This window comes from Gymnoscopelus microlampas (genome assembly GCF_963454915.1).
Source record: "Gymnoscopelus microlampas genome assembly, chromosome: 10".
NCBI classification, from domain to species: domain Eukaryota; kingdom Metazoa; phylum Chordata; class Actinopteri; order Myctophiformes; family Myctophidae; genus Gymnoscopelus; species Gymnoscopelus microlampas.
The window spans coordinates 8,746,968-8,891,146 of record NC_139947.1 but is presented as its reverse complement, the minus strand read 5'-3'; the positions used below and the strand labels follow the sequence as shown (position 1 = coordinate 8,891,146).

General features: G+C 41.9%; 8 protein-coding genes and 1 pseudogene across 10 annotated transcripts; all 9 read right to left on the bottom strand.

Moving 5' to 3' along the window:
- Positions 1-64,118: 64,118 nt before the first annotated feature.
- Positions 64,119-88,844, bottom strand: LOC311053796 (putative ATP-dependent RNA helicase DHX35). 2 transcript variants are annotated; one of them, XM_084069482.1, is made up of 10 exons: positions 88,797-88,844; positions 74,724-74,858; positions 74,494-74,575; positions 73,789-73,860; positions 72,770-72,824; positions 72,120-72,197; positions 66,309-66,380; positions 66,006-66,117; positions 65,096-65,786; positions 64,119-65,057 (listed from the first exon to the last, which is right to left on the bottom strand). In XM_084069482.1, the coding sequence occupies exons 2-5, from the start codon at positions 74,758-74,760 to the stop codon at positions 72,773-72,775; spliced, it is 243 nt and encodes an 80-aa protein (XP_083925608.1). In that variant the 5' UTR covers positions 74,761-74,858; positions 88,797-88,844; the 3' UTR covers positions 64,119-65,057; positions 65,096-65,786; positions 66,006-66,117; positions 66,309-66,380; positions 72,120-72,197; positions 72,770-72,772. The 2 variants fall into 2 exon arrangements, with proteins under 2 accessions (XP_083925608.1, XP_083925607.1); XM_084069481.1 differs by having other exon boundaries at positions 64,121-65,786.
- LOC311053240 (uncharacterized protein) lies at positions 68,924-79,328 on the bottom strand. The gene is made up of 5 exons (XM_084068698.1): positions 77,636-79,328; positions 74,785-74,858; positions 72,120-72,197; positions 71,184-71,263; positions 68,924-70,438 (listed from the first exon to the last, which is right to left on the bottom strand). The coding sequence occupies exons 1-5, from the start codon at positions 79,023-79,025 to the stop codon at positions 69,013-69,015; spliced, it is 3,048 nt and encodes a 1,015-aa protein (XP_083924824.1). The 5' UTR covers positions 79,026-79,328; the 3' UTR covers positions 68,924-69,012.
- A 2,557-nt stretch (positions 88,845-91,401) lies between the features above and the next one.
- LOC311053787 (nuclear factor 7, ovary-like) lies at positions 91,402-94,332 on the bottom strand (annotated as a pseudogene). The gene has a single exon. The product of its transcript is annotated as a nuclear factor 7, ovary-like (transcript).
- Positions 94,333-96,498: 2,166 nt separating this feature from the next.
- Positions 96,499-127,416, bottom strand: LOC311053238 (putative ATP-dependent RNA helicase DHX35; the record flags this gene model as incomplete). The annotated part of the gene is made up of 10 exons (XM_084068696.1): positions 127,395-127,416; positions 126,695-126,819; positions 125,797-125,851; positions 106,143-106,333; positions 104,922-104,999; positions 99,847-99,976; positions 99,658-99,739; positions 98,955-99,026; positions 98,401-98,512; positions 96,499-96,516 (listed from the first exon to the last, which is right to left on the bottom strand). The coding sequence occupies exons 2-10, from the start codon at positions 126,776-126,778 to the stop codon at positions 96,499-96,501; spliced, it is 822 nt and encodes a 273-aa protein (XP_083924822.1). The 5' UTR covers positions 126,779-126,819; positions 127,395-127,416.
- LOC311053788 (E3 ubiquitin-protein ligase TRIM39-like) lies at positions 102,332-103,790 on the bottom strand (the record flags this gene model as incomplete). Its single annotated transcript, XM_084069473.1, has 1 exon — positions 102,332-103,790. The coding sequence occupies one exon, from the start codon at positions 103,788-103,790 to the stop codon at positions 102,402-102,404; it is 1,389 nt and encodes a 462-aa protein (XP_083925599.1). The 3' UTR covers positions 102,332-102,401.
- On the bottom strand, positions 112,853-125,398 carry LOC311053793 (putative ATP-dependent RNA helicase DHX35). Its single transcript, XM_084069478.1, has 7 exons — positions 125,309-125,398; positions 124,246-124,323; positions 115,918-116,047; positions 115,292-115,373; positions 114,540-114,611; positions 114,278-114,389; positions 112,853-113,663 (listed from the first exon to the last, which is right to left on the bottom strand). Exons 1-7 carry the CDS (start codon positions 125,360-125,362, stop codon positions 113,625-113,627), a joined length of 567 nt encoding a protein of 188 aa, XP_083925604.1. The 5' UTR covers positions 125,363-125,398; the 3' UTR covers positions 112,853-113,624.
- Positions 118,455-119,635, bottom strand: LOC311053239 (nuclear factor 7, ovary-like; the record flags this gene model as incomplete). Its single annotated transcript, XM_084068697.1, has 1 exon — positions 118,455-119,635. The coding sequence occupies one exon, from the start codon at positions 119,633-119,635 to the stop codon at positions 118,544-118,546; it is 1,092 nt and encodes a 363-aa protein (XP_083924823.1). The 3' UTR covers positions 118,455-118,543.
- A 5,468-nt stretch (positions 127,417-132,884) lies between the features above and the next one.
- Positions 132,885-143,592, bottom strand: LOC311053237 (putative ATP-dependent RNA helicase DHX35; the record flags this gene model as incomplete). The annotated part of the gene is made up of 9 exons (XM_084068695.1): positions 143,522-143,592; positions 142,823-142,947; positions 141,948-142,002; positions 141,389-141,579; positions 140,331-140,408; positions 134,440-134,569; positions 134,226-134,307; positions 133,449-133,520; positions 132,885-133,014 (listed from the first exon to the last, which is right to left on the bottom strand). The coding sequence occupies exons 2-9, from the start codon at positions 142,904-142,906 to the stop codon at positions 132,885-132,887; spliced, it is 822 nt and encodes a 273-aa protein (XP_083924821.1). The 5' UTR covers positions 142,907-142,947; positions 143,522-143,592.
- LOC311053785 (E3 ubiquitin-protein ligase TRIM35-like) lies at positions 135,681-138,907 on the bottom strand. Its single transcript, XM_084069471.1, has one exon. It carries the CDS (start codon positions 138,615-138,617, stop codon positions 137,220-137,222), a length of 1,398 nt encoding a protein of 465 aa, XP_083925597.1. The 5' UTR covers positions 138,618-138,907; the 3' UTR covers positions 135,681-137,219.
- Positions 143,593-144,179: the final 587 nt, after the last annotated feature.

Here is a 144,179-nt window from a genome sequence, read left to right as displayed (position 1 = left end):
CAATTTATGATTCAAGTGCAGATTTCTCAATTAAGATTTTTTTTGTGTGCTGGTTTATCTGGCATTTAATTTACAGTAAAAACCCAAAAGGACAAGGCCGTAAAAAAGGGATAGAGGGTGTGTGTGCCTGTGTGTGTGTGTGTGTGTGTGTGTGCGTGTGTGTGTGTGTGTGTGAAGGGGAGGGGGGGGGGGGTTTGGCAGAGACAGTTCGGTATAAGTTGAGAGTAGAATTAAGGAGTGTGCCGCGTGTTTCATTAAATGCTCAATATATCTTGTGTTTTCTGGATCATTTAAGCCCCATTACAGAACAGTGGCAACGCTTTAATTTCTAAAGTGCCTTTCAAAGGCGTCACCTCAGGCGCTTACTTTCGCGCTCCCGCACACACACACACATACAGGCACACACATACACACACACAGTACACATGCAGTACACGTGGACACATGCATGCGTGCACACACACAAAGCACCTGGTTCATCATAACTGACCTACCCGTGTCTCTGACGTTCATATGCCCATAGGCAACACACATGCATGTGAGCAAAAAAACACACAGTATACTCGGCCTATATTTTGTGCACTATGCACTTGTATTTTTAAGCACGTGAACCCTATAGCGTAGCGTCCCTATTCTGGGGAATGTCTCTGGTGAACATTCAGCTGATCTACAAGCTCACAGCTCCGAGTGTGTAGGTCAGCTATTTTCGGGGGGAAAGAAATTTGGTGTATAGAGGGGGGAGTCAAAAGGAGGGGACCAAGTGTAGACCCCTGGGGGACACCGGTCAAAGAAGTATATCGTCTCTCTCCGTCGGGTGGAAACCTCGTATGTCCTGAAAAACTGTTACTTTTCAGGATTTCAACTTTAAACGCGTTTCCAGCTTGTAGATCTGCTACGTTTAAAGATATTTTTTTGGGGGCTTGTTCTGCCTTTATTGATAGGATAGTAGGCTGACAGGAAATGGGGAGAGAGATGGGGGGGAGGGGGGTGACACACAGCAAAGGTCTTTGGGATCGGGAGTCGAACCCGCGACACAACGTCAAGCCGGATTACCAGCGTATGTGGTATGTGCCTCGACCCGCTAGGGCAGCTGGCGCCCCCAGATCTGCCACTATTGATGCTTTTGTGTCACGCTATAGTATGATCAAGTAGGTGGCGTTAATTTTACTACAAAAAAAACACAAAAAGTTTAAATAATGGAGATAAGAGGTTTCTGCCCGACAGCAACGATATACGGTTTTAAGTGGGTTTTATTTCATTCTTCTCTGCCTCCCCCCTCTCTCTCCCCCCCTTCCCTCTCTCTCCCTCTCTCATACTGTAATAGATGGCAGCAGCCTTGCAGCTGCAGGGCCTCCATCTTGGCTGTTGGACACATTTGACTTGCCAGCTTTGGCCGCAGACTGAACCCTGAGACTAACGCCAAAGCCAAGGTCAGAGCCTGCGTGTGTGAGTGTGTGTGTGTGTGTGTGTGTGTGTGTGTGTGTGTGTGTGTGTGTGTGTGTGTGTGCGCGTGTACACATGCTTCCATTTGCCCACTTAATGCAAGCAGTTATTATGGACGTGAACCTCGACATTTTTTGCTGTGTACGTAATAAGACTATTAAACCTCAAGGTACAACATATTTGCTTAATTTCACAACAGTGTCAGAAGGTGTTCGGGTGTGTTTGAGTGGGTGTGAGATGAGCAGTGGTGTAAAGTAACTAAGTACATTTACTCAAGTACTGTACTTAAGTACAACTTTGAGGTATTTCTACTTTACTGGAGTATTTCCAATTGTCGATTCTTTTACTTCTACTCCCACTGCATCTCAGAGGCAAATATTATACTTTTACTCCACACCATCTACTTTGTAGATTTTGATTATTATTACAAAACATACATTAACCACTTCAGCCCTATATATATATTTCGGCCACTTGAAAATAGCAGATCTACAATCTCACAATGCGTCTGCTATTTTCCAAAGAATTGTATGCATTTTATACATTTTAAAACTTTTGGTACATTTTGATACCAATACTTTTGTACTTTTACTCAAGTACATTTTGAATTCCGTACTTTTACTTGTAATAACTACATTGCAGTATTGATACTTTTACTGAAGTAAAAAAAATGTAGTACTTTTTCCACCACTGGTAATCGCGTACGAGTGTACGCGTGAGTGCGTGTGCACGAGTGTGGGTGTGTGTGTGTGTGTGTGTGTGCGTGTGTGTGTGTGTGTGTGTGTGTGTGCACACGAGTGTGTGCGTGTGTGTGTGTGTGTGTGTGTGTGTGTGTGTGTGTGTGTGTGTGTGTGTGTGTGTGTGTGTGTGTGTGTGTGTGTGTGTGTGTGTGTGTGTGTGTGTGTGTGTGTGTGTGCGCGCGTGCGTGCGTGTGCTGAGCTAAGCTGCAGGCTGCGGTATAGGAGGAGGAGGAGGTGGGTGGTTGGTTCGGGAGGTGGAGGTGGAGGTGGAGGTATAAAGGAGGAGGAGGGAGGAGTGATGTTCGGAGCAATTGATACATTTCAAATAGAGTGGACTTCCTGTCCGGGCGGGTATCTGTGGGCGAGGCGCTAAACGCTTCAGGAAACCAGATACACTCACACATCCTCTAAAAAGAGAGATAGAGGGGACATGCAGGGTGAAGGAGGGGAGGAGGAAGAGAGGAGGAGGAGGAGGGGAGAGAGGCGGAAAAAGAGAAGACAGAGGCAAGACAGAAACTTCAAAGAAAATCTCTGTTCCTTTCTTTTTTTTTTGTTCACACTTCCTCTGAAGTCAGTGGTTCCTCAAAAGTTTTAATTTCAAGGACCGCCATAACTCTGGGAGTGTACAAATGGAACCAAACGGACCCGTAAGGTTCAGGGTTGTACTTTGTTACATCTTGTGTACAGTTACATAAGAGTAAAACTTATGTCGGTTTGGCATCCTTCAGACAATGCAGCAGCAGAGGTAATAACAACAACAGAATGATTATAGAAATCGTAAAACGATTTAAAGAACAGAAAGAGCAAAACGATAATAAAAAGAGCATCATCAAATAAGGGTCCGTTTGGTTCCATTTGTACACTCTCAGAGTTACAGACTTATAAGGGTTCCATTTGTACACTCTCAGAGTTACAGACTTATAAGGGTTCCATTTGTACACTCTCAGAGTTACAGACCTGTAAGGGGTTCCATTTGTACACTCTCAGAGTTACAGACCTGTAAGGGGTTCCATTTGGAACCCCCTCAACGACCCCACTTTGAGAACCACTGCTCTAAAGACGGTGGAAATAATAATAATAATAATAATAATAAACTTTATTTGTATAGCACCTTTCATGACATGAAATGCAGCGCAAAGTGCTTTACAGAGCAAGAATACAGTTACAGTTACAACCAATTTAACAATAAAGCAAACAAAAAATAAAATAAAATAAAAGCAAAAGCATAAAACATTAAAATAGGCAATACAGTGAGGACTTAAAAATCAACCAAAGAGTCAGCTAAAAGCAAGAGTGAAGAAATAGGTCTTGAGCTGTGCTTTAAAGCTATCGACAGAGGCTGCCTGTTTTAGGTGTAATGGGAGTTTATTCCACACTGTTGGTCCGTAAAAGCAGAATGCTGCTTCACCGTATTTTTTATATGTCATTTTAGGCACCTCGAGTAGGTCAGCACTTGAAGACCTGAGGGTCCGGTTTGGAACATGTCTCTCTAGGCAGTCATAGAGGTAGGAAGGTGCCAGACCATTTAGAGCTTTATAAACTATTAAAAGAATTTTAAAATCAATCCTAAAAACAACCGGGAGCCAGTGTAGTGAAGCTAGAACTGGAGTGATATGTTCTCTCATTCTAGTTTTAGTTAAAATTCTGGCTGCCGCATTTTGAACAAGTTGTAATCTGTCAGTTGTTTTCTTAGGCAGGCCAGAGTAGAGTGCATTGCAGTAATCAAGCCGAGAGAAAACAAAAGCGTGGATCAGCGTTTTTGCGTCGTCTAACGACAGATAGTCTCTAATTCGCGCAATATTTCTAAGATGAAAGAAAGCAATCTTGGTGACATGATTAATGTGTGCATTAAAATTCAATTCAGAGTCGATAATAACCCCCAGGTTCTTTACTGTGGTGTTACTTTCTACAGCCAGGTTACCAAGTCTACTTATTATTGATTCTCTCTGCTCACTGGAGCCAATTATGAGAATTTCTGTTTTATCCTCATTTAGCTTAAGAAAGTTCTCACTCATCCAGCATTTTATACTGGACAGACAGGTCAACAATGGGTCTAGAGCGCAGGGGTCGTCTGGAGCTACCGAAAGATACAGCTGGGTATCATCAGCATAGAAATGGAAGTTCACTCCGTGATCGGCGATGAGTTCTCCCAGTGGTAGTATATACAGGGAGAACAATAAGGGACCCAGAATTGAGCCCTGTGGAATACCAGAACAGATGTCATGTTTGTCTGAGTCAAAATTAGCTAGGCTGACAAAATAGCTTCTGCCTGTTAGGTAAGAGTAAAACCAAGACAAGGCTGTGCCTGACAAACCAATCCAGTACTCCATGCGTTGTAGTAGAATTTTGTGATCAATCGTGTCAAAAGCAGCGGTTAAGTCAAGAAGTAGGAGAACAGATATATTTTTGTTGTCAGCGGACACCCTAAGATCATTAATTACTTTTACAAGTGCTGTTTCTGTGCTATGACCTTTCCTGAAGCCAGATTGGAATTTGTTATGAACCTTATTGTTCTGTAGGAACACATCCAGTTGATGAAAGATAGTTTTTTCTAAGACCTTTCCCAGAAATGGCAGATTAGAGATTGGTCTATAATTACCCAGCACCAATGGATCAAGGTTGTGTTTCTTGAGTAACGGCCTGACTACAGCCGTTTTCAGTGAGTCTGGAAAGACGCCTGAAAGTAGAGAGCTGTTTACAATTCTTAGGATATCTCCAATCACGCTGTCTAAAACCTCTTTGAGAAACGGGGTGGGTATTGCATCCAGTGAACAAGATGATGATGTCATCTGTGATATAGTTTTACGGAGTTCCTCTTCATTAATTGTGCAGAAAGATATTAGACTTCCTCTGGAGTGATCTACGTTTTTGCACCATGCACCATTTGCAGCATTTGCAGTGCTAGCAGCAGCATTCATAATACCAGCTCGAATGCTAAAAATTTTGTTTGCAAAAAAGGACGCAAACTCATCACACTTAGCTTTAGAAGCAGGGAGCGACTCCTTGTAAGCCTGGGGGGGGTTTAAGAGATGTTCAATGGTAGAGAATAAGACTCTGGCATTTTGCTTGTTGTCATTGATAATGCCTGAAAAATATGCTTGCCTTGCCAAGCGCAGTGCTTTGTTATAGGCCACTGTTGACTTCTTAAAAATCTCTAGGTGGACAGTGAGTTTGTTTTTTCTCCAAATTCGCTCAGCTCTACGACATTCTTTCTTGAGTGAGCGCATGTGCTCGTTGATCCAGGGTGTTACTCTAGAATTAAGTTTCTTTTTAGTTTTCATAGGAGCCACTATGTCGAGAGCTGACTCTAATTTGAGATTAAAATGTTGAACCATATCATTCACTGAGGGAGCATCAAGTAGGGGGGGCACCTGCACACACGCCAGATGACGAGGAAACTCGTTTGCTGCAGATGAGCTAAAAAAACGTTTTTTTATAGTATATTCTGTATTGTTTTTCCTTAGATCAAAGACAGTTATATTAAAACACAATAAATAGTGGTCTGTTAGTTCGGGCTTATCAATAATACTGTCAACAGTGATATTCAAACCTTTAGTGATCACCAAGTCCAGGGTGTGGCCATGTTTATGTGTTGGCCCAACAACATGTTGAATAAAGTCAAAATTGTGCAGTAACTGTAGGAAACCCATAGCCACAACATCTGAAACAATGTCAACATACAAATTAGCATCTCCAGTAATCAGAGTTCTGTCATAATTAGTGGAACAGATAGATAAAAGTTCTGATATTTCTGTTAGAAATAAGGCTTTGCTGCACTTTGGAGGTCGATACATACTAATCATAAGCACAGACGATTGACTCTCCAATATGGTGGCCTGGTATTCAAATGATTTAAAACTGCCAAGGTTTGTCAGAGGTTTGAATTTTAAAGTGTCAGAAAAGATATTCGCCAGACCACCTCCTTTTTTTCCCTCACGTCCTGAGTGAATGAAACTGTACTTTGGTGGGCATGCTGCAGATAAGAGCACCGCTCCATCAGAACCAAGCCAGGTTTCTGTTAGAATAGAGAAGTGCGAGGGGGGAAAAAACACAAAGAATCCTTTTTTGTTTTTCTTCGCGATATTTCGGTCAACCACTTAGGCCCTATTTTTAAGGGCCGTCCACACCAAGCACTATAACCATAACACTCCTAACTCAAGTGGATGGCAGAGTCCACGCCACAACTATGATGACGACAGTCGTACAATATATCGTTATAGTTATAGTGCTTGGCGTGAACACATCTAAAAGAGCCGACGTTGTGGCGCATTGTGAGCTTGTAGGTTGGCTATTTTCACAATTATTGCTGACAAAATGTTTGAAAAATGTATATAGTGACATGCCCAAAATAAGGACACCAGGTTGAAAGGTTATTACGAGTCGATGAACTCGCCAAAGTTTGAGTGCTTTTGTTTTCACTAGCAGTGGTTGAAATATATATATATATATATCGTCTGTCGGGTGGAAAACCTCAAAACTGTTACTTTTCAGGATTCAAATTCAAAAGTAGCAAATGTAGCAGATCTACTAGCTCAAAACTCCGCAACTTGTGATGCTTTTGTGTGAAGCTGTAGTATTATAAAGTACAGTAAGCAGTGCAGGATTAAAGGAAGGGCTTTAGGTGCTGAAGCGCAGGGTACCAACCTTGGGGGGGGCACCAAACGGTAGGGAGAAAGTGAAAGAAAACTCAACTATCGCAGAAAAGCACCGAAATTTTGAAGCAGCGACTGCTGAAGGAGCGCTAGTCGGGTCATAGCACCGGGCACCACGAATGGTTAATCCGGCCATGACAGTAGGGTACTAATTTATGGGGGAAAAGTTAAAATATGGAGATAGGAGGTTTCTGCCCGACAGCAACGATATAAAATATAATACATATATATATATATATATATAAATAAACAACAGAGCTCATTTCTCTGAGAAACGCTTTTGTCGTTTGTCCCCGTCTGCTCCCTAATGAGACGTCATGCGGGCTAAATTAGCAGCTGAGAGGCAAAAGCTTCGTTTAAGAGACAATCAAATGATCCTTTACCAAACACACTCAATATGCATTAGATGTTGGCCTCGCGAACGCGGGGAGAGGGCCTCCTCAACGCGCCCAAATAGAGTGGTACGGGGGGGGGCCATTTGAATTGTTGCGCAGTGGTTGAGAAATGCCAAACCGAAAACATCCATCACAGAGCCAATAAAAAGGCCTCCAGCGCTCCGAGCGGGTTCGAGGAACTGAGATGTTTGCATTGGCCCACTGGGTTTCTCCCGGCGAAACGAGGGGATGTGTAAACGAACGGCGTAAATGTTAAAAAAATGTTCTTTTTATTAGACGAATTGCATCATTAACCCATTAAGACCGGGGACGCATCTGCGTCTCATTTTAAGATTTCTTTGGGCTATTCAAAAATAGCAGATCTACAAGCTCATAGCGCGGCACCGAGTGCCGCGCTATGAGCTTGTATATCTGCTATTTTTGAAAAATATTGAAAAAATATTTTCCGGATTTTTTTCAAAAAACTGGTGAGATTTAGATTTTTTTTAAGAATCGCCTCAGGTCTTAATGGGTTAAATCACATTATAAAAACAAAAAATGCACCATTAATTTCCACCCCCAAACAGCCGTAAGTACCATGTCTCTCTCTGTGTTGTGTCCCGGTGTCCCCGTCTCTGCCGAAAGCCCCATGGGGCGGCAATTCCAAAGCCATTCTATCCCATTATGCAAATAAACCAATTGGGTTGAGGAGAGAGATCTATGAAGGTTTTTTTTTTTTTTTTTTTTGGAAGGGGGTGGAGGGGCTTGAGCAGTAATACAAAAAGAACAAATGCTTTCCTAATTGCAGTGGTGGACAGTAACGAAGAACATTTACTTGAGAATTGCACTTAAAGCGGCACTATGTAACTTCTTTTTTAACCCATTAAGACCTGAGGTTTTTTGAAAGTTTTGAAATTTTGAAAAATTTTGAAAAAAATTGAAAAAAATCTAAAACATTTTTTTTTCAAGATTTTTTCAAAAATAGCAGATCTACAAGCTCGTAGCGCGGCACTCGGTGCCGCGCTATGAGCTTGTAGATCTGCTATTTTTGAATAGCCCAAAGAAATCTTAAAATGAGACGCAGATGCGTCCCCGGTCTTAATGGGTTAAATGAATGAAATGTAATGTTTTTCAGTCTGTATAGAGCATGTTAATACAATATAACTTAAGACAATTGGGGTGGTTGTGTTTCGTCTCCCTGCTCTTCTATTGAGACATTTAGATGGTGTCAAAGGTCATGTCTCAGCTAGACACAGGATCTGACACGAAGTTTGACCTGATGGTCAAGATTCAATTTATCCCCTGAGCGAGCAGGCAGGCTCTATTAGCTCAATGGTAACAATGTCAGCACTTCAGCACGGGTTCAAGGATTAGGATTTGGAAATACTACATACTGTAGTGCTGCTTTAGTAAATTATTTTAGAATATTTACTTGAGTTTTTTTTTCATATTTTTTTTTTTGGAGGCTTATGACTTTCACTACATTTCACAGACAGATATTGTACTTTTGACTCCACTACATTTCTAAGGGACCCCCAAGGACCCAAATGTACAAAAACACATTATGAATTAACCACTTAATCCCCATTTCAAAGACGGTGAAATGAGCCAATAGACAAGCTCACAAAGTGTCGCTATGTGACACATTGTGAGAAGTCAATACAACACTCAGTTTTACACACACATGTGCACTCAAATGAACACAATAGAAATAAGCTCTCAAGCGTGTTGTTTGTGTTCCATCGACAGACACGGTACAAATATATGGTCACGTATGCGTGGCATGCAAATATGCATTTTTGTGAATGAAAACACCGAAAACAATCAATCAAGCAATGCCTTGATATCAAAAAGAAAATGGTACTTTGAACTTTTAATCCTTAAGCGTTTTTTAACCCATTGATACCTGGAACGCATCTGTGTCACTTTAGGTGTCTTTGGCTATTCAAAAATAGCAGATCTACAAGCTCATAGCGCGGCACCGAGTGCCGCGCTATGAGCTTGTAGATCTGCTATTTTTGAAAAATCTTGAAAATATATTTTTTAGATTTTTTTTCCCAAAAACTGTTATGATTTAGATTTTTGTTAAAGAATCTCCTGAGGTCTTAAGTACTTTCTGTTGTATAATGGAAGGGGGGGCCTACAACAAGGCAAGCATCCTCAGTCTTCACCCCCCCCCCCCCCCCCCCCCCCACCCCGCCGACAAACAAAACAGGTAGTGTCCCCTTTCTCTTCCACTCCTTCTTGCCCTACCCCTCTCCATCAGGACATGAAAGGTAGAATGAATAATAGATAAGGGGAGGTGATGAGGATCGATCAGAGGCTATCAGTCTGCCAGATAGGAGTGGACAGGGCCAGAGCCGTTAGATCTTAACGCCCGCTATACCCGGGCCCGGGACGGCACGAACAGACGCACTGTCAAGAGATAGCGGAGGAGAAGGAGAGAGAGAGAGAGTGGGCGGAAGATAAGCGGAGAGGAGAGACATGGGGGGTGGGGGGCAGAGAGAGAAGGGGGCCGTAGCCCGAGAGACACGCAGTACAAACAGGGTTTGACTAAGAAAGATTACACCCCGGCGCCACGACAAAAAACACACACGCACACACAAACCGACCCGACAACGACGTGAAAAAAATTGCTCGTCATAAAGCAAGCGAGTGGCCGCGAGCGTTGCCAGGTCTGCTTGTTATAAGCGACTTTTGGCTTCTGTAAAGTTGCTTGTAAATACTTGTAGTTGCGGGTTGCGTTTTTTTTTGGGCTTGTTTTTCTAAAGTGTAGTTGCTTGTTTGGGCTTGCTTCCTAAGGGTTGTTTAAACCGGTGGTTTTCAAACATTTTCATGTCATGGACCCCCAAATGAATATGAATTTGTCCCTAACCCCCATCTGAAAATGTTTTGTGCCGGGTTTGTTGTTAGAATGATTCAAAAACCTTCCAAATATTCCCAATTTTATTGTGATATTTTTTGTGAAAATAGCAGCTCTACAAGCTCACGACACGTCGCATCGGGACGCGTTGTGAGCTTGTATATCGGCTATTTTCAAACAGCCGTTGTATACAGTATACAGGGTTGAAGTGCGCATGTGTTGTCGCTTCTTTTCCTGGACCTAGATGCTTATTATCCCTCTCAAAAAAAAATCTGGCAACACTGGTGCCCCATCATCCCGTTCCCTTACACACGCCGTCGTTGACCCCGGCCTCGCACGCCCCCCCTTAGCTACACGCGCTCTCTCTCTCTCTCCATCTGCGACAATGCCAGCGCCGACATGACGAATGTAAAGTAAAGGTTCACCTATTCATCACTGTAGCGCTAGGGGCGGGGCTAATTATACAACGCTGCAAATTATGACATGCTGTTGTTTTTTTTGTGTTGTTTGTCCTCCTCTCTCTCCTCCGCACGGATTACAATGTGCAAAGGGGAGAAAATATAGCCTCCTCGCAGCTTTTTTTTTCCCTCTCTTGTGATGACGGGACCCGCCAACTAAGGCACGTACGCACGGGCCGCATGCACACACACAATACTCACATTACCACAGACGCACGCAAACATCAAGTCCCACGAGCAAAGCAGAACGCAACGGAAAACACACAGTAAATCGTGTGATTCAGTCGTTCTCAAACTTTTTCATGTCAAGTACCCCCAAAATGATATGCATTTGGCTGCGGACCCCCATCTCAAAAATGTTTTGTGCCAGGCATTTTTCTAAAATAGCAGATCTACAAGCTCATAGCGCGGCACGAAGTGATTCGCTATGAGCTTGTAGATCTGCTATTTTTTAATAGCCAAAAGTATAAAATATGGTTAAAGTGGTTCAAATGATTGTGACACTATATTAACACATTTAGCTGGGGACCCCCTGGTACCCCCCACCCCCAAGGACCCCTGGCGGTCCCCGGACCCCACTTTGAGAACCAATAGTGTGATTTGTTGTATGTATTGCGTTATATGCTTGTATATGTATTGTGTGAGTTCTGTGTCCTTAATGGCTGCTTGGCGCAAAAGGAATTTCCGCAAGGACTAATAAAGAATCTATCTAGCCTGGTTTTACTGAAACATTGCAGATCTACAATCTCACAGAACTGTGAGTCGACGCATTGTGTTGAGCTGGTAGATCGGGCCCGTTTCCAGTCGCTGCTGCGTGGCAACCCGAGTATAAATCGGGCATTATACCAACGCATGCACACACAAAACGCGTGCTGCAACACAACAACATGCAGCTCCGTGTTCCCTGCCTGCCGCCAGTAGAGCTCGCTCCTGCAGGCATGATTAATCCATAACGACCGGGAACGCATCCGTGTCATTTTAAGATTTCTTTGGCTATTAAAAAAATAGCAGATCTGCAAGCTCATAGCCCTGCAACAAGTGCCACGCTACAAGCTTGTAGATCTGCTATTTTTTTTTAAATCGTGAAAATGTGTGCAAATCTTTGAATATATAGATATATTTTTGTAAAAAAAAAATTAACTCAAATCTTTTGCGTCTGGGGGGTCCCTGGAACATCATATTTTGAGATGGGGTCCGTGGCCAAATACAATACATATCATTTTGGGTGGTCCTTGAGATGAAAAAGGTCTGAGGACCACTGATATTATAGCAATATAATGATTTTAGGAGACTTTTGTAGAATCCCCCAGAAGCAAAGATTTGAGTTAAAATGTTCGCTTTAAAAAATATTTATTCAAAGATTAAAAAATGTTTTAATAAAAAAAAATGCAGATCTGCAAGCACAGGCTATATACAAGCTTGTATATCTGCTATTTTCGAATAGCCAAAAGAAAAAAAAAAAATGACACAGATGCGTTCCCGGCTTTAATGGATTAATCCAGTGCAGAGCAGGGAGGGGGGGAGATTTTGACCCTAAACAGAAAAGTCCCGTTGAAGATAGGGAGAGGCACTGATTTATTTAGGGATCGCTCCGTCCGCATTAATTATCCCCGCCGCCAGGTGCAGGCCCCAATTCCTCTTCCCCAGCTGTAGCCCCTACCTACCCTACCCAGTGATAACACACAAACACACACACGCACACACACACACATAAATAAACCCAAAGCACATGGTTTGCAGCCTGCCCCCATTGCATTGCCCAGGCTGTGTACCTTATAGCGTCTGGGTGGCACAGGAGGAGGAGAACACGGGACGTCACGGCCCGCGCTGACGGATTGCACGTCCCGATTTAGCACAAACACAAATAACTAAACCAATAACAAACAAGAGAGAGGCTCTCACACACAAAAAAAACACGCAGACATACAGGAGTTTGTCCTGCACAGTGTCCTCTATCTGTCTGTCTGTCTGTCTGTCTGTCTGTCTGTGTGGCTGCAGGCAGTGCCAGGTCCTCCCCTCTATCCTCACTCTCCTCCCCTCTGTCTCCTTCCTCCCTCCTTGTCCTCGATTTACCCCTGACTCCTCTTTGGGACGGAGGGCACTGGCTTTTGTGCACCTGTGTGTGCGCGTGCGCGTGTGTGTGTGCGTGTGTGTGTGTGTGCGCGTGTGCGTGTGTGTGTGTGTGTGCGTGTGTGTGTGTGCGTGCGTGACTGGAAAAAAAACTGCACTCTACTTAACGGAGCCAAGTTGTGTGTCTCTGTGTGTGTGTGTGTGTGTGTGTGTGTGTGTGTGTGTGTGTGTGTGTGTGTGTGTGTGTGTGTGTGTGTGTGTGTGTGATGTGTCACTGAGAACTCCCCTCATTATGGCCTGCATTAGCTCCCCGCCTCGCCTTGATTAGTCCCCCACAGAGCAGAAATCCACAACGCGTGTGTGTGTGTGAGTGTGAGAGAGAGAGAGAGAAACAAAGAGAGAGAGAGAGAGAGAGAGAGAACTCCTCTCCCCTCTTCTCTTCTTCTCTTCTCCCCAGGATGGAACATTGTCTCTTCATCCCGGTGACAGCTTCCTCATTTCTCCGTTACAAATGGCCGTCGCGGCCGGTCGGCATGCATCAGGGGCCCGGGGAGGCGGGCGGGGAGCGGGGGCCCCATCACCGGCGCTCTGTCGCTCTCATTTATTACCCAGTTTGTTTGCACTCTTATCCGCGGCCTTGCCCCCGCCAGCCCATCCATCAAAAACACACACACACACACACACACACACACACACACACACACACACACACACACACACACACACACACACACACACACACACACACACACACACACACACACACACACACACACACACACACACACACACACACACACACACACACACACACACACACACAGCCTGTTTGAACCTTAAGCCTCATTTATACTTCGCTGCCCTCAAGTGTCGCATGCCGGCGATGTAAAAGTTACGGACACGTTGCACTGAGCTTGTACATGGGTGTGAGACACCTGTGCACAACGAAGTATAAATATTTTTGTAATGAATAAAATGTAATTTTGTCCAATCGGTATGGCAGAGTATGTTAATACGATATAACTTAAACAATCGGGGTGCTCGGGTGGCGCAGTGGTAAAGTCCCTGCCCACCACCACGGAGGTTGTGAGTTTGAATCCACCGTGGTGCATCCGGCTTTGCCGAGCGTCTACACGAACACAATTGGCCCGTGTTCGGGGGAGGGAAGCCGGGCGGGGAGGAGGGTGATATTGGGCATTGCACGTATTCCTACGGGCTGGGGGGGGGGGGCGGCACCTGTCAGCGGGGAGTGTTGGGCGGGAGGAGTAGGACGAAGGCTCTGTCGTCCTGGTGGGGGCTCCTCAGTGGTAGGTGAGTCAGTAGGATACGACCGCAGTGACAATGTGTGTGGGGAGGAATCAATTGGCGAAACTAAACTAGGGAGAAAAAGGGGTAAAAAAATGATTGGCTACTCTAAATTTAGAAAAGATTTAATAGAATACAATAGGCTCTATGCACAGCAGCCATATTGGGAATGAATTGGGCCCCTTCCTTACTTCCTTCACAGGTGTTACCAATGATACTAATTAAGGCTCTGTTCCATTTAGTGTGGCATAGTGGTTGTCTTATTTTCAAGGGCCCCCATAACTCTGAGAGTGTACAAATGGAACCGAATGGACCCGTAAGGGTCCATTTGGTTCCATTTGTACACTCTCAGAGTTACACACCCACCATAAGGGGCCATTTGGGAACCAAAATGGAGTGTTTCTAGTGAGCCAACATGCACAATATTAGCACCCTGACCAGAATGGAACAGAGCCTTCATTAGCATCATTGGTAACACCTGTGAAGGAAGTAAGAGGAGGCCCAATTTCTTTCCAATATGGCTGCTGTGCATAGAGCCTATTGGGGTGGTTGTATTTTGTCTCCCTGCTCTTCTATTGAGACATTTAGATGGTGTCAAAGGTCACTTCTCACCTAGACACAGGATCTGGCAGCTTTAAGACCAAAAGAATTCACGATAACACAGGGTTATTTTTTACCCTCTCTTCGGGCATATACTCCTCCATGCATCCTCTTTTTGCCTCATAACCGTAGTTTATTTGTACACCAACGTGCACGCTCACCTAACCACACACACACACACACACACACACAAACACACAAGGCACACACATCCGCGCAGGGAGTTAGAAACGATGAATTCTCCTCGCCTTTTTATTCTCCTATATAGTCAAAAAAACACTCACGTCCGTCACTGTCGGAACAAGCTTTTCTCGTCCGGCACTACGGGTCTATATATACATACACCTCTCTTTCTGTATTCTCGTTTCTCCACTCCATAATAGACGCTTTGTCCAGTCCCCCCCCCCCCCCCCCCCCCGAGGACAAGTGTTTGTAAGAGAGCGGCATCGATCAAATCCCCATCCGTCAATATCTATCAATATGTATAATCTAATAGATTCATCAGTCAGTACTTTCGCAAATGCCCTGCCCACAGTCCATGAGGTCCCTCGGGGGGGGGTGTGAGGGGGAAGGGAGGGGGGGGGGGGGGGGGGTCTTGCCTCATACTGTGGACGAGAGAGAGGGGCATGTAAGACAAGACAAGCCGGTGAAAAATCACCCCCATCCAATATCAAGCTGCTGGCCCTGCTTCAAAATATTTCTATGTTCGACCAGACGAGGACACGTGTTCCAAGCCATCAAGCAGCAAGACACTTAAAGGAGCATGAAACCCTGTTAGGCCAGGGGGGCTTCAATGTTTCTCAGGCCAAGGACCCCTTAGCTGAGAGAGAGATGAACATTCAAATGCTATTGACTACTGTTTATAATACTTCCATGAATCCATTAAGACCGGGAACACATCCGTGTCTTATTAAGATTTCTTTGGCTGTTCAAAAATAGCAGATCTACAAGCTCATAGCGCTTGTAGATCTGCAAAAAAAAGAATCATCTTGGAAAATGTGTGCAAATCTTTGAATATATAAATGTGTTTTAAAGCGAACGTTTTTTTTACCTTGGAGCAACATATTCTGAGATGGGGGTCCGCGGCCAAATACATATCATTTTGGGGGTCCTTAAAATGGAAAAGTTGGAGCGCCACTGATATAGCAACATACTGTTAGGATTTAGAAAACACTTTTAGAGATGTATTTGGCCACGGACCCCCATCTCAAAATGTTTTGTTCCAGGACCCCCCCCCCCCCCCCCCCCCCGCGCGCGCTATGAGCTTGTAGATCTGCTTTTTTTGAATAGCTAAAGTAACACAGATGCGTTCCAGGTCTCAATGGGTTAAAGGGTTTGTGACCATGCCCTTATGCAGCATGCCATGTTTTTTTTACCCTTATGTAGTTTTTAACCTGAACCGGAAAACTACAGCAAATGAGCCTATAGGGTTTTAATCGCCGTTTAAAAGATGTTTCAGGAAGTGCACACATGGCTTGTCAAGTAAGTTTAGTCATTAATACATTTTCCTGCATGTCTTTTCAATTATTGAAAATGCTTTGTTATTGTTTCACCCCGTAGGCCCCTGGAAGGTGGGGACAGGAAATCAGTCAACTCTAACACAGGAAAATGAGTATGAAACTATTATTCAAGTATGTTTGTACAGCTTCTTTAATCGTTACAAAAAAAACACATTTCCAAACCAATTAATTGAAATCTTTTAACAATAACCACTTGCTTCCAAGCTGCATTCAGAACTTGTTCCAAATGAAAGAAAACCGGTATGAGCTGAGGGGTATACTTATGTTTGGAATTATTACAGCTAGAACAAACATTAAAAAGAAGATGTACATCGGTTATGGCAAGAGAAATATGGAATCGTTGTGTTAACGACCTAAAAGTGTAACTATAAATTCAAGAAAATGTTTAAAGATAATTTAGTAGGTAAATATACAACTTAATTATAAACCATAAAATATTATTTCTAGTATGTGAAAAGACACATTTTGTCTTTGTTTAGTCTTGAGTATGGAGGTTTTGTTATTGTTTGCTTTTAATATATTATAAGGGCAGGCATTATAAGCTACGGCTTCAGCCTACAACCTTTTCGGTCCAAGTGTTGTTTTTTTCTTTGGTAATGTTTGCTGTGACTAACTCTGTACGTGGCTTAAGACCGAAATAAAACTATTCATTCATTGAACCATGGAACATGAACATTCTGTTTAAAACGGCACAATCTACAAGCTCTATATAATATGCAGCGTTGTGACACGTTTTTTGTTTTGTTTTGGAAAGACATTTTGTGGATGGGGTGAAAAAAGGAGTGGACCTAGCATAGATCCCTGGGGAAACCTACGGTAAGTAAGTATAAACTAAAGGGTTTAAGTGGTTTTAAGAACGGTTTCATTTCAGGTTGTTTATGCGTTCATAACGGACGGCAGACAGACAGACAGCATGGATCGTTCACCTCTCCGTCTCAAGGTCACGTCGTTGACCAAAAAAAGCACCGACCTTCCTGTAAAAACACTACTTTCACAACAACCAACGTCTCCCTATAACATTATCTCTGTTGGGTGGAAACCTCATATGTCCAAAACTGTTACTTTTCAGGATTCAAATATTTTCAAAAAACAGCAAAAGTAGCAGATCTACAAGCTCCAAACGCGTCGCTTCGCGCCGCGTTTCGAGCTTGTAGATCTGCTACTTTCGCTACTTCTGTGTGGCGCTGTTAATTTACAAAAAAAGGTTATAATATGGAGATAGGAGGTTTCTCCCCTGACAGCGACCGATACGATGCTAGAATACATCAGGGCTGGAGGCCAGCATGGGGGCTAATCAATACTGTTAATTGTGTTTCCTGGAGTGGACTCATTCATATTGACACACGTTTATGACGTCTCTCAGACTTATGTCTGAGGCCCAGGGCCGTCTCAGACTGCTGTCTGACGCATGGATGGAGGAGGAAGGGAAGTGATGGGAACATGTTGAAGTAAACAAGTCTAGCAGAAATGTGTTTTTTTTTTACCAAAACCATTTAGGGCCGAGGCTTTGATGGCCTCACGCGGTGGTGGAAAAAGTAAAAAATGTTTTTACCTAAGTAAAAGTATCAATACTGCAATGTAGAAATACTCTGTTACGTAAAAGTCCGGAATTCAACATTTACTTGAGTAAAAGTACAAAAGTATTGGTATCAAAATGTACTTAAAGTAAAAAAGTAAAAGTACTCATTATGCAAAATGTCCCATTTCACGAGTTTTCAAATGTTTCAAATGTATAAGAATCTTGAAAATAGCAGATCTACAAGCTTTTGCGACGCATTGAAAGGGCTTTAACGCAGCTTCAACCCTGAGGCTTTTTACTGTGTACGATGTATCAATTATGCAAAGTATGACATTATTCCCAGACATTCAAACAGGGCCAAACAGGGAGGATTATGTCCACAAACACTAATGCGTTTCCATCCACACAGGACAAGGCCTGTACAGACACACACACACACACACACACACACACACACACACACACACACACACACACACACACACACACACACACACACACACACACACACACACACACACACACACACACACACACACACACACACACACACACACACGGCACAGAGGTGTTTGGGGGCCAGCAGCTGCCAGCAAATGAAGGATCTTCCTTCCAATTCACTTGTTATTGTGCTGTCCGGGTGACAAGTATACCTATAGAGTGAGTATTTATTTCCAGAATGTTTTGTTCCGTTTTCCGTGCAATGATGTATGTTTCTTTTATAAATCCATCGCTGGGAGCTTTTAAACCATAAACAATATTTCCTCCATGCCTCCAGATTCCTTGTGCAGCAGTCTTGGGGAACCTTGAGATTTCCAGGCCCCCTGATTTAAAGGCTCGTAATTCCTGAAAGGCAATCCTTCTTGTGGCTTCCTCTCTCAGACGCTCCGATGCCCCGGCCCCTCCGTCAGCCCACCCGACCCCGCGCACCGACCACCTCTTCTCTCTCTCTGCCTCTCTCGGCCCTCTTGTCCAACACCCCCCCCCCCCCCTCCCGCCCCCCCGGACCTCCAGGCCCATCCGGACGCCAGTTAACCCATTAAGACCGGGAACGCATCTGTGTCATTTTATTTTAATTTTATTTTAACCACTTTAACCGTTATCTCATATTTTTCACTATTCAAAAATAGCAGAACTATAAGCTCAAAGATTTGCACACATTTTCTCGATTTTTGAAAAATCAAGAAAATGTGTGCAAATCTTTGAATATATATATATTTTTAAGTGAACATTTGTAACTCAAATCTTTGCTTCTGGGGGATTCTACAAGTGTCTTCTAAATCCAGTTTTTTGAAAAAACTTATGTTGCTAATATCAGTGGTTCTCAAACTGTTTCATGTCAAATACCCCCAAAATTATACGTAATTGGCCGCGGACCCCGATCTCAAAATATGAGACCCCCAGAAGCAAAGATTTGAGTAAAAACATATTTAAAAAAAATAGCAGATCTACAAGCTCATAGCGCGGCACTCGGTGCCGCGCTATGAGCTTGTAGATCTGCTATTTTTGAATAGCCAAAGTATAAAATGATGGTTAAAGTGGTTACACAGATCTGCGTTCCCTTCCCGGTTTTAATGGGTTAAAACCCCTCAAGTGGAAACGGCACCATGCTCTCTCCTCTGTCACTGCCAGCGGTCTACCTACTATGGGCCGACAGTGGGCCATACATACCAGTGATTTTGTTTTTACCGTTTTTAATTTCAAGGACGGGCCCCCCAGTTTGATATGCATTAGGCCACAGACCCCAATTTGATACCATTTATGTATCGGCACTATGTAACTTTTTTTTGTTGAATAAAATGTAATTTTGTCCAATCTGTATGGTACAGTATGTTAATACAATATAACTTATACAATTGGGGTGGTTGTATTTTGTCTCCCTGCTCTTCTATTGAGACATCTGGATCGTGTCAAAGGTCACGTCTCACCTAGACACAGGATCTGACACCGAGTTTCACCTGAAATTCCACCAATTTATCCCCCGAGCAAGCAGGCAGGCTCTATTTAGCTCCAAAAAACATTTCGGCACTTGCACAGGAAACCTGGTTGAAATCCGGGGGGAGAAGAGGAAAGTTACATAACTCTAAAGGTCCTTACACACCGGCGAAAATAGCGAATATACGCAAAATTCGGACTCGTTCCGAATAATTGAAAGACGCTTTTTCGCTTCGCTTTTCCGCTTTTTCGCTCCATGTACGGAGCCATTGACTTTATAAGGTTTTAAAAAAAACGCATTATTCGCACGAAAAAATCGCCCCGGTGTGTAACAACCTTAACTCTTAACTCTGAGAGCGTACAAATGGAACCATTGTGGTTACAGACCCGTAAAAGGTCCCCGCCGCGGACCCTGTGTTGAGAACGAGTGGGCTATTATACAGTAGAGGGCCACACAACATCCCTAAAATCTACAATCTACAAGCTCAAAACTTGTATAGCAGACATGAAGTCCACATACCAACTCTGACAGTGTGACAGAAACTGGTTCCAAAATGAGATGGAAACCGATTCCGGTTCCTCAATGTCGTTGGATCCGGTCCCTTCCTCCTCCAGATCCGGATCCCAACCCCCCATAGCTGCTAGTGTGAACAGCCTGAATGGTATGTGGTTCTCTATGTACGTAGTAGGCCTAAGAGTGTCCAATAAGGAGTCTATAAAAGACAAGGGTTTTATGGCCCTGTGTGTAGGCAATGTGAGGGTTTTAAGCTATAGTTTCAAATGGCACAATAAATATGGCCCAGCCGGTCTCCACACAACAAAGTACGAGGGAGAGAAACGACGACGAACGGCAAGTTAAAAAACAAACAATCATTAGGGCTGGTATCTCTAATTGTGTTCCGTCCTCTCCTCATGTTTAATCCCTGGTTCCTCGCCTCGCCTTCATTAACAATGGATGAATTAATTAGAAACCTTCATAGGATTGTGCACAGTGAACCCAGGAGATAAAACACATCCTATCCCTCATTCCGCCCTCTCTCTCTCTCTCTCTCTCTCTCTCTCTCTCTCTCCTATACGCTCCGTTTTGTCTCCCTCCCTCTCTCTCCATCCCTCCCGTCTGCTCTTAATTGTATTGTTTGCTTGTTGTGTCGATAGCAGGATTAATTTCACTATAGATCAGGATTATTGACCCCCTCGTCAATGTTATTTCATTTCTGTAAGGTGCTAATTATAGGGAACAGGGGAAAGGCAAATTGCACTGTAACTTGCCTCACTTGCTTTCCAATAAAACAGAAAGAAAACAACATTAATTCTCTTTTAGTTGCCCTCCACCGGCGGAAGTAAATTCGGCCCCCGCTATCTCGGGCCGCCGTCCCCATCTATTCTCAAAACTGGCGTCTCGGAAAGGGGAAGAGCGACCGCGACCGACCGCCAACGTGCCGATATGTCATCTTTTTTACATTTGAACAACATTAACCCATTCAGTCCGGGAACGCATCCGTGTCATTTTTGGATTTCTTTGGGCTATTCAAAAATAGCACATATACAAACTCATGGCACGGCACAGAGTGCTGCGTTACGAGCTTGTAGATCTGCTCTTTCTTTTTTTATCGTGAAAACTTGTGCAAATCTTTGAAGCAAACATTTGTAAAATATTCTGTTCCAGGGACCTCAGAAATTAGAAATTTGGGTTACAATTTTTTTTTTTAATCGTGAGCTTGTAGATCTGCTATATTTCGCCAAAGAAATCTAAAATGACACAGAAGCATTCCCGGATTGAATGGGTTAACTATTCTGACCCCTTTCTCCTCAGCCATAATGTCACTCTTGCCACGGTCCTGCCCTTTCCTTGGCTTCCTCACTTCATTTGAGGGAGAGAGGGGGAACGGGGAACGGGGAGGGGGGGCAGTTCATAAACAATTAACCGGCTGGATAAGTGATACACTCAAGCGCTAACAGACCTGAAAACCGTTGTGGTATAAATTCTGGTAATTAACTGGAGGGAGGAAGGTGAGCCTCAGCCCCTCCCCTCTCTGAAACGTGCCACGGTTGTTGGACGGCGGGACAGCGGTGCGACTGGAGCAATGCTTTTAAGAGTTGCTGCTAGAACATCTAAGACACCGTTTTTTCATGCCAAGGACCCCTAAATTGATATGTACTTGGCCGCATCTTTGAAATTATTCAAATATGTATTATATTCAAATATTTTTGAACAGCCCACATAATTTATAAATGGATAAAGTGGTTAAAATGATTGTGATGCTAAGTTAACTACTTTTGCTGGGGACCACCTCGATGGCGCTGTTCGCTAGCCTATGAATGACGCTTTCACTGCCAGTTGACGACAGACCCGGATCTGACGTCATTTAAAAGAAAATACTTGTTTACTTCCTGTGGGAAAATGGCTTCATCTCCGTTCCTGTTGCTTTACTGCAAAAACAAGGCACATTCAACAGGCCACAACTATGCAACGGATTACCGCGACTTGTTAAAAAAAAATCTGAGACTCCTGAGACCCCCGTGAGTGTCATGAGGTGATCGTCGTGAGGACAGCGATCACGGAAAATATTCCATGATTTTTCAAAGGTTGGTAAAATCGCTCGCGGCGTACCACTATTACACGAGTTAAGTGCAGAGTTAAAGTACTACAGAGTTTAAAGTTAGCCGCTTAACCTCGCTGCGTAATGTTTGCTCTGAAAGTGACGTTCTCTCGGGAATCGGCATCAACAGGGACCGAAACCGAGAGGCCGCTCGTTCGCACCCGAGTCCCTCTGCGACTCCATCAGTTTACCCTGAATGTGTCTAAGCAGCAGAAGTACAGTATAGTGGAGGTTATCGCCCAAGGAAGTTACGTCGATGCTGTTCCCCGGGCATGAAAACCGTGTCGTGACACATTTCTGCCGTAAGTTCTTCACCAGTTCGTCTTTTCTCCTCGTTAGATGGAACGAGGTTAAGTTTACCCAAGATTGTCTCATAGTTTGCCCTGAGCCCTCGCTCTCACACACACTCTCACCAACCTTTCTTCTTCCTCTCCTTCCCTCCTCTCCTCTCCTCTCCCTCCCACCCTTCCTTCTTCCTCTAGTCCTCTAATGAACTGAAAGGTCAGAGCACTAATAAAACTATTAGCAGAAATGAATCTCTCAGATGTGTTAACCCATTAAGACCTGAGACCGATTCTACAAAATGTCTTCTAAATCCTAACAGTAAAAAAAAAAAAACTAAGTTGCTGTCAGTGGTTATCAAACTTTTTTCATGTCAAGAACCCCCAAAATGATATGTATTTGGCTGCGGACCCCCATCTCAAAATGTTTTGTTCCAGGGACCCCCAGAAGCAAAGATTTGAGTTACAAATGTTCACTTTACAACAATATATATATACAAAGATTTGCACACATTTTCTCGATTTTTCAAAAATAGTAGATCTACAAGCTCATAGCGCGGCACTCGGTGCCGCGCTATGACCTTGTATACCTGCTATTTTTGAATAGCCAAAGTGTAAAATAATGCTTTTTAGCTCAAATAAAAAAATTACACAGATGCGTTCCCGGTCTGAATGTGTTAATGCACTTTTAATTCCTGTTAGCAAATTTCATCCCCCAGCAGTTTGCTGGCCGCTAATGAGAAATAAAACGGCCCGCTCTAGGGAAGGGTGGGTGGGTGGGCGGGGTGTGGGGGGGGGGGGGGGGGGGTCGACGCTCCGGCTATTCTACTGTAGTCTCCTTATGCACACTACGCACTATACACACACACACACACACACACACATCTTCAACACTAACATTGCACCTCACACACACACACACACACACACACTCTCACACTCACTCACACACACCCTGAATGCGCTGGGTGTTATTCACGGACCGAGGCCTGTTCTCAGCCCTGTGATTCGGCAGGGTTAATTAAAGAGCACATCTCCATCTGTTCTCACTCAGCCTCGAACCCGATCCCTCCCTATCACACGCTCAAACACACACACACACACACACACACACACACACACACACACGCGCGCACGATCCACGTAACTGATCTCAGTATTCGTCTTCTGTGGCACTTTTGTCCCCTGTGTAGAGACAAAGAAAACGTGACGGCACGCAAGCCTCCCGGTTCGCACGGTGACACGGAGACGAACGCGTGCGTGGGGGTGTGCGTGTGTGCGTGTGTGTGTGTGTGTGTGTGTGAGAGAGACACGTTGGACATATGGGTCGTGACCCTGACCGCTCTCCCGGCAGCCCTCGGCGGCTGACCTTAACTAACGAGGTACAAGACAAGAGCTTGACCCCCGACGTGGAGGAGGAGGAGGAGCCAGCTCAGCTGTATACGCATCATCATCATCGTCTCTGTCATTGTGAATGTTATACCTAGAGCAGTGGTTTTCAAGCTTTTTCATGCCAAGGACCCCTAAAAATGTATATAGGCCTACATTTGGCCGCGGACCCCCATCTGAAAATGTTTCGTGCCAGGGACCGCCAGAAGCAAAAAAATGTTCGCTTTAGAAATATATATATATTCAAAGATATGCACACATTTTAAAGATTTTTCAAAAATAGCAGATCTACAAGCTCATAGCTCATATGAGCTTGTATATCTGCTATTTTTGAATAGCCAAAGCATGGTTAAAGGACGACTTCACCCATTTTCAACCTATCTTCATATAATAGGTCCTCACTAATGCTCATGATAAAATTATATAATTTTTTTCTACTCAGTATGTATCTCATAGGAGGGCTGTGGACAGTCCAGAAACCTGTCTACCAGTGACATCATCGTTAGGCGGGATGTTTTTTTTCCAAAAAGGTTACAATTTTTTGATTCAGATTTTTATTAAGGCGAGAACAATGGGATCTATTATTGCATTGCAACTTTCCAGGAATACAAAGCCTGCCGTTTCTATTAGCTTGGATTCCCCATCGATGATGTCACTGGTAGAGGTTTCTGAACTGTCTACAGCCCTCCTCTGAGACACAGACTGATTAGATCTTACCATTATATCATGAGCATTAGTGAGGACCTATTATATGAAGATAGGTTGAAAATGGGTGAAGTCGTCCTTTAAAATGATTATGACGCTATGTTAACTAATTTCGCTGGGGACCCCCTGGTTAAATTGTCAAATTGCGATATTATCAAACAAACATCAACAAACATATTATCAGGCAGTCTGCATTTTCCAAAAGAAAACGCATGTTCTTAATTCAGTCCGACCATAAGCAGAGATAAAACACATCCCCACTGGCATGAATGAGCAGGGGGGGATATCAAAGGCAGAAGACATGGATCCATGTACAAATAGGCTCTATGCACAGCAGCCATATTGGAAAGAAATTGGGCCCCTTCCTTGCTTCCTTCACAGGTGTTACCAATGACACTAATGAAGGCTCTGTTCCATTTAGTGTAGCACAGTGGTTCTCAAACCTTTTAATTTCAAGGACCCCCATAACGCTGAGAGTGTACAAATGGAACCAAATGGACCCGGGAGGGTCCATTTGGTTCCATTTGTACACTTTCAGAGTTACACCCTCTCAAGGAACCATGAGGGTCCCTGGACCACACTTTGAGACCCACTAGTATTTCTAGTGAGCCAACATGCACAATATCAGCACCCTGACTCTGTTTGACCAGAATGGAACAGAGCCTTCATTAGTATCATTGGTAACACCTGTGAAGGAAGTAAGAAGAGGCCCAATTTTTTCTCCAAAATGGCTGCTGTGCATAGTGCCAATTGCACATTTGTACACTCTGAGGAGATGCCCATTTGGTTTCATTTGTACACTCTCTGAGTTAAATTAACTGACTGAAAGGAAGGACAAGCAATACAGAGCAGCATCTTGGTTTTAGCCGATTATCTGTAGTGGAGGGGAAAGTGTACATAATAAGTAATTATAGCATAATTACTATTATTATACTATTAAATAATTACTATTCCTATTATATTATAGTAGTAATTATATTTATCCTTTATTGTGTTGTGCATCCCTAGAAACGTCATTTTCCAAAGTAATCATGTGTAGATTACATAACCGCAAAAAAGGTTAGGGATGCCGTTTCATTTTGAAGTTACATTTTGCCAACATGACTTGACTGTTGTATAATTATTATAAATCGTGTTCCTATCAGCTCATATGCAAGTTATTACACAGGTGAAAGTGCAGGAGGCATGGATAGCAAACCGCTAGTATCACTACAAGACAAATGTTGTTTATAATCAGACCATCCCAGGAGAAATAATCCTGTAATAAAATAATGTATAAATGCACTGTAAAATCCTCAGTGTTAATGTATCCTGTTGTTACTCTTGGGAGTGTACAAATGTAACCAAATGAACGGGTCCATTTGATTACTTTTGTGGTGGAAATTAACTAAGTACATTTACTCAAGTACTGTACTTAAGTATCATTTTGAGGTATTTTCACTTTACTGGAGTTTTTCCAATTTGCTGTACTTTTACTTCAACTCCACTACGTCTCAGAGGCAAATATTATACTTTTACTCTGCTACAATTATCTGAAAACTTTAGTTACTAGTTACTTTGTAGATTTTGATTATTATTACAAAAGATACATACCCATTTCAGCCCTTTATACATTTCGTCCATTTGAAAATAGCAGATCTACAAGCTCACAATGCGTCACGATGCGACGCATTGTGAGCTTGAAGATCTGCTATTTTCAAAAGATGTGTATATGTTTGAAAACTTGTGAAATGGGACATTCTACACAATGAGTACTTTCTACTTTGGTTCTTTAAGTACATTTTGATACCAATACTTTTGTACTTTTTACTCAAGTAAATTCTGAATTTCTGAGTATTTCTACAATGCAGTATTGATACTTTTGCTTAAGTGAAAAAAATGTGGTACTTTTCCACCACTGCATTTGTACAATCTCAGAGTTAAATTAACTCTCAGCAGGATTGTGCAGCGCAGAGATAATTTGTCCTTGTGCATATAATCTTAAAGTTTAGAGCATTTAGCCAAACATTATGTTAACCTACATGCAACGTTCATTATTCTACCAGAGGCAGAGAGTCATTACTCCTAAAGATAAGTTGCACTATACGTGTGCCAAATAAGGGCCCTAAATACTAGTTTATTTAGAACATTATCACACAGTCACAATTCTCAGTGCTAGTTTATCCATTTGTAACTCCAGGTCCCAACCAAATGGACCCATAAGGCGGGGTCCTTAAGGGGGGTTCCAGAGGGTCCACAGGAAAAAGCTTTTAATATGACTGATCAACATCAGTTTAAGAATGTTAAACATCACATTGTGATGCGTTGTGAGCTCGTAGATCTGCAAAAAATATATATATAATCTTGAAAAAAATATGTGAAAATTTGTACGGGAGTCCTTGACGCAATTTTTTTCAGATAGGAGTCCGTAACCAAATCAATTAATTGGGCGCTCCTTCTTTTCTTTTGCCTTTTTTCTCCCCAATTTAGTCGTTATGCCAATTAATTCCTCCCCACACACATTTCTGTGTTGTCACTGTTGTCATTGTATCCTGACTCACCTGCCAGTGAGGAGCCCCCACCGAGAGGACGTAGAGCCTTCGTCCTACTCCTCCCACCCAACACTCCCTGCTGACAGGTGCCGCCCCCCCCCCAGCCCCGTAGTATTATTACGTGCAGTGACAATTATCACCCTCCCCGCCCGACTTCCAGTGGTGGAAAAAGTACTCAGATATATTACTTAACTAAAAGTATCAATACCACAATGTAGAAATACTGGTACAAGTTACAAATGTTCAAAATGTTACTTGAGTAAAAGTACAAAAGTATTGGCATCAAAATATACTTAAAGTTCTAAAATGTTTGAAAACAGCAGATCTACAAGCTCATAACGCGTCGCATCGCGATGTGTTGTGAGCTTGTAGATCGGCTATTTTCAAATAGCCTAGGTATAAAATAGGGCTGAAATGGTTAATGTATGTTTTATAATGTAATAATTTATATCTGCAAAGTAACTAGTCACTCAAGTTTTCAAATAATTGCAGTGGAGTAAAAGTAAAATATTTGCCTCTGAGATGTAGTGGAGTAGAAGTAAAAGTATAGACAATTGGAAATACTCCAGTAAAGTAAAAAGTACCTCAAAATTGTACTTAAGCACAGTACTTGAGTAAATGTACACAGTTACTTAACACCACTGGCGTGTAAAGACGCTCGACAAAGCCGGAAGCACCGCGGTGTATTTGGGGGTTCCTCGACGTGAAAAAGTTTGAGGCTGCCATAAGGGTCCATTTGTTTCCATTTGTACCCGCTCAGAATTACATTAACGCTCACAATTCCACAGCATATACAACCGCTTTACTTCACTTCCAGTTAACCCATTGGTACCTGGAACGCATCTGTGTCACTTTAGATGTCTTTGGCTATTCAAAAATAGCAGATATACAAGCTCGTAGCGCGGCACCGAGTGCCGCGCTACGAGCTTGTAGATCTGCTATTTTTGAAAAATCTTGAAAAAATATTTTTCAGATTTTTTTCAAAAAAACGTTAGGATTTAGAAAACATTTTTAAGAATCGCCTCAGGTCTCAAAGGGTTAAGCGACAGGCTTTTTAAAAAACGTTAAAAACATTGACTGTCCATTACCCTCTGGTTACTGGAGAGAGGCTACGGCTCAAGCAAAAGGCAGCAGCAGCCGGGGGGGGGGGGGGGGGGGGAACGGCCGGGCCAGAGACATTCTATTAGCCCCAAACTGGGCCTTTTAATCAATAAAGAGATAAAAGATATTTTAATCAAAGACATATTTCCTTGTTTGTCTAATGCCTGCTGCCCGGCCGTCGCCGTGCACATAATCTTTAAACGCTGAAAAGGATGCATAATACTCTCTCCCTCTCTCTCTCCCAGAGAGCCACTCATCCATATAAACACAAAACCCCTAGCAGTCAGCAGAAACGCACACCAGCCTGGGCCCAGCTCAACGGACACTCCATAGACGCCAAATTACATTAGGACGGGTATATTAACCCATTAAGACCTGAGGCCGCTTCTAAACATTTTCTAAATCCTAACAGTTTTTTGGAAAAAAATATAAAAAAATAATTTTCAAGATTTTTCAAAAATAGCAGATCTACAAGCTCGTAGCGCGGCACTCGGTGCCGCGCTACGAGCTTGTAGATCTGCTATTTTTGAATAGCCAAAGACATCTAAAGTGACACAGATGCGTTCCAGGTATCAATGGGTTAAGGGGGAATTGCATCCTGTAAACTAGAATATTAGCCTCACACACACACACACACACACACACACACACGGCCGTTTGTGCGTGCGGGGAGTACACTTACGTACGCACACACACACACAAACCATTTTTCAACATCGCACCCCCTCCCTCCGGCTCTGTTGTTAAACCATTTGGTAACAGATCCATATAGTTATTGCACACAAACAACACACACATATACACACACACACACACACACACACACAGACCAGACGTTTGAATTACTATACTTGTGAGGACTTCCAACATTTCAGGGCGCTGATTGTTTTGAATGCCAAAAAAAAAAGAAATGACCCTGGTCCTTAAGCCGAAAAAGAACTGATCTACAAGTGCACAATGTGTCGCGCTGTGAAGCTTGGAGATCTGCTATTTTCAGTTAAACTAAGCCTAAACTTAACCTCTAAATGCCTAATAAAGCCAGCCTGAAACTTTTCCTAATTATAAGCCTTCATTTTCAACTCCCCAACTCATTTTCTAACCATAAAAACAACCACTTCTCTTGAGGACCAGGACAATTGTACTCACAATGTCTATTTTTCAGATTTTACTATACTTGCGGGGACGTTTGTCTCACACACACACACACACACACACACGCACGCACACACGCGCACACATCACATCATAAAAACAAATAATAATATCTAAACACACAAAGAAAGCACGGCGGTGCTATTAGTGTCTGGGTTGTTTGTCGGACACGCAGGCATCCGCTAGCCCGGGCTAAAGCGCTCCAATGAGATTAGGGGGGTAACCGGAGCCCCTCCAAGCCCACAGCACTGAGCTCACTGTGGGCTAACGAGTCGGGGAGGTGGTGGGTGGGCTGGATCGGGTTCCCGGAGCTGGTTGGGTCAAATACCTATTGACACTTAATAGAGTGAGATGAGTGTGTGCCATGACGCGTGCGCGAGCGCGCGTGTGTGTGTGTCTAGTTGAATCCATCTACACATGCCTGTAAACATATGAGCACTGATAGGTTTTGTGCACAGAGGTTAATAGAGTGTGTGTGTGAGTGTGTGTGTGAGAAAGAGTGGTCCAGACCAGTGCACTCCTCGTGGCACGCACGCACGCACACACACACACACACACACACACACACACACACACACACACACACACACACACACACACACACACACACACACACACACACACACACACACACACACACACACACACACACACACACACACACACACACACACACACACACACACACACAGCAGCTCCAGTAATGGTGATTCATGCGTTCCGTCAGGCCCCCTGACAGGGCCGGTTCGATACCCTCCTCGTTGTGTGCAGCGGCACAAACAGGAGGACTCAGGGCAGGAACATCATCATAACCGCTGGGGTTGGGGGGGGGGGGGGGGGGGTTGGGAGGGGTGTAGGGCTTCCTTACGTATCGATCTGCCTTCAGTTAGGAGATTTGATAGATTGACCTCGGACTCTCCACTTTAAGCAGTAAAGGAAGCGTGCGGGGGGTGGGGGGGCTAGAATGAGAAAGGAGTCGATGCAGGGGGGGGGGGGTAAATGACTGATAGTGGAGATAATTGATAAACTTCTGTTCTTGTACAGGTCTGCTGGAGAAAGATGTTTTGGAAAAACTGCCCTATATAGCGTCGCAGTCTGGCAGAAAACGTCTTATTCAGACTTCATATTTTCACTTTTTACGTTTTTTTTTTGTAAATTGATGCCCTACTTGATCATACTACAGTGTCAACAAATCTACAAGCTTGCAGATCTGCTATTTTTTATATATTTTTGAATGTCAGTCATGAAAAGTGACAGTTTTGAACATATGAGGTCAGCACCGATATACTTTGTCGTATGACGAATAGGTAAAAGAGCGTATCTAATCGACGAGCTCACAACGCATCGTATCGCGACATGAGCTTGTAGTCTACAAGCTCATGTCGCGATACGATGCGTACAGATTGAAAGGTCAAGTAAGTATTGGTGGTTTAAGTGGCTAGATGTCTGAAAATACACATTAACATGACACTGATGACAGTGCTGTCAAACAAGTCTATGAAGCTATCTATGAAATCTATGAAAAAGCTGAATCTGCAACACTATATTTTATACAATATGTAGAGGGGGTCCCTGCTTCATCTCCCGCTCAGATAGGGGGGGTCCTTGGGCTGAAAAAATGTTGAAGACCCCTGCCATAGAGCTAGTATAGCCCATGGAGAAACTCCAGTACACGGAGCCATTCCATTCCATTCCCAACCCTCAACCTTGCTCAACAAACAGTCCACCAACCAAGCCCTGCAACCCATCATGGCCCATCAGCCCATGCATGAGCCTGACCCCCGGCCCGCGTCCCCCTGGTGGGACCCCCAGTGGGGGCTTCAGGGGCCAGCGAGGGCCAACGGAGGAGGTGTGCTTAGAGCTCACACTAACGATAGGAGGAAACCCGTGTCCAGTCGGCTGGAGCCAAAAAGGGCTATAGGAGCCGCCGACCGAAAGCCCAGCAGAACCATTGTTCTGCCAACCGCGCTGACAGCCTGGTGATTTAGGACCGGGGCTGCCCAGGAGCGTTAAGGGGATGGGACAGGAGCAAGAGAGGGGGGGGGGGGGGGTCAGCAAGAGGCTCCACGGGGCACTCCTCAACAATCCCCCCCCACCCCCACCCCCTGAACCCTTCCATCCGTGAGATGGCAGAATGAATCATGGGCTGACCCAGTCAGTCCCGAGCCCCGAGCCCCCGAAAGCCCCGGCATGGCCTCTGCTCGATCCCCCCGCCCCGTCCCGTCCCGTTCCCGTCCGACCCCCTCCTCCTCTCCCTGGACAAACATGACAAATCTGGTGTTTATTTACTTAAAAAGACCTGGAGAAAAGAGCAAAGGAGAGGGGGGGGGGGGGCACCGGGCAGATAAAAACTGTGTAAAATCAATACGGAGTTAGCAAGATCCTGCCCCTAGTGCTCCTTTTTTTCCAGGATGAGGGGGGCTGGGAGGAGGGCTCTGATGGGAGGAGGAGGAGGAGGAAGACGGGGGTTCTAATAAGGACCCCAGGCGGTGCCTTGCTGCGGGAGGGACGCAGGTGGCTGCATGCATGCAGCAGGCTGGAGAGGAGCTATCTGGGAGTGTGGATCGACTGCTGGTGCAAAATGCACCAAAAACGTATAATTGAATCGAGGATAATCAATGATCGAGATGGTAATTGATTTGCGAAATATTACGTTACCCGTAGCAAATACTTACCAATTAACCACCATGAACCCTTCAGTTCACCATGAACCCTTCAATAAAAATAACTTTCTGCAAGGGCAATGCATTGTGTTGACGCACGGCACGGTTCTTGAGATGCTGTGACCACACTGCTAACTATCAGGAAAATGCCCAACATGTGGAAACATTTCGAGAAGTTGGACGGCAATTCATTTGTCATTTACATACTGTAGAGCAGTAGTTCTCAAAGTGGGATCCGGGAACCCCCAGTGGTACTTGAGGGGGTTCCAGGGGGTCCCCAGCAAAATGATGGATAGGAACCAAATGGACCCTTATGGCTCTGTAACTCTGAGAGTGTACAAATGGACCCTAACGGGTCCATTTGGTTCCATTTGTACACTCTCAGAGTTAAATTATCATTGATTTTACAATATAAATTGGGGTCCCAGAGATAGAAATGCCATTAAATGGGGGTCCGTAGCCTAATGCATATCAAACTGGGGGTCCTTGAAATTTAAATGGTTGAGAATCACTGCTAGAGAGTCGTAAAAATCTTCTCTTATGGGGGTCCCTGGCATATCTTTTCAAATGGGCGTCCGTGGGCTAATAAGTGTCAATTTGGGGGTCCTTGACAAGAAAAAAGTTTGAGAACCACCTCACAGCAGTAGTTCTCAAACTTTTTTTGTGACAAGGACCCCCAAAATGACATGCATTTGGCCATGGACCCCCCCCCCCCCCATCTGAAAATATTTTGTGCCAGCAGGGACCCTCCCCAGAATAGATGATTTGTGAATCAGAGACGCTTTAGTGTCACATCACAAGTTTACAGGTGTGAACAGGTGGGTGGAACTCTTTTTCAAACAAGCTCCATCGTTTGTATAGATTCCAAGAGAGGGAGAAGAATGGAGATGGAAAGAAGAGCAAGGAAAACAGGCTAGAACAGGGGTCTTCAACAGGGGGTCCGGGACCCCTAGGGGGTCCTCAGAGTTACTACAGGGGGGGCTGCCAAATTTCTGTGTGATAGGATATTGTCTTTACATTAACCACTTGAACCCTAGGATCCCTATTCTGAGGACAACTTAAGCCAGAAAAATGCCGATCTGCAGCGGCAAGGCATTGTGAGCTTGTAGATCGGCTATTTCCGGGAAGAGAGGTTTGGTGTAAAGGGGGAAAAAGAGCAGACCAAGTACAGAGTGAATGGTGAAGCTTTCCCCACGATATGGATGCTGGAGTTTAACCCATTCAAATCCGGGAACGCATCTGTGTCATTTTAGATTTTTAGCTATAACATGAAAAAGTTTGAGCACCACTGATATAGAAACATACGTTTTTAGGCATTTAGGCATTTGTAGATGCTTTCCCGGATTGAATGGGTTAAGTGGTTAAAGGGATAGTTCACCCCCAAAATGACTTTTTTTTCTATCTATTAGTCACCCCATAGAGACTTGGATTCATGGATATTGTTTTGTTTTTGTCGCATTCCCAATAATCTGATGACCGGCAGCGGTTCCGGTAGGACACACAAAGAGTCTCCTTTATGTCTCCTCCGGCACCGCTGCCTACCTTAGGAATGCAACAAAAACAAAAAAAATCTCCATGAATTCAAGTCTCCATGGGGTGTATACTTGATAGGGGAAAAAAGTCATTTTGGGGGTGAACTATCCCTTTAAGCCATGGTTGATACAGTACAATGCACTCTGAGGTGTGTGAGATGAAAATGGCCTCTAGGCTGGAGTCCAGACAGAAGGAGCATTTAATCCACGCCGCATCTACTTGCTTCACATGACAGGGAGAAAACAGATAAGACTTGTTCACAAGGGGGGGGGTGGAGGAGGGGGAAGACCGCCCGCCCGGCCACCAAGCTACAGTACCTCACAACTAAAAAGAAATAGCAGCAGCCACACTTGTCAAGGCCCTCTGTCACGTCCTACATCACCTCACACGCGCCCATTCCATTCCGTTCCGTCCCATCCCCATCCCCATCCCTGGCAATGTAACCCACACGTAACGCTGTAGTGGCCAAGGATGAAAGTGCTGGAAAATGGGAGTCATTGTAAACCATTTTCTGCCTTGGAGCCCCCACCTTCCCCCCCCTCCTTTCCCCTCCAACCACCCCCTCTCTTCATCTCTACCCCTCTTCCTCTCTCTCTCTCCAGTCCCTCTTGAAGACAAATGGGTCCGGGGCAATGACAGAGTGCCTGGTCCACAAATCACCAGCGGGGCCGGCCCCTGTTCGTCCACTAGCCTGCCTCCTCCCCTTCCACTAACCACCCCCCCCGCCCCTCCCCACTCCACTCCACTCCACAACCTCGGCCCCTCCATTAGTCATGTAGCGCGCGGGCAGCAGCAGCCCGGCAGCAAGCGTAATTAGACAAGGACAAATCGCCGGCCACGGCGGGAACGCGGACGCGGGGTCCGGCACCCGCTAAATAAGGGCCCCCTGTTTCCATACCGACCGACCGACCGGTGGGCGGCGAGGAGGAGGAAGAGAGAGGACCAAGGAGAAAAGAGGAGAGGATTGGGTTATTGGGGTGTGGGAGAGAGTGGAGAGGAAGAGGAGGAGAGAGAGAGAGAGAATTGGGGAGGGATGGGTGGCTGCTACTGTCCAATACAACCCCACTATACTATCCTCCCTGGCCTGGCCTGGGGGCCTGGCAACTCATTTATTATCCTTTCGGCTTTAACCCCTCCTCCTCCCCCACCATGCACCCCCACCACCCCCACTAGACCCGAACTCGCGCACCGCCTCAACCCCGCGACCATGGAGCATGGTTTGTACTCATGTCTGGCCAAGCTTCACTAGTCCTCCACACTCTTACTGTAGGACACAACATAAAGGGCGTACGATGGACTTTACGTGTGGATAAAGTTGAGCTGAAATTTAAAAAATGACTTTTTAAACCATATAATAGGCTCTATGCACAGCAGCCATATTGTGAAGAAATGCACAGGTGTTACCGATGATACTAATGAAGGCTCTGTTCCATTCTGGTCAAACACAGTCAGGGTGCTGATATTGTGCATGTTCACTCACTGGAAACACTCTGCTACACCAGTGGGTCTAAAATTGGGGTTCTGGGACCCTCATGGTTCCTTGAGGGGGTTCCAAATGGCCCCTTACGGGTGTGTAACTCTTGAGAGTGTACAAATGGAACCAAATGGACCCTTACCTCGTTCTCAGTCTTAAGAACTACATCAGAAAGTGTCTACAGGACGGAACTTGTACGTTCTGCCAGAAGCTGTCTTTTTCGATCAATCCATGACACCGCTTTCATGCCCTGGGAATGTAAACAGATCTGTATAGCAGGGGTCATCACTATGTTCCCCGGGTTCTATGTTGAACATAGAACCCGGGGAACATAGACACGCTCCCATCAATGTAACTTTCTTGGGCGGTACTTCCTGTACTTCTGCTTAGACACTTTCAGACGTTATAGCCTAGCGTACATGTACCCCCATTTGACGAAAATAGCAGATCTACAAGCTTGTAGATCGGCTATTTTCGGCGTAGATATTTAAAAGTAAAAACAGGAGGGGCCTAGTATAGAGCTCTGGGGGACTCCAATCAACTAGGTATATAGGTTTTGAAGTTTGTTTCATGTCCCGTTGTGTCCTTCTGACAGCAAGGGCTAATTGCAACGATATCCGAGCTACACTAAACATGGCAGTGAATCTAAGTGTCCCATCAGGTGCGCTGCTTCAAATAACTTTATTAACACTGTCAAGGTGTAGTCTAGGTGTCCTACCCCACACACAGGGTCTACAAATATCAATGAAGGAGTAGTAAAACCACCTCCAACCACTGCAGATGTTCTGTAGTAACATATCATACAGATTGAATACAATATTATTCATTAAAATAAATATTTTCGTGAGCTTGCAGATCTGCTATTTCCGCTACTCTTGAAAGCTTCTGAAAAGTTTAGCCTATAAATGACATATGCCCAAAACAGGGACGACACGTTGAAAGTCGTTAAAGACAGCGTGTAAGAATAACGCTACCGATGCAATAATCGGGTGTTACCAAAGTAAGATATACACCCCCCCCCACCCCCCCCCCCCGCTCTCTAATATAATCTCTGCGTGTTTTTTTTTTGTTTCTTTTCTCGGCGCTTCTTACTGCGGTAAGTTTAGCGGACGCTACAAGTTGAGCGTCGACTGGGGAGAGAGAACAGAAGTGTGACAAATAGCAGCAGATCATGCAGAAAATGTGCAATGCTAAACATCACTTACTGCACATGGGAGGAATGGGAGTGTTTGTGCAGTGTTAGCTGTCCAAGGACTTCTGCCAGCGTTGCCAGATTTTCCGAGAGGAATAAGCAACCGGGTCTATGAAAACTATCCCAAAAGAAGTGACTTTAATAGGCCACATGAGCACTTTAAACCTATAGACATTGGCTATTTGAAAATAGCTGATCTACATGCTTACAGTGCAACGCGTCACACCGCAAGCTTGTACATCTGCTATTTTTTTTTTTAAGTGAAATTTTTAATTTATTAATTTAATTGGATAATTTCAGATGTGGGGTCCGTGGAAAAATACATTTTCATTTGGGGGGTCCTTGACATGAAAATGTTTGAGAACCACCGATTTAAACAACATTAGGAAGGAAACCCCAAATAAGCATCTACACAAAAACCCTGCAACTATTTTCATTTATACGTTTATTTGGACGGGACAGAGCATATCAATGAACACCACACATACAATGTCGTGTAAATACACAGGATTTAGCGAGAATGCTAACTTCCATCCGTACTACCAATATTTAACAAGCAACTTTACAGAAAAACAAGCCCGAAGTCGCTTATAATAAGCTGACATGGCAACACTGACTTCTGCTGGAAAAGTAAAGAAGGAAAAAAAAGATATAAAAAAAACAGAGGTCCGCTCTCACAGCTGGGGACTCGAAATTGAATACATGGCTTCATTTTCACAGTAAAAAAAAAAAAACTCAAATTATGTTTAGGAGGGCAAAAAATCTTGCTGGGGTTTTGACTTTCTTTTGATGTGTCCTGATGATGACGATTATGAAATCCAATAAAACTAATTAGGAAATTAGGGCAGGAATCAATAAGGCCCTGCTCTGGTGGAGCATGGCATGTGTATGTGTGTGTGATTGCGTGTTTTTTTTTTCGTGTTTTGTGACTCTGCCTGCGTGTGCCTGTGTGTGTGCGTGTGCCTGCTATAGTGTGTTTATTAGTGTGAGAGTGTGTGTGTGTGTGTGTGTGTGTGTGTGTGTGTGTGTGTGTGTGTGTGTGTGTGTGTGTGTGTGTGTGTGTGTGTGTGTGTGTGTGTGTGTGTGTGTGTGTGTGTGTGTGTGTGTGTGTGTGTGTGTGTGTGTGTGTGTGTGTGTGTGTGTGTGGCGGTCAGTTTCCTGGTCGACCCCCTTCCACCCAGGGAGCGAGGGGGTTAGGTCTGACCGGGGCCAAAACAATTGTTACTGATATTCCTCTGTGGATTGGACTCCGCTCCAACCCTCCATACAGGCAGTAATTTATATTTTGTTGACTGCTGGTTTCTCTCCCCGGGCCGTGGCTGTAATCTGATTCGATGGTTTCTCCGTTTTGGTGCTAATTTCCCCCCTCTAAAGTTACGCCTAATGTACCCTGAAACCTCTTTATTGCCCTTTATTGCTCCAGCTTTTCGCTTTACTTACTTAATTTATTTATTTAGGAGTCTACGGTTTGAGCTGCCACCGCACAAACAAGTGACGTAGTGGTGTAGTGTTAAATGGAGTGTGGTGGAGGATTGTACATGTCTGTCTGGATCCCTTTTTGTCTTGAAAGATGAACCGGTTTGTTTTGAGCGTAGACGTGCCGATACCATTTTCTCCTTCCCGATAGCGATCCCCAGAACTTGCATATCGGTGGATACCAAGTACCGGGGAAAAAAATGTGGACAGCGGTTCTCAAAGTGGGATCCAGGGACCCTCGGGGTTCCTTGAGGGGGTTCCAAATGGAACCTTACAAGTCTGTAACTCTGAGAGTGTATTTGTACACTCTCTGAGTTATGGGTTTTTTATATAGTGGGTTTTAAATATAGTTTTTGAATAGCCAAAGAAATCTAAAAATGACACAGATGCGTTCCCTGGTATTATTAATGGGTTAAAATGTTAGGTTCAACCCCATATAATTCCCCAGAGAATTAATGTCATTTTTGCTATCTCTGACTAACATTACACTCCCCGCTTTCACTGCACGTGCTGTTGTATGCCTGTGTAGCATAAATCATTGTCTCTCAAAGTGGGGTCCTTGGGGGGGGTAGGGGGGTAACAGGGGGTCCCCAGCTAAAAAAGTTAAAATAGTGTCATTTTAAACACTTAAGCTATTCTTCAGCTATTCAAAAATAGCAGATGTACAAGCTCATAGCTATGACCTTGTACATCAGCTATTTTTGAAAAACGTTTAAAACCTTTTTTGCTTCTGGGGGTCCGTGGCACAGGCTTGCTTAGTAGATTTTTTTTATCGAACATTTCTAACTTAAATCTTTGCTTCTGGAGGTCCCGACTCCCTGGCACAAACTATTTTCGAGATGGGGGGGGGGTCCGCTGCCAAATAGGCTACATATCCATTTTGGGGGTCCTTGACATGCAAAAGTTTGAGAACCACTGGCTCATAAATGATCATTCATCATCACATGATGAATTAGGAAAATCAGACAAACATGCCAGACCGTCAGAAGGGCCCTCTTTAAAGCTTCCCGTTGCCGGTGTTGCCTTCCTCTGCTGACAAAATAATTTGTACCCCCCCCCCCCTCCAAGGGAAACAAAAAGGACGGGATGATGACATACAACATGATGGAAAAGGAATCTGCTCCTTACTTCCAAACTTCAGGCCATAGAAGCATTGAGCTTGACTCCTCCCTGGGCGCCCGCTGGCCTAGCGGTGTTCAGGCGCATGTCACGTACAGGCTCTAATGCCTGACAACGTGTCGCGGGTTCCACTCCCGTTCCCGGTGACCTTTGCAGCATGTCTCTCCCCATCTCTCTCCCTGTTTCCTGTCTATCTCCTGTACTATCAATAAAGGCAGAAAAGCCCCAAAAATATCTTTAAAGCTTGACTCCTCCCCAAAATAAGACTTTCACTTGACAAAACATACAATAAAAGGAAAGACATGGAATCTAACAAAGAGGATCAAAAACTTGCTCTGTAGGCCTTCCAGCTCTCAGCTGAGCACATGCCCATCCATCACTATACTTAAAGGAGTAGTTTAACCAAAAAAAAAACAACGTATTTTCTATTAATTACACACCCCATGAAGCATTGAATTCATGGAGAAGTATTTGTTTTTGTCGCATTCATCAAATGGTGTGTAATTGCTTGGTAGAAAGTAAGTCATTGTTTGGGTGAAATACTCCTTTAACTGGCTGCCTGAATTGGTCATCTCTACGGAAGCATCGGAGGTTCATGCAAATATGCAATTGTAAAAATAATATAGCGCAAAAGAAATCACTAAAGAAAATAGGCGATTTAGACACCTGCTAAGTATGGCTCAGCCTCTGATAATCCATTTGTAAATCTGAGAGTGTACAAATGTAACCAAATGGACCCATTAAGGGTCCATTTTGTTACATTTGTACACGCTTGGATTTAAACTCAACACCGAGGATTTTTTACTGGGTAGCATAACAGTAACTTGCCCATGCACCTCAACACAGGAAACTGCCCCAGTAATTCCTGTGAACTACAGAGCGGACTGCGGAGGTCAACGCGGTGACAGACTAAACCTCCCGAACCCAATGTGTTGGTGGTGCCTTCCCAGAAAGAAAAGCCAGTGTGCCCTGACTGACTGGTGATTATTACACACAACAAGGATGTTTTTCTGGGACGAGAGAGAGAGAGGGATGATGATCTATTGTCCCCTTATTCACGCCGTGGGACATCTCTCCTCCACTGACATCTGTTTATGTGGAACAAGGCAACGCGGAGAGACAATGGAAAAGGAATTTTCAAAATGACTTAGAACGAGCGTGCCCCCTTCGGACATGGGTCTGTGAGCACGTCTCGCTCCCCGAGAACTCTGCTTCTCTCTTGCAAACATCTGGCATCAGATGAAATGTGGGAGAGAGAGAGGATGGGGAGAGAAAAGCCCGAGTGCGAGCTGGAAACGGGAACATTATGTGCAGGGAGTGGTGTAAAGTAACTAGGTACATTTAATCAAGTACATGTACTCAAGTACAATTTTGAGGTATTTTTTACTTTACTGAAGTATTTCCAATTTTCAGTACTTTTACTTTATACTCCACTACATCTCAGAGACAGATATTGTACTTTTACTCCACTACAATTATTTGACAGCTTTAGGTACTAGTTACTTTGTAGATTTAGATTATTATTACAAAACATACCCACTTCAGCCCTGTATACATTTCGTCCATTTGAAAATAGCAGATCCACAAGCTCACAATGCGTCGCATCGCGACGCATTGTGAGCTTGTGGATCTGCTATTTTCGAAAGATTTTTTATACATTTTAGACACGATAACTTGTGAAACGTGACATTCTGCATAATGAGTACTTTCACTTTTGGTACTTTAAGTGCATTTTGATACCAATACGTTTGTACTTTTACTCAAGTACATTTTGAATTCCTGACTTTTGCTTGTAACAGAGTATTTCTACATTACAGTATTGATACTTTTACTTAAGTATCGCGCCACTGTGAGCGGGGGGGGGGGGGGCACTGCATGTACTCCTCTGGCTCCAGAAGTAATGGAAGTCAGAACCTAGAAAAAAATGTTCAAGGCCTCATCCCTCCTCTTATGTCTCCCTACTCTCATTAAATGCCCATTGACAGATGTTAAACGAGCTAAAGAACAGATTTTTTTTCCCTACTTTTTTTCCTCTCTGCAATGGGCCGTTTTAGTGACTAACCCATTCAAATGACCCCATTACAAGTTGCCTTTCAGTGAAAGATGGTGGAGATGAGAAAAAACGAGATGAGATGAGACTATAGATATGTCTCTCAGGTGAGATATGCAACAGTTTTTTGAATAATATTTCTAGCCTTGCCCTGGTGCTGAGGGAACTAGAACTAAAGCCAATAGAAATAGAAACAGAAGCTAACACAAATGAATAAATATAACTCTAGTCTCAACAGAGAGTGTACAAATGCAACCATTCACTATGAATTGAGTACAAAGGACCCCAATGGAAACAAGCCAATGGCTTTCTTGTTTTTTTTTTAAATTCCTATTAGCTGACCTTGTATTGAACTGTACTTTCATGTGCTTTTATCTGCAAACCTCTAATAAAGTATTCAATCAATCAACCAAACAAATGGACCCCTTTGCACACTCCGAGTTAAGGTATCAAGCAACGAATGCTATGAAATATATAAATAAATAAAAGCATCAGACTTCTAGAAACATTGTTATTAGCCGATTTATTAGGCCTACTAATCTGCTTTCACTACTGAAGGAGCACAAATTAGTTCAAATAACTTGGGAGTCAATTGCGTTGCAATCTTAGCAATGCATTCAAGCAGCACATCACTAATGCTGTAATGCATTGGTTCTCAAAGTGGGGTCCTTGAAAAATCTTGAAAGAGTTTGAAAAATCTTGAATAATTGAAAAAGAAATCTGCTTGTTTCACGGATTTGGCAACACCGGCGCTTGTTTCACACACATGATTTGGCAACCCGGGAGGCAGCGAACACAAAGACGCTAATAAACAGCTGACATTTGGGGAAAGCGAAAAACGGGCTTCGGTGTTCTGTGCACATGGTAATGGTCAATGGCTGTGTGCAAATGCAGATCAATTGCTCCAGCCACTGAGGAGAACCGGGCAGAAGAGATTTTGGGGACTTGCTCACAGAGCTTTGTAGAATTATAGGAGGATGGGGGAAAAAACACTATTAAATCCCACAAAAAAGAAATCCCACACAAAACTTTATAAAGTCTCATATCACCAGATCTACATAATATCGATATATTGCCCAGCCTTACCCAATGCCCGCCCTGTGCCCTCTCTTTGCCCACTCCGTACCGTCCGTCCGTCCGTCCGTCCGCCCCCCCCCCCCCCCCACCATGGCCTCTCCACTCCCTCCCCCGGTGTGTGAGGTGCGTGACTGGGGGGGGTTCCGCAGGTCTGGGGCAGGAAGGACAGGAAGGAAAGGAAGGAGGCTTAAATCCCAGTGAAGATGTTTTTGGCCTTGATCACCGTGCCCATCGATCCCGGGCTGATTCCCACTCAGATACGTCTTATTTTATTAGTGGCTTCGGCCTTCTGCCGCCCCATTCCACTGTGATCAATACCGGCACGGGGATGGCCCGTATTTTTCTCACTTTTAGTGCCTTAACCCATTAAGACCGGGAACGCGCCTGTGTGTCATTTCTTTTATTTCTTTGGGCTATTTTTTTTAGAAATTGTGAAAATTTGTGAAAATCTTTGAATATATATATTTTTTTCAAAGTGAACATTTTTTACTCAAATCTTTGCTTCTGGGGGATTCTACAAATGTCTTCTAAATCCTATCATTTTTATTTCTATTTTATTTACTTATGTTGCTATAATATCAGTGGTTCTCAAACTTTTTTCATGTCGAGGACCCCCAAAATGTTATGTATTTGTCCGCAGACCCCCATGTCAAAATATTTTGTTCCAGGGACCCCAGAAGCAAAGATTTGAGTTAAAAAAAGATTTGCACGATTTTCACGATTAAAAAACAAATAAATAGCAGATCTACAAGCTCATAGCGCGGCACTCGGTGCCGCGCTATGAGCTTGTATATCTGCTATTTTTAAGAAAATTGTATATCTACTATTAAGAAATCTAAAAAAAGACACGCAGATGCTTTCCCGGTCTCAATGGCTTAACGCTGTTTAACCGTTGTCACCTGATAAACGGCGGGCCCTCCCCAAACGCTGATTTCCTATTGATTTCTCCCTCATTCCCGCCATCCCTCCCTTCGTCACTCTCCCATTGTTTTTATCTCTGGTTATCTCCTCTTCTCCTTCTCTTACACCCTCCCTTCCTCCATCCGCCCCCCCGTCCATCCATCCATGCCCCCCACCTTGAGGAGAGAGAGGGGGGGTCCTCGTGTCGGCCATTTTAGGATAGTTTCAACTCCCCGGACACCCATTCGGTTACGAGGTGGGACTGTGGACACTCGGACGAGTCAGACCCAAGGGAATGATTTTCTGCTTCATCATCTCTTTAAAAAGGAGAGCTGAGGTGAAATATTACACACACACACACACACACACACACACACACACACACACACACACACACACACACACACACTTCACAACTTCATCTATAATGTGTAACATCATGGCACCCACTTTAGCTCAGTTTATGTTGCAACCAAAAATAAAATATATACAGTATATTGAGGTTCTATACTACTGTACTGGAGTTCTCATTTTTACTTCAGGAGGAAGTCACTAACTTCTTAAAAGTTAGTTTTGCACTCTTCCAATCATCCCTGAGCAGACATAATATATTCCAGGCATGTCTTTTCAAGGAGGAAAAAATAAGGTAAAAATGAGAGAAACTGAGTTGATATTACAAACTGAGATCAAACGATACGTCACCATCCAACACACAGACACATAACATACACTTACTGTACTAAGTAAGATAGATTCATTTAAAACGATAGTTCACCCCCAAAATGCCTTTCTTTCTATCGATTAGTCACCCCATGGAGACTTGAATTCATGGATATTTTTTAGTTTGTGTCGAATTCCTAAGCCAATAATTTGATGACCAGTGGACCGGTAGGCAGTGGTTCCGGTAGGAGACACAAAGGAGACTCTTTGTGTCTCCTACCGGAACCGCTGCTGGTCATCAAATTATTGGCTTAGGAATGAGACAAAAACTAAAAAATATCCATGAATTCAAGTCTCCATGGGGTGACTAATCGATACAAAAAAAGGCATTTTGGGGGTGAACTATGCCTTTAAGTCAAGAGTGGACAAATTAAACCAAAAGGAAATTCCATTCTACTACTCTGCCACCAAAATGTGGAATGCCCTCCTGACACAAGGGGCAAGGCTGAGATATTTACTATGAGGCCAACCCGGATGTTTAGTAAATGTCCAGCGAGAGGCGCTGTTTCACCCGTGCCGACCTGTGAGTTCAGAAAGAATTTATTTTAACGCAAGCCGATGGGTTTTTACCAACTTTCAGACTCGATTTTCTTACTGTAATAAAAATTGTCATAAATTCTATATGCTTCCAGTCGCTAGTTTAAAGTCTCCTTTCAATCATCAGGATATGCGTTTTGCTAAATTATGGTTCTATTTATTATAAAATTGACGATAAAGTAGGCTATTCTCTAGGAGGGGCGGGATAATTTGATTGACACGCTACACAACCAATAGCATTCATTCCCCGCCCCCCGCTCTTGATTGACAAGTTACCCAACCAATAATGGTCTGAACTCATTCTGACGCGTAGTGAAAGATGGCGGACATACAGTCTGCAGCAAAGGATTCATTTTCGGTCTGTAGAAAGCAGCGGAGGGGGTTTGTCCATCTCTTTTATACAGTCTATGTCCTGACACCATCCATTTAAAGATGTAAATCACTTGTTTCTTTCAAAATTGGCCTGAAAAAGCATCTATCAGGAGACCACAAGGGAAGGTAAATGTAAATTCCCATAGAAAGGAGGTGTCATTCACTGCCACCGTTTTTCCTTGTTCTCCTCCTCTCATGTACATATAGATATAGTGTTTTGTATTTGTTGATGACATGTATTATTGTGTAAATGTTTTACACTTTTTTTGTGTGTTTTCCATTTCCATTTAGCCTTGATGTCTGACTGTACCTCCTGCTGTTTACATGTCTGATAAATTGGTTGATTGAATAATAAAGTATTCAATCAATCAATTTGTACACTGTCGGAGTTACCGAACCCATAAGGGTCCATTTGGTTCCATTTGTACACTCCCCGAGTTAACAAGCAGACATATCCCATAATGATAAGACGATCAAGTGAGGAAAGACAACGGATTGACCAGCATATGACCGCTGGACTGATCCACCCGTCCGCCCATCTCACCGAAGTGGTGAGAGTATATATCTGGTGATAAGGAAGGGACACGCGTTTAATGGTATTGATGGCAGCAGGGGCAGGATGGGGGGGGGACAGACTTACGATTTACGGAAGAGCTCCGGATGAGAGATCAATAAAAGAGGTGACTTGGCTGGACCAGACAGACTATGCAGGAAAGGGAGCGGATTTAATTTTGCATAAATAATGTACAGGTCGAGAGAGAAAGAGAGAGAGAGAGAGAGAGAGAGAGAGAGAGAGAGAGATGGAGGTAGAGAAGTCCAAACTCCTTCCCTTTTTTTCCTACAATTTATGCTTTGTCCGATATTGAGACGAGACATATTTCAGCCTCATCTCTCAAGCCTGATTTATACTTAGTTGCCAGTCGCCGGTGTTGCGCGCCAAAAAAACAGCAGATCTACAAGCTCACATCGCGTCAAGACCGTGACTCATTTAGAGCTTGTAGATCAGCAGTTTTTTTTGTGCGCGACTGACAGACACGGTGCGCAAACCCAAGTATATCACCAGGCATCAGATGCCATCTAGAGGCATCAAATGCTATTCAACAAAAGCAGACCTACAAGCTCATAGCGCAGCACCGTGTGCCGCGCAATGAGCTTGTAGATCTGCTATTTTTGAAAAATCGTGAAAATGTGAGCAAATCTTTCAATCTTTTTTTTTGCATTTTTAACACAAATCTTTGCTTCTGGGGGTCCCTGGAACAGCATATTTTCAGGTGGGGGTACGCGGCCACATACATATCAATTTGGGGGGTCCTTGGCACGAAAAAAGTTTGAGAACCACTGATTTAGAGCTTGTAGATCAGCTGTTTTTCTGTGCGCGCGACAGACACGGTGCGCAAACCCAAGTATAGAGACCAGGCATCATCACATGCCCCCCCCCCACAAAGAGATCCCCCTCCTCCTCCCCACAATCCGGTAGTTATTACCCCATATTGCATTTCCCTTTTACCGTCCATTTCTCCATTCATTTGACCCGTGTAAACCGGATTAAACGTGTTGTTTATACAGTTAAGAGTTCCGTCGAAGTGCTGTCTGTAAACTGATCGTGTGTGTGTGTGTGTGTGTGTGTGTGTGTGTGTGTGTGTGTGTGTGTGTGTGTGTGTGTGTGTGTGTGTGTGTGTGTGTTGCCCGGCTGTGTGCTGATGGAGCTCCCAGTGCATGCTGGTCCCTCTCACACAAAAAAAACCCTGCCTTGATCGTCATCGGGACCACAGTGCGATGATGGATGGAGCTGTCTCCTCCCAGGGTGTCATAGCATCTGTTGCTTGGATACTTCAGCACACATAGACACGCACGCACACGCACACATGCACGCACACATATACGCGCTCATGTGCAATGCACACAGATACAGCATAGGCCTACACCTGCACAATTTACTGTATACTGTAAAATCATGAGCGTCAATTTCACCCATTAAGACCTGAGGCCGCTTCTAAACATTTTCAAGATCCTAAAAAAAAAAAAAAACGGAAAAAAATATTTTAAAAAAAACTTTTCACGATTTTTCAAAAATAGCAGATCTACAAGCTCATAGCCTATTTTTGAATAGCCAAAGAAATCTAAAGTGACAGAGATGCGTTCCAGGTCTTAATGGGTTAAACTAATTCAACCCTAGCTGTCCCTATATTCTCTACATGTCATAAATAGGCAGATTTGGTGTAGAGGGAAAAAAGGAGGGGATAAAGTATAGATAAACCCCTGTGCGTCAACAACGTACGTATATATATATATATATATATATATATATATATATATATATATATATATAGGGTTTAAGTGGTTAAAAATGTACTTCTATGTGAAGATGCAGTCAATGTATTTTCCCTACTTTCTTTGGCCTTTTCCATCGTTTAAAACCTTGAACATGATCCAGAAACCTCAAAGGGAGCGATAAACAACACTGAACGGACACTCATTATATTAAAAAAAAGGACAGAAAACACTTTTAACCTCCTCTAAAAGAAATAAACGCCAAAACAACTCCCACAGACGAACGACCCAGAGCTATCAAACCCAGGATAATAGTCTAGTAGTCCCCCACACACACACACGAGTGTGTGAATAAGCAAACCAACGCACATCGCCGTGTGTGTGTGTGTGTGTGCATCTGTTAGGAAATCCGCTAACATGACCTGGCATCTTTTATTAGGCCTCTCACCCTTTAACAATGGGTTAAGTGATAAACTGACATTTACAGCGCGGCCTGCCAAGTTACACAGGGTTGGGGAGAGAGAGAGAGAGAGAGAAAGAGAGAGAGAGAGAGAGAGAGCTAGCTCGCCGAGAAACTGACCGTGAAGTAATAACAAGGGAGTGGGCAAGAGCCACGGATTTTCTATTAACACGAGGGGGAGAGGAGTTAAAGGGGTTGAGGGCTACGAGAGAGAGAGAGAGAGGACTCATCTCTTGAGTGAAAAAAGAGAGGAGAAAAAAAAGAAGAAAGAAACCCCCCCTTTTCACCAGCCGCCCCCCACCAGCTTATAGCCCACCCTCCCATCAGGCAGTAATGGAAGTATACTGCCATTTTTACTTAAGTAAAAATAGCAATACCACAATGTAGAAATAGTAATACTCAAGTTTACGAGTTGAGTAAAAGACAAAAAGCATCAAAAAGTACTACAAACGTTTTCGAAAATAGTACATCTACAAGCTGACAACAACTCGGGATGCAGCGCGTAGTGAGCTTGTAGAATAGATCAGCTATTTAGTAAATGAAGGTACTTAATGTATTTATTAATAATCTAAATCTGCCAAGTAACTTAGTGACCAAAGATGTCAAATTATTGTAGTGGACTCAAAAGGTTACAATACTTGACTTGACTATAAAGCAGCAAAAAAAATGCAAAAGACTCGAAGTAAAATACCTCAATATTGTACATTAAAGGTAGGATAAATGATTTTCTTTGGTTAAAATAAGTGCTCTATATTCTGATACGGTAATCATTGCTATAGAGTGTTTGTTCAGTAACAGGAGTCTCCATGTCTCTCCAGCTCTTTATTAAACAGAACATGCATTTTCGAGTCAGGATACCAATTTTATCCAATCAGGTGAGAGAATTCAGACAGGATACAGATTAAACAAGTGAAATTGGAAGTGATGACACAATGAAATGAGCAGACAAAAATGGAACTGGAACACTATAAAAAAAAATGAAGCTGATAAATGGGTACCCTCTCCTGATTGGCTGAAATGTTGTCACCAACCTGAAAATGTATTTTTTGTTTAATAAAGAGCTGGAGAGACAGGGAGACTCTGTTACTGAACAAACACTCTATAGCAACTATTACTATCAGAATATAGTGCCTATTCAGCTCTTTAATAAACAGAAAATACATTTTCAGGTAAGTGACAAAATTCCAGCCAATCAAGAGAGAGTACCCATTTTATGAGCTTCATTTTTACAACATTCCAGTTCCAATGTTGTCTGCTCATTTCATCACTTCCAATTTCACTTGTTTAATCTGTATACTGTCTGAGTTCTCTATCCTGATTGGATAAAATTGGTATCCCGACCTGAAAATACATCTTCTATTTAATAAGAGAGCTGGAGAAACATGGAGACTCCTGCTACTGAACAAACACTCTATAGCAATGAGTACTATCAGAATATAGAGCTATGTAACACTTATTTTAACCAAAGAAAATCACTTACCCTACCTTTCAAGTAAATGTACTCAAGTTACTTTCCAACCCACCGCCCTCAGGCGACGGGCCCAGAGAGGCGCATCAGCACCAGCTAGTGGCCGCAGGGCTCCACTGCGCAACCGGAGAAAGACCGACCCCCCCCCACCCCCACCACCACCCACCACCCCCGAAACCAAAACGCCAAACACATTAATCATGGCCAGACGAGTGTAAAATTCAATCGGCTCCTTCCATCCATTTCATGTGAGGCAGACTGAACTGAAGGCCGGCCTTGTAGCACCGCAGCCTGAGAAAAGGAGGGATGAAGAAAAAAGGGGGGGAGGGATCCCCCCCCTCTCTCCTCTCCTCTCCTACCCTACACTTCATCAGGACCCCCGCTTCATAACAAATGGAGTGTCTCTCCGGCGGAGGAGTGCCATCAGAAACGTTGCGTTCTCTCTATCCATTTAACCCTCTGAGACCGGGAACGCATCCGTGTGTCGTTTTAAAAAGATGTCTTTGGGCTATTCAAAAATAGCAGATATACAAGCTCACAGCGCGGCACCGAGTGCCGCGCTGTGAGCTTGTAGATGGTGCCAACCACTCCAAGGACTGACTTTGTGTGTGTGTCTGTCCGTCCGGGTGTCCGTATGTTTGAGCATGGCCTCAACGGCTGCAGCTGATTACAACACAAGGATGCAACCAGTTACACTAATTCACTCATCAAAGGCACCCCTCTCTTCACACTGGGTGTGATTTTTTTTGAAAAATCGTGGAAAATGTGTGCAAATCTTTGAATATATACATTTTTAAAGCAAACATTTTTAAAAGCGGTGGTTACAGAGATGCGTTCCCGGGTTCGAATGGGTTAATTCCGGCTGCGGAGGGAAGGGGTCAGGAAGGGGAAGCCGCAGTGTTCTACTGACTGCTACGACGAGGAGCTCTCTCCTGGCTGGGCTCGCCGAGGCTTGCTCTTCCCCCCACCGTCACACAGTAAACTACCTTTTAGGAATTGTTTCTCAATAAGAAATGATCAGTCCATTTATCTGCGGCAAAGCCAGCCAGCCAGGCAGGCAGGCGGGCGGGCCTGTCTCTGTACTCCCCCCGCCCCGGACCTCCAATATTTTTCGTTTGACCTGATCAGGGCTATAAACTAGTCCGAGACACTTTCAATTTGTCACCCCCGGGGGAGGGAGGCCTCGCTCTCTCTCTCCCCGAGCGAGTCCCCCCATGCGACTGATTGCATCCTCCTCTCTCTCTCTCTCTCCCCCAGTTTCCCCCAAATGTAAAAAAAAAAAATTCTCCCGAGCTTGAAATCTCTTCGGGGTGTTTCTTTTTTTTTTCTCCCCTTTTCAGTTTTACAACTACTTAACATTTATCAGCCCAGGCTATACCAGAGGCTCCGCTTTTTCGGTGGAATATGGACTACACCACACAGTCAAATCCTCAGTGTTCATTTAACTACTGTTGAGTTGTTAACTCGTTCACTGCCGGAGTAAATAAATGAATAATCACCCACTCTCAGCGATTTATTGTTTTCCTTACCTTTTCAATTAGTTGCAGAATATTTATCTCCAGTATGATCGATCCCCGGTCGTAGCTAAACACGGAGGGTTTCACCGTGCTTCCGCGAAGACAAAAAAAAATGTCATGGCGACCCCCCGTTCGCTTGTTATAGGCCGTTGAATATAGCGTGTCTCCTCAAAAATGCAGAGTAAAACCAGGGAGGCGAGATACAGGCGTTTTTCCAAATGGAATAAGAAGGAAGTGAATGGAGGAGGATCTGCTATTTATCGGATTTCCAAGTGGTTTCAACGGATTCAACCAGTGGTCCTTGAGGGGGTTCCAGGGGGTCCCCAACAAAAGGCGTTAATATTTTCAGATAAAGCAGATATACAAGCTCACAGCGCATCACTTCGTGCCGCGCTGCAAGCTTGTAGATCTGCTATTGTTTTACATTTTCAACGATTTTTTTTAGCACAAATCTTCTCTTCTGCGGGTCTCTGGCACACAACATTTTCAGATGGGGGTCCACGGCCAAATGTATATCAATTTAGGGGTCCTTGGCATGACAAAGGTTGAAAAACACTGCTCTAATGGGAAAGCCCCACCTTGTGTACTTTTATAACACAACTAAACCAAAGGTTAACAATGTCTCAAACATGTTACCATTGATACTTTTTAAATCTTAGAATTAGGTATGGCATTTGTATTATTAATTTGTAGGCAGTTGTATGTAGTTATTCTCTATTTGCCATGTTGTCACTGTGGTGTTTTTGTATGGGGGACTACGGATGGAAATTAGCTTCTAGCTAAATACGGCATATTTACATACAATCATGTGCATTGACTGATATGTTCATTAATGTGCACTGTCCCGGAAATAAACAAATAAAGTAAAGTACAAGAAGACAAAACCATTTTATCCAAATTCATACTTCCTCGCAGTGGTGGAAGAAGTACTCAGGTATTTTACTTAAGTAAAAGTAGCAATACCACAATATAAAAATACTCTGTTTACAAGTAAAAGGCCTGTGTTCAAAATGTTACTTGAATAAAAGTACAAAAGTATTGGCATCAAAATATACTTAAGGTACCAAAAGTAAAAGTACTAAAATATTTGAAAATAGCAGATCTACAAGCTCACAACGCGTCGCAATGCGACGCGTTGTGAGCTTGTAGATCGGCTATTTTCAAATAGTTTATGTATAAAATAGGGCTGAAGTGCTTAATGTATGTTTTATAATAACTAGACCATACCCGGTCGACGCATCCGTGGGGGGATATGCGCCATAGACTGTAAAAAAGAATGGACAAAGCCACTCCCCTGCTTTCTACAGAACGAAAATGAAGCCGATAGTTCAGGAACATGCATTCCTCCATCGTTAATATATACAGTTGGCCACGCCGGAACTCAAACGCTATTGGTTGAGACCAGACACGTGACCAGCGAACCGGAAAACACCCCCAAAAATGCTATTGGTTGGGTAGCTTGTCAATCAAGAGCGGGGGCGGGGAATGAATGCTATTGGTTGTGTAGGTTGTCAATCAAATCATCCCGCCCCTCCTGGAGCATAGCCTACTTTATCGTCAATTTTAGAATAAATGGGACCATAATTTAGCAAAACGCATATCATGATGATTGAAAGGAGACTTTAAACTAGCGACTGGAAGCATATAGAATTTATGACAATTTTTATTACGGTAAGAAAATCTAGTCTAAAGTTTGTCAAAAACCCATTCACTTGCGCTAAAATAAATTCTTTCTGACACTTCAGGTCGGCGCAGGGTAAAACAGCGCCACTCTGGCCATTCATAAGCTTCCGTGTTGGCCTCATCGTAAATATCCAAGCCTTGCCCCTTGATATGCGCACATGATCTGGCAACCCGGGAGGCAGTTCGTCCCATAGCTCGCGGGGCCATCCCACAGCTGGGCAGCCCCGTAACCATGGCGACATTCTTTGACACTAAAACGCTAATAAGAAGCTGAGATTTGATGAAATTGAAAGACGGGCTTCACAGTTAAGTTCAGATGGTAATGGTCAATGGCTGTGTGCAAAATCAGAGAAATTGGTCCAGCCACTGAGGAGAACCGGGTAGCTTCACCTACTCCCACTACAGACAGAGGTTACTAGAATTATAGTAGGATTTACACTTTTTTTTTTACTTTGCAAAGTAACTAGTAACTAAAGTTAAAATGACTCTGAGATGTAATGGAGCAGAAGTAAAAGTACAGTACTTGAGTAAATGTACTTAGTTACTTTACACCACTGCTTCCTCGTACAACGGTGTCATGCGCCCAAAATAGCCGATTTACAAACGTGTACATTTGTCACCAACGGAGTATAAATTATAAATGTTGCCGGAGAAAATCGCAGCTGTCCTAATTCCCCCCCTTAGACTTAAATGGATTTAAATGGGTCAGTCTTTACACACTCAGGTTAAATTAACACTGGAGATTATACCGTGTTATGTGCGGATGACACCCAACACATGTTGTAAAACGTATTTTTAATTCATGCACAAGTATGAACTATCCCCCAATGCAATGCCAACTCTAAAACAAATGTCACACTTACAGTAATGTGTAAAACCACACGCATACAGAACAGCGTTGCCAGATTTTGCGAGAGAAACACGCAGTCGGGTCGACGAAAACAAGCACATACTGTAAGCACACATTTTCAAAGAATCTTGACAAGAAATATTACATAATTGGATTTTTTTTTTTTACATTTTAACTACACAAATCTTGTATGGGGGTCCCTGGCACCAAATATTTTTAAATGTGGGTCTGTGGACAAATACATTGGGGATTCCTTGACATGAAAATGTTTGAGAACCACTGTTTTAAACAACGTTAGGGCACGGTCACACCAAACTATGAATGCCCGCTGATAAACTGTTGTGTGCAGCTGACGTTTTTGCAGCCAGCGCGTTCTAAAAAAACGAGTAGCGCAGTGACACACCTGTCAATCACTTTCAGGACCCTCCCCGTAGCCACCTTCGACTCACCCGATTGGATAGAGGGGGAAAAGCAGCATCTGTCTCGAGCATTTATCGGCTTAAAATAGACAAGACGTATAAACTCAAGGTGCGTGTGACACACGTAAAGATGCGCAAGACCATCAAACAAAGCTATTCCCATTGAAAAGCATTGGCAGATTCCGCCCCATAGGTAGAATCAAAGTGCGGTGTGGCCGTGCCCTTTGGAAGAAGCCCAAATAAGCACTTTAGAAACAAGCCCCAAAAATCCACAACCAGCAAGCCCAAAGTCGCTTATAATAGTGGACATGGCAACAACACTGACAGTACAACCACACGCATACAGAACACGAGTACCCTTCCCCACTGCAGACCAGAGGTGGAAAAAGTATTCACATTTTTTACTTAAGTAAAAGTATCAATACTGCCATGCAGAAATAATCTGTTACAAGTGAAAGTCTGGAATAAAAAAATGTACTTGAGTAAATGTACAAAAGTATTGGTATCAAAATGTCCCATTTCACTAATTTTCAAATGTATAAAAGTGTTTTGAAAATAGCCGATCTACAAGCTCACAATGCGTCGTATCGCGACGCATTGTGAGCTTGTAGAACGGCTATTTTCAAATGAATATAGGGTTGAAGTGGTTATTGTATGTTTTGTAATAATAATCAAAGTCTACAAAGTAACTATAGTAACTCAAGTTACAATATTTGCCTCTGAGATGTAGTGGAGTAGAATTAAAGTACAGAAATTTGGAAATATTCCAGGAAAGTAGAAGTACCTCAAAACTGTACTTAATCACAGTAGGCCTACTTGAGTAAATGTATTTAGTTACTTTGCTCCACTGCTGCAGACAATATTTTTTAACCCTTACACTCATTATCAGAGTCTCTGTACTATGCTGCTAATAGGTTAATATGTGGTCAAATAGGAGAGAAATATACAAAGTGTCTGTTTGTGTTTAACTGTGCTTATATCAAAGTCCCCATCCGGCATGACGAGGGAAAAGTTAGTAAAGTTAGTGTAAAACAGTAACAAATAGCAGATATACAAGCTCACAACACGCCATCACGTTGTGAGCTTGTAGAGCGGCTATTTTGGGGATAAACGAGTGAAATTAGAAGTGATGAAACACAAAGACTAGACAAAATTGGAACACTATAAAATGTAATGTGATAAATGTGTGAACCCACATATAGGGTTTAACCATATTTTAAGGTTAGCAGTAATGCTGGGTACCTGCCACAAGGCCTCTGAGTCTATATCAGGGGTAGGCAACCGTAGGCACGGGTGCCAACATTGGCACAGGGGAGGGTGATCACTGGCAACCTGGCATAAGTGTGTGAGAGAGTTTTTTTTTTTTTCATTTAAAATAAAATATTCAAAAAGGGGATTTAGTCAGTTAAATTAAGTCCCCTCACATCTATGTACAATTTACATCCTGCACATAATTCTACATACATTCAAACTCCTAACTCTGACCGGGGAGGGAGTCTGGGAGATATGTGGGTTATTGCTCTGAGTCTAATGATCACTACATCCTGATAAAGAAGAAGAAAAAAAGGTTGTTGCTTACAGTAATATGGACAATCAAAATCAGTTGGAAATATTACATTTCGGTGTGGTGTCATAATTAAACTTAACGTTGACATGGCACACTGACTAATATCAAGAAAATGAAAACATGGCACTGATGTCAAAAAGGTTGCAGACCCCTGGTCTATATGCACACCGGATCATATAATCATTGCGTTGACCTCACTTCAAAATGTAACTCTATTCTGTGTGACAACACGACGACAGACCATTTTGGGCAAATGGACACCTCAGAATGTCTCACTTGGCCGCTCACCGAGGGTGTGGGGGGAGAAAAATTAACCAGATTGTTTTCTCTCAAAACACGTATAAACTTTGAACAGGGGGTAATTACAATTCACACATGACTCGCTTTCCCATCTAGGTCTTTAAAAACAGTTAAACATTCTTCAAAGCGGTACAGGGACACGTCAATGATTTTTTTTTTGTCTTTTCTGAAGGCGGCGGAAGAACAGCATATCATAGAGAGAGAGAGAGAGAGAGAGAGAGAGAGTAGGAGTAGGAACACTCAAGCATCGTACATGCAACCTGTTCAAAGTGCTGCCTCATCCAAATCACATGCACACTATTAATCACTGATATCTGTGGCTGTCAGGCCTTCTTCCCATCATGTCTTATGGTTGCACAACAATACTGGGCGACTGAGCGGAACTGGGGAAAAAAAGAAATGTACGTTTGTGTTTTCTTACTTGCATGTTGTGCAGTACAGGAAAGAGAAGCCCTCCTCTTCCACTTCCAGGAAACTTCGGTAGTATCCTCTTCCTCTGCATTTCCAGGGATGTGCTGCAAAGTAAACATTACACTTTCGCTTCAACGCATTGTGACCAAGCATGTTCATACTGTAGATGCAATCTTCAACAACACTTCATTAATCACAATTATTTGAGCGACAATTAATCGTCAAGTAAAATGTCATAATCGTGACAGCCCTCAGTGGCGCACAAAGTCCTCAAACTCATTACTTGAGTCAAAGTATCTAGATACTCCTGGTCAAATATTACTCAACTGCAAGTGAAGGTTGCCCAGTCAAATTTGCACTCGAGTTAAAATTACTTGCTTTTTAAGTATTAGTATTCAACAGTGGTGGAAAAAGTAAACATATTTTGCGCCGAATGTCCCGTTTCAAGTTTTCAAATGTATAAAAATCTTTTGAAAATAGCAGATCTACAAGCTCACAATGCATCGCGACGCATTGTGAGCTTGTAGATCTGCTATTATCAAATGGCCGAAATGTATATAGGGCTGAAGAAGTGGTTGGTTAATGTTTGTGTTTATGTTTTGTCATAATAATCAAAATCTACTACAGTAAGTAACTTGTATAAAGTTTTCAAATAATTATAGTGGAGTAAAAGTACAATATTTGCCTCCGAGATGTAGTGGAGTAGAAGTAAAAGTACTGATAATTGGAAATACTCCAGCAAAGTAAAAATACCAAAACATTTTACTTAAGTACAGTACTTGAGTAAATGTACTTAGTTACTTTACACCACTGGTATTCAAAAGTACAGAAATATCAGTGAAAATAGCAGATCTACCAGCTTATTAAAAAGTGCATAGCAATTGGCTGGTTCTAATGTTTCTTCTTCACACAAACACACTCCCACAGTCCCACACATTATCCATGACACCGCGTGTAATTAAATAACCTCATTATGTGAGCTTTGGCCTGCCATTTGTCTTAATTGTTACAATTTAATTACGATTATTACAATTAATTATGTCGTAAAGTAGCACATGTTGCCAATTAACCGACAATGGATGGGGAGTAAATGAGTTTCCTTGACAAATATTGCTTAAAGCGTACTCCATTATAAACACAAGGGTTAAGCAAGGCTGCAGTCCTTCTCCCTACCTTATTAGATAGAAAAACTGTTAGCATTTAGTTACATCATAAATATGACTCTGAGTGTGTACACATGGAACCAAATGGACCCTTTCACGTAACTCAGAGTGTACAAATGGAACCAAATGGACCTTTTCACGTAACTCAGAGTGTACAAATGGAACCAAATGGACCCTTTCACGTAACTCAGAGTGTACAAATGGAACCAAATGGACCCTTTCATGTAACTCAGAGAGAGTATAAATGGAACCAAATGGACCCTTTCATGTAACTCTGAGAGTGCCATTCAAAAATAGCAGATCTACAAGCTCGCAGCGCGTCACTTTGTGCCGCGCTGCGAGCTTGTATATCTGCTATTTTTGAAAATCCTTCAAAAATATCAAAAATAATCATTTAGAATTTGTAACCACAAATCTCGTCTTCTGGGTCCCTGGCACAACATATTGTCAGATGGGGGTCCGTGACACAAAATAGATTGAGAACCACTGCTCTACTGAGCGCCCCCCATCGCCTTATCGTATTTGTCTACCTCTCCGTCTCCTTGGGAACCCCCTGCCCCCCCCCCCCCCCCCCCACACACACACACACACACACACACCCACTGACTGATTGGAGAGCAAAACAAGGATGTCACTCAGACACTCTTTCAAACTAATCCACTCCAATGTTACAGAATTCATTTCCTACCAGTCCAGAGTCCAGAGTGCTCTCAGAGTGTCTCAGGAGATAAGAGGGGTCACTTGGGAATCGGACGTGTTCCTGGTTCAATTCCGGTTATAGTGTCAAAAGCAGTGGTGTAAAGTGACTAAGTGCATGTACTCAAGTACTGTATTTCCAATTGTCAGTACTTTTACTTCTACTCCACTACATCTCAGAGGAAAATGTTGTACTTTTACTCCACTACAATTATTTGAAAACGTATTAGTTACTTTGTAGATTCTGATTATCATTACAAAACATACAATAACATCTTCAGCCCTATATACATTTCGGCCATTTGAAAATAAAAAGATTTGAAAACTTGTGAAACGGGACATTCTGCATAATGAGTACTTTAAGTACATTTTATTGCCAATACTTTTGCACTTTGACTCAAGTCATGTTTTAATTCCAGGCTTTTACTTGTAACAGAGTATTTCGACATTGCAGTATTGATACTTTTACTTAAGTAAAAAATGTGAATACTACATTTTTTTTTTCAAATGGGGGTCCGCGGGGCGCGGGCTAATAAGTCCAATTTGGGGGTCCTTGACATGAAAAAGTTTGAGAACCACTGGTATAGGGACAAAATCTACAGTCCTCACCTGATGATGTGCATAATGTCTGGGTCCATCACCGCTGCACTTCCATTCACCATCTATCACCAATACAAAGAAAAGATCATCATTATATTGTTTCTTAATCCATTCAACCAGGGAATTTTTCTCTTTTTTTTCTTCTTTTTTTCAGTCATTTTAGATTTTTAGATATAACCATTATTTTATACTTTGGCTATTCAAAAATAGCAGATCTACAATCTCTCAGGTGCCGTGCTATGGGCTTGTAGATCTGCTATTTTATTAATCCATTAAGATTTTAGTCTTAATGGATTAAAGCTTCCAGGCTGTGAGCAACATGAAGCGTAGTAGAAGGAGCAAGACTCTTTTATTTTTATAACAAACTTACTTGAGGGTTAGTTTTGTTATGGTTTTGTACTTAGTTGAGACATTCAACGAAAGTTTCCTTGAGAGGCTCTATAGACCCCTTAACAGACGACGTCATACTGGCTGCGTGCAGCCAGTATGCGCGCAACGAAACCCATTATATCAGGTCTCGTTAGGACGCGTCTCACTAGCCAACACACACAAGAGGGGGTTGGGGTGTGCTGAAACCAGTGCACCCCGAAACAGGTTGGGAATTGATTGCGTGAAACAATCACCTGTGCGTCCAGGCTCAATGTTAGTAAACAAATAATTGGTCTATAGACCAATTATTTGTTTACTAACATTGAGACTGGACGCACAGGTGATTGTTTCACGCAATCAATTCTCAACATGTTGTTTTGGGGTGCGCTGGTTTCAGCACACCCCAACCCCCTCTTGTGTGTTGGCTAGTGAGGTGCGTCCTAGCGAGACCTGATAGAATGGGTTTCATTGCACGCATACTGGTTGCACGCATACTGGTTCTTATTAGTGTGACGTCGTCTTTTAAGGGGTCTATGTATGCACAGCAGCCATAGTATCACTTCCTTCACAGGTGTTACCAATGATACTAATGAAGGCTCTGTTCCATTTAGTGTAGCACAGTGGTTTCCACAACCCCCATAACTCTGAGTGTACAAATGGAACCAAATGGACCCGTCAGTGTACACTCTCAGAGTTACACACCCGTAAGGGAACATTTGGAAACCCCTCAAGGAACCATGAGGGTCCCTGGACCCCACTTTGAGACCCACTGGTGTAGCAGAGTGTTTCCAGTGAGCCAACATGCACAATATCAGCACCCTGACTCTGTTTGACCAGAATGAAACAGAGCCTTATTAGTATCATTGGCAACACCTGTGAATGTCTTCACAATATGCTGCTGTGCATAGAGCCTGCAGCAGAACACTGTCAAATAGGCTCTATTGGCTCTATGAGAAAAATTGGGCCTATTCTTACTCACAGGTGTTACCAATGATACTAATGAAGGCTCTGTTCCATTCTGGTCAGAGTCAGGGTGCTGATATTGTGCATGTTGGCTCACTAGAAATACTAGTGGGTCTCAAAGGGTGGTCCAGGGACCCTCATGGTTCCTTGAGAGGGTGTAACTCTGAGAGTGTACAAATGGAACCAAATGGACCCGGGAGGGTCCATTTGGTTTGGAGTTATGGGGGTCCTTGAAATTAAAAAGTTTGAGAACCACTGTGCTACACTAAATGGAACAGAGCCTTCATTAGTGTCATTGGTAACACCTGTGAAGGAAGCAAGGAAGGGGCCCAATTTCTGTCCAATATGGCTGCTGTGCATAGTGCCTATTGGACAAGGGTCCACCTTCATGGCAATCATACTGGCCTAAAACAGTAGGCCTAGGACACTTTCTTCTTCCTTCAAAGGTGTTAGCTAAGACAGTGGTTCTCAAAGTGGGGTCCTGGGACCCCCAGGCGTCCTTGAGGGGGTTCCAGGGGGTGACCGTCCCCAGCAAAATGCGTTACCATGGCTATTTAGAAATAGCAGATCTACAAGCTCACAGCCTGCCAGCTTGTAGCCTACATCTGCTATTTTTGAACATTTTTTGAAAAATCTTTGAATTAATGAAAATGTTTGAATAATTTAGTTTTTTTTTCCACAAATCTTCTCTAATGGGGGTTTTAAAACTACCAACATCACAGAAATGTTCTACTTTTGGTACTTTAAGTACATTTTCATACCAATACTTTTGTACTTTAACTCAAGTATTTTTTTATTCCAGACTTTTACTTGTGACGGAGTATTTTTACATTGCACTATTGATACTTTTACTTAATATAAGTAAAACATTTGAGTACTTTTTCCACCACTGTAAAATACCTAGTTTGCTCGTGAGTTGGCCTATAGCTGCAATTAAGCAACTTATAAATGTTTACTTCCGACTTGCAGCTAAAGTTGGCCTACTGTGTATTTTTGTGTGTTCATAGCTCACCTGGTCAGTGACATTAGAGATGCTAAATCCTTCGGGACGTAAAATGTTTCTTTTGGTTCTCCAGATAAAACGTTTGGGAACCAGCCGGACCACTGTGGGCTTGGAACGTAGGCTACGTGTGACGATGCTAACATTAGACAACACACACACATGTGTGCAGTTCCCAACCCCACCACGAGCGCACACACACCACACACACACACACACACACACACACACACACACACACACACACACACACACACACACACACACACACACACACACACACACACACACACACACACACACACACACACACACACACACACACACACACACACACACACACACACACTTTTGCGCGGCATATAGGCCCGCAAAAAAAAATCATAAATAATTGTCATAAAATCCTATCACGTCATTATAATACATTTATGTTCCAAGTAACTTCACTGAGCAAATAAGAGTTGCGATATCATATCACTGCCTTCATGATTAAGATTAATGGAAATATAACTCTTAAGAAAGCAAAAAAAAACTTAAACTGACCTCTTGGTGGCGCTGTAAACTACTTCAGGTCCAGCCTGGACCGTCCAGGTCCTCCTGTCCTGGTTGGTCTAAAGGTTGCATCATTCACACAGCTGGAGATGATTATTATTTAAAAGTGGCGCGAATCTGACTAAGGAGTTCTGATGGAAAAAGTACTCACATTTGTTACTTAAAGGGTTAGTTCAGATTTTTTGAGTATTTTCTGTAGGAAATACTTACCATTAATGTAGTGGTTGCAAAGGTATTAATTGATTGCCCGAGTCCCGTGGTCAGAGTTATGGTCCGTTTCTGATAAATATGAAGTAGTTCCGGTAGATTAGTAGATTTGGTGGGGGCCGCTCATTAAAAATAAATAAATTAAAAAAACTAACGTCATTTGTATTGTTGACCTATTTCTACCATATAGAGCAGGTTTCGTTCAATTTCGACCCCTCTATCACATGGTACTAATGTTTGTGTCCAGAATCACTGCGCCGCGGCAGCCTACTCACGCACAAAATATATGACACAAAAAATAGTACCATGTGACAGAGGGGTCGGAATTGAACGAAACCTGCTCTATATGGTAGAAATAGGTCAACAATACAAATGACGCTAGTTTTTTTAATTTATTTATTTTTAATGAGCGGCCCCCACCAAATCTACTAATCTACCGGAACTACATTCATATTTATCAGAAACGGACCATAACTCTGACCACGGGACTCGGGCAATCAATTAATACCTTTGCAACCACTACATTAATGGTAAGTATTTCCTACAGAAAATACTCAAAAAATCTGAACTAACCCTTTAAGTCAAAAGTATCAATAACACAATATAGAAATATTCTGGTAAAAGTAAAAGTCTGGTATTCAAAATGAACTTGTAGCCTAAAAGTACAAAAGTTTTGGCATCAAAATATACTTAAAGTACCAAAGGTAAAAGTACTCATTATGCAGAATGTCCAATTTTACAAGTTCAAAATGTATAAAAAATCTTTTGAAAATAGCAGATCTACAAGCTCACAAATGGGTCCATTTGGTTCAATTTGTACACTCTCAGAGTTACACACCCATAAGGGTCCATTTGGTTCCTGTCCATCATTTAGCTGGGGACCCCCTGGAACCCCCTCAAGTACCCCTGGGGGTCCCCAGACCCCACTTTGAGAACCAATGTAGTAGATGATGTCCATGTTTCAACCACACAATGGTTTAAAAGAACAATTTCTCTCAAACTCTAATGGATGATGTGTGGGAACTCTTAAAACGTTCCAAGTTCAATCAACATGACAAAATAGTCACTCTTGTCGCACGCACGCACGCACGCACGCACGCACGCACGCACACACACACACACACACACACACACACACACACACACACACACTCACACACACACACACACACACACACACACACACACACACACACACACACACACACAGTATACATACTGTTATGTATCATTGAAGTAGACAGCAGTGTATCCAGCAAAGATAGCTCAAATCTTTGCTTGAGTTAGCTACAAGCAGGTTCAACGGCAGGTGTCTAAATTACTACACCACCTTCCATTAACATTTCACATTACTCTTAATAACATTGGACATATAAACCTACTTTTGCCAAAGACACAACAACCTTACTCCTACCATAATCATCATTATATAAACGGATAGCTACTACTCTGAGCACAGATTATCATATGCCTAAGAACACGTGGTGTATATAAATATGCAAGGACATGAATGTTGGAACCAACAGCATAAACCAGGGGTCTTCAACGTTTTTCAGGCCAAGGACCCCTTAGCTGAGAGAGAGAGAGAGAGAGAGAGAGAGATGAGGCAGGGACCCCCACTACATATTGCATACAATTGTGTTGCAGATTAAACTTTTTCATACTCAGCTTCATACACTATCATCAGTGTTGTGTAAATTCATGTTGTTTATTTCAGACATTTAACCACTTAAACATTCAATACTTAGTAAACTTGACCTCTGTACTTAGTCTGCTCTTTTTTCCCTCTACACCAAACCTCTTTGCCAAAAATAGCTGATCTACAAGCTCACATGTGAGCTTGTAGATCGGCTATTTTTGGCAAAAGTTCTCAGAATAGGGTTCAAGTGGTTAATGTACAATATATCCTATCACACAAAGATTTGGCGGGCCCCCTGTAGTAACTCTGAGGACCCCCTGTTGAAGACCCCTGGAATAGACAGAAGTACAGACATTTCTAATGATAGGGTTATAAGCAGTGAAAATATGAAGTATATAATCCTCCAAATAGTCATCTCATACACAGGAGAAAATGTCCTTTTATGGTTGAACACTGCCACCTTCTGGTCAAAATAACACACTACAGGACTTAAGGAGTGAGTAGTATACTTCAGTGACAGACAATAATAAACATGGATGTATTCAATGTAATAAAGCCAGTGGTTCTCAAACGTTTTCATGTCAAGGACCCCCAACTTAACATGTATTTTGGCTGTGGCGCACCCCATTTTGAAAAGATTTTGTGCCAGGGACCCCCAGAAGAGAAGATTTAAAAACAAAATTCTATATTCCAATTTCTTTCATAAAAAGCCGATCTATACAAGCTAAAACTTTGAAATGTTGATGCTATATTAACTTATTCAGCCGGGGGAAACCCTGGAACACCTTCAAGGAACCCTCGGGGTTTGATTACCGCATTTCACTGATCTGAAGTTAGCCTACTGTTATGGAAAACCATGCAGACAGAAGTCAATAAAGTTCAGGACCAGTAACCTTTACCGAAGCAGGTCCTACATATGGATCAAAATGACACCCGTGGTTCATTTTGATCAAACGTTTCAGTCCTCCCAGGACCTTCGTCAGTGCTATAATCGAAGGTCCTGGGAGGACTGAAACGTTTGCTTTTTAATCCACTGAGCACCGAGCACATTATGGGCATCTCAAAATAAAGAAAATGTTTTTTCTTTAAGTCTTGTCTAAGGAGTTTTTCCTTAACCTCCATGCAGTGAGCGAGTCTTCTTCTGTCAGTTTACCCTTATGTTTTTCGAGACATCCGCACCTGCAGCTAATCTTCACCAAAAGGACAAAGAAGGGCGCAACAGTTCTCCTGTTCTTTAGTTCTACAAGCTATCATTTCATAATGGACAATGTACTTTTCGGGCAAGTGGGCATGACCTTTGGGGCAAGTAGAACATGACCTGTACTTGCCCAACGGGCAAGTGCCTCCGAGACCTTAGTGTAAACCCCTCGTAATACCAAATATCAAGCGATTATGGCAGTTATTAATTAATGAAATGTGATGTAAGAACCACTGTCATGATTGGCCAAACAGACATGGCTTAAACACATGAGCACTACTGTTTCATTGTTGCTTCACATCATCATAGGAACAAAATGGCACTTGATTTTTTGAGTTTTTTTGATTGCACTGCTTTGTATCTGCACCAAGAGGTAGAAAGGCCACTGTGTTTTTCGACTAGTCAGAAGTTAAGTGGCAAGAAAGAGTTATCGGACAAACTGTCCCAAGTCCTTTTTTCACAGATCAGCTGTACAATCTTCAAGGTCAAACAAAGAAAACCGCATTACACAGTTTCCACTGCAGCAAAAGTCCTGAAAATGTCTTAAATCTCGGGGGGCCAGAAATGAAAAGGATGAGATCTGATTTGAAGCTTCGTTTCTGTATCCAACAGGTTGATATCGCAAAACCAATTAATAAACATAAAGGCACCCAGGCGTTTGGGGTAAAGCAAACTTTAAAACCGAAAGATAAACCACGTTAAGTTCCTCAAAATATAACATCTTCACTTTCCACTTTGTATTTAGTTTATTTTCCGAGTTCTGCTGCTGCCAACTGGAATAACAACAAAAATACTAAAGCGTTAAAAAAATAAAAATGGAAGCTGAGAACCAGAGGAGGGCTGTGACAGGACAGTCATTCCCTGGATCTCAGCCTTGCTCTGATATATACACAGGTGGAGGGTCACTACTGTATGGCCAATGCTAGGAATGGACACCAGTGGGGAACATTCTGAACCGATCGCCATTTAAGCCCGATTTAAACAGGGCAGCGCATCGTGTCTCGCACCGAAAGATAGCCGATCTACATGAGTATTCTGTTCATTCAAGTGTAATGTGCAAACAATCGTTACTATCTGACCATTTATTCCAGGTCTTAGCCTGGTAAGCCATAGCCTGGCATGGCAAACCATCCCGGTCGCGTGAATTCACATTATCATTGTCTTCTGCAGAGGGGTGGGCGTTTTGCAGAAACCAAAAAGTGGAGGAGCCAATCAACGTCTGCGCTCAGGGCCCTGTGATTGACAGACACTGAATGGCTCTTCAACTTTTTGTTTTTTGCAAAACGCCCACCCAGAGCGGCTGGGGCCAGACCAGTCATTGTTGTTTTGTCCTCCTGCGCGAAACGGGGGGAAAAAAGCTGACCACAATCCAGCTCTTGCCGCCCCGCGGGCGTGTGCACGAAACGAGCACAAGCGCGAGAATTTCACAGGGCCGCGCCCGCTTGCCTCTCCGCCCCTCAACTTCTCCACACGTCCCAAATAATCACCCGTCTCGCATTGAGTCTTTGTGTCTACCGGAACCCACTGCTCGTCATCAAATTATTGGCTTAGGAATGCGACAAAAACAAAAAAGATATCCATGAATTCAAGTCTCCATGGGGTGAGTAATCGATAGGAAAAAAAAGTAATTTTGGGGGTGAACTATCCCTTTAACTCTTACTTTGAGGAAAATAGATGATATACAAGCTCACAACGTATTGTGAACTTGTAGATGGGCTCTTTTCGGTGCGAGACACCAGCGTGCAACTAAATCAGTCAATATACTATACTATCACTTCATCTTCCTCCGCACAGGGTCATCAACAACAATCAGATATTAAACTGATAAGAACAGATTCTACACTTGATCTTTAGCCAAAAGGCAGAGGAGAGTGGAGGCTCAACGATGTGCCACTCACCGGTGTCCATTCTAGCAAGATTGGGCCCTTGGATGGAGATGGAAAATAAAAACATTGTACAATCTTTTTTATATACAGTGTGATGGATAGGGCACAGTGTGTGTTAAATGAGGTGCTCTCCATTTCTTTCTGTCACAGCAGTGAGTGTTGGGCCGGCTCCACTTCTCAGAGGATCCGAGATCTCTTGCTGGCCAGCGACCCATGCTGAAAGAAAGAAGAGATACATTCAATCCGGGAAAGCATCAGTGTCATTTTAGAGTTTAGAGAGAAGAGAGAGATAGTGAGATAAGAGAGAAAAGACAGACAGACAGACAGACAGACAGACAGACAGACAGACAGCACATTGGTTCTCAAAGTGGGGTCATTTTTCAGACCGAGGTGCAAAACAAACAAAGGATGAGTGTGTTAGTTTCTCCGGCCTACCTTAGCCTGCTTGTAGAAGTGGGGAGCCAGTTCAACCAACCAGGATGATTCAACCGCAGTCACGTCACGCATGTAGTACTTTGAAGTCTGAACCACTTCATTGAAGATAACCCTGGACAAGGACAGAATGTGATAGATTTAATTTTATTAATAATCATGTCGTCACTGTCAGGCGCAAACCTTCTATCTCTGTACTGCAACTTTTTTATTTTCTTTAATAAAAAGAACAAAAGAATTGCTAGAATATACAGTGTGTGTATTGTATGAATTTATCAATGATATATATGGACAGACTTAACGTACCATTTTGGAGGCGTCTCCCCAAACAGCACAGAGTTGGGTTGGATGAGAAGCTCACGGTCGTCACGTAGAGTCCTGAGAGGGAGAGGCAGTGGGTTATTATCATTGTGATCGCTTTAATCAGACATCAAGCTCGCCATGCCTTAGTTCAAGGGTTCCCAAACTTTTCAGGCCGTGATCCCCCAAAATAATCATATTTGAACTGCCCGACCCCCAGTTTGGGAACTGGCACCGAGTTAGGAAACAACAGAAAAACATAACAGAGTGCCACGACAGATACCCCCGAGTGTGTGTTTGGTGATGACAGACACAACAGGTGTGCCGTCACATGTTCTATCTCTGACTCAGGCCATGTGTGACTGCTTAAATCACTGTGCAAAAAGGTGCTACGCACACCAGATCCTTATAGTGGTGCTGGCTCACGGCAGAAGAATCTAAAGGTGAATTGTCAAAAGACAAAAAGTGGCCGCACACACCGCTATAACCAAAGTGCCAATTTATTATAGGACGCAGAGTAAAAAGTTACCAACGTTTCGGCACAAGTGCCTTCATCAGGGTATATTATATATAATATACCCTGATAAAGGCACTTGTGGAGACAACAGAGAGAGACAAGGGTACAAGGTTAACCAATGGAATACAACCACTACAACGACTACTAACCACCGTTTCCTGCACTATCTGTACCGAGTGGACCTCTGACATAGATCTATTGCACATATAAACGGAGCAGCTACCTTTAAACACACTTAGGCTTTTTTGTATACTATTTAAATAGTTTTAGGAAAAATGCTGCCAATTATCCCAAAAGTAATTGCAAAAGATTGCTGCTATTTGTTTCAAAAAGCTAAAAAAGCCAAAAACTCTTCGCCAAAAACGGCAAAAGTTCCCCCCAGAATAGGCATGCTGGGGTTCAAGTGGTTAATGTGGTTAAAGATAAATGTATTGATATTCAGAGGCTTAGACAAAACTAACTTATTGTGTATTTTACCTAACACCTTGGTGGTTTCATAAAACATCTGTAACATTTTAAATATTGACCTCTGCTAACATATAAAATGTCACACTGTATGATGTCATAACATATAGATGTGTTATTTTATGCAGCTGTTCTGAAATCACACGAAATGTGTGGCAGTTCATTTTAACTTTTTTATTTTATCTTTACAGATATTTCATTAGAACTCATTCATATCTCAGAATTAGAGTGACAGGATATCAAAATGGTTCAATAAAACTATTTGACATTCATCCAAACTCGTTCAGCGATTCTATAATTTATGAGGACATGCTAATCTTCCTTTATGCACTCATTATTATGACACTGCAAAAATAAAACACTAATTGTTGAAAATGTTTGTAATTCACCATTCATGAAACTATCTTTTCAAACACTAAATAATAATTACTCACCAGTGTTACTCAAATATTTCATGCCAACACACCCTGCAGTAAGACTAGACTAGAATCACACATACAGTCATGAATAATGAAAATCCACTATTGTACTTCACTATAAAATCAACCATGACTTAAGATCAGTTTTCGATAGTCAGACTTTAATTATGAATGCGGTCACATTACACATCAGAAACACTGTGTCTCCCATCTCATTGACTATACAATAAACAGTTAACAGGGCATTTCAGTGAGCATGTAGACCATGCATAGTACAGTTAAAACATCTCTACAGGATGGCTCTCTGTCACTTTAGTTGAGTGTCTTGTTTTCCTGTTCATTTCCATCCTTCTCCTTATCTATCCCTTTAAGTGTATTCATACATTTCACTCGTGTTATTTATTTATTCTTTACACTATTTTCTATTGCTAGACAGGATATCAGTAAGTAATCAGACATTTTCATAAGTAGGATCAATGTTTTTAACCACATGTTTGTGTTATTGTTCTGGCCTGGGTATAATTACATGATAAGAATGAAAAAATAAAATACAGAATTGGTACAGTAGTCTGATACATTATACAGTAAAACTACAGATGCTACACAAATCAGAATATACATGAAATTATTATATGTTTCAGTGTTGAACCATGTGTGTAAAATGTATTTTAAATCTCCAAATAGGTGTGGCCACCAGTTAAAACACTTTCATGGGTCTGGTGCAAATGTGGCCATAAATGAATGACAGTTTGTCCAAACATCAACAAACTAGATATATATGTTTAATGCTGTTGAAACCCATAAATGTCCCCATAAATTGAACAGTAGGGGTGATGGCATTGCTGAAGAAGGCCATGACCTGGCATAGATTTGACCATAAATGATTTTTAGGATATGTCCTTTTGCACACCTACAAACGAACAGGTGCGTCGGAGTATGAATAACAACATAATCATCCCATCATATGAACATGTTGATGACATCACAGATCAGAGACTAGTGTTACTTTAGACACTTGATTGTCATCCATAGACCACAACACATCATATCGTCTCTGTCGGGTGGAAACCTCATACAGTATGTTCCAGAACTGTTACTTTTCAGGATTTAAATAAGCATAATTTTTTGATGCTTTTGTGTGACGCTGTAGAATGATCAAGTACAAGTAGGGCGTTCATTTACGAAAAAAAAATTAATATGGAGATAAGAGGTTTCTGCCCGACAGCGTCGAAATAGACACTATACTACTAGTAATGTTCCTTTACTTGTTCCCCTTTAAAGTACTTCTTACCACCCATCATCATCATGTCTAACTATCCAGAGTTACACTGACCCTCCCTGGTAATATCTTCAGAGGGACAGTATGATTAGTGTGAATGCATGCAAAGAGTGTGTCAGTAAAAGTGTGTGTGAAGGTGTGTATGTGTGTGTTAGTATCAGGATCAGAGAAGGACAGCTTTCCTCTCTTCCAGTCCAGCTGGACTCTGATCCTCTGGGGTTTCTGCTTCACTGAGAGAACAGTGGCTGACCCTGCTGAGTAGACTGCTGTGTATTTACCTTTATCTAACTGTATTCTCCAGAATTTACCCCCTCTGTCTCCCTTCCTCTGAAAGGACTCTTCTAACACACCTACTGCCCAGTCTGTACTGTCTCCAACCTCAACATCCCAGCTGTGAGTCCCTGAGTTAAAGCCCTCAGAATCCAGGACAAAGCCATAGTGGTCAAACCTCTCTGGGTTGTCAGGAAGCTGCTGTTTCTCTCCCCATCTCACACTGGTCAGATCATCAGACAGGATGTAGAATGGATAGGCAGTGTTGGGATCCAGAATGACAGGAGTGTAGGAGACAATGTCCTTCATCTTGTCCCAGACTCTGAAGGTCAGGTTGCTCAGGTGTTTGGTCACGTCTATCAGTGCTCCTGAGACCGGCTGTGGGTCCTGCAGTGTGAACTGGACTCTTTGTATTGTGGTCTTGTAGTTCTGCAGGAATGAGATGTGTTCAGCTCTCAGCTCCTCCTCTATGGCTCTGATTGTGTTTGAAAGAGTCGATATGTCTCTGTTTAGACCCTCAGTCTTCTCCTTCATCATCTGACTCTTCTTCGACTCTTCCTCCCACAGTGCAGTGATGCTGGCCTCCTCTTCCTCTTGTAGAAACTGATGCATCTTCTTAAACTGTTCCTTCATCTGCCTCTCTGTGTGCCGAGTCTGGACCTTAATGTGTTCTGCCGTTTGATCACAGTTTGTTTTAACATTATTAAAGACCTCCAGTTTCTCCTGTAAAGGCTTCAGTGATTTCTGGACTTCCTCCTTGTGATCAAGTGCAGCTTCATCGACGGGTCTGAATCTGTGGTCGGTGTGTTTTTTAGCATCTCGACACACAACACACACTGGCTGCTGACATTCCAGACAGAACAGTTTGAGTTTCTCAGCATGCAGACCGCAGAGAACCTCAGACCCTGTTGAAGCTCTCTGATGTCTCTCCTGTATGAAGTCGTCACACACGTTCTTCAGAGCCAGGTTTCTGGGTGGATCCAGTGAATGTCTCTTCTTACAAACTGGACATTCCTTTATTACCTTCTCTCTCCACCATTCCTGCAGACAGGCTTTACAGAAGCTGTGGCTACAGGACAGGAGAACAGGATCTTTAAAGATGTCACAACACACAGGACAGCAATAATTCACTTCAGGGCGAGACAACTTGGAAGCCATTTGGTCTCCGAGTGAAGCTACTAACACACTGTTCAAGCCAGGAAATCAGCCAGTCAGTGGTGGCAACACTCCCTCCTCTAGAATGTTCCCTGAAGTTTACTTTCACTGTGAATCCTGGTTCGTGTTAAAGTCCATTCAGCTGACAGAGTCAGCAGCAGGTTCAAATGGTCTGTGTCAGTATTCCCTCTTGTAGGTGTAGAAAGACAGTGTGTCTTCCCTCACTGGAAGTTGTGTTTGATCTGAAGGTAAGTCATATTGTCCGTCTCTTTGCGTGTGAAGAGGCAGAATAACAACCTCTCTGTTTCCTGGTTTCTCTCAGATGAGTCTGGTAGGAGTGGCGCTATGACACTAACACACACACACGCACACACACACACACACACACACACACACACACACACACACACACACACACACACACACACACGCACGCACGCACGCACGCACGCACGTTGTTTGTGCCTCACTCAGGTATGTTATCAAACAGGTATGTGGTGTGATTTCTTCAGAGGGTAATTATGGGAAAACGGGTACAGCCACGCAATGCAAATTCTGACGTGGAAGCCATTTCGTCTTCGCCTGAGTGAAGCTACAAACAGTCTGCTCAATACAGGAATTCAGTCAGTCGTAGTAACACTCCCTCCTCTAGAATGTTGCCTGAAGTTAACTTTCACTGTGAATCGTGGTTGTTGTTAAAGTCCATTCAGCTGACAGAGTCAGCAGCAGGTTCCAGTGGTCTGGGTCAGTATTCCCTCCTGTAGCTTTAGAAAGACTGTCCTCCACACTGGAAGTTGTATTTGATCTGAAGGTGATTCTTATTATCGGTCTCTCCATGTGTGTGAGGATGATAGTACTGCAGTGTGAGGAGTAAGGTTAACAACCTCTCTGTTTCCTGTTTTATGTCAGGTGAGACTGGCAAGGGGCAGAGCCTTGACAACACCATAAAATTGTTGCAAAGTTCAGTTATAATCACCTTTTCACCCACTGAGGGCAGCGGCAGCAATACAAGTCACCTGCTGCTGCATGTCCACTCAGCGGGAGCAGTTAGGGGTTCAGTGTCTTGTTCAAGGACATTTTTAAACGCAGTGTCAGGAAGAGAGCTTTTCAGAGGATATCAAGACATGACACAGGAATACAGGAGAGACACGGTCATGTGAAACGTCTTAAAGAGAGTTTGGAAGTCAACAGACAAAAAACAGGAGCTTTTAAGGGTTTGAGATTATGGCAGTGATGTAGTGTTGGTGGACATGGTGACATTAGTGGTAAACAAATGGCCCTCTAACAAAGATTTCCGTACCGGAAACCATAGAAGAGACTTTAAAGAGAAGTTAAATATAGGCATCCACGAGTTCATGCTGAAACACAAGAAGTGATCTCATACATGGAGATTCTGACCTCTGTCCCACTAGCTAATAATTGATTCAAGTTTCATCATGTGACTTCACATTACAGCACCAAACCTGGGGGGATTATATCTCCACCCTGGCCTTGGAACGCCTCAGGATCCCCCAGGAGGGAAGTGGCTAATGCTGCTCTGGAAAGGGAAGCTCTCTGCTGGAACTGTTACCCCCGCGACCCGATTCCGGATAAGCAGTTGAAGATGGATGGATGGATGTCTACGGGGAATGTCAAAGTCCAGCCTTAAACTTACTGTACCTGTGTGCAGTTATTGCACAACCAACCAAGTATTAAGGCATTAGTCCACATACCTTGATGAATGCTTCATACACGTTCAGCATGGTGAGATGATCTCCCTCAGCCACAGCAAACTTCCTGTGTTCTCTAGCCTGCAGAGTCAAACATCAGACAGATGTAATTTATGTTTTATGAAGTACTTCTGTGACGATGTACACAGCAGTGATTCTAAACCTTTTTCTTTCCATTTCAAGGACCGCCCAATTTGAATGATATGCATTAGGCCAAGGACCCCCACTTAATACAATGTGTTCTCTTTAGGACCAAAGGATTTTATCCCATTTCCAGCAATCCCATTAATAGCAACATATACTGTAGCACACACAGACACACACACACACACACACACACACACACACACACACACACACACACACACACACGCACACACGCACACACGCACACACGCACGCACGCACGCACGCATGGATTAAAGCAAAAATCCAATCAGATTCAACCAATCAAAAAACCCTGGGGCGTACAATGTAAGTCAATGAGAAGACCGTTTTGGATTGTAAATCTCTAATCAACAAAGCAACTATAATTGAAGATATTAGATATATAATTGAAGATATTATATTTGGAATTACACCATGGCCAGATAACTACAACAACCTAAACCTCAACCAACGTGTAAGGTTTGCTTTAAGGAGTTATTTCTTACCTCCTAGAGCGTAGAGCAGCTCCAGAGCCTGGACCATGGTCTGGGCAGGGTGAGGCTGTTCAATGACAACACAGGAGGTTATGTCAAGTCCAGCAATTTAATTACAAAGTTTAACATTTAAAAACATAATGCCACATGCCTCTACATCCACTTTATTTGAACCATATAACACAGGGGTGGGCAACGTTGACCACTATATTTCCACACTCTCACTTCCACATTGCATACACTGTTGGGCAGACACCTCTTGTCTCCATATTTTAACTTTTTTCGTAAATAAATGCCGTACTTCGCCATTCTATGTCACACAAAAGTAGCAAAAATAGCCAATCTACAAGCTCAAAACGCACATTTTTGAATTGGAATCCTGATAATTTTTTTTGCTATTTTTGAATTGGAATCCTGAAAAGTAACATTTGTATTTAATTTCAAATGCATTTAGTTATACTTATGTTAACTTTTTTAACTTAAATACAAATACATTGGACATAAAAACGACAGCAGAATTTTAATACTAGTCATTATGCTACTAATTAGACTGAAGTAATTAAAGCAGTCATGTTTGCATGTTTGGTCAATAATAATATCAGTATTCCGCCATTTGCCCATGTATGATATAACCCCTAGTGCCATCTGGAGTCTGGACTGAACTTTGAAATGGGAAAAGTTTGTTTTAGTAGGAGTTTTGTCCCTTCAGCCATTAACTGCACTAAACAAGCTGCCTCGCGGACCGGATGGTTTTTGTGTATACGGGGGACTGTCGTGTGCTATGTTGTTCTTGGTGAAATTCACATCCAAATTATTAATATCACGAACAACAACAGAAAAACACATATGAAAAGGAATAGTCTGCACACTACTAGAATAGTAGTGCTCCAATAGCATCTCATTCATGTTCGACTTTAAATGGACCCATAAAAGGTAAAAGTAAAAAATACTATTTTGTCATGAATTACTAGAATTTAAGTGAATTGTATGAATGACTTCATCAATGACCTACATGAGACAGAGTAACGTACCATTTTGGAGGCGTCTCCCCAAACAGCACAGAGTTGGGGTGGATGAGAAGCTCACGGTCGTCACGTAGAGTCCTGAGAGGGAGAGGAAGTGGGTAATATCATTGTGATCACTTTAATCATCAAGTTTAAGGGTTCTCAAACCTTTCAGGCCACGACCCCCCAAATGAATTCAAACTGGGAATCCTCCACCCTGACAAGCACTTGGAATTATAGTTGAGTTGAGGCATTACGATTAGTTTGACTGAGTAGTCGCTCACAACGCCTCGCACGAGGTGTTGTGAGCCTTGTAGATCGGCTATTTTCACAATGTTTGCCTTTCTTACGTAATATTTGGCCAATTTGGTATTAAAAAGGTCTTAAAAGTCATTAAATTGTAACTTTAGAAATGTGCAGATACCCTGTGTACACTTATACTGTATGCTGGTTTGTTTACTGGGGACCCCCCAAAATAATTTGGGTCCCGAGCCCCAGTTTGGGAACCACTAGTGGCACAACTAAAAAACAAAAACAGAATGCCACGACAGATACCCCTGAGTGTGTGTTTGGTGATTACTGACACAACAGGTGTGCCGTCACATGTTCTATCTCTGACTCAGGCCATGTGTGACTGCTTAAATCAGCCATCATCCCATCTGAGAAATAGTTTCATATTGTATGGACACAAGCAAATCATTTCTCTTCCTTTCTCCATGGTCGGTCTCTCACCTGTAGGATCTTGAATGGTGAATGCGGGCCGCGTTGGCAAAAAACCCGACAGCAATGCACTTCAGGATCACATCAGGGTCACCTGGAATGCAACACAATAGCAGGAAAAATAAATTCAACGCCTTCAACGCCACATGATGCTGTATGATGGGACAGGCACCACATGACACACTTGCAGACACACACACACACACACACACACACACACACACACACACACACACACATACCTTCACTGGTATTACGCGGCACTTTGAACTTGTTCATGAGCCGACGCAGCTGCTCTCGGACCGTCACGACTCGCAGGAGACCCGTCCCTTGTAATTGAGGAAGTGTTCCTGACACCACTGGGAACTCTTCAGGTGCTGAAGACAACAGAGAGAGACAAGGGTACAAGGTTAGCCAATGGAATACAACCATTACAACGACTACTAACCACCATTTCGTGCACTATCTGCACTATCACTACCTACTGCACATATAAACGGAGCAGCTACCTTTAAACACACTTAGGCTTTTTTGTATACTATTTAAATAGTTTTAGGAAAAATGCTGCCAATTATCCCAAAAGTGACTGCAAAAGATTGCTGCTATTTGTTTCAAAAAGCTAAAAAAAAGCCAAAAAGTCTTCGCCAAAAACGGCAAAAGTTCCCCCCAGAACAGGCTTGCTGGGGTTCAAGTGGTTAATGTGGTTAATGTGGTTGAAGATTAATGTATTGATATTCAGAGAATTCGAAAAAACTCACTTACACTGTATGGTGTATTTTACCTAACACCTTGGTGGTTTCATAAAACATCTGTAACATGTTAAATATTGACCTCTGCAAACATATAAAATGTCATACTGTATGATGTCATAACATATAGATATGTTATTTTATGCAGCTGATCTGAAATCACACAAAATGTGTGGCAGTTTATTTAAACCTTTTTTGTTTATCTTTACAGATCTTTCATTAGAACTCATTCATATCTCAGAATTAGAGTGACAGGATATCAAAATGGTTCAATAAAACTATTTGACATAGATCCAAACTCGTTCAGTGATTCTATAATTTATGAGGACATGCTAATCTTCCTTTATGCACTCATTATTATGACACTGCAAAAATAAAACACTAAATGTTGAAAATGTTTGTAATTCACCATTCATGAAACTATCTTTTCAAATACTAAATAATAATTACTCACCAGTGTTACTCAAATATTATTTCATGCCAACACACCCTGCAGTAAGACTAGACTAGAATCACACATACAGTCATGAATCATGAAAATCCACTATTGTACTTCACTATAAAAACAACCATGACTTAAGATCAGTTTTCGATAGTCAGACTTTAATTATGAATGCAGTCACATTAAACATCAGAAACACTGTGTCTCCCATCTCATTGAGTGACTATACAATAAACAGTTAACAGGGCATTTCAGTGAGCATGTATAGACCATAGTACAGTTAAAATATCTCTACAGGATGGCTCTCTGTCATTTTTTATTTTTTTTAAACTTTGTCTTTATTTTTCAAACAACAAAACATACGCTCAAAAAGACGTTACAAAAAAGGGGGAAAACAAAAAACAGAACAGAAGAAAAAAACGGAACGGTAAAAAACCAAAACAGAAAAAGAAAAGAAAAAAGGGAAGGGACAATACAAGGTGGGGGGGGGGGGGGGGGGGTTACACTATTCATTTGCTCTTATACACATGCCATTTCTCCCGGCTCTCTGTCATTTTAGTTGAGTGTCTTGTTTTCCTGTTCATTTCCATCCTTCTCCTTATCTATCCCTTTAAGTGTATTCATACATTTCACTCGTGTTATTTATTTATTCTTTACATTATTTTCTATTGCTGGACAGGATATCAGTATGTAATCACTCAGTCATTTTCATAAGTAGGATCAACGTTTTTAACCACATGTTTGTGTTATTTTTCTGGGTATAATTACATGATAAGAATGAAAAAATAAAATACAGAATTGGTACATTAGTCTGATACATTATACAGTAAAACTACAGATGCTACACAAATCAAAATATACATGAAATTACTATATGTTTCAGTGTTGAACCAGGTGTGTAAAATGTATTTTAAATACAAATAGGTGTAGACACCATTTGGAAACACATTTATGGGTCTGGTGCAAATGTGTCCATAAATGATTGACAGTTTGTCCAAACATCAACAAACTAGATGGATATGTTTAATGAAGCTGTTGAAACCCATAAATGTCCCCTTAAATTGAACAGTAGGGGTGATGGCATTGCTGAAGAAGGCCATGACCTGGCACAGATTTGACCATAAAAGATTTTTAGGATATGTCCTTTTGCACACCTACAAACGAACAGGTGCGTCGGAGTATGAATGCTGAATATGGAAGAGAGCGGGAGTCCCGCACACTGTCTTCACTTATAAAGAGGTTTTTATTTAGGATGCAACGTTTCGGCAGCTTGGACCTTCATCAGGCATAAAAGTAAATGATTGAAATGTCTGATTGTCATAAAATCTGTTAATTATCTTTAATACAGTTGTCAGAAACTGTCAAAGGACAAATTGCCGCTTTGCAGTTATATCTATCATTTTGATAATTTAACTCTGAACATAAAATATTATAATAATAATCATCAGTAACAAACACTCATTACCATTATTAAATATAAACATTACATCATTTTTAGCATTACTATTATTATTGATAATAGACAGGTGATAATAGGATTTATAATTATTGGTTATGTTATTAACTAAAATATTACTATAATAATAAGATATTATTCATAACAACATAATCATCCCATCATATGAATATGTTGATGACATCACAGATCAGAGACTAGTGTTACTTTAGACACTTGATTGTCATCCATAGACCACAACACATCATATCGTCTCTGTCGGGTGGAAACCTCATACAGTATGTTACAAAACTGTTACTTTTCAGGATTTAAATAAGCATCATTTTTGATGCTTTTGTGTGACGCTGTAGAATGATCAAGTACAAGTAGGGCGTTCATTTACGAAAAAAAAAAGTTTAATATGGATATAAGAGGTTTCTGCCCGACAGCGACGAAATAGACACTATACTACTAGTAATGTTCCTTTACTTCCCCTTTAAAGTACTTCTTATCATCCTCATGTCTAACTATCCAGAGTTACACTGACCTTCCCTGGTAACATCTTCAGAGGGACAGTATGACCATTGTAAATTAATGGAAAGAGTGTGTCAGTGAAAGTGTGTGTGAAGGTGTGTATGTGTGTGTTAGTATCAGGATCAGAGAAGGACAGTTTTCCTTCATTCCAGTCCAGCTGGACTCTGATCCTCTGAGGTTTCTGCTTCACTGAGAGAGCAGTGTCTGACCCTGGTGAGAGTGCTGTGTATTTACCTTTATCTAGCCCTATTCTCCATAATTGACCCGCTTTGTCTCCCTTCCTCTGAAAGGACTCTGCTAACACACCTACTGACCAGTCTGTATTGTCTCCAACCTCAACATCCCAGCTGTGAGTCCCTGAGTTAAAGCCCTCAGAACCCAGGATATAAGTATAGTGGTCAAAGCTCTCTGGGTTGTCAGGAAGCTGCTGTTTCACTCCCCATCTCACGCTGGTCAGATCATCAGACAGGATGAGGCCTGGATGGGCAGTGTTGGGGTCCAGAATGACAGGAGTGTAGGAGACAATGTCCTTCATCTTGTCCCAGACTCTAAAGGTCAGGTTGCTCAGGTGTTTGGTCACGTCTATCAGTGCTCCTGAGACCAGCTGTGGGTCCTGCAGTGTGAACTGGACTCTTTGCATTGTGGTCTTGTAGTTCTGCAGGAATGAGATGTGTTCAGCTCTCAGCTCCTCCTCTATGGCTCTGATTGTGTTTGAAAGGGTTGAGATGTCTCTGTTTAGACCCTCAGTCTTCTCCTTCATCATCTGACTCTTCTGCTGCTCTTCCTCCAACAGTGCAGTGATGCTGGCCTCCTCTTCCTCTTGTAGAAACTGATGCATCTTCTTAAACTGTTCCTTTATCTGCCTCTCTGTGTGCCGAGTCTGGACCTTAATGTGTTCTGCTGTTTGATCACAGTTTGTTTTAACATTATTAAAGACCTCCAGTTTCTCCTGTAAAGGCTTCAGTGACTTCTGGACTTCCTCCTTGTGATCAAGTGCAGCTTCATCGACGGGTCTGAATCTGTGGTCGGTGTGTTTTTTAGAATCTCGACACACAACACACACTGGCTGTTGACATTCCAGACAGAACAGTTTGAGTTTCTCAGCATGCAGACTGCAGAGAACCTCAGACCCTGTTGAAGCTCTCTGATGTCTCTCCTGTATGAAGTCCTCACACACGTTCTTCAGAGCCAGGTTTCTGGGTGGATCCACTGAATGTCTCTCTTTACAAACTGGACATTCCTTTATTACCTTCTCTCTCCACCATTCCTGCAGACATGCTTTACAGAAGCTGTGGCTACAGGACAGGAGAACAGGATCTTTAAAGATGTCACAACACACAGGGCAGGAATAATCCTCTTCAGGGCGGGACAACTTGGAAGCCATTTGGTCTCCGAGTGAAGCTATACACACACTCTGTTCAAGCCAGGAAATCAGCCAGTCAGTGGTGGTAACAATCCCTCCTCTAGAATGTTCCCTGAAGTTTACTTTCACTGTGAATCCTGGTTCTTGTTAAAGTCCATTCAGCTGACAGAGTCAGCAGCAGGTTCAAGTGGTCTGGGTCAGTATTCTCTCCTCTAGCTGTGGACAGACAGTCTGTCCTCCCTCACTGGAAGTTGTGTTTGATCTGAAGGTAAATCATATTGTCTGTCTCTTTGCGTGTGAAGAGGCAGAATAAGAACCTCTCTGTTTCCTGGTTTCTCTCAGATGAGTCTGGTAGGAGTGGCGTTATGACACTAACGCGCGCGCACACGCACGCACGCACGCACGCACGCACGCACGCACGCACGCACGCACGCACGCACGCACACACACACACACACACACACACACACACACACACACACACACACACACACACACACACACACACACACACACACACACACACACACACATGCACAGATTAAAGCAAAAAAATATATCAGATTCAGCCAATATGTAACATCAAAAAAAGGTGGGGTTGGCGAAAAGGCTTACTCTGTGTGGAGTTTGCATGTTCTCCCTGTGTCTCCTAGGGTAGTTAATAGCCTCACAAAAACATGTAGTAATCCTGGTCACTATACTGCCTCCCCCTGGTCAGCCGGGGCGCCTGATGGAGGGGAAGGGAACTGGTTGGAATAACGTGTTCCTTCCACACGCTACGTCCAACCAGGAAAACTCCCCCCTGTCAGGTGACAAGAAGGTCAGTTGGCTCTCATGCATTGAAGGAGGCATGAGCTCGGCCCTGGCCTCCCTTGGCTGGTGGGGGGAGTGTAGTGCCCAGGATCACTTAGCAAATTGGCACCGGGTGAAAAAAGGGTTACAAAATCGACGGATAAAAATTATTTTAAAAAAATAAAATAAATACAGTGTACAATGTAAGTCAATGAGAAGACCCTTTTGGATTGTAAATCTATAATCAACAGAGCAACTATAACTGAAGATATTAGATCATATTTGGAATTACACCATGGCCAGATGGTGGACAGTAACGGAGTAAATGTACTTGAGTACTGTACTTAAGTACAGATTCTGAGGATCTGTACTTTACTTGAGTATTAGATTTTTGGTATACTTATTACTCTTACTTGAGTACATTTCCGAGACAAATATTTTACTTTTACTCAAGTACATTTCTAAGAAGGCTGTAAAGTACTGAGTACTTTTAGGTTGGCTGTTTCTTTTTTCCACACTTCTGATCTCACACTAGCATGTTTCTGGCTTCCCTCTCCGCTCACCTCTTTGTTACATCTTGTATAGGTGTGTAGGAGTAAAAGTATTTAGTTCTGGTTCCTCAGTCATTTCTATGTTTTTATAGGTGTTTCTGCAGGCTTTGTATAACATAGTGGTTTTACAAGCACATCAGTGCATGCAGTGCAGGTGGTTTCAGAGAGTTACTTCTCTGAAACAAGAGTTATGAGATCTACTTAAAGAGGCACTATGTCACTTTTTTTTAAATGAATGAAATGTAATTTTGTCGAATCTGTATGGTAAGGTATGTTAATATAATATAACTTATCCATTTGGGGTGGTTATATTTTGTCTCCCTGCTCTTCTATTGAGACATTTAGATTGTGTCAAAGGTCATGTCTCACCTAGACACAGGATCTGACATGAATTTTGACCAGATGTGTTAGTATAGGAAATCAAAGGTTGTTTGTGTGGAGACCAAGCAAGTCGACTTGTCTGTCGCCATCTTGTTTTGACAGGGTGAAGTTCACCGCTGTGCATGATGTAGATATGAAACATCCTCTGCTCTCATGCGTGTGGGTAGGTATGAAACATCCTGCATGTGGTCACAAAGAACCACATGCCTTGCAAACAACACCTGCCTCTCTGCAACCACCATCTCTGCAGGCATGGATGCTGATTTATGTTGGGTGGGTAGGGTACTCAACAACAAGTCACACACACATCAACCAAGTTTTAACCCCTTAATCAGATGAATGTCAGTTGGAAACATTGTACTTGCAATAAAATACTTTTTTTTGCTGTAAGTGAAGACAGTGTGCGCAATCACCATTCTTTCCTCTCTCATGCACTGGATGCCTGCTCCTACGCACCTGTCCCAGTAGGTGTGCAAAGGGACCTTTTTTTTTTACTACATTTCAAGTCATACAATTTGATAATTGGCTGATGATGAAACCATAACTGGTATAAGGACTTTGCAGATTACAGAGAGAGAGTTTGAATGACATGAATCTGTTCACAATAACACACGGTATCAGAGCGGGTACATCGTGCATCCTGTGTACGTTACAAATATCACACAATAGTCATCCGACCGACACATTTCCTGTGGGTGCTCGGCTTTCTCATTGGGTGCTCAGTCTCTGCACAAACATACACTGAACAGAGAGAGTGTTCTGTTTTCTAGGTCAACTGTATGCATGCAGAATGAGCATGTAAGGTAATCACCAGATGTAACTTATAATCTGATGAAAAGATATGTGTAATCACGGTAATCAAAACGCCCTTCATGACACTTACTCTATGCATTTATTATTATTAATATTTTTTATAGAACAGATGGCCGCAGTTTAAAGTGAGCTCCATATCCTAATCGTTGAAGCTGAATATTATTGTATCTTGACAAAAAGGTCACAGTTGAGGGCCCTGGATCAGAGAATTTGTACCAAATAGATTGTCTTTACCACCAAAGTACATTAAGAACTGGAATATAATTAATGTGGTCCCCAGGACCACTAAGCTGACCGCACTTTTGTGGTGGCCCACATCAGATCTGCTAAGTCCATCGAGATTTTTAAGTCCTTACAAAAAACTCACCTTCTCTCTGGCTTTTAACAACATCCACTCCTAAATATTCCTATTTGAACTCTTATCTAATGTTTTCTACCTTCTGTGTACATACTGTAGGTGTAAATGAACAATCTCGCTCTATGTCTGTGTCTCCTATATGCATGCATATCATTATTTGATTTGATGTATTGCTTTTCTTTTACCTGTGCACAGTGGCGTCGTTAGGGGTGGGCTTCGGTGGCTATAGCCACCAATGTTTTGTCCAAAGCCACCAATAAAAAAATAAAAAAAATTAAAAAATTAAAAGTTTTTTTTTTTTTTGGGAATTATATATCTATCACCCTAACCTAACCCTACCCCTAACCCTAAAACCGAAATAAAGTAACAAAAAACGGGGAAAAAAGCACGCGCGCGCGGGAGGAGGGGCACATGCACGCGCGCTGCGCGCGCGTGCATGTGCCCGTTGCCTGCGGGGCTAAGCCCCCGACCTAGTAGAGACCTAGCGACGCGTCTGCCTGTGCAGCACTTTGGTCAACTAAGGTTGTGTGAAAATATGCTCTAAATACAGTTTGATTGATTGTTTGATAAGCTAGTAACTCCCATCATGATGACTGACTATCAGATGACATTACCTGAGTCTCAGACACAGCAGAGTATGTAAAAGAACTACTGGCAGTATAGGCGGCTGCAGTTATGATTTGACCCAAAAAAATTTGCAACAAAAGGTTTCTCAATGGTTTATTGTAGTATCAGGTGTACTTAATAACATATCAAAAGTTTACCAAAATCGGACCACTAGAAAGGTCCGATTTTCAAAATGGCCGCCGTCAGATCCTTAAAATACCATTACTCCTGTATTATTCATCCTAGACAAGTAATTTTGGTGCCTAACCCCAGGTTTTGGTGATCTTGGATCTAATTAGCATAATATAAATTATATTCAAGTGATTACAAGTATAGAATTATAAAGCAATTGGTTATAAGCATGGTTATAAGCATATTTAACAATGTAATTGGACATTTCTCCCTTTTCTACGTGCCATAATGCCCAGGATTGGTGAATTCATCACCTATACATGAATTCACTGTTGAAGCTTTCAGGAGATTTCTTTTGATAACAATAAGGAATAAATTCATTATTATTGGGTGGTACTGTGAAAACATGGCTGTAACTCACAGACTGGGAATGTTACACAAATCTTGGAAGAAATTCCTTACAGAGAAGTTTCTTCACTATTTTGTTTGTAAAGGTGTCTGCCAAAAAATAAAACAATAATCCTAGTCCCCTAGGGCAGTGGTTCCCAAACTGGGGGTCAGCCGCCCCCCCCCCCCCCCCCCCAGATGGCTTGTCTTGCTAATTGCAAAACAAATAATTGCTAAACGTTTTGTTGCAATTAGTTTTGGGTTAGGTGCTTTTTTTTCATAACTGCAGCCGCCTACTGAGAAATGACAGATGTGAAACCTTCTGCAACCACCATCGAATCGAAAACATTGAACTATAGTTGAACTATTTCTGCATTGGCTTGTCTTGCACTGTGGGAACAAACACACCATCTTGTTTTGAAAGGGTAAAGTTGTTGATTGTGTGTGTTGGTGGTACATATGAAACTGCAGCTAACAGCTCTGTCTGGTGTAGTGTAGAGAGCATAGCTCGAGAGGAGATGATGAGGTCACAGAGAAGGCTGTTGATCATGATGAGAAAGGACAGATGTGAAACCTTCAACCTAACCACATCCGCCTTGCAAACACCTGCCTCTCTGCAACCACCATCGAATCGAAAACATTGAACTGTAGTTGAACTATTCTGCATTGGCTTGTCTTGCACTGTGGGAACAAACACCATCATCTTGTTTTCAAACGGTAAAGTTGATGATTGTGCGTGTTGGTGGTACATATGAAACTGCAGCTAACAGCTCTGTCTGGTGTAATGTAGAGAGCATAGCTCGAGGGGACACTTGTCATGTAATTATTGGCAGAAATGTTTATTAATTGCAAAAATAGCAGATCTACAAGGACACACCACATCACAATGACACTGAGTTGTGAGAAGGTATATAGTTATTTTTGTGTGACATAATCGTATGACTAAAGTATAAAATAGGGCTTAAGTGCTTAATATAAGCATCTAATCAATCAATTGGGATAGTATAGGATTATTATTGTTTGCCACACTTAGATATCTAGACATAATTACTTGCAACACACATGCAGAGTTTGCTGTTTAATGTTCTTCAAATAGCTAGCAACTATTCTGAACCATTTTGTGATAGAAACCAGGAAGGCAAAGTCCTCAGTTGTGCTCACGACATCACCTTCGTCACATGCTAAACTGTCCTACAAGTCCCATCAGATTCTCTCTCTCTCTCTCTCTCTTTTAGTATAGATAGACACTAACTCTGGAGGGTATTGAACCTCCAGAGTTACACACACACACACACACACACACACACACACACACACACACACACACACACACACACACACACACACACACACACACACACACACACACATATATATATCTATATATATATATATATATATATATATATATATATATATATCTATATCTATATCTATATCTATATCTATATCTATATATATATATATATATACATACACACATATATACATATGTACATATACAGTATACATATATAGGCTACATACATACACACACACACACACACACACACACACACACACACACACACACACACACACACACACACACACACACACACACACACACACACACACACACACACACACACACACACACACACACACACACACACACACACACACACACTTTTCACAATTATCTAATTGTATCTCTGCAATTTGGACAATTCCAGTGGATGTCTAGGCCCCCAAAACATAGGGTAAGACACAAAAGGTACTTGTCTAGGATAAATAATGAAGGAGTTAGGTTATTTTAAAGATTTTTTGGGCATCTTGGACGCCATCTTGAAAATAACACCTTTCCAGTGCTCAAACTTTGGTAAACTTTGAGTATGTTTTTAGGGACACCTAATACTGCAAGAAACAGTTGAAAAACGTTTTGTTGCAATTAGTTTTGGGTTAGGTGCTTTTTTTTCATAACTGCAGCCGCCTAGTAGAAATGGAGTGCAGGAAGATCTGCCTCAAGCTCTATTCGGTTGTTAAGACGTGACGTTGCGCCCTGCTAGAATAACTTCCGGGTCCAAGTGTGTATTTTCCTGTTTTAACAGATCTGAGACTGAAATAACGACTAAAGTGTCATTCTACCGCTTTCCTGGCAACGACAAAAAGAAGAGGAAATCGTTTTTTTTATACATCCATATATAAATATATATATATATATATATATCCTATTATAATTCTAGTAAGCTCACGGTGGTGGTTGGTGGTTGGTGGGTGGTGGTTGGTGGTAGGGTGGACTCTTGATCAAACTGCGCATGCGTCGTTGTGTGCCAGGTTTCGCGAGAGAAACAAGCAGCGAGGTCTATGAAAACGAGGCCAAACCAAACGAACCCTATAACACCAACATTGGCCCTAAAGCGCTTACAATCGGCGGACATGGCAACACCGACGCCGACGCTACACCATAGACCCCGCCCACTCTCTGCTGTGGAAAGTAAACACTCCAGATTTGTTTCCCCACACACGATGCACATTAGCTCCATAAAGAACGGTTCTATGTCGTTCTCTTCCAGGATCGGGCGAACGTCCGCCAAGGCTCCGCTGTTTACCCTTTTGTATACATCGTATCCCAAAACTAATGGTAGATTCTAAACCGCACGGATGTTTAAGGTTTGGTCGGCTGCATAATATTTTAGGTCGCCAGCGAAACTACCCGTTTAAATCGCTTATTTTGTCAGCCTGTGGCCATGTTTCCCATTGTAGCCAAACCGGGAGCAGTAGTGGCAGCGGACGTAGGGTTTTTTTCCGGGTTCAATGGGAAACATGGCCACAGGTTTCGCGACAGAAACAAGCAACGAGGTCTATGAAAACGAGGCCAAACCAAACGAACCCCATACCACCAACATGCAACCTGATAATAATGTCCAAAGCATGTCTGTGTATGTTTACATCCATTACTGTGTTGGCGTTAGTTGGGATTAATGTTTATTAGCCAAACCAAGTTACTATGAGCCGTTAGCGTGATGCTAAGCTAACGGACGTTTGGCGCTAGCATGCGGCTAACGCTAATGCTAACGTCGTCATCGTGACTTAATCAACAATGTAAACGTTTCATCAACACACTTTATGAACCTTACTGTGGTTAATATTATCAGTGCTACCCAAGTAGTCCATTGAAAAGTATTATGTTGGTGTATTTTGTGTATTGTAACTTGGACACTGTAACTTAATGGTAGCTGGGGCGACGCGTTGTTGGCTCATGGTTCAGAATGCCTCATGGGTATTGTAGTCATTTTCTGCTATTTCGGTTCTACTGTGATAGACTGTGCTACATTACCTGCTGTTTAATTGTGAATCATATATGCTATGAATATATGGTAATACAATGTTTATTTTCCTGTATTTCCAGGTTTATGACCTGAGTCATCTATGACCTGTGTGTCATCTGTGTGTCCAGTACTTTGTACTGTGTTGGTTAAAAAAGACAAAACACGAGCTGTGACAAAGACGTGTGATTCTCTGATTAATGTTGTTAGTGGTGTAAAATGCCATCAAAAATATACTCAAGCCTGCTGCAGGGCAACAGAAAATAGCAAGCCTATTTTGCTCTTTTATATAGCAAATTGTTATATATATACGAGGGGACGCGCGCCCTTCACCGGGTATGGTGAAGGGCGCCCTTCACCGGGTATGGTCTAGTCCTATTATAATTCTAGTAAGCTCACGGTGGTGGTTGGTGGTGGTTGGTGGTGGTTGGTGGTAGGGTGGACTCTTGATCAAACTGCGCATGCGTCGTTGTGTGCCAGGTTTCGCGAGAGAAACAAGCAGCGAGGTCTATGAAAACGAGGCCAAACCAAAGGAACCCTATAACACCAACATTGGCCCTAAAGCGCTTACAATCGGCGGACATGGCAACACCGACTCTACACCATAGACCCCGCCCACTCTCTGCTGTGGAAAGTAAACACTCCAGATTTGTTTCCCCACACACGATGCACATTAGCTCCATAAAAAACGGTTCTATGTCGTTCTCTTCCAGGATCGGGCGAACGTCCGCCAAGGCTCCGCTGTTTACCCTTTTGTATACATCGTATCCCAAAACTAATGGTAGATTCTAAACCGCACGGATGTTTAAGGTTTGGTCGGCTGCATAATATTTTAGGTCGCCAGCGAAACTACCCGTTTAAATCGCTTATTTAGTCAGCCTGTGGCCATGTTTCCCATTGTAGCCAAACCGGGAGCAGTAGTGGCAGCGGACGTAGGGTTTTTTTCCGGGTTCAATGGGAAACATGGCCACAGGTTTCGCGAGAGAAACAAGCAACGAGGTCTATGAAAACGAGGCCAAACCAAACGAACCCCATACCACCAACATGCAACCTGATAATAATGTCCAAAGCATGTCTGTGTATGTTTACATCCATTACTGTGTTGGCGTTAGTTGGGATTAATGTTTATTAGCCAAACCAAGTTACTATGAGCCGTTAGCGTGATGCTAAGCTAACGGCCGTTTGGCGCTAGCATGCGGCTAACGCTAATGCTAACGTCGTCATCGTGACTTAATCAACAATGTAAACGTTTCATCAACACACTTTATGAACCTTACTGTGGTTAATATTATCAGTGCTACCCAAGTAGTCCATTGAAAAGTATTATGTTGGTGTATTTTGTGTATTGTAACTTGGACACTGTAACTTAATGGTAGCTGGGGCGACGCGTTGTTGGCTCATGGTTCAGAATGCCTCATGGGTATTGTAGTCATTTTCTGCTATTTCGGTTCTACTGTGATAGACTGTGCTACATTACCTGCTGTTTAATTGTGAATCATATATGCTATGAATATATGGTAATACAATGTTTATTTCCAGGTTTATGACCTGAGTCATCTATGACCTGTGTGTCATCTGTGTGTCCAGTACTTTGTACTGTGTTGGTTAAAAAAGACAAAACACGAGTTGTGACAAAGACGTGTGATTCTCTGATTAATGTTGTTAGTGGTGTAAAATGCCATCAAAAATATACTCAAGCCTGCTGCAGGGCAACAGAAAATAGCAAGCCTATTTTGCTCTTTTATATAGCAATTTTTTATATATATACGAGGGGACGCGCGCCCTTCACCGGGTATGGTGAAGGGCGCCCTTCACCGGGTATGGTCTAGTATATATAAATAAATATAAGAAATATATATTATATATTATTATATTAATGTTAATAATAATAATATATAAATGCAATATAAATATATATATTAGCCTAATTTTTACTATCTATGATATTAGCACCCTTATTAACCCTCAATGGTTCATTTCTGAAAAAGGAGGTTATTGTAAAAAGATTTACGGGTTCCAACATGTTTGTTTACAATGAATAGTGGATGGCGCTGGTGCCTTTTGGACCCGGACGTGACGTCGGACTACAAAATGACGTCAGACTTAAAAATCTAATAACAAGAAAACTAAGGTATCGGTATTTAACACAGAGGACATCATTGCCACTGCCGACGGGACAGTGCTCGAGGTAGTCGAGGACTTCAAAGGACTTACTTTTACTTGTACTTTAAGCATTTTTAAAAGCATGTACTTTTGAATACTTAAGTATATTTAAAAGCAATTACTTTTTTACTCTTACTTGAGTAACATTTTGACTGAGCTACTTTTACTTGTGGTGGAGTAAATTTGACCAGGAGTATCTGTACTCTTACTCAAGTACTGGGGTTGAGTACTTTGTCCACCACTGCAGATAACTACAACAACCTTGAAACAAAGGATGAGTGTGTTAGTTTCTCTGGCCTACCTTAGCCTGCTTGTAGAAGTGGGGAGCCAGTTCAACCAACCAGGATGATTCAACCGCAGTCACGTCACGCATGTAGTACTTTGAAGTCTGAACCACTTCATTGAAGATAACCCTGGAGAAGGACAGAATGTGATAGATTTAATTTTATCAATAATCATGTCGTCGCTGTCAGGCACAAACCTTCTACTCTGTACTTAAACTTTTTTATTTTCTTTAATAAATCACTGCTATTGAACACCCTTTATGTCTGTCTGTGGGTTTTACAAATATTGAACCAATTAAAAGCATTAAAAAGCGCTCCTTACTAAACCTCCTAACTCCGTATGAAAATGAATAGTGATAGTCTGCACACTACTAGAACATGCTCCGATAGCATCTCATAGTTCATGTTTCATGGTTCAATATTACATCAGTTTTCACTTTAAATTGACCCATGAAATGTTAAAAGTAAAAATAAAAAAAAACACTATTTTGTCATAAATTGCTAGAATATACAGTATGTGTATTTTATGAATGAATTTATCAATGACATATATGGACAGATTTAACGTACCATTTTGGAGGCGTCTCCCCAAACAGCACAGAGTTGGGATGGATGAGAAGCTCGCGGTCGTCACGTAGAGTCCTGAGAGGGAGAGGCAGTGGGTTATATCATTGTGATCGCTTAAATCAGACATCAAGCTCGCCATGCCTTAGTTTAAGGGTTCCCAAACTTTTCAGGCCGTGACCCCCCAAAATAATCATATTTGAACTGGGGGACCCCCGCCCCTGACAAGCACTTGGAATTGTATAGGAGTTGAGGCATTACATTTAGTTTGACTCGGTTCCACAGATAAATGTGAAAATAGTCACTCAATTTAAAAGTCATTAAATTGTAACTTTAGAAATGTGAAGATATACCCTGTACAGTTATACTGTATGTTGGTTTGTTTACTGTTGAGTGAGAAAACAATGTTGCACAATAAGCTAATCATCTGGGGACCCCCCAAAATAAGTTGGGTCCCGACCCCCAGTTTGGGAACCACTGGCACAGAGTTAGGAAACAACAGAAAAACATAACAGAGTGCCACGACAGGTACCCCCGAGTGTGTGTTTGGTGATGACAGACACAACAGGTGTGCCGTCACATGTTCTATCTCTGACTCAGGCCATGTGTGACTGCTTAAATCAGCCATCATCCCATCTGAGAAATAGTTTCATATTGTATGGACACAAGCAAATCATTTCTCTTCCTTTCTCCATGGTCGGTCTCTCACCTGTAGGATCCTGAATGGTGAATGCGGGCCGCGTTGGCAAAGAACCCGACAGCAATGCACTTCAGGATCACATCAGGGTCACCTGGACAGCAACACAATAGCAGGAAAAATAAATTCAACGCCTTCAACGCCACATGATACTGTATGATGGGACAGGCACCACATGACACACTTGCAGACACACACACACACACACACACACACACACACACACACACACACACACACACATACCTTCACTGGTATTACGCGGCACTTTGAACTTGTTCATGAGCCGACGCAGCTGCTCTCGGACCGTCACGGCTCGCAGGAGACCCTTGTAATTGAGGAAGTGTTCCTGACACCACTGGGAACTCTTCAGGTGCTGAAGACAACAGAGAGAGACAAGGGTACAAGGTTAGCCAATGGAATACAACCACCCATGGACTACAACCACTACAACGACTACTAACCACTGTGTTTCCTGCACTATCTGTACCGAGTGGACCTCTGACATAGACCTACTGCACATATAAACGGAGCAGCTACCTTTAAATACACTTACTGTAGGCTTTTTTGTATACTATTTAAATAGTTTTAGGAAAAATGCTGCCAATTATCCCAAAAATGACTGCAAAAGATTGCTATTTGTTTCAAAAAGCTAAAAAAGCCAAAAACTCTTCGCCAAAAACGGCAAAAGTTACCCCCAGAATAGTTCCCCCCAGCATGCTGGAGTTCAAGTGGTTAATGTGGTTATAGATTAATGTATTGATATTCAGAGAATTCGAAAAAACTCACTTATTGTGTATTTTACCTAACACCTTGGTGGTTTCATAAAACATCTGTAACATGTTAAATATTGACCTCTGCTAACATATAAAATGTCATACTGTATGATGTCATAACATATAGATATGTTATTTTATGCAACTGATCTGAAATCACACGAAATGTGTGGCAGTTTATTTTAACTTTTTTTGTTCTTTACAGACTTTCATTAGAACTCATGAATCATGAAAATCCACTATTGTACTTCACTATAAAAACAACCATGACTTCAGATATTTTTTCGATAGTCAGACTTTAATTATGAATGCAGTCACATTACACATCAGAAACACAGTGTCTGACTATACAATAAACAGTTAACAGGGCATTTCAGCATGTAGACCATAGTACAGTTAAAACATCTCTACAGGATGGCTCTCTGTCATTTTAGTTGAGTGTCTTGTTTTCCTGTTAATTTCCATCCTTCTCCTTATCTATCCCTTTAAGTGTATTCATACATTTCACTCCAGTTATTTATTTATTCTTCACATTCTTTTCTACTGCAGGACAGGATATCAGTATGTAATCAAAGTTCAAAAGTACAAAGGTTTTTAACCACATGTGATTGTTCTGGGTATAATACATGAAAGAATGAAAAAAGAAAATACAGTATTGGTACATTAGTCTGATACGTTATACAGTAAAACTACAGACGAAACACAAATCAGAATATACATGAAATTATTATCTTTTTCAGTGTTGAACCAGGTGTGTAAAATTATTTATTTTAAATCTCCAAATAGGTGTAGCCACCAGTTTGAAACACATTCATGGGTCTGGTGCAAATGTGGCCATAAATCAATGACAGTTTGTCCAAACATCAACAAACTAGATGGATATGTTTAATGAAGCTGTTGAAACCCATAAATGTCCCCTTAAATTGAACAGTAGGGGTGATGGCATTGCTGAAGAGGGCCATGACCTGGCACAGATTTGTCCAATACATTATTTTTAGTGTGTCCTTTTGCACACCTACAAACAAACAGGTGCGTCAGAATATGAATGCTGAATATGGAAGAGAGCGGGAGTCCCGCACACTGTCTTCACTTATAAAGAGGTTTTTATTTAGGATGCAACGTTTCGGCAGCTTGGACCTTCATCAGGAATAAAAGTAAATGATTGAAATGTCTGATTGTCATAAAATCTGTTAATTATCTTTAATACAGTTGTCAGAAACTGTCATAGGACAAATTGCTGCTTTGCAGTTATATTTATCACTTTGATAATTTAACTCTGAACCTAAAATATTATAATAATAACCATCAGCAACAAACAATCATTACCATTATTAATTATAAACATTACATCATTTTTAGCATTACTATTATTATTGATAGTAGACAGGTGATAATAGGATTTATAATTATTTGTTATGGTTATTAACTAAAAACTGTAGATATTATTAATAACAACATAATCATCCCATCATATGAACATGTTGATGACATCACAGATCAGAGACTAGTGTTACTTTAGACACTTGATTGTCATCCATAGACCACAACACATCATATCGTCTCTGTCGGGTGGAAACCTCATACAGTATGTTCCAAAACTGTTACTTTTCAGGATTTAAATAAGTATAATTTTTTGATGCTTTTGTGTGACGCTGTAGAATGATCAAGTGCAAGTAGGGCGTTCATTTACGAAAAAAACGTTTTTTAGATGGAGATAAGAAGTTTCTGCCCGACAGCGTCGAAATAGACACTATACTACTAGTAATGTTCCTTTACTTGTTCCCCTTTCAAGTACTTCTTACCACCCATCATCATCATGTCTAACTATCCAGAGTTACACTGACCTTTCCTGGTAACATCTTCAGAGAACAACCATGACCAGTGTAAATGTATGGAAAGAGTGTGTCAGTGAAAGTGTGTGTGAAGGTGTGTATGTGTGTGTTAGTATCAGGATCAGAGAAGGACAGTTTTCCTTCATTCCAGTCCAGCTGGACTCTGATCCTCTGAGGTTTCGGCTTCACTGAGAGTTCAGTGGCTGACCCTGGTGAGGAGCGTGCTATGTATTTACCTTTATTTAACCCTATTCTCCATAATTGACCCCCTACTTTCCCCTTCCTCTGAAGGGACTCTGGTAACACACCTACCTCCCAGTATTGTCTCCAACCTCAACATCCCAGCTGTGAGTCCCTGAGTTAAAGCCCTCAGAACCCAGGACATAGCCAAAGTGGTCAAACCTCTCTGGGTTGTCAGGAAGCTGCTGTTTCCCTCCAAGTCTCAAACTGGTCAGATCATCAGACAGGATGAGTTGTGGATAGGCAGTGTTGGGGTCCAGAATGACAGGAGTGTAGGAGACAATGTCCTTCATCTTATCCCAGACTCTGAAGGTCAGGTTACTCAGGTGTTTGGTCACGTCTATCAGTGCTCCTGAGACCGGCTGTGGGTCCTGCAGTGTGAACTGGACTCTTTGCATTGTGGTCTTGTAGTTCTGCAGGAATGAGATGTGTTCAGCTCTCAGCTCCTCCTCTAAGGCTCTGATTGTGTTTGAAAGGGTTGAGATGTCTCTGTTCAGACCCTCAATCTTCTTCTTCATCATCTGACTTTTCTTCCACTCTTCCTCCCTCAGTGCAGTGAAGCTGGCCTCCTCTTCCTCTTGTAGAAACTGATGCATCTTCTTAAACTGTTCCTTCATCTGCCTCTCTGTGTGCCGAGTCTGGACCTTAATGTGTTCTGCCGTTTGATCACAGTTTGTTTTAACATTATTAAAGACCTCCAGTTTCTCCTGTAAAGGCTTCAGTGATTTCTGGACTTCCTCCTTGTGATCAAGGGCAGCTTCATCGACGGGTCTGAATCTGTGGTCGGTGTGTTTTTTAGCATCTCGACACACAACACACACTGGCTGTTGACATTCCAGACAGAACAGTTTGAGTTTCTCAGCATGCAGACTGCAGAGATTCTCAGACCCTGTTGAAGCTCTCTGAGGTCTCTCGTGTATGAAGGCCTCACACAGGTTCTTCAGAGCCAGGTTTCTGGGTGGATCCATTGAATGTCTCTCCTTACAAACTGGACATTCCTTTATTACCTTCTCTCTCCACCATTCCTGCAGACAGGCTTTACAGAAGCTGTGGCTACAGGACAGGAGAACAGGATCTTTAAAGATGTCACAACATACAGGACAGGAATAATCCTCTTCAGGGCGAGACAACGTGGAAGCCATTTGGTCTCCGAGTGAAGCTACAAACACACTGTTCAAGCCAGGAAATCAGCCAGTCAGTCGTGGTAACACTCCCTCCTCTAGAATGTTCCCTGAAGTTTACTTTCACTTTGAATCCTGGTTCGTGTTAAAGTCCATTCAGCTGACAGAGTCAGCAGCAGGTTCAAGTGGTTTGGGTCAGTATTCCCTCCTGTTGCTGTGGACAGACAGTCTGTCCTCCCTCACTGGAAGTTGTGTTTGATCTGAAGGTAAATCATATTGTCTGTCTCTTTGCGTGTGAAGAGGCAGAATAACAACCTCTCTGTTTCCTGGTTTCTCTCAGATGAGTCTGGTAGGAGTGGCGCTATGACACTAACGCACGCACGCACGCACGCACACACACACACACACACACACACACACACACACACACACACACACACACACACACACACACACACACACACACACACACACACACACACACACACACACACACACACACACACACACACACACACACACACACACACACGGATTAAAGCAAAAAAATTATATCAGATTTAGCCAATATGTAACATCAAAAAACCCTACAGGTGGGGTTGGCGAAAAGGCTTACTCTGTGTGGAGTTTGCATGTTCTCCCCGTGTCTCCTAGGGTAGTTAATACCCTCACAATGTAGTAATCCTGGTCACTATACTGCCTCCCCCTGCTCAGCCGGGGCGCCTGATGGAGGGGAAGGGAACTGGTTGGAATAACGTGTTCCTTCCACGCGCTACGTCCAACCAGGGAAACTCTCCCCTGTCAGGTGACAAGAAGGTCAGTTGGCTCTCATGCATTGAAGGAGGCATGAGCTCGGCTCTGGCCTCCCTTGGCTGGTGGGGGGAGTGTAGTTTCCAGGATCACTTAGCAAATTGGCACCGGGTGAAAAAAGGGTTACAAAATCGAGGGATAAAAAATATATAAAAAAAAAAAGACCTACAGTGTACAATAAGTCAATGAGAAGACCCTTTTGGATTGTAAATCTATAATCAACAGAGCAACTATAACTGAAGATATTAGATCATATTTGGAATTACACCATGGCCAGATGGTGGACAGTAACGGAGTAAATGTACTTGAGTACTGTACTTAAGTACAGATTCTGAGGATCTGTACTTTACTTGAGTATTAGATTTTTGTTATACTTATTACTCTTACTTGAGTACATTTCCGAGACAAATATTTTACTTTTACTCGAGTACATTTCTAAGAAGGCTGTAAAGTACTGAGTACTTTTAGGTTGGCTGTTTCTTTTTTCCACACTTCTGCTCTCACACTAGCATGTTTCTGGCTTCCCTCTCCGCTCACCTCTTTGTTACATCTTGTATAGGTGTGTAGGAGTAAAATTATTTAGTTCTGGTTCCTCAGTAATTTCTATGTTTTTATAGGTGTTTCTGCAGGCTTTGTATAACATAGTGGTTTTACAAGCACATCAGTGCATGCAGTGCAGGTGGTTTCAGAGAGTTACTTCTCTGAAACAAGAGTTATGAGATCTACTTAAAGAGGCACTATGTCACTTTTTTTTTAAATGAATGAAATGTAATTTTGTCGAATCTGTATGGTAAGGTATGTTAATATAATATAACTTATCCATTTAGGGTGGTTATATTTTGTCTCCCTGCTCTTCTATTGAGACATTTAGATTGTGTCAAAGGTCATGTCTCACCTAGACACAGGATCTGACATGAATTTTGACCAGATGTGTTAGTATAGGAAATCAAAGGTTGTTTGTGTGGAGACCAAGCAAGTCGACTTGTCTGTCGCCATCTTGTTTTGACAGGGTGAAGTTCACCGCTGTGCATGTCAACGCCATCTTGTTTTGACATGGTGAAGTTAACGGTTGTGCGTGTGGGTAGATATGAAACATCCTCTGCTCTCGTGCGTGTGGGTAGGTATGAAACATCCTCTGCTCTCATGAGAGCAGAGGATGTGGTCACAAAGAACCACATGCCTTGCAAACAACACCTGCCTCTCTGCAACCACCATCTCTGCAGGCATGGATGCTGATTTATGTTGGGTGGGTAGAGTACTCAACAACAAGTCACACACACATCAACCAAGTTTTAACCCCTTAATCAGATGAATGTCAGTTGGAAACATTGTACTCGCAATAAAATACTTTTTTGCTGTAAGTGAAGACAGTGTGCGCGATCACCATTCTTTCCTCTCTCATGCACTGGATGCCTGCTCCTACGCACCTGTCCCAGTAGGTGTGCAAAAGGACCTTTTTTTTAAAACTACATTTCGAGTCATACAATTTGATTATTGGCTGATGATGAAACCATAACTGGTATAAGGACTTTGCAGATTACAGAGAGAGAGTTTGAATGACATAAATCTGTTCACAATAACACACGGTATCAGAGGGGTACATCGTGCATCCTGTGTACGTTACAAATATCACACAATAGTCATCCGACCGACACATTTCCTGTGGGTGCTCGGCTTTCTCATTGGGTGCTCAGTCTCTGCACAAACATACACTGAACAGAGAGAGTGTTCTGTTTTCTATGTCAACTGTATGCATGCAGAATGAGCATGTAAGGTAATCACCAGATGTAACTTATAATCTGATGAAAAGATATGTGTAATCACGGTAATCAAAACGCCCTTCATGACAGTTACTCTATGCATTTATTATTATTAATATTTTTTATAGAACAGATGGCTTCAGTTTAAAGTGAGCTCCATGTCCTAATCGTTGAAGCTGAATATTATTGTATCTTGACAAAAAGGTCACAGTTGAGGGCCCTGGATCAGAGAATTTGTACCAAATAGATTGTCTTTACCACCAAAGTACATTAAGAACTGGAATATAATTAATGTGATCTGCGTGCAGCTTTGTCAGCGTGTGTCACTCATGTGTGACTCCTGTTATTTCCTCATGAGAAAATAATTCTCTTTTGAGGCACTGGGGTTCACGCTGGTCCCGAGGAAGACTAAGCTGTCCGCACTTTTGTGGTGGCCCACATCAGATTTGCTAAGTCCATCGAGATGTTTAAGTCCTTACAAAAAATTCACCTTCTCTCTGGCTTTTAACAACATCCACTCCTAAATATTCCTATTTTAACTCCTATCTAATGTTTTCTACCTTCTGTGTACATACTGTAGGTGTAAATGAACAATCTCGCTCTATGTCTGTGTCTCCTATATGCATGCATGTTATGTGTTTCATACATGTTTTTGTTTTTGTGTTTTTGTTCTTTGATTTGATGTATTGCTTTTCTTTTACCTGTGCATCACTTTGGTCAACTAAGGTTGTGTGAAAATGTGCTCTATGAATACAGTTTGATTGATTGTTTGATAAGCTAGTAACTCCCATCATGATGACTGACTATCAGATGACATTACCTGAGTCTCAGACACATCAGAGTATGTAAAAGAACTACTGGCAGTAGAAATGGAGTGCAGGAAGATCTGCCTCAAGCTCTATTCGGTTGTTAAGACGTGACGTTGCGCCCCGCTAGAATAACTTCCGGGTCCAAGTGTGTATTTTCCCAATATGCGCAGTGCTGTGTCCCTCGCTGTTTTAACAGATCTGAGACTGAAATAACGACTAAAGTGTCATTCTACCGCTTTCCTGGCAACGACAAAAAGAAGAGGAAATCTTTTTTTTATACATCCATATATAAATATATATATAAATAAATATAAGAAATATATATTATATATTAATGTTAATAATACATAAATACAAATATAAATATATATATTAGCCTACTTTTTACTGTCTATGATATTAGCATCAAGACCCTTATTAACCCTCAATGGTTCATTTCTGAAAAAGGAGGCTATTGTAAAAAGATTTACGGGTTCCAACATGTTTGTTTACAATGAATAGTGGATGGCGCTGGTGCCTTTTGGACCCGGACGTGACGTTTCCAATACTAAACCCGAACCAAACCCGCACCCTAACCGCACGCGGATGCCACATAGTCGGAGAAAAGGTCTGTCGGATTAACGCATGCCTCCCCAAAAGGACGTCAGACTTAAAAATCTAATAACAAGAAAACTAAGGTATTGTTATTTAACACAGAGGACATCATTGCCACTGCCGACGGGACAGTGCTCGAGGTAGTCGAGGACTTCAAAGGACTTTTACTTTTACTTGTACTTTAAGCATTTTTAAAAGCATGTACTTTTGAATACTTAAGTATATTTAAAAGCAATTCGTTTTTTACTCTTACTTGAGTAACATTTTGACTGAGCTACTTTTACTTGTAGTGGAGTAAATTTGACCAGGAGTATCTGTACTCTTACTCAAGTACTGGGGTTGAGTACTTTGTCCACCACTGCAGATAACTACAACAACCTTGAAACAAAGGATGAGTGTGTTAGTTTCTCTGGCCTACCTTAGCCTGCTTGTAGAAGTGGGGAGCCAGTTCAACCAACCAGGATGATTCAACCGCAGTCACGTCACGCATGTAGTACTTTGAAGTCTGAACCACTTCATTGAAGATAACCCTGGAGAAGGAAATAATGTGATAGATTTAATTTTATCAATAATCATGTAGTCGCTGTCAGACACAAACCTTCTACTCTGTACTTAAACTTTTTTATTTTCTTTAATAAATCACTGCTATTGAACACCCTTTATGTCTGTCTGTGGGTTTTACAAATATTGAACCAATTAAAAGCATTAAAAAGCGCTCCTTACTAAACCTCCTAACTCCGTATGAAAACGAATAGTGATAGTCTACACCCTACTAGAACATGCTCCGATAGCATCTCATAATTCATTTTCGAAAATATTACATCAGTTTTCACTTTAAATTGACCCATAAAATGTTAAAAGTAAAAATAAAAATAAACACTATTTTGTCATAAATTGCTAGAATATACAGTATGTGTATTGTATGAATGAATTTATCAATGACATATACATGTATGGACAGATTTAACGTACCATTTTGGAGGCGTCTCCCCAAACAGCACAGAGTTGGGGTGGATGAGAAGCTCACGGTCGTCACGTAGAGTCCTGAGAGGGAGAGGCAGTGGGTTATATCATTGTGATCGCTTTAATCAGACATCAAGCTCGCCATGCCTTAGTTTAAGGGTTCCCAAACTTTTCAGGCTGTGACCCCCCAAAATAATCATATTTGAACTGGGGGACCCCCGCCCCTGACAAGCACTTGGAATTGTATAGGAGTTGAGGCATTACATTTAGTTTGACTCGGTTCCACAGATAAATGTGAAAATAGTCACTCAATTTAAAAGTCATTAAATTGTAACTTTAGAAATGTGAAGATATACCCTGTACAGTTATACTGTATGTTGGTTTGTTTACTGTTGAGTGAGAAAACAATGTTGCACAATAAGCTAATCATCTGGGGACCCCCCAAAATAAGTTGGGTCCCGACCCCCAGTTTGGGAACCACTGGCACCGAGTTAGGAAACAACAGAAAAACATAACAGAGTGCCACGACAGATACCCCCGAGTGTGTGTTTGGTGATGACAGACACAACAGGTGTGCCGTCACATGTTCTATCTCTGACTCAGGCCATGTGTGACTGCTTAAATCAGCCATCATCCCATCTGAGAAATAGTTTCATATTGTATGGACACAAGCAAATCATTTCTCTTCCTTTCTCCATGGTCGGTCTCTCACCTGTAGGATCCTGAATGGTGAATGCGGGCCGCGTTGGCAAAGAACCCGACAGCAATGCACTTCAGGATCACATCAGGGTCACCTGGACAGCAACACAACGGCAGGAAAATAAATTCAAAGCATTCAACGCCACATGATATTGTATGATGGGACAGGCACCACATGACACACTTGCAGACACACACACACCTTCACTGGTGTTACGCGGCACTTTGAACTTGTTCATGAGCCGACGCAGCTGCTCTCGGACCGTCACGGCTCGCAGGAGACCCTTGTAATTGAGGAAGTGTTCCTGACACCACTGGGAACTCTTCAGGTGCTGAAGACAACAGAGAGGGACATGGGTGCAAGGTTAGCCAATGGAATACAACCACCCCAGGACTACACCCACTACAACGACTACTAACCACTGTGTTTCCTGCACTATCTGTACTGAGTGGACCTCTGACATAGACCTACTGCACATAAACAGAGCAGCTACCTTTTAAACACACTTAGGCTTTTTTGTCTACTATTTAAATAGTTTTAGGAATAATGCTGCCAATTATCCCAAAAGTGACTGCAAAAGATTGCTGCTATTTGTTTCAAAAAGCTAAAAAGGCCAAAAACTCTTCCCCAAAAACGCAGAAAGTTCCCCCCAGAATAGGCATGCTGGAGTTCAAGTGGTTCATGTGGTTAAAGATAAATGTATTGATATTCAGAGGATTAGACAAAACTCACTTATTGTGTATTTTACCTAACACCTTGGTGGTTTCATAAAACATCTGTAACATTTTAAATATTGACCTCTGCCAACATATAAAATGTCATACTGTATGATGTCATAACATATAGATATGTTATCTTTACAGATCTTTCATTAGAACTCATTCATATCTCAGAATTAGAGTGACAGGATATCAAAATGGTTCAATAAAACTATTTGAACATTCATCCAAACTCGTTCAGCGATTCTATAATTTATGAGGACATGCTAATCTTCCTTTATGCACTCATTATTATGACACTGCAAAAATAAAACACTAAATGTTGAAAATGTTTGTAATTCACCATTCATGAAACTATCTTTTCAAATACTAAATAATAATTACTCACCAGTGTTACTCAAATATTTCATGCCAACACACCCTGCAGTAAGACTAGACTAGAATCACACATACAGTCATGAATTATGAAAATCCACTATTGTACTTCACAATAAAAACAACCATGACTTAAGATCAGTTTTCGATAGTCAGACTTTAATTATGAATGCGGTCACATTACACATCAGAAACACTGTGTCTGCCATCTCATTGAGTGACAATACAATAAACAGTTAACAGGGCATTTCAGTGAGCATGTAGACCATATTACAGTTAAAACATCTCTACAGGATGGCTCTCTGTCATTTTAGTTGAGTGTCTTGTTTTCCTGTTCATTTCCATCCTTCTCCTTATCTATCCCTTTAAGTATATTCATACATTTCACTCGTGTTATTTGTTTATTCTTTACATTATTTTCTATTGCTGGACAGGATATCAGTATGTAATAAGTCATTTTCATAAGTAGGATCAACGTTTTTAACCACATGTTTGTGTTATTGTTCTGGGTATAATTACATGATAAGAATGAAAAAATAAAATACAGAATTGGTACATTAGTCTGATACATTATACAGTAAAACTACAGATGCTACACAAATCAGAATATACATTAAATTATTATATGTTTCAGTGTTGAACCAGGTGTGTAAAATGTATTTTAAATCTCCAAATAGGTGTAGCCACCAGTTTGAAACACATTCATGGGTCTGGTGCAAATGTGGCCATAAATGAATGACAGTTTGTCCAAACATCAACAAACTAGATGGATATGTTTAATGATGCTGTTGAAACCCATAAATGTCCCCATAAATTGAAAAGTAGGGGTGATGGCATTAATGAAGAAGGCCATGACCTGGCATAGATTTGACCATAAATGATTTTTAGGATATGTCCTTTTGCACACCTACAAACGAACAGGTGCGTCGGAGTATGAATGCGGAAGAGAGCGGGAGTCCCGCACACTGTCTTCACTTATAAAGAGGTTTTTATTTAGGATGCAACGTTTTGGCCGCTTGGACCTTCATCAGGCATAAAAGTAAATGATTGAAATGTCTGATTGTCATAAAATCTGTTAATTATCTTTAATACAGTTGTCAGAAACTGTCAAGGGACAAATTGCCACTTTGCAGTTATATCTATCATTTTGATAATTTAACTCTGAACATAAAATATTATAATAATAATCATCAGTAACAAACAATCATTACCATTATTAAATATAAACATTACATCATTTTTAGCATTACTATTATTATTGATAATAGACAGGTTATAATAGGATTTATAATTATTGGTTATGTTATTAACTAAAAACTGTAGATATTATTCATAACAACATAATCATCCCATCATATGAACATGTTGATGACATCACAGATCAGAGACTAGTGTTACTTTAGACACTTGATTGTCATCCATAGACCACAACACATCATATCGTCTCTGTCGGGTGGAAACCTCATACATTATGTTCCAAAACTGTTACTTTTCAGGATTTAAATAAGCATCATTTTTTTATGCTTTTGTGTGACGCTGTAGAATGATCAAGTACAAGTAGGGCGTTCATTTACGAAAAAAAAAAGACACTATACTACTAGTAATGTTCCTTTACTTGTTCCCCTTTAAAGTACTTCTTACCACCACCCATCATCCTCATGTCTAACTATCCAGAGTTACACTGACCTTCCCTGGTAACATCTTCAGAGAACCACCAGGAACAGTGTAAATGAATGGAAAGAGTGTGTCAGTGAAAGTGTGTGTGAAGGTGTGTAGGTGTGTGTTAGTATCAGGATCAGAGAAGGACAGCTTTCCTTCATTCCAGTCCAGCTGGACTCTGATCCTCTGAGGTTTCTGCTTCACTGAGAGATCAGTGCGTGACCCTGCTGTGTATTTACCTTTACATAACGTTATTCTCCATAATTGACCCACGAGTCCTTTCCCCTTCCTCTGGTAAGACTCTGTTAACACACCTACCTCCCAGTATGTATTGTCTCCAACCTCAACATCCCAGCTGTGAGTCCCTGAGTTAAAGCCCTCAGAACCCAGGACGATGGGATAGTGGTCAAACCTCTCTGGGTTGTCAGGAAGCTGCTGTTTTTTTCCCCATCTCACACTGGTCAGATCATCAGACAGGATGAGGTCTGGATGGGCAGTGTTGGGGTCCAGAATGACAGGAGTGTAGGAGACAATGTCCTTCATCTTGTCCCAGACTCTGAAGGTCAGGTTGCTCAGGTGTTTGGCCACGTCTATCAGTGCTCCTGAGACCGGCTGTGGGTCCTGCAGTGTGAACTGGACTTTGTGCATTGTGGTCTTGTAGTTCTGCAGGAATGAGATGTGTTCAGCTCTCAGCTCCTCCTCTATGGCTCTGATTGTGTTTGAAAGAGTTAATATCTCTCTGTTCAGACCCTCAATCTTCTCCTTCATCATCTGACTCTTCTTCGACTCTTCCTCCCTCAGTGCAGTGATGCTGGCCTCCTCTTCCTCTCGTAGAAACTGATGCATCTTCTTAAACTGTTTCTTCATCTGCCTCTCTGTGTGCTGAGTCTGGACCTTAATGTGTGCTGCTGTTTGGTCATAGTTTGTTTTAACTTTATTAAAGACCTCCAGTTTCTCCTGTAAAGGCTTCAATGATTTCTGGACTTCCTCCTTGTGATCCAGTGCAGCTTCATCGATGGGTCTGAATCTGTGGTCGGTGTGTTTTTTAGAATCTCGACACACAACACACACTGGCTGTTGACATTCCAGACAGAACAGTTTGAGTTTCTCAGCATGCAGACTGCAGAGAACCTCAGACCCTGTGGAAGCTCTCTGATGTCTCTCCTTTATGAAGGCCTCACACACGTTCTTCAGAGCCAGGTTTCCGGATGGATCCATCCAATGTCTCTTCTTACAAACAGGACATTCCTTTATTTCCTTCTGTCTCCACCATTCCTGCAGACAGGCTTTACAGAAGCTGTGGCTACAGGACAGGATGACAGGATCTTTAAAGATGTCATGACACACAGGACAGGAAAAATCCTCTTCTGGAAGAGATGACGTGGAAGCCATTTTGTCTTTGAGTGAAGCTACAAACACTCTACTCAATACAGGAATTCAGTCAGTCGTAGTAACTCTCCCTCCTCTAGAATGTTGCCTGAAGTTGACTTTCACTGTGAATCCTGGTTCTTGTTAAAGTCCATTCAGCTGACAGAGTCAGCAGCAGGTTCCAGTGGTCTGGGTCAGTATTCCCTCCTGTAGCTGTAGAAAGACTGTCCTCCACACTGGAAGTTGTATTTGATCTGAAGGTGATTCTTATTGTCGGTCTCTCCGTGTGTGTGAGGATGAAAGTACTGCAGTGTGAGGCGTACGGCTAACAATCTCTCTGTTTCCTGTTTTATGTCAGGTGAGACTGGCAAGGGGCAGAGCCACAACACCATAAAGTTGTTGCAAAGTTCAGTTATAATAACCTTTTCACCCACTGAGGGCGGAGGCAGCAATGCAAGTCACCTGCTGCTGCATGTCCACTGAGCGGGAGCAGTTAGGGGTTCAGTGTCTTGTTCAAGGACATTTTTAAAGTAGTGTCAGGAAGAGAGCTTTTCAGAGGATATCAAGACATCACACAGGAATACAGGAGAGACACAGTCATGTGAAACGTCTTAAAGAGAGTTTGGAAGTCAACAGACAAAAAACAGGAGCTTTTAAGGATTTGAGATTATGGCAGTGATGTAGTGTTGGTGGACATGGTGACATTAGTGGTAAACAAATGGCCCTCTAATTAAAGTCTCTTCTACCGGAAACCATAGAAGAGACTTTAAAGAGAAGTTAAATATAGGCATCCACAAGTATATGCTGAAACACAAGAAGTGATCTCATACATGCAGATTCTGACCTCTGTCCCATTAGCTAATCATTGATTCAAGTTTCATCATGTGACTTCACATTACAGCACCAAACCTGGGGGGATTATATCTCCACCCTAGCCATGGAACGCCTCAGGATCCCCCCAGGAGGGAAGTGGCTAATGTTGCTCTGGAAAGGGAAGCTCTCTACTGGAACTGTTACCCCCGCGAACCAGATTCCGGATAAGCAGTTGAAGATGGATCGATGTCTACGGGGAATGTCCAAGTCCAGCCTTAAACTTACTGTACCTGTGTGCAGTTATTGCACAACCAACCAAGTATAAGGCATTAGTCCACATACCTTGATGAATGCTTCATACACGTTCAGCATGGTGAGATGATCTCCCTCAGCCACAGCAAACTTCCTGTGTTCTCTAGCCTGCAGAGTCAAACATCAGACAGATGTGATTTATGTTTTATGAAGTACTTCTCTGTGACGATGTACATAACAGGGATTCTCAACCTTTTTTCTTTTCATTTCAAGGACCCCCCAGTTTGAATGATATACATTAGGCCAAGGACCCCCACTTAATACAATGTGTTATCTCTGGGACCAAAGGATTTTATCCCATTTCCATTTATAGCAATCATACAGTGCAATAATGAGGCTCTTACACATGTGTGCTATCAATGTCCCAAGACAGAGTCAAGCAAAGGTGTCACGTGACAAAAAGGAACAGATCTACAAGCTAATAACGTATCATGGTGCAACGTGTTGTCAGTTTGTAGATCCATGCGTTAAATGTTTTGAGACAAATTAATTTAAGTCGACTCCAATTAATAGTAATTCATATTTACCATTTGAGTACATAACTGCACTCCTCCATCCGTACTCAAATGTTTTATGTTTATAATGTAACAGTGAAACAGCCATGAGCCCATATTTATAACACAATGCAATGTGTTTTATCAGTGACCTATGGAGTGGTGCATATCAGTTAAGATAAGATACTGTATACATTTATAGGCTCATTTAAAAGTTATTGACGTTGATTGTTTTATATAATAAATCTTTTCATTGTAACCTCGTACAGAGTACACTATCTGTCTGTCATCATGATTTGTGTGCGTGGGAACTCATTTTAAACAAGCTTAGTGCTTTACGAGTTATCCAGTTTAGTAGACCTTGTATTGTGAATTGTACTTCCATGTACTGTTTCTCATGTCTTACTAAATAAAGTACATCAATCAATAAATCAACACCAGAGTGATACAGCACACTACAGCTGTAAAAACTAAAAAACTCAATCTTGTTGTGAAAGCAAGGACCTTATTGTAAAGTAGTCCGGCATGTCTACCAAATTCATGCAGTTTTAACATAATTCAGCACTATGTGTTTCAAGTTTCAATGTGTGGCCCAATGTGTGGTACATTGTAAAATCCTGAGTGTTTATTTAACTCCATTTGTGCACTCTTGGAGTTACAGACTCGTAAGGGTCCCTTTTGGACCCCTGGTGGTCCTCCAGATAATGTATGTGATGGTACAACGTATTGCTTTAGGAAAGCCCCCGTTTCAACTCACGGCAGCTTTCTTCTGATTGGGCGGCACGACGAAGATGTTCTGAATCTGCATCATGGCGGCGATGGTGACGATCTCTTTGGAGCAGCCGAAGGTCCCTGACTCCAGGAGCATCTTGGCAAACATGGGGCTGAGAGGGAACTCTGCCATCCGCACGCCCATGGGGTCAGTCAGCCGGCCATACTGGTCCAGGCCTGCCAGTACACACACACACACACACACACACACACACACACACACACACACACACACACACACACACACACACACACACACACACACACACACACACACACACACACACACACACACACACACACACACACACACACACACACACACACACATGGATTAAAGCAAAAATGATATCAGATTCAGCCAATATGTAACATCAAAAAACCCTACAGCGTACAATGTAAGTCAATGAGAAGACCCTTTTGGATTGTAAGTCAACAGAGCAACTATAACTGAAGATATTAGATCATATTTGGAATTACACCATGGCCAGATTAACTACAACAACCTAAACCTCTACCGAAGTGTAAGGTCCAGAGCTCCAGAGCCTGGACCATGGTCTGGGCAGGGGGAGGCTGTTCAATTACAACACAGGAGGTTATGTCAAGTCCAGCAATTTAATTACAAAGTTAAACATTTAAAAATATAATGCCACATGCCTCTACATCCACTTTATTTGAACCAGATAACCCCTAGTGTCATCTGGACTGAACTTTGAAATGGCAAAAAGTTTGTTTTAGTAGGAGTTTTGTCCCTTCAGCCATTAGCTGCACTAAACAAGCTGCCTCACCGACCGGATGGTTGCTATGTTGTTCTGTGCTACATGGTTGTGTGTTTTTCTATTGGAACAAACTGTGAGAATGAATATCCCTGAGGGGACAATAAATAACATTCTGTGATAACATTCTGTCAAAATAAGTAAGTATGTCAGAGTGGCGAGAACAAGGGAGTCCATCCCCTTCTCAGTGGCCTGGGAGATGGACTGCTGAGGTGGAGCACCACACCTACCATCAGCTCCCAGTAGTTACCGCACAACTTAGTTACCCAAGCCCTCATATGCTAAGTTGGCGGTGCCCGGGATTGAACCTAGAGCCTTGTGGTCCAAAGCAGAGTTTTCTGCCGACTAAGCTATGTGACATGTTGTGAGCTGGTATATCGGCTATTTTCAGCGAATATATAGGGTTTAAGTGGTTATTAAGGACACATTTTCTTAGTGATTTCAGGAGCACCACTATACAGGTATAGCTAACAGACTGTGTCAATTTCACAGATTTATTTCCAGCAGTCCTCTCGGGGGGGAGCCAGTCTAAGTTAATTACAAAAGCAGAGATCAAATCACAGCCACCTCTTTCTCTCTCTCCCCTGTGTAAAACCCAGTCAGTTATACTCACAGAGAGGAAGCTGAATCGCAGTACGTTGTCGATGCCCAGGGCCTTGAGCTGCAGGATGACGGGGGCCAGGTTGGTGCGCTGCATCTCTGGCACTGTGGTTTCTCAAAGTCTTCCTCTGATGACAGGTATAGGCAGAGAGAGAGAAGTTCAATTACATTTTATCATTGTGCCGAATCAGCCCAGGGGCCTTGTGGCAGAGTCCTGCAACGGGCCGGGTACCCATGGATACCCGATGGGCACCCGCGTTTAACGGGTGACAACGGGTGAAAAATATACTTTTATAAGGTGACGGGGACGGGCGGTACTGAACCAAACGCGGGTGGGTAACATTTTATTGTGAAATTGTTCCGTCTCGCTGACATATTTTATTTTCTGCCCAAAAAGTGTATTTTACATAGTAGGTGGGGTGCTGAGAGTCTTCCCACCTCCAGAATGGACTTTCAACAAAATAAAACAACCTTTGTTTCGGTGAGTAGTGAAGTGGTTTTGTTTTTTTCACTAGGCCTACTGTTGAACGCTCTGGACCAGAGCTAGTCTGGACCAGGCCTGTTCAGTGGGAGGACGGGTGGCTTTGAGCGAAAATATTAAGTATAGAATCAAATAAAAAACCAACATCACTGACTTCATGATTAAGATTAATGGAAATATAACTTAAAGAAAACCAAAAAAAATCTTAAACTGACCTCTTGGTGGCGCTGAAGTGAAAGCCGCTGGTCTTCCTGGAGTCCTGATCGGTCTCAAGGTTGCATCATTCACACAGCTGGAGATGATAATTCTTTTAAAGTGGCGCGAATCTGAGAAAGAAGTTCTCTGGTCCTATTCAGTGGTGGAAAAAGTACTCATATTTGTTACTTAAGTAAAAGTATCAATACCGCAATGTAGCTATATAGGCCTAAACCCTGTTACAAGTAGATCGGTTCCATATTCAAAATGCACTCGAGTAAAAGTACAAAAGTATCGGCATCAAAATATGCTTAAAGTACCAAATGTAAACGTAATCATTGTGCAAAATGTCCCATTTCACAAGTTCAATATGTATAAAAAATATTTTTGAAAATAGCAGATCTACAAGCTCACTCACAACACATGTGATTTGTAATAATAATCCAAATCTACAAAGTAACTATACTTAACGTTTTCAAATAATTGTAGTGGAGTAAAAAGTACAATATTTGCCTATAGCCTATGTATTTGGCCTCGGACCCCCATCTGAAAAGGTTTTGTGCCAGGGACCCCCAGAAAAGATTTCTGTAAAAAAAAGAAAAATCCAAATTATTCAAAACGCTTTCAAGATTTAATCTAAAATGTTCAAAAATAGCAGATGTACAAGCTTGTAGATCTGCTATTTTTGAATAGCCAATGGATAAAGTGATTAAAATGATTGAGATTCTACATTAACTTCGTTTGCTGGGGACCACTGTTAGTCTCTCCACTGGAGGAAATAGTCCTTTCTTGTTTACCACAGTATTAGTGTCTATTTTATTTTGAATTTGAACATAATGATCGCATTGTATTTGTATTAGTGTGTAGTAGACGATGTCCATGTTTCAAGCTCACAATGGTTTAAAAGAACAATTTCTCTCAAACTCAAAAGGATGATGTGTGGGAACTCTTAAAACGTTCCAAGTTCCAATTTGAGTTAAAAGGGTTAGGTATAATAGCCTATTATTACAAGCTAGATTTATATGTACACATAGGCCATTGCATTAAATAAGTCCTAAAATAAATCTAGACACACACACACACACACACACACACACACACACACACACACACACACACACAGTATACATACTGTTATGTATCATTGAAGTGTACAGCTGAACTGGTAAGTGGATCCTCAGCCAGCTTGAGTTAGCTACAAGCAGGTTCGATGGCAGGTGTCTAAATCACTACACCACCTCCATTAACATTTCACATTCATTTTAATAACATGGGACATATAAACCTACTTTTGTCAACGACACAACAACCCTACTCCTACCATAATCATCATTACATAAACTGATAGCTACTATTACTCTGATCATATGCCTGTGGGGGGGGGGGGGGGGGGGTGTGTGTGTGTGTGTGTGTGTGTGTGTGTGTGTGTGTGTGTGTGTGTGTGTGTGTGTGTGTGTGTGTGTGTGTGTGTGTGTGTGTGTGTGTGTGTGTGTGGACATGGATGTTGGAACCAACATCATAGACCAGGGGTCCTAAACATTTTTCAGGCCAAGGCCCACTTAGCTGAGAGAGATGAAGCAGGGACCCCCACTACATATTGTATGTGTTGCGGGAACTTGCGGATTCAACTTTTTCATACATTTCATATCAGCTTCATAGACTATCATCAGTGTCGTGTAAATGCATGTTTTGTTTTGTTATGTTATGTTTATTTTAGACATTTAACCACTTAAACATTCAATGCTCTTTGCCAAAAATAGCCGATCCACAAGCTCACATGTGAGCTTGTAGATCGGCTATTTTTGGCTAAAGTTCTCCTCAGAATAGGGATGCAATAGGGTTCAAGTGGTTAATGTAAAATAAAATATATCATATCACACAAAGATTTGCCTGGCCCCATGTAGTAACTCTGAGGACCCCCCTAGGGGTCCTAGACCCCCTGTTGAAGACCCCTGGCATAGACAGAAGTACACACATTTCTAATGATAGGGCTTTAGCAGTGAAAATACAAAGTATAAAACTCCTCCAAATAGTCATCATAATACAGAGGAGTAAATTCCCATTTATGATTAAACACTGCCACCTTCTTGTAAAAATAACACACTACAGGACTTAAGGAGTGAGTAGTATACTTCACTGGCAGACAATAATAAACATGTTTGTATTCAATGTAATAAAGCCAGTGGTTCTCAAACGTTTTCATGTCAAAGACCCCCAAATTAACATGTATTTTGTCTGTGGAGCACCCCATTTTGAAAAGATTTTGTACTAGGGACTCCCAGAAGAGAAGATTTAAAAACAAAATTCTATATTCCATTTCTTTCATAAATAGCCGATCTATACAAGCTAAAACGTTGAAATGTTGATGCTATATTAACTTATTTAGCCGGGGGAAACCCTGGAACACCTTCAAGGAACCCTGGGGGTTCCCGAATCCCCCGGGACCCCACTTTGAGAACCACTGTAAATAAAGACTATAGGGTCAGTTATTTCAGTGCACGACCATAAGGCTTTATTTGAAGATGTGTGTTTTAGAGATGTCAAGGATTACAGGTCTCTTTCCTCGGTGGTTGAGTTAACTACAGTTCTACAGATTGCAGCAGTGTCGTCTGCATACAGATTCAGGAGTAATCAGCACAAATGGGAGTAAACAATTTCATTTTTTTTGCGGCTACATGTTTGGCTACGTCATTTTTTTTTTTTAAAGCTACAAGGTGATCTTAAAGTGTACCTTAAGAGTACCATTTTAACATGCAAGAGTACTTCACTTATAGACTCGACTAATTGGATTGTACTTATTTTTGATGGCGTTAATTTCTTTGATTACCGCGTTTCACTGATCTGAAGTTAACCTACTGTTATGGAAAACCATGCAGACATAAGTCAATAAAGTTCAGGACAAGTAACCTTTATACCGATATGAAAGCAGGTCCTAAATATGGATCAAAATGACACCCTTGGTTCAATTGCTCCACTGAGACTTTCTGAAGTTTTCGGAGCCAAATACTTGTCCAGATTAACACAATTTACTAAGTATACAAATAAAGGCAAAAGCAGGAATGTAAAATGCATGTTGTCGTCATGGAATGGAAGGGGTTGACACTAAACGGTTGCCCGACTGCCCCGTGGCAAGTAAATAAAACGTTCGGGTTTGCGTTCAGATTGCCCGACGGGCAAGTGCATTCCGTCTTCATTAAATATTACTGGCTATTCATGAAGAACAATGCTACCTTTTTACAACTAGCAGTTGCGCTCATTCTGGTATTTCAAAGTGACTGTCGCCAGTCGGCAGTTATCGATCGGATTTAACATGAATTAGTTCTACAAGCTATCATTTCATAATGGACAGTGTACTTTTCGGGCAAGTGGGCATGACCTTTGGGGCAAGTAGAACATGACCTGTACTTGTCCGACGGGCAAGTGCCTCCGAGACCTTAGTGTAAACCCCTCGTAATACCAAATATCAAGCGATTATGGCAGTTATTAATTAATGAAATGTGCATGCCAATGTGATGTAAGAACCACTGTCATGATTGGCCAAACAGACATGGCTTAAAAACATGAGCACTACTGTTTCATTGTTGCTTCACATCATCATAGGAACAAAATGGCACTTGATTTTTTGAGTTTTTTTGATTGCACTGCTTTGTATCTGCGCGGTTTATTTGCACATTCCATATGAACATGAAATGTGAAATATCATGGCTAATAGAAAAAATTTGGCACCAAGAGGTAGAAAGGCCACTGCGTTTCGAACTAGTCAGAAGTTAAGTGGCAAGAAAGAGTTATCGGACAAACTGTCCCAAGTCCTTTTTTCACAGTTTCACATCAGCTGTACAATCTTCAAGGTCAAACAAAGAAAACCGCATTACACAGTTTCCACTGCAGCAAAAGTCCTGAAAATGTCTTAAATCTCGGGGGGCCAGAAATGAAAAGGATGAGATCTGATTCGAAGCTTCGTTTCTGTATCCAACAGGTTGATATCGCAAACCAATTAATAAACATAAAGGCACCCAGGCGTTTGGGGTAAAGCAAACTTTAAAACCGAAAGATAAACCACGTTAAAAGTCCCTCAAAATATAACATCTTCACTTTCCACTTTGTCTTTAGTTTATTTTCCGAGTTCTGCTGCTGCCAACTGGAATAACAACAAAAATACTACAGCGTTAAAAAAATAAAAATGGAAGCTGAGAACCAGAGGAGGGCTGTGACAGGACAGTCATTCCCTGGATCTCAGCCTTGCTCTGATATGTACACAGGTGGAGGGTCACTACTGTATGGCCAATGCTAGGAATGGACACCAGTGGGGGGGTCTGAACCGATCGCCATTTAAGCCCGATTTAGACTGGGCAGCGCATCACGTCTCGCACCGAAAGCTAGCCGATCTACATGAGTATTCTGTTCATTCAAGTGTAATGTGCAAACAATTGTTACTATCTGACCATTTATTCCAGGTCTTAGCCTGGTAAACCATAGCCTGGCATGGCAAACCATCCCGGTCGCGTCAATTCACATTATCATTGTCTTCTGCAGAGGGGTGGGCGTTTTGCAGAAACCAAAAAGTGGAGGAGCCAATCATTGACAGACACTGAATGGCTCTTCCACTTTTTGTTTTTTGCAAAACGAGCGGCTGGGGCCAGACCAGTGATTGTTGTTTTGTCCTCCTGCGCGAAGCGGGGGAAAAAAAGCTGACCACAATCCAGCTCTTGCCGCCCCGCGGGCGTGTGCACGAAGCGAGCACAAGCGCAAGAATTTCACAGGGCCGCGCCCGCTTGCCTCTCCGCCCCTCAACTTCTCCACACGTCCCAAATAATCACCCGTCTCTCATTGAGTCTTTGTGTCTTCTACCGGAACCCACTGCTCGTCATCAAGTTATTGGCTTAGGAATGTGACAAAAACAAAAAAAATATCCATGAATTCAAGTCTCCATGGGTTCTCCATGAGTAATCGATAGGAAAAAAAGTAATGTTGGGGGTGAACTATCCCTTTAACTCTTACTTTGAGAAAAATAGATGATATACAAGCTCAACGCATTGTGAACTTGTATATCATCTATTAGTAGATGGGCTCTTTTCGGTGCAAGACACCAGCGTGCCAACTAAATCAGTCGATATGCTATACTATCACTTCATCTTCCTCCGCACAGGGTCATCAACAACAATCAGATATTAAACTGATAAGAACAGATTCTACACTTGATCTTTAGCCAAAAGGCAGAGGAGAGTGGAGGCTCAACGATATGCCACTCACCGGTGTCCAGTCTAGCAAGATTGGGCCCTTGGATGGAGATGGAAAATAAATACATTGTACAATCTTCTTTTATATACAGTGTGATGGATAGGGCACAGTGTGTGTTAAATGAGGTGCTCTCCATTTCTTTCTGTCACAGCAGTGAGTGTTGGGCCGGCTCCACTTCTCAGAGGATCCGAGATCTCTTGCTGGCCAGCGACCCATGCTGAAAGAAAGAAGAGACGTATTCAATCCGGGAAAGCATCTGTGTCATTTTAGAGTTTAGAGAGAAGAGAGAGATAATGAGATAAGAGAGATAAGAGAGAAAAGACAGACAGACAGCACATTGGTTCTCAAAGTGGGGTCACAGCAGGGTTTCCGGCAGACCATTTCTGCCTCGGCGCCCCGCTGAGGTAGACATTTGTAGCGCCGAGCCAAAAGTTTCTAGTGAAAATGAAATGTTGCAATGCACACGCGCACGACTCAGGAATATGCGTGCATCGGCGCAGACCAAATCTAAATACTGTAGCGCACATTAGTTAACAAAAGGACTGGGCTAAAATCTGTCTTCATTTTAGTTTGTGAAAAGACGAGACGAAATATTTTATATTATTTTCTTCTCATCTTTCCTGTGATACGCAGCGCTCTGTTTATAAACAGCTGCTGCTAACGTGCAGTGGCACACACACACACACAGAGTTGAATGGACAGTTATGCTGCGCTCACAGCAGCTACAAAAGTTACAAATCCAAATCCATGTGCAGCCCTGGAAACATCCACATTTTTCAGACCGAGGTGCAAAACATACAAAGGATGAGTGTGTTAGTTTCTCTGGCCTACCTTAGCCTGCTTGTAGAAGTGGGGAGCCAGTTCAACCAACCAGGATGATTCAACCGCAGTCACGTCACGCATGTAGTACTTTGAAGTCTGAACCACTTCATTGAAGATAACCCTGGAGAAGGAAATAATGTGATAGATTTAATTGTATTAATAATCATGTCGTCGCTGTCAGGCGCAAACCTTCTATCTCTGTACTGCAACTTTCTTATTTTCTTTAACAAAAAGAACAAAAAAAATGCTAGAATATGTGTATTGTATGTACCATTTTGGAGGCGTCTCCCCAAACAGCACAGAGTTGGGGTGGATGAGAAGCTCACGGTCGTCACGTAGAGTCCTGACAGGGAGAGGCAGTGGGTTATATCATTGTGATCGCTTTAATCAGACATCAAGCTCGCCATGCCTTAGTTTAAGGGTTCCCAAACTTTTCAGGCCGTGGCCCCCCAAAATAATCATATTTGAACTGGGGACCCCCACCCTGACAAGCACTTGGAATTGTAGGAGTTGAGGCATTACATTTAGTTTGACTGGGTTCCACAGATAAATATTGTGAAAATAGTCGCTCACAGATAAATATATAGCGTTGTAAGCTTGTTGTGAGCTTGTAGATCGACTATTTTCACAATGTTTGCCTTTCTTACGTAATATCTGTCAATTTGGCCAATTTGGTATTAAAAAGGTCTTAAAAGTCATTAAATTGACACTTTAGAAATGTGCAGATACCCTACTTATACTGTATGTCAGTTTGTTTACTGTGGAGTGAGAAAACAATGTTGCCGACCCGACCCCCAATTTGGGAACCACTGAGTTAGGAAACAACACAAAAACATAACAGAATGCCATGACAGATACCCCCGAGTGTGTTTTTAACAGGTGTGCCGTCACATCTTCTAGCTCTGACTCAGGCCATGTGTGACTGCTTAAATCAGCCATCATCCCATCTGAGAAATAGTTTAATATTGTACGTTTGACACATGCAAATCATTTCTCTTCCTTTGTCCATGGTCGGTCTCTCACCTGTAGGATCCTGAATGGTGAATGCGGGCCGCGTTGGCAAAGAACCCGACAGCAATGCACTTCAGGATCACATCAGGGTCACCTGGACAGCAACACAACGGCAGAAATATTAATAAAAAATGTCTTCAACGCCACATGATACTGTATGATGGGACAGGCACCACATGACACACTTGCACACAGATTAAAGCAAAATAAAATGTCACACTTTGTGAAACTGTGTGAAAGGTGTCCCCCACACACCAGCGCCTTTTCCTAAACGATTAGCAGAGAATATGATGTAAAATTATGATGTGTTAGTCACTGTTCCTGTTGTTCTATATACTGCCAACCAGGTGATTAAATCATTTATTTTATGAAATATCTGAGACCATTAAGGTTTCACGGAAGATGCTTCTGAATATATTGTTAGTTTGACCACTTCAAATGTGCTGATCTTAAAATATTAACCGAAACTAGTCTATTCTACGAGCTCTCAATACGACGCAGTGCGACTCATTGAGCTTGTAGATCGGCTGTTTTCGCTGCACAACGTGCTTCAATAGAAGACATGCTGGCTTCTATGGAATCCTGACTGAAATCAGTAGAACTTTAATCCACAAACTTGCAGACACACATACACATACCTTCACTGGTGTTACGCGGCACTTTGAACTTGTTCATGAGCCGACGCAGCTGCTCTCGGACCGTCACGGCTCGCAGGAGACCCTTGTAATTGAGGAAGTGTTCCTGACACCACTGGGAACTCTTCAGGTGCTGAAGACAACAGAGAGACATGGGTGCAAGGTTAGCCAATGGAACACAACCACCCAAGGACACTCATCTGTACATACTTTCCCCATTTCTTTCTTAAATTGTTTTAATTATGTTTTGACACTGGCTTTGGCAATGTAAACATAATGTTTTCTCATGCCAATAATGCTCCTTTGAATTAGCATGTTATTCAACATTGTCAAATTAAAACCTTTGCTTGTCTCGATCCTACAAGCCCCAGTGTTGGTCTGAATTTCTACAGCGTCTTTTATCCAAAACACTTTACAGTTTAGAATATATAGTAGTTTTATAATAAAATACATGCTAATCTTCCTTTATGCACTCATTATGACAAAAATAAAACACTAAATGTTGAAAATGTTTGTAATTCACCATTTGTTTATTATTTAATTATTTATTACTTTTCAAATACTAAATAATAATTACTCACCAGTGTTACTCAAATATTTCATGACAACACATCCTGTAGTAAGACTAGACTAGAATCACACATGCAGTCATGAATCATAAAAATCCAATATTGTACTTCACTATAAAAAAACATGACTTCAGATACGTTTTCGATAGTCAGACTTTAATTATGAATGTGGTCACATTACACATCAGAAACACTGTGTCTCCCATCTCATTGAGTGATTATACAATAAACAGTTAACTGGGCATTTCAGTGAACATGTAGACCATAGTACAGTTAAAACATCTCTACAGGATGGCTCTATCATTTTAGTTGAGTGTCTTGTTTTCCTGTTAATTTCCATCCTTCTCCTTATCTATCCCTTTAAGTGTATTCATACACTTAAAGGGATATTTCACTCCAGTTATTTATTTATCCTTCACATTCTTTTCTACTGCAGGACAGGATATCAGTATGTAAATCAGTCCTTTTCATAAGTAGGATCAAAGTTTTTAACCACATGTTTGTGTTATTGTTCTGGGTATAATTATATGAAAATAATGAAAAAAAGAAAATACAGAATTGGTACATTAGTCTGATACATTATACAGTAAAACTACAGATAAAACACAAATCAGAATATACATTAAATTATTATATGTTTCAGTGTTGAACCAGGTGTGTAAAATGTATTTTAAATCTCCAAATAGATGGAGCCACCAGTTCGAAACACATTCATGGGTCTGGTGCAAATGTGGCCATAAATGAATGACAGTTTGTCCAAACATCAACAAACTAGATGGATACTGTATGTTTAATCAAGCTGTTGAAACCCATAAATGTCCCCTTAAATTGAACAGTAGGGGTGATGGCATTGCTGAAGAAGGCAATACAATAATACAATAAATGATTTTTAGGATATGTCCTTTTGCACACCTACAAACGGACAGGTGCGCCGGAGTATGAATGCTGAATATGGAAGAGAGAGGGAGTCCCGCACACTGTCTTCACTTATAAAGAGGTTATTATTTAGGATGCAACGTTTCGGCCGCTTGGACCTTCATCAGGCATAAAAGTAAATGATTGAAATGTCTGATTGTCATAAAATCTATTAATTATCTTTAATACAGTTGTCAGAAACTGTCAAAGGACAAATTGCCGCTTTGCAGTTATATTTATCATTTTGATAATTTAACTCTGAACCTAAAATATTATAATAATAATCATCAGTAACATACACTAATTACCATTATTAATTATAAACATTACATATTTTTTAGCATTACTATTATTATTGATAATAGACAGGTGATAATAGGATTTATAATTATTGGTTATGTTATTAACTAAAAACTGTAGATATTATTCATAACATAATCATCCCATCATATGAACATGTTGATGACATCACAGATCAGAGACTAGTGTTACTTTAGACACTTGATTGTCATCCATAGACCACAACACATCATATCGTCTCTGTCGGGTGGAAACCTCATACAGTATGTTCCAAAACTGTTACTTTCCAGGATTTAAATAATCATAATTTTTTGATGCTTTTGTGTGACGCTCTAGAATGATCAAGTGCAAGTAGGGCGTTCATTTACGAAAAAAAATTGATTAACCCATTAAGACCTGGAGAAGCATCTGTGTCATTTTTAGATTTGATCTAAAAAGCATTATTTTACACATTGGCTATTCAAAAATAGCAGATCTACAAGTGCTGAGTGCCGTGCTATGAGCTTCTAGATATATTTATATTCTTTTAAAGCGAACATTTTTAACTCAAATTTTTGCTTCTGGGGGGTTCCTGGAACAACATATTTTGAGATGGGGGTCCGCGGCCAAATACATATAATTTTGGGTCCTTGACATGAAAAAGTTTGAGCACCACTGATATAGAAACATAAGTTTTTCAGAAAACTGTTTTAGAGGACATTTGTAGAATCGGCTTCAGGTTTTATGGGTTAATACGGAGATGAGAGGTTTCTGCCCGACAGCGTCGAAATAGACACTATACTACTAGTAATGTTCCTTTACTTGTTCCCCTTTAAAGTACTTCTTACCACCCATCATCATCATGTCTAACTATCCAGAGTTACACTGACCTTCCCTGGTAACATCTTCAGAGGGACAGTCTGACTAGTGTAAATGTATGGACAGAGTGTGTAAGTGAAAGTGTGTGTGAAGGTGTGTATGTGTGTGTTAGTATCAGGATCAGAGAAGGACAGCTTTCCTTCATTCCAGTCCAGCTGGACTCTGATCCTCTGAGGTTTCTGCTTCACTGAGAGATCAGTGTCTGACCCTGGTGAGTAGACTGCAGTGTATTTACCTTTATCTAACTGTATTCTCCATAATTGACCCCCTCTGTCTCCCTTCCTCGGGTAAGGCTCTGCTAACACACCTACACCCCAGCATGTATTGTCTCTAACCTCAACATCCCAGCTGTGAGTCCCTGAGTTAAAGCCTTCAGAACCCAGGACAATGCCATAGTGGTCAAACCTCTCTGGGTTGTCAGGAAGCTGCGGTTTCTCTCCACGTCTCACACTGGTCAGATCATCAGACAGGATGTATTCTGGATGGGCAGTGTTGGGATCCAGAATGACAGGAGTGTAGGAGACAATGTCCTTCATCTTGTCCCAGACTCTAAAAGTCAGGTTGCTCAGGTGTTTAGCCACATCTATCAGTGCTCCTGAGACCGGCTGTGGGTCCTGCAGTGTGAACTGGAATCTTTGCATTGTGGTCTTGTAGTTCTGCAGGAATGAGACGTGTTCAGCTCTCAGGTCCTCCTCTATGGCTCTGATTGTGTTTGAAAGAGTTGATATGTCTCTGTTTAGACCCTCAAGCTTCTCCCTCATCATCCGACTCTTCTGCTGCTCTTCCTCCCACAATGCAGCAATCCTAGCATCCTCTTCCTCTTGTAGAAACTGACGCATCTTCTTAAACTGTTCCTTAATCTGCATCTCTGTGTGCTGACTCTGGGACTGAATATGTGCTGCTGTTTTATCATAGTTTGTTTTAAATTCATTAAAAACCTCCAGTTCCTCCTGTAAAGGCTTCAGTGATTTCTTGACTTCCTCCTTGTGATCAAGTGCAGCTTCATCAATGGGTCTGAATCTGTGGTCGGTGTGTTTTTTAGCTTTCCTGATACTTCCGTTTCTAATTAAATGCTGCATATTGGCTGCGAGTTTGCGGCCTTTTTCTTTACTTCCATTATCTCGACACACCCAACACACTGGCTGTTGACATTCCACACAGAACAGTTTGAGTTTCTTAGCATGCAGACTGCAGAGAACCTCAGACCGTGTTGAAGCTCTCTGATGTCTCTCCTGTATGAAGGCCTCACACACGTTCTTCAGAGCCAGGTTTCTGGGTGGATCCACTGAATGGCTCTCCTTACAAACTGGACATTCCTTTATTACCTTCTCTCTCCACCATCGCTGCAGACAGTCTTTACAGAAGCTGTGGCTACAGGATAGGAGAACAGGATCTTTAAAGATGTCACAACACACAGGACAGGAATAATCCTCTTCAGGGCGAGACAACATTGAAGCCATTTGGTCTCCGAGTGAAGCTACTAACACACTGTTCAAGCCAGGAAATCAGCCAGTCAGTGGTGGTAACACTCCCTCCTCTAGAATGTTCCCTGAAGTTTACTTTCACTGTGAATCCTGGTTCTTGTTAAAGTCCATTCAGCTGACAGAGTCAGCAGCAGGTTCAACTGGTCTGGCTCAGTATTCTCTCCTGTAGCTGTGGACAGACAGTTTGTCCTCCCTCAGTGGATGTTGTGTTTGATCTGAAGGTAAATCATATTGTCGGTCTCTTTGCGTGTGAAGAGGCAGAATAACAACCTCTCTGTTTCCTGGTTTCTCTCAGATGAGTCTGGTAGGAGTGGCGCTATGACACACTGACACACACACACACACACACACACACACACACACACACACACACACACACACACACACACACACACACACACACAGTGGTGACGGGTCATCAACATGCCAGCTTGTGACGGACATTTTGATCAATATTACATTTTTGTCACGGACATACAAAATAACTTGTCAATAATTTTACCAGAAACCCAAATGATATATATATATATATATATATATATATATATATATATATATATATATATATATATATATATATATATATATATATATATATATATATATATATATATATATATTCTTTTTTTCTTCTTGTGTGTGTGAATCTACAAGCTCACAACGAAACACATTTGTGACATGAGTGCTAATTCAAGAATGTTAGAACAGTGCCCCAACAGTTTCATTGTGGCCATGAGACCTATTTAGCCACTGCCTTTTCATCTCATTATAGACCCCTAATTCAAATAAAGCAAAGAGAATAAGTCAATTGTTTAATATGTATAATTATGAAAAAACTGTAATGCACATCAAACAATAATAAAAACATTGTTTATAATTAACATACTGATGATTGCACTTGACTTGATATTTTTAGCATGGTTTTGGGCAATGGTTGACATTTCAGTTCCTTAGTTTAGTTCCTTAGTCTCAGTTCTCTGTCTGCTGGAAATATCTAGTCAAATGACGTGTGGTTTGTCCGCAAGTGTCTTTCCAAGTTCTCTTTCTTCACCATCACGTGCAGTTCTTGCTGATGAGACAAATACTTGCAGTAGAATAATGATGAGAGAGCTCTATCCAGTTCCATGTATGGTACACAAATGCATATGGCTGAGATTTCAGTTCCTTAGTCTCAGTTCTCTGTCTGCTGGAAATGTCGAGTCAAATGAGGTATATGGTTTGTCAGAAAGTGTCTTTCCAAGTTCCCTTTCTTCACTTACTGCATAGTTGTTGTAATTCATTTTCCCATCAAAAATAATGTGTTGTATTCGTTTAAGACCTCATGTCTTTTGTCTCATGAGTTCTGTTCCCAAACTCATTCAACTGATGTCTTGTCTCATTAGATGTGGTTGAAACATTGTAGTAACTTAATAAACACGTAACACTTGTGTACCATTGATATGCTGCCAGGGTCAATCCTGTGTTAATTCACACTGCCCCACTCAATTGTTAGTTTCAAGAGTTGTGGTTTCCGTTAAGGTGAACAAGTATTCGATGTTGATGAGAAAGTCTCAGACCATGCGTAAGGTATGCCAGTGGAACAACGAAAGAATGAACATTACTTCTAGCTGTCTGTCTTGTATCCTCACCTGATGTACGGGTACCGACACAACAAATCTCCTGCAATATATTAATGAGCAAGTCATCCCGACACTAGTCGGGATGACGAGTCACCAAAACCAAAATCGAGTCACCAAAATCATTCAAACAAATTATAAAAAAAACATTCTGAATATTTAGGATAGATTATGGACACATTATAACCAAAATACAAAATGTGACATGGACAAGTCTTGCCACGGACACATTTGTCCGTGTACGGACATGCTGACCCCTGACACGCACGCACGCACACACACACACACACACACACACACACACACACACACACACACACACACACACACACACACACACACACACACAAAGATAGAGAGAGAGAAACGCCCTCATGTTGTTTGTGCCTCAACCATCAGGTTATCAGGTATGTGGTGTGAGGTCTTCATCAGAGGGTATTTATGGGAAAACATGTAGGGACATGCAATGCAAATTCTTCCTAAACATATAGCTGGATTGTCTTAGGGACATAAACGTGTGGATGGCCTTAAATCAAAATCAAAATGTTCATTTAGCGCTGGGTGTTTAGACCCAGCATTGCCTGCGATACCTCTTCTCTGGGCTTGGGTTCCCTGCAGCCACTTTTAAAACCAGTAGTCACCAACCTTGGTGTCAAATTTGACAGTGATTTTAAGCTTGGCAAACTAAACTGATAAACGCTGTTGTTGAATCTAGTTTTTCAGCTGAGGCTTTCATCCATTCTTGTTTTAACTCTTTTATTTAATTCAAAAAGCTCATCCATGCTTTTTTCTCAACCCGCCTCGACTACTGTAATCTAATGCATTGGTTCTCAAAGTGGGGGTCCATGGGGGTACCTCGGAGCTTTTAAGGATTTGAGTTTGCGGCAGTGATGTAGTGTTGGTGGACATGGTGACATTAGTGGTAAACAACTGGCCCTCTTACAAAGGTTTCCGTACCGTAAACCGCAGCAGTGGAAGAGACTTTAAAGTGGTTAAATATAGACATCCACGAGTATACTGTATGCTGAAACACAAGAAATGATCTCATACATGGAGATTCTGACCTCTGTCCCACTAGCTAATAATTGAATCAAGTTTAATCATGTGACTTCACATTACAGCACCAAACCACAACCAGACCTGACAACCGTGGGAAATTCTGTGGAGTACCACAATGTGCGCATGCGAAGACCCTGTGTTGCACATTTTGGGGGGTATTTTTTAGGGCAGTGTTTATCAACCTTTTTTGTGCCAAGGCACACCTGGCTTGGGCAGGTATAAAGAAACCTTGACCATTACAAATATATAAATCTTTGGCCTACAAATATATACACTTGGGTCACTTCAAGTTCTTCTTTGGTAAGTATATTTGGTACCCAATATACTTCTAATATCTGATAATAATATCTAATAATCTGATCCTGATAGCATTATTGTGGACGCATGCGCTGTTGCCCACTACAGACGAACACGAAAACTCTCGCCACCCCCGGGGAAATCCGGTGATATTCACCTGGTATTCCTAAACGTAACCTCATTAAACTATGCCTAAACCTAACCTTATTCCTAAACGTAACCTCAGTAAAACTAATGATATGGCTAACCGTAAACTTATTTCTAACCTTATCCAGTAAAACAAATACAGGAATACAAGAACCGCTGGTCCGTGAAAAGAAATGGGGGCGAGTGTGTTTTGGGGCGAGTTTTCCGGTTATATCGACGGCTCCACGGCTTGAAGTTGAAAGAGATTCTCTCCGTGGAGGAGTAATTAAACACCACAACACAAACTACACGAATTACGTTGACACAAACACACTGGAGTGATTTAGAAGCACTTTATAAGAAAACTAACACTTATGTATTGTTTTATTGTTGGACATTCATCATGGCAGGTTATAACCTGGGCTTTTGGGACAGGACAGCCTCTCTTAGCAGGTACGACGTTCAGGTCTGCCGTATCGACCCGTTCCGACCCACTTAGTAATACTGAGTGCCAAAGCATGTAGGCCTACCCTGTGCCCTTTTTATACAGTACCAGGACAACATATTTGCATTCCTATGGGTGATGGTCGCTGCACTGAATGGACTCGGCCGTGGCTGAGTGTGAAACGGATGATGGCCGTATCGATTGACAGACGATCGCCGCTATTGTTCTCGAGGGGCTGGGTTTACACTTTCTTCAAACGGCGCGGCACACCTCAGCAGTAACCGCGGACCAAAATTGGGACGATTGCCAGGGTTGATAAACTCTGTTTTAGGGTCCCGCAAGCCTTTTTGGGGGGATTTTGGTGGGCCCTTTACAATTATGTTATTTCACACCAGAAATGTAGTACATTGCATGTCTTACACTAATGGAGGCAAGATGTTATAACCATGTCATTCCTGGAAGGCGTTTGAGGCACAAAAGCTGTGCTGTAGCTGTGCTGTAGCCATTTACTTGGTTTAATTGTTATACCGCGCACATCCCCCGAATTGAACAGTTTTGAGCGTTTCGTACCTGCGTACCGAGACCTAAAATTTGAAAATTAAACTTACTGTACCTGTGTGCAGTTATTGCACAACCAAATATTAAGGCATTAGTCCACATACCTTGATGAATGCTTCATACACGTTCAGCATGGTGAGATGATCTCCCTCAGCCACAGCAAACTTCCTGTGTTCTCTAGCCTGCAGAGTCAAACAAACATCAGACAGATGTGATTTATGTTTTATGGAGTACTTCTCTGTGACGATGTACACACCAGTGATTCTAAAACTTTTTTTTCCATTTCAAGGACCCCCCCCAGTTTTATATGCATTAGTTCCAAGGACCCCCACTTAATACAATGTGACCCCCACTTAATACAATGTTTTATGTCTGGGATCTACAATCAGGGGTTCCCTCACATTTTTAACAATGAATTTTCAAAACTTTTCCAAAGTATTATATCCTATTTCCAGGCCTATAACAATCATAAGGTGTAATAATGAGGCTCTTACTCCAGTCAGTGTGCTATCAATGCACCAAGACAGAGTGGAGCGAAGGTGTCACGTGACAAAAAGAACAGATCTATAAGCTAACAACCTATCACAGTGCAACGTGTTGTTAGCTTGTAGATCTGTTTGTTTTGTCACGTGACGTCCTGTATACATTAGGCCTCCTTCACGCAGCTTGCGCAGCACTACATTCTACCATGTTACATATTTCACGTAATGGACAAAAACAATGTACTGTATAGCCATTCATTTTCCAAAACATTTGCTCAATTTCAAACCCTTTCTAGGCCTGGAAAACTGTTTTTCTAATTTCAAAATATTTCCAGGAATTTCATGACTGTGGGAACCCACACTGTAAATTCCTGAGTGTTGGAATCAAACGGACCCGTAAGGGTCCATTTGGACCCCTGGTGGTCCCTCAGACAGTGATGTACAACGTATTGCTTTAGAAAAGCCCCAGTTTGGCCCGGACCACTGGCATAGCGGTCGAGGCACCTAGGCTCAGTGTAACCTGACAGCGCGTTGCGGGTTCGAGTCCTGATACCGACGGCCTTTGCTGCATGTCACTCCCCATTTCTTTCCCCATTTCCTGTCAGCCTAGTGTTCTATCAATAAAGGCATAAAAGCCCAAAAATAAATCTTATTATTATTTTTTTTTAAGACAGTTTCAACTCACAGCAGCTTTCTTCTGATTGGGCGGTACGACAAAGATGTTCTGAATCTGCATCATGGCGGCGATGGTGACGATCTCTTTGGAGCAGCCGAAGGTTCCAGACTCAGCCGGCCATACTGGTCCAGGCCTGCCAGTACACACACACACACACACACACACACACACACACACACACACACACACACACACACACACACACACACACACACACACACACACACACACACACACACACACACACACACACACACACACACACACACACACGGATTAAAGAAAAAATTATATCAGATTCAGCCAACATGTAACATCAAAAAACCCTACAGCGTACAATGTAAGTCAATGAGAAGACCCTTTTGGATTGTAAGTCAACAGAGCAACTATAACTGAAGATATTAGATCATATTTGGAATTACACCATGGCCAGATTAACTACAACAACCTAAACCTCTACCGAAGTGTAAGGTTTGCTTTAAGGAGTCATTTCTTACCTCCTAGAGCGTAGAGCAGCTCCAGAGCCTGGACCATGGTCTGGGCTGGGGGAGGCTGTTCAATGACAACACAGGAGGTTATGTCAAGTCCAGCAATTTAATTACAAAGTTTAACATTTAAAAACATAATGCTATACATGCTTCTACGTCCACTGTATTTGAACCAGATAACCCCTAGTGTCATCTGGACCTTTGAAATGGCAAAAAGTTTGTTTTAGTAGGAGTTTTGTCCCCTCAGCCATTAGCTGCACTAAACAAGCTGCCTCACCGACCGGATGGTTGCTATGTTGTTCTGTGCTACATGGTTGTGTGTTTTTCTATTGGAACAAACTGTGAGGATGAATATCCCTGAGGGGACAATAAATAACATTCTGTGATAACATTCTGTCAAAATAAGTAAGTATGTCAGAGTGGCGAGAACAAGGGAGTCCATCCCCTTCTCAGTGGCCTGGGAGATGGACTGCTGAGGTGGAGCACCACACCTACCATCAGCTCCCAGTAGTTACCGCACAACTTAGTTACCCAAGCCCTCATATGCTAAGTTGGCGGTGCCCGGGATTGAACCTAGAGCCTTGTGGTCCAAAGCAGAGTTTTCTGCCGACTAAGCTATGTGACATGTTGTGAGCTGGTATATCGGCTATTTTCAGCGAATATATAGGGTTTAAGTGGTTATTAAGGAAACATTTTCTCAGTGATTTCAGGAGCACCACTATACAGGTATAGCTAACAGACTGTGTCAATTTCACAGATTTAATTCCAGCAGTCCTCTCGGGGGGGGGGGGGGGCGGGGGGGGGGGGGGGGGGGGGGAGCCAGTCTAAGTTAATTAAGCAGAGATCAAATCACAGCCACCTCTCCCTCTCTCTCCCCTGTGTAAAACCCAGAGTCAGTTATACTCACAGAGAGGAAGCTGAATCGCAGTACGTTGTCGATGCCCAGGGCCTTGAGCAGCAGGATTACGGGGGCCAGGTTGGTGCGCTGCATCTCTGGCACTGTGGTGGCGGGCAGTTTCTCAAAGTCTTCCTCTGATGACAGGTATAGGCAGAGAGAGAGAAGTTCAATTACATTTTATCATTGTGCCGAATCAGCCCAGGGGCCTTGTGGCAGAGTCCTGCAACGGGCTGGGTACCCATGGATACCCGATGGGCACCCGCGTTTAACGGGTGACAACAGGTGAAAAATATACATTTATAAGGTGACGGGGAAGGGGACGGGCGGTACTGAACCAAACGCGGGTGGGTAACATTTTATTGTGAAATTGTTCCGTCTCGCAGATATATTTTATTTTCTGCCCAAAAAGTGTATTTTACAGAGTAGGTGGGGTGCTGAGAGGCTTCCCACCTCCGAGAATGGACTTTCAACAAAATAAAACAACCTTTGTTTCGGTGAGTAGTGAAGTGGTTTTGTTTTTTTCACCAGGCCTACTGTTGAACGCTCTGGACCAGAGCTAGTCTGGACCAGGCCTGTTCAGTGGGAGGACGGGTGGCTTCGAGAGAAAATATTAAGTATAGAATCAAATAAAAAACCAACATCACTGACTTCATGATTAAGATTAATGGAAATATAACTTAAAGAAAACCAAAAAAAATCTTAAACTGACCTCTTGGTGGCGCTGAAGTGAAAGCCGCTGGTCTTCCTGGAGTCCTGATCAGTCTCAAGGTTGCATCATTCACACAGCTGGAGATGATATTTTTTTTAAAGTGGCGCGAATCTGAGAAAGAAGTTCTCTGGTCCTATTCAGTGGTGGAAAAAGTACTCACATTTGTTACTTAAGTAAAAGTATCAATACCGCAATGTAGATATATAGGCCTAAACCTTGTTACAAGGAGATCGGTTCCGTATTCAAAATGCATTCGAGTAAAAGTACAAAAGTATCGGCATCAAAATATGCTTAAAGTACCAAATGTAAAAGTAATCATTGTGCAAAATGTCCCATTTCACAAGTTCAATATGTATAAAAAATATTTTTGAAAATAGCAGATCTACAAGCTCACTCACAACACATGTGATTTAATAATAATCCAAATCTACAAAGTAACTATACTTAACGTTTTCAAATAGTTGTAGTGGAGTAAAAAGTACAATATTTGCCTATAGCCTATGTATTTGGCCTCGGACCCCCATCTGAAAAGGTTTTGTGCCAGGGACCCCCAGAAAAGATTTCTGTAAAAAAAAGAAAAATCCAAATTATTCAAAACGCTTTCAAGATTTAATCTAAAATGTTCAAAAATAGCACAAGCTAGCATGTGCTGTACTAGCCAATGGATAAAGTGATTAAAATGATTGAGATTCTATATTAACTACGTTTGCTGGGGACCACTTGTTAGTCCCTCCACTGGAGGAAATAGTCCTTTCTTGTTTACCACAGTATTAGTGTCTATTTTATTTTTAATTTGAACATAATGATCGCATTGTATTTGTATTAGTGTGTAGTAGACGATGTCCATGTTTCAAGCTCACAATGGTTTAAAAGAACTATTTCTCTCAAACTCAAAAGGATGATGTGTGGGAACTCTTAAAACGTTCCAAGTTCCAATTTGAGTTAAAGGGTTAGGTATAATAGCCTATTATTACAAGCGAGATTTATATGTACACATAGGCCATTGCATTAAATAAGTCCTAAAATAAATCTAGAGACACGCGTACACACACACACACACACACACACACACACACACACACACACACACACACACACACACACACACACACACACACACACACACACACACACACACACACACACACAGAGTATACATACTGTTATGTATCATTGAAGTGGACAGCTGAACTGGTAAGTGGATCCTCAGCCAGCTTGAGTTAGCTACAAGCAGGTTCGATGGCAGGTGTCTAAATCACTACACCACCTCCATTAACATTTCACATTCATTTTAATAACATGGGACATATAAACCTACTTTTGTCAACGACACAACAACCCTACTCCTACCATAATCATCATTACATAAACTGATAGCTACTACTACTCTGAGCATATATTATCGTATGCCTAAGAACACGTGGTGTGTGTGTGTGTGTGTGTGTGGACATGGATGTTGGAACCAACATCATAGACCAGGGGTCCTAAACATTTTTCAGGCCAAGGACCACTTAGCTGAGAGAGATGAAGCAGGGACCCCCACTACATATTGTATGTGTTGCGGGAACTTGCGGATTCAACTTTTTCATACTCAGCTTCAGAGACTATCATCAGTGTCGTGTAAATGCATGTTTTGTTATGTTATGTTTATTTTAGACATTTAACCACTTAAACATTCAATGCTCTTTGCCAAAAATAGCCGATCTACAAGCTCACATGTGAGCTTGTAGATCAGCTATTTTTGGCTAAAGTTCTCCTCAGAATAGGGATGCTATAGGGTTCAAGTGGTTAATGTAAAATAAAATATATCATATCACACAAAGATTTGGCGGCCATGTAGTAACTCTGAGGAGCCCCCTAGGGGTCCTAGACCCCCTGTTGAAGACCCCTGACCCCATAGACAGAAGCACAGACATTTCTAATGATAGGGCTTTAGCAGTGAAAATACAAAGTATAAAACTCCTCCAAATAGTCATCATAATTACAGAGGAGTAAATTCCCATTTATGGTTGACCACTGCCGCCTTCTGGTCAAAATAACACACTACAGGTCTTGAGGAGTGAGTAGTATACTTCACTGGCAGACAATAATAAACATGGATGTATTCAATGTAATAAAGCCAGTGGTTCTCAAACGTTTTCATGTCAAGGACCCCCAAATTAACATGTATTTTGGCTGCGCCGCACCCCATTTTGAAAAGATTTTGTACCAGGGACTCCCAGAAGAGAAGATTTAAAAACAAAATTCTATATTCCATTTCTTTCATGAATAGCCGATCTATACAAGCTAAAACTTTGAAATGTTGATGCTATATTAACTTATTTAGCCGGGGGAAACCCTGGAACACCTTCAAGGAACCCTGGGGGTTCCCGAATCCCCCACCCCACTTTGAGAACCACTGTAAATAAAGACTATAGGGTCAGTTATTTCAGTGCACGACCATAAGGCTTTATTTGAAGATGTGTGTTTTAGAGATGTCAAGGATTACAGGTCTCTTTCCTCGGTGGTTGAGTTAACTACAGTTCTACAGATTGCAGCAGTGTCGTCTGCATACAGATTCAGGAGTAATCAGCACAAATGGGAGTAAACAATTTCATTTTTTTTGCGGCTACATGTTTGGCTACGTCATTGTTTTTTTTTTAAAGCTACAAGGTGATCTTAAAGTGTACCTTAAGAGTACCATTTTAACATGCAAGAGTACTTCACTTATAGACTCGACTAATTGGATTGTACTTATTTTTGATGGCGTTAATTTCTTTGATTACCGCGTTTCACTGATCTGAAGTTAACCTACTGTTATGGAAAACCATGCAGACATAAGTCAATAAAGTTCAGGACAAGTAACCTTTACCGATATGAAAGCAGGTCCTAAATATGGATCAAAATGACACCCTTGGTTCAATTGCTCCACTGAGACTTTCTGAAGTTTTCGGAGCCAAATACTTGTCCAGATTAACACAATTTACTAAGTATACAAATAAAGGCAAAAGCAGGAATGTAAAATGCATGTTGTCGTCATGGAATGGAAGGGGTTGACACTAAACGGTTGCCCGACTGCCCCGTGGCAAGTAAATAAAACGTTCGGGTTTGCGTTCAGATTGCCCGACGGGCAAGTGCATTCCGTCTTCATTAAATATTACTGGCTATTCATGAAGGACAATGCTACCTTTTTACAACTAGCAGTTGCGCTCATTCTGGTATTTCAAAGTGACTGTCGCCAGTCGGCAGTTATCGATCGCATTTAACATGAATTAGTTCTACAAGCTATCATTTCATAATGGACAATGTACTTTTCGGGCAAGTGGGCATGACCTTTGGGGCAAGTAGAACATGACCTGTACTTGTCCGACGGGCAAGTGCCTCCGAGACCTTAGTGTAAACCCCTCGTAATACCAAATATCAAGCGATTATGGCAGTATTAATTAATGAAATGTGCATGCCAATGTGATGTAAAAACCACTGTCATGATTGGCCAAACAGACATGGCTTAAAAACATGAGCACTACTGTTTCATTGTTGCTTCACATCATCATAGGAACAAAATGGCACTTGATTTTTTGAGTTTTTTTGATTGCACTGCTTTGTATCTGCGCGGTTTATTTGCACATTCCATATGAACATGAAATGTGAAATATCATGGCTAATAGAAAAAATTTGGCACCAAGAGGTAGAAAGGCCACTGCGTTTCGAACTAGTCAGAAGTTAAGTGGCAAGAAAGAGTTATCGGACAAACTGTCCCAAGTCCTTTTTTCACAGTTTCACATCAGCTGTACAATCTTCAAGGTCAAACAAAGAAAACCGCATTACACAGTTTCCACTGCAGCAAAAGTCCTGAAAATGTCTTAAATCTCGGGGGGCCAGAAATGAAAAGGATGAGATCTGATTCGAAGCTTCGTTTCTGTATCCAACAGGTTGATATCGCAAAACCAATTAATAAACATAAAGGCACCCAGGCGTTTGGGGTAAAGCAAACTTTAAAACCGAAAGATAAACCACGTTAAGTCCCTCAAAATATAACATCTTCACTTTCCACTTTGTCTTTAGTTTATTTTCCGAGTTCTGCTGCTGCCAACTGGAATAACAACAAAAATACTACAGCGTTAAAAAAATAAAAATGGAAGCTGAGAACCAGAGGAGGGCTGTGACAGGACAGTCATTCCCTGGATCTCAGCCTTGCTCTGATATGTACACAGGTGGAGGGTCACTACTGTATGGCCAATGCTAGGAATGGACACCGGGGGGGAACATTCTGAACCGATCGCCATTTAAGCCCGATTTAAACTGGGCGTCTCGGACCGAAAGCTAGCCGATCTACATGAGTATTCTGTTCATTCAAGCGTAATGTGCAAACAATCGTTTCTATCTGACCATTTATTCCAGGTCTTAGCCTGGTAAACCATAGCCTGGCATGGCAAACCATCCCGGTCGCGTGAATTCACATTATCATTGTCTTCTGCAGAGGGGTGGGCGTTTTGCAGAAACCAAAAAGTGGAAGAGCCAATCAACGTCTGTGCTCAGGGCCCTGTGATTGACAGACACTGAATGGCTCTTCCACTATTTTGTTTTTTGCAAAACGCCCACCCAGAGCGCCTGGGGTCAGACCAGTCATTGTTGTTTTGTCCTCCTGCGCGAAGCGGGGGAAAAAAAGCTGACCACAATCCAGCTCTTGCCACCCACGGGCGTGTGCATAAAACGAGCACAAGCGCGAGAATTTCACAGGGCCGCGCCCGCTTGCCTCTCCGCCCCTCAACTTCTCCACACGTCCCAAATAACCACCCGTCTCTCATTGAGTCTTTGTGCCTCCTACCGGAACCCACTGCTCGTCATCAAATTATTGGCTAAGGAATGTGACAAAAACAAAAAAATATCCATGAATTCAAGTCTCCATGGGGTGAGTAATCGATAGAGGGAAAAAAAAGTAATTTTGGGGGTGAACTATCCCTTTAACTCTTACTTTGAGGAAAATAGATGATATACAAGCTCACAACGCATTGTGAACTTGTACTGTAGATGGGCTCTTTTCGGTGCGAGGCACCAGCGTGCAACTAAATCAGTCGATATACTATACTATCACTTAATCTTCCTCCGCACAGGGTCATCAACAACAATCAGATATTAAACTGATAAGAACAGATTCTACACTTGATCTTTAGCCAAAAGGCAGAGGAGAGTGGAGGCTCAACGATGTGCCACTCACCGGTGTCCATTCTAGCAAGATGGACACCGGTGGAGATGGAAAATAAATACGTGAACAATCTTTTTTATATACAGTGTGATGGATAGGGCACAGTGTGTGTTAAATGAGGTGCTCTCCATTTTCTTTCTGTCACAGCAGTGAGTGTTGGGCCGGCTCCACTTCTCAGCTACAAAAGTTACAAATCCAAATCGATTGAAATCAGTTGGGGCGACTGAGAACTGGAATCCATGTGCAGCCCTGGAAACATCCACATGTTTCAGACCGAGGTGCAAAACAAACAGAGGATGAGTGTGTTAGTTTCTCTGGCCTACCTTAGCCTGCTTGTAGAAGTGGGGAGCCAGTTCAACCAACCAGGATGATTCAACCGCAGTCACGTCACGCATGTAGTACTTTGAAGTCTGAACCACTTCATTGAAGATAACCCTGGAGAAGGACAGCATGTGATAGATTAAATTTTATTAATACTCATGTCGTCACTGTCAGGCGCAAACCTTCTATCTCTGTACTGCAACTTTTTTATTTTCTTTAATAAATCACTGCTATTGAACACCCTTTACGTCTGTCTGTGGGTTTTACAAATATTGAACCAATAAAAAGTATTAAAAAGCGCTCCTTACTAAACCTCCTAACTCCATATGAAAATTAATAGTGATAGTCTGCACACTACTAGAACATGCTCCGATAGCATCTCATAATTCATGTTCGAAAAATATTACATCAGTTTTCACTTTAAATTGACCCATAAAATGTTAAAAGTAAAAAGAAAAACACAATTTTGTCATAAATTGCTAGAATATACAGTATGTGTATTGTATGAATGAATTTATCAATGACATATATGGACAGACTTAACGTACCATTTTGGAGGCGTCTCCCCAAACAGCACAGAGTTGGGGTGGATGAGAAGCTCACGGTCGTCACGTAGAGTCCTGACAGGGAGAGGCAGTGGGTTATATCATTGTGATCGCTTTAATCAGACATCAAGCTCGCCATGCCTTAGTTTAAGGGTTCCCAAACCTTTCAGGCCGTGACCCCCCAAAATAATCATATTTGAACTGGGGACCCCCCACCCTGACAAGCACTTGGAATTGAGGCATTATATTTAGTTTGACTGGGTTCCACAGATAAATATTGTGAAAATAGTCACTCACACAGAAATATATAGCGTTGTATGCTTGTTGTGAGCTTGTAGATTGTCTATTTTCACAATGTTTGCCTTTCTTACGTAATATTTGACAATTTTGACAAGGTATTAAAAAGGTCTTAAAAGTCATTAAATTGACACTACGTGCAGATACTGTATGTCAGTTTGTTTACTGTGGAGTGAGAAAACAATGTTGCACATTAAGCTAATCATCTGGGAACCCCCCAAAATAATTTTGGTCCCAACCCCCAGTTTGGGAACCACTGGCACAGAGTTAGGAAACAACACAAAAACATAACAGAGTCCCACGACAGATACCCCCGAGTGTGTTTTTAACAGGTGTGTCGTCACTCGTCACATCTTCTAGCTCTGACTCAGGCCATGTGTGACTGCTTAAATCAGCCATCATCCCATCTGAGAAATAATTTAATACTGTACGTTTGACACATGCAAATCATTTCTCTTCCTTTCTTCATGGTTGGTCTCTCACCTGTAGGATCCTGAATGGTGAATGCGGGCCGCGTTGGCAAAGAACCCGACAGCAATGCACTTCAGGATCACATCAGGGTCACCTGGACAGCAACACAACAGCAAAAATATTAATAAAAAATGTCTTCAACGCCACATGATACTGTATGATGCGACAGGCACCACATGACACACTTGCAGACACACACACACACACACACACACACATACTGTACCTTCACTGGTATTACGCGGCACTTTGAACTTGTTCATGAGCCGACGCAGCTGCTCTCGGACCGTCACGGCTCGCAGGAGACCCTTGTAATTGAGGAAGTGTTCCTGACACCACTGGGAACTCTTCAGGTGCTGAAGACAAAGGAGAGAGACATGGGTACAAGGTTAGCCAATGGACTACAACCACTACAACGACTACTAACCACTGTGTTTCCTGCACTATCTGTACCGAGTGGACCTCTGACATAGACCTACTGCACATATAAACGGAGCAGCTACCTTTAAACACACTTAGGCTTTTTTGTATACTATTTAAATAGTTTTAGGAAAAATGCTGCCAATTATCCCAAAAGTGACTGCAAAAGATTGCTGCTATTTGTTTCAAAAAGCTAAAAAAGCCAAAAACTCTTCGCCAAAAACGCTGAAAGTTCCCCCCAATAGGCATGCTGGGGTTCAAGTGGTTAATGTGGTTAAAGATTAATGTATTGATATTCAGGTTAGACAAAACTCACTTATTGTGTATTTTACCTAACACCTTGGTGGTTTCATAAAACATCTGTAACATTTTAAATATTGACCTCTGCTAACATATAAAATGTCATACTGTATGATGTCATAACATATAGATACTGTATGTTATTTTATGCAGCTGATCTGAAATCACACGAAATGTGTGGCATTTTATTTAAACTTTCATATTCATATTTAAAATATTTCATTAGAACTAAATATCTCAGAATTAGAGTGACAGGATATCAAAATGGTTCAATAAAACTATTTGAACATGCATCCAAACTCGTTCAGCGATTCTATAATTTATGAGGACATGCTAATCTTCCTTTATGCACTCATTATTATGACACTGCAAAAATAAAACACTAAATGTTGAAAATGTTTGTAATTCACCATTCATGAAACTATCTTTTCAAATACTAAATAATAATTACTCACCAGTGTTACTCAAATATTTCATGCCAACACACCCTGCGGTAAGTTTTCGATAGTCAGACTTTAATTATGAATGCAGTCACATATTACACATCAGAAACACTGTGTCTCCCATCTCATTGACTGACTATACAATAAACAGTTAACAGGGCATTTCAGTGAGCATGTAGACCATAGTACAGTTAAAACATCTCTACAGGATGGCTCTGTCATTTTTTATTTTTTTTAAACTTTGTCTTTATTTTTCAAACAACAAAACATACGCTCAAAAAGACATTACAAAAAAGGGGGAAAACAAAAAACAGAACAGAAGAAAAAGACGGAACGGTAAAAAACCAAAACAGAAAAAGAAAAGAAAAAAGGGAAGGGACAATACAAGGGGGGGGGGGGGGGTTACACTATTCATTTGCTCTTATACACATGCCATTTCTCCCGGCTCTCTGTCATTTTAGTTGAGTGTCTTGTTTTCCTGTTCATTTCCATCCTTCTCCTTATCTATCCCTTTAAGTGTATTCATACATTTCACTCGTGTTATTTATTTATTCTTTACATTATTTTCTATTGCTGGACAGGATATCAGTATGTAAATCAGTCATTTTCATAAGTAGGATCAACGTTTTTAACCACATGTTTGTGTTATTTTTCTGGGTATAATTACATGATAAGAATGAAAAAATAAAATACAGAATTGGTACATTAGTCTGATACATTATACAGTAAAACTACAGATGCTACACAAATCAGAATATACATTCAATTATTATATGTTTCAGAGTTGAACCAGGTGTGTAAAATGTATTTTAAATACAAATAGGTGTAGACACCATTTGGAAACACATTCATGGGTCTGGTGCAAATGTGTCCATAAATGATTTACAGTTTGTCCAAACATCAACAAACTAGATGGATATGTTTAATGAAGCTGTTGAAACCCATAAATGTCCCCTTAAATTGAACAGTAGGGGTGATGGCATTGCTGAAGAAGGCCATGACCTGGCATAGATTTGCCCATAATGGATTTTTAGGATATGTCCTTTTGCACACCTACAAACAAACAGGTGTGTCGGAGTATGAATGCTGAATATGGAAGAGAGCGGGAGTCCCGCACACTGTCTTCACTTATAAAGAGGTTTTTATTTAGGATGCAACGTTTCGGCCGCTTGGACCTTCATCAGGCATAAAAGTAAATGATTGAAATGTCTGATTGTCATAAAATCTGTTAATTATCTTTAATACAGTTGTCAGAACCTGTCAAAGGACAAATTGCCGCTTTGCAGTTATATTTATCATTTTGATAATTTATCTCTGAACATAAAATATTATAATAATAATCATCAGTAACAAACACTCATTACCATTATTAAATATAAACATTACATAATTTTCAGCATTACTGTTATTATTGATAATAGACAGCTGATAATAGGATTTATAATTATTGGTTATGTTATTAACTAAAAACTGTAGATATTATTCATAACAACATAATCATCCCATCATATGAACATGTTGATGACATCACAGATCAGACACTAGTGTTACTTTAGACACTTGATTGTCATCCATAGACCACAACACATCATATCGTCTCTGTCGGGTGGAAACCTCATACAGTATGTTCCAAAACTGTTACTTTACAGGATTTAAATAAGCATCATTTTTTGATGCTTTTGTGTGACGCTGTAGAATGATCAAGTACAAGTAGGGCGTTTAAATGTGTTTAATATGGAGATAAGAGGTTTCTGCCCGACAGCGTCGAAATAGACACTATACTACTAGTAATGTTCCTTTACTTCCCCTTTAAAGTACTTCTTACCACCCATCATCATCATGTCTAAATATCCAGAGTTACACTGACCTTCCCTGGTAACATCTTCAGAGGGACAGTCTGATCAGTGTAAATGAATGGAAAGAGTGTGTCAGTGAAAGTGTGTGTGAAGGTCTGTAGGTGTGTGTTAGTATCAGGATCAGAGAAGGACAGCTTTCCTTCATTCCAGTCCAGCTGGACTCTGATCCTCTGAGGTTTCTGCTTCACTGAGAGAACAGTGTCTGACCCTGTTGAGGAGCCTGCAGTGTATTTACCTTTATCTAACTGTATTCTCCATAACTGACCCCCTCTGTCTCCCTTCCTCTGAAAGGACTCTGCTAACACACCTACACCCCAGCATGTATTGTCTCTAACCTCAACATCCCAGCTGTGAGTCCCTGAGTTAAAGCCTTCAGAACCCAGGACAAAGCCATAGTGGTCAAACCTCTCTGGGTTGTCAGGAAGCTGCTGAGTGCTTCCCTTTCTCAAACTGGTCAGATCATCAGAAAGGGTGTATACTGGATTGGCAGTGTTGTGGTCCAGAATGACAGGAGTGTAGGAGACAATGTCCTTCATCTTGTTCCAGACTCTGAAGGGCAGGTTACTCAGGTGTTTGGTCACGTCTATCAGAGCTCCTGAGACCGGCTGTGGGTCCTGCAGTGTGAACTGGACTCTTTGCATTGTGGTCTTGTAGTTCTGCAGGAATGAGATGTGTTCAGCTCTCAGCTCCTCCTCTATGGCTCTGATTGTGTTTGAAATAGTTGAGATGTCTCTGTTTAGACCCTCAATCTTCTCCTTCATCATCTGACTCTTTTTCGACTCTTCCTCCCTCAGTGCAGTGATGGTGGCCTCCTCTTCCTCTTGTAGAAACTGACGCATCTTCTTAAACTGTTTCTTCATCTGCCTCTCTGTGTGCCGAGTCTGGACCTTAATGTGTTCTGCTGTTTGATCATAGTTCGTTTTAACTTTATTAAATACCTTCAGTTTCTCCTGTAAAGGCTTCAGTGATTTCTTGACTTCCTCCTTGTGATCAAGTGCAGCTTCATCCATGGGTCGGAATCTGTGGTCGGTGTGTTTTTTAGAATCTCGACACACAACACACACTGGCTGTTGACATCTCAGACAGAACAGTTTGAGTTTCTCAGCATGCAGACTGCAGATAACCTCAGATCCTGTTGAAGCTCTCTTACGTCTCTCCTTTATGAAGGCCTCACACAGGTTCTTCAGAGCCAGGTTTCTGGGTGGATCCACTGAATGTCTCTCCTTACAAACTGGACATTCCTTTATTACCTTCTCTCTCCACCATTCCTGCAGACAGTCTTTACAGAAGCTGTGGCTACAGGACAGGACAACAGGATTTTTAAAGATGTCACGACACACGGGACAGGAATAATCCTCTTCAGGGTGAGACAACGTGGAAGCCATTTGGTCTCCGAGTGAAGCTGCAAACACTCTGTTCAAGCCAGGAAATCAGCCAGTCAGTGGTGGTAACACTCCCTCCTCTAGAATGTTCCCTGAAGTTTACTTTCACTTTGAATCGTGGTTCTTGTTAAAGCGCATTCAGCTGACAGAGTCAGCAGCAGGTTCAAGTGGTCTGGGTCAGTATTCTCTCCTGTAGCTGTGGACAGACAGTCTGTCCTCCCTCACTGGAAGTTGTATTTGATCTGAAGATAAATCATTTTGTCCGTCTCTTTGCGTGTGAAGAGGCAGAATAACAACCTCTCTGTTTCCTGGTTTGTCTCAGATGAGTCTGGTAGGAGTGGCGCTATGACACTAACGCACATGCGCGCGCAGACACCCCCCCCCCACACACACACACACACACACACACACACACACACGCACACACACACACACACACACACACACACACACACACACACACACACACACACACACACACACAGTTATGTATCATTGAAGCAGACAGCTGCACTGGTAACCAGTGTATCCAGCAAAGATAGCTCAAATCTTTGCTTCTTTGGATCCTCAGCCAGCTTGAGTTAGCTACAAGCAGGTTCAACGGCAGGAGTCTAAATCACTACACCACCTTCCATTAACAGTTCACATTCATTTTAATAACATTGGACATTTAAACCTACTTTTGCCAAAGACACAACAACCCTACTCCTACCATAATCATCATTATATAAACGGACAGCTACTACTCTGAAATTCTGTGGAGTACCACAATATGCGCATGCGAAGACCCTGTGTCGCACATTTTGGGGGGTATTTTTTTAGGGTCCCGCAAGCCTTTTTGGGGGGATTTTGGGGGGCCCTTTACAATTATTGCGAATGCGGAAGGACCAAGTGGAGCATACTATGAAACTCTGCTCGGCTTGTGTGTCTGTGTGCACTGCCTGTGCACGCACTGCCTGTGTGCAACCCACAGAGTGCGCCAGAGTGCAGCTACAGCCAAAACACACACACACACACACACACACACACACACACACACACACACACACACACACAGTCTGTGAATACACAATATTTTCGAGCTGCGTTCGCTTCCAGCGTTCGCGCGTCTTACTTGTGTTATTTCACACCAGAAATGTAGTACATTGCATGTCTTACACTAATGGAGGCAAGATGTTATAACCATGTCTGGAAGGCGTTTGAGACACAGAAGCTGTGCTGTAGCTATTTAGGACAATAATAATAAGGTTGATGGAGTCAGTTCTTTACTAGATAAAATGAAGTTTTTTTTTTCATTACAGGTTACTCAAGTGTTAAATAAAAATGCCATTTGATCTGGGGAAAAAGTAGTATTGCCAGGCAATACTTGCTTGAAATGTAGTGTTGCCAGGCAATACTGTAAACCTTTAATAAAATTAAATATACTACTGGACTTGCTCAGACTGAGTTAACATACAGTCTATCAATAAGTATAAATGTCAATGTACAGTACATCACAATTCTACTCTTCCACCAGCACTCATCTGAACTGAACGGCCACGAGTTGGGTAAATACTGAATGTAGCCTCTTTTTGGTTTAATTGTTATACCGCGCCCATCTCCCGAATTACACAGTTTTCAGCGGGCATTTCGTACCTGCGTACCGAGAGAGGACTTACTGTACCTGTGTGCAGTTATTGCACAACCAACCAAGTATTAAGGCATTAGTCCACATACCTTGATGAATGCTTCATACACGTTCAGCATGGTGAGATGATCTCCCTCAGCCACAGCAAACTTCCTGTGTTCTCTAGCCTGCAGAGTCAAACATCAGACAGATGTGATTTATGTTTTATGAAGTACTTCTCTGTGACGATGTACACAGCAGTGATTCTAAACCTTTTTCTTTCCATTTCAAGGACCCCCCCAGTTTTATATGCATTAGTTCCAAGGACCCCCACTTAATACAATGTGACCCCCACTTAATACAATGTTTTATGTCTGGGATCTACAATCAGGGGTTCCCTCACATTTTTAACAATGAATTTTCAAAACTTTTCCAAAGTATTGTATCCTATTTCCAGGCCTATAACAATCATAAGGTGTAATAATGAGGCTCTTACTCCAGTCAGTATCAATGCACCAAGACAGAGTGGAGCGAAGGTGTCACGTGACAAAAATAACAGATCTATAAGCTAACAACGTATCACAGTGCAACGTGTTGTTAGCTTGTAGATCTGTTTGTTTTGTCACGTGACGTCCTGTATACATTAGGCCTCATTCACGCAGCTTGCGCAGCACTACATTCTACCATGTTACATATTTCACGTAATGGACAAAAACAATGTACTGTATAGCCATTCATTTTCCAAAACATTTGCTAAATTTCAAACCCTTTCTAGGCCTGGAAAACAGTTTTTCTAATTTCAAAATATTTCCAGGAATTTCATGACTGTGGGAACCCACACTGTAAATTCCTGAGTGTTGGAATCAAACGGACCCGTAAGGGTCCATTTGGACCCCTGGTGGTCCCTCAGACAGTGATGTACAACGTATTGCTTTAGAAAAACACAGTTTGGCCCGGACCACTGGCATAGCGGTCGAGGCACCTAGGCTCAGTGTAACCTGACTGCGTGTTGCGGGTTCGAGTCCTGATACCGACGGCCTTTGCTGCATGTCACTCCCCATTTCTTTCCCCATTTCATGTCAGCCTAGTGTTCTATCAATAAAGGCATAAAAGCCCCAAAAAATATATATATATATCTATCTTTTTTTAAGCCCCAGTTTCAACTCACAGCAGCTTTCTTCTGATTGGGCGGTACGACAAAGATGTTCTGAATCTGCATCATGGCGGCGATGGTGACGATCTCTTTGGAGCAGCCGAAGGTCCCAGACTCCAGGAGCATCTTGGCAAACATGGGGCTGAGAGGGAACTCTGCCATCCGCACGCCCATGGGGTCAGTCAGCCGGCCATACTGGTCCAGGCCTGCCAGTGCGCACACACACACACACACACACACACACACACACACACACACACACACACACACACACACACACACACACACACACACACACACACACACACACACACACACACACACACACACACACACACACACACACACACGGATTAAAGAAAAAATTATATCAGATTCAGCCAACATGTAACATCAAAAAGCCCTACAGCGTACAATGTAAGTCAATGAGAAGACCCTTTTGGATTGTAAGTCAACAGAGCAACTATAACCGAAGATATTAGATCATATTTGGAATTACACCATGGCCAGATTAACTACAACAACCTAAACCTCTACCGACGTGTAAGGTTTGCTTTAAGGAGTCATTTCTTACCTCCTAGAGCGTAGAGCAGCTCCAGAGCCTGGACCATGGTCTGGGCAGGGGGAGGCTGTTCAATTACAACACAGGAGGTTATGTCAAGTCCAGCAATTTAATTACAAAGTTTAACATTTAAAAACATAATGCTATACATGCTTCTACGTCCACTGTATTTGAACCAGATAACCCCTAGTGTCATCTGGACCTTTGAAATGGCAAAAAGTTTGTTTTAGTAGGAGTTTTGTCCCTTCAGCCATTAGCTGCACTAAACAAGCTGCCTCACCGACCGGATGGTTGCTATGTTGTTCTGTGCTACATGGTTGTGTGTTTTTCTATTGGAACAAACTGTGAGGATGAATATCCCTGAGGGTACAATAAAGAACATTCTGTGATAACATTCTGTCAAAATAAGTAAGTATGTCAGAGTGGCGAGAACAAGGGAGTCCATCCCCTTCTCAGTGGCCTGGGAGATGGACTGCTGAGGTGGAGCACCACACCTTCCATCAGCTCCCAGTAGTTACCGCACAACTTAGTTACCCAAGCCCTCATATGCTAAGTTGGCGGTGCCCGGGATTGAACCTAGAGCCTTGTGGTCCAAAGCTGAGTTTTCTGCCGACTAAGCTATGTGACGCGTTGTGAGCTTGTATATCAGCTATTTTCAGCGAATATATAGGGTTTAAGTGGTTATTAAGGAAACATTTTCTCAGTGATTTCAGGAGCACCACTATACAGGTATAGCTAACAGACCGTGTCAATTTCACAGATTTAATTCCAGCAGTCCTCTCGGGGGGGAGCCAGTCTAAGTTAATTAAAAAAGCAGAGATCAAATCACAGCCACCTCTCTCTCTCTCTCTCTCCCCTGTGTAAAACCCAGAGTCAGTTATACTCACAGAGAGGAAGCTGAATCGCAGTACGTTGTCGATGCCCAGGGCCTTGAGCTGCAGGATTACGGGGGCCAGGTTGGTGCGTTGCATCTCTGGCACTGTGGTGGCGGGCAGTTTCTCAAAGTCTTCCTCTGATGACAGGTATAGGCAGAGAGAGAGAAGTTCAATTACATTTTATCATTGTGCCGAATCAGCCCAGGGGCCTTGTGGCAGAGTCCTGCAACGGGCCGGGTACCCATGGATACCCGATGGGCACCCGCGTTTAACGGGTGACAACGGGTGAAAAATATACTTGTATAAGGTGACAAGGAAGGGGACGGGCGGTACTGAACCAAACGCGGGTGGGTAACATTTTATTGTGAAATTGTTCCGTCTCGCTGACATATTTTATTTTCTGCCCAAAAAGTGTATTTTACAGAGTAGGTGGGGTGCTGAGTCTTCCCACCTCCGAGAATGGACTTTCAACAAAATAAAACAACCTTTGTTTCGGTGAGTAGTGAAGTGGTTTTGTTTTTTTCACTAGGCCTACTGTTGAACGCTCTGGACCAGAGCTAGTCTGGACCAGGCCTGTTCAGTGGGAGGACGGGTGGCTTCGAGCGAAAATATTAAGTATAGAATCAAATAAAAAACCAACATCACTGACTTCATGATTAAGATTAATGTTAATATAATTTAAAGAAAACCCCAAAAAAATCTTAAACTGACCTCTTGGTGGTGCTGAAGTGAAAGCCGCTGGTCTTCCTGGAGTCCTGATCAGTCTCAAGGTTGCATCATTCACACAGCTGGAGATGATAATTCTTTTAAACTGGCGCGAATCTGAGAAAGAAGTTCTCTGGTCCTATTCAGTGGTGGAAAAAGTACTCACATTTGTTACTTAAGTAAAAGTATCAATACCGCAATGTAGATATATAGGCCTAAACCTTGTTACAAGGATTTCGGCTCCGTATTCAAAATGCACTCGAGTAAAAGTACAAAAGTATCGGCATCAAAATATGCTTAAAGTACCAAATGTAAAAGTAATCATTGTGCAAAATGTCCCATTTCACAAGTTCAATATGTATAAAAAATATTTTTGAAAATAGCAGATCTACAAGCTCACTCACAAAACATGTGATTTGTAATAATAATCCAAATCTACAAAGTAACTATACTTAACGTTTTCAAATAATTGTAGTGGAGTAAAAAGTACAATATTTGCCTATAGCCTATGTATTTGGCCTCGGACCCCCATCTGAAAAGGTTTTGTGCCAGGGACCCCCAGGAAAGATTTCTGTAAAAAAAAGAAAAATCCAAATTATTCAAAACGCTTTCAAGATTTAATCTAAAATGTTCAAAAATAGCAGATGTACAAGCTTGTAGATCT

Bases quoted from the DNA above. Each gene is read 5' to 3' on its own strand.
- LOC311053793 (XM_084069478.1), bottom strand. From the start codon at position 125,362: ATGATGCAGATTCAGAACATCTTTGTCGTACCGCCCAATCAGAAGAAA. The intron at 124,324-125,308 runs GTGAGTTGAAAC...TTGACTCTGCAG, and splicing joins CCAATCAGAAGAAAGCTGCT to GCTAGAGAACACAGGAAGTT. The intron at 114,612-115,291 runs GTGAGAGACCGA...TCTCCCTGTCAG, and splicing joins CACCATTCAGGATCCTACAG to GACTCTACGTGACGACCGTG.
- LOC311053796 (XM_084069482.1), bottom strand. From the start codon at position 74,760: ATGAACAAGTTCAAAGTGCCGCGTAATACCAGTGAAG. The intron at 73,861-74,493 runs GTGAGAGACCGA...TCTCCCTCTCAG, and splicing joins CACCATTCAAGATCCTACAG to GACTCTACGTGACGACCGTG. The intron at 72,825-73,788 runs GTACGTTACTCT...GTCATTGAACAG, and splicing joins GGGGAGACGCCTCCAAAATG to CCTCACCCTGCCCAGACCAT.
- LOC311053785 (XM_084069471.1), bottom strand. From the start codon at position 138,617: ATGGCTTCCACGTTGTCTCACCCTGAAGAGGATTATTCCTGTCCCGTG.
- LOC311053240 (XM_084068698.1), bottom strand. From the start codon at position 79,025: ATGGCTTCCAAGTTGTCCCGCCCTGAAGAGGATTATTCCTGCCCTGTG. The intron at 74,859-77,635 runs GTTAGACATGAG...TGTTGTCTTCAG, and splicing joins GGTCAGTGTAACTCTGGATA to CACCTGAAGAGTTCCCAGTG. The intron at 70,439-71,183 runs GTCTTTCTAAAG...TGGCTTGAACAG, and splicing joins AACTTCCAGTGTGGAGGACA to TGTGTTAGTAGCTTCACTCG.